We start from the raw sequence: 118,021 nt of genomic DNA, 5'->3' as shown, positions 1-118,021 counted from the left end.
GCATAAAGCCAACATTATCCGAGCCCAGCCCACGAGTGTTTCTCCGATCACGACTACCTCTCCAACAACGACTACCTCTCCAACAACGACTACCTCTGCGACCGATCAGTTGAATCAGATCGACCGCTACATAAAGCCAACATTATCCGAGCCCAGCCCACGAGTGTTTCTCCGATCACGACTACCTCTCCAACAACGACTACCTCTCCAACAACGACTACCTCTGCGACCGATCAGTTGAATCAGATCGACCGCTACATAAAGCCAACATTATCCGAGCCCAGCTCACGAGTGCTTCTGCCACGACTACCTCTGCGACCGATCAGTTGAATCAGATCGACCGCTACATAAAGCCAACATTATCCGAGCCCAGCCCACGAGTGTTTCTCCGATCACGACTACCTCTGCGACCGATCAGTTGAATCAGATCGACCGCTACATAAAGCCAACATTATCCGAGCCCAGCTCACGAGTGCTTCTCCCACGACTACCTCTGCGACCGATCAGTTGAATCAGATCGACCGCTGCATAAAGCCAACATTATCCGAGCCCAGCCCACGAGTGTTTCTCCGATCACGACTACCTCTGCGACCGATCAGTTGAATCAGATCGACCGCTACATAAAGCCAACATTATCCGAGCCCAGCTCACGAGTGCTTCTCCCACGACTACCTCTGCGACCGATCAGTTGAATCAGATCGACCGCTGCATAAAGCCAACATTATCCGAGCCCAGCCCACGAGTGCTTCTCCGATCACGACTACCTCTCCAACAACGACTACCTCTCCAACAACGACTACCTCTGCGACCGATCAGTTGAATCAGATCGACCGCTGCATAAAGCCAACATTATCCGAGCCCAGCCCACGAGTGCTTCTCCGATCACGACTACCTCTCCAACAACGACTACCTCTCCAACAACGACTACCTCTGCGACCGATCAGTTGAATCAGATCGACCGCTGCATAAAGCCAACATTATCCGAGCCCAGCCCACGAGTGCTTCTCCGATCACGACTACCTCTCCAACAACGACTACCTCTCCAACAACGACTACATCTGCGACCGATCAGTTGAATCAGATCGACCGCTGCATAAAGCCAACATTATCCGAGCCCAGCCCACGAGTGTTTCTCCGATCACGACTACCTCTCCAACAACGACTACCTCTCCAACAACGACTACCTCTGCGACCGATCAGTTGAATCAGATCGACCGCTGCATAAAGCCAACATTATCCGAGCCCAGCCCACGAGTGTTTCTCCGATCACGACTACCTCTCCAACAACGACTACCTCTCCAACAACGACTACCTCTGCGACCGATCAGTTGAATCAGATCGACCGCTACATAAAGCCAACGTTTTCCGAGCCCAGCTCACGAGTGCTTCTCCCACGACTACCTCTGCGACCGATCAGTTGAATCAGATCGACCGCTGCATAAAGCCAACATTATCCGAGCCCAGCCCACGAGTGCTTCTCCGATCACGACTACCTCTCCAACAACGACTACCTCTCCAACAACGACTACCTCTGCGACCGATCAGTTGAATCAGATCGACCGCTACATAAAGCCAACGTTATCCGAGCCCAGCTCACGAGTGCTTCTCCCACGACTACCTCTGCGACCGATCAGTTGAATCAGATCGACCGCTACATAAAGCCAACGTTATCCGAGCCCAGCCCACGAGTGTTTCTCCGATCACGACTACCTCTCCAACAACGACTACCTCTCCAACAACGACTACCTCTGCGACCGATCAGTTGAATCAGATCGACCGCTACATAAAGCCAACGTTATCCGAGCCCAGCCCACGAGTGTTTCTTCGATCACGACTACCTCTCCAACAACGACTACCTCTCCAACAACGACTACCTCTGCGACCGATCAGTTGAATCAGATCGACCGCTACATAAAGCCAACGTTATCCGAGCCCAGCCCACGAGTGTTTCTCCGATCACGACTACCTCTCCAACAACGACTACCTCTCCAACAACGACTACCTCTGCGACCGATCAGTTGAATCAGATCGACCGCTACATAAAGCCAACGTTATCCGAGCCCAGCTCACGAGCGTTTCTCCGATCACGACTACCTCTGCGACCGATCAGTTGAATCAGATCGACCGCTACATAAAGCCAACATTATCCGAGCCCAGCCCACGAGTGTTTCTCCGATCACGACTACCTCTCCAACAACGACTACCTCTCCAACAACGACTACCTCTGCGACCGATCAGTTGAATCAGATCGACCGCTACATAAAGCCAACATTATCCGAGCCCAGCCCACGAGTGTTTCTCCGATCACGACTACCTCTCCAACAACGACTACCTCTCCAACAACGACTACCTCTGCGACCGATCAGTTGAATCAGATCGACCGCTACATAAAGCCAACATTATCCGAGCCCAGCCCACGAGTGTTTCTCCGATCACGACTACCTCTCCAACAACGACTACCTCTCCAACAACGACTACCTCTGCGACCGATCAGTTGAATCAGATCGACCGCTACATAAAGCCAACATTATCCGAGACCAGCCCACGAGTGTTTCTCCGATCACGACTACCTCTCCAACAACGACTACCTCTCCAACAACGACTACCTCTGCGACCGATCAGTTGAATCAGATCGACCGCTACATAAAGCCAACGTTATCCGAGCCCAGCCCACGAGTGTTTCTCCGATCACGACTACCTCTCCAACAACGACTACCTCTCCAACAACGACTACCTCTGCGACCGATCAGTTGAATCAGATCGACCGCTACATAAAGCCAACATTATCCGAGCCCAGCCCACGAGTGTTTCTCCGATCACGACTACCTCTCCAACAACGACTACCTCTCCAACAACGACTACCTCTGCGACCGATCAGTTGAATCAGATCGACCGCTACATAAAGCCAACGTTATCCGAGCCCAGCTCACGAGTGTTTCTCCGATCACGACTACCTCTCCAACAACGACTACCTCTCCAACAACGACTACCTCTGCGACCGATCAGTATAATCAGATCGACCGCTACATAAAGCCAACGTTATCCGAGCCCAGCTCACGAGTGTTTCTCCGATCACGACTACCTCTCCAACAACGACTACCTCTCCAAAAACGACTACCTCTGCGACCGATCAGTTGAATCAGATCGACCGCTGCATAAAGCCAACATTATCCGAGCCCAGCCCACGAGTGTTTCTCCGATCACGACTACCTCTGCGACCGATCAGTTGAATCAGATCGACCGCTACATAAAGCCAACATTATCCGAGCCCAGCCCACGAGTGCTTCTCCCACGACTACCTCTGCGACCGATCAGTTGAATCAGATCGACCGCTGCATAAAGCCAACGTTATCCGAGCCCAGCCCACGAGTGTTTCTCCCACGACTACCTCTCCAACAACGACTACCTCTCCAACAACAACTACCTCTGCGACCGATCAGTTGAATCAGATCGACCGCTGCATAAAGCCAACATTATCCGAGCCCAGCCCACGAGTGTTTCTCCGATCACGACTACCTCTGCGACCGATCAGTTGAATCAGATCGACCGCTACATAAAGCCAACATTATCCGAGCCCAGCCCACGAGTGTTTCTCCCACGACTACCTCTCCAACAACGACTACCTCTCCAACAACGACTACCTCTGCGACCGATCAGTTGAATCAGATCGACCGCTGCATAAAGCCAACATTATCCGAGCCCAGCCCACGAGTGTTTCTCCCACGACTACCTCTCCAACAACGACTACCTCTCCAACAACGACTACCTCTGCGACCGATCAGTTGAATCAGATCGACCGCTACATAAAGCCAACATTATCCGAGCCCAGCCCACGAGTGTTTCTCCGATCACGACTACCTCTCCAACAACGACTACCTCTCCAACAACGACTACCTCTGCAACCGATCAGTTGAATCAGATCGACCGCTACATAAAGCCAACATTATCCGAGCCCAGCTCACGAGTGCTTCTCCCACGACTACCTCTGCGACCGATCAGTTGAATCAGATCGACCGCTACATAAAGCCAACATTATCCGAGCCCAGCCCACGAGTGTTTCTCCGATCACGACTACCTCTGCGACCGATCAGTTGAATCAGATCGACCGCTACATAAAGCCAACATTATCCGAGCCCAGCTCACGAGTGCTTCTCCCACGACTACCTCTGCGACCGATCAGTTGAATCAGATCGACCGCTGCATAAAGCCAACATTATCCGAGCCCAGCCCACGAGTGTTTCTCCGATCACGACTACCTCTGCGACCGATCAGTTGAATCAGATCGACCGCTACATAAAGCCAACATTATCCGAGCCCAGCTCACGAGTGCTTCTCCCACGACTACCTCTGCGACCGATCAGTTGAATCAGATCGACCGCTGCATAAAGCCAACATTATCCGAGCCCAGCCCACGAGTGCTTCTCCGATCACGACTACCTCTCCAACAACGACTACCTCTCCAACAACGACTACCTCTGCGACCGATCAGTTGAATCAGATCGACCGCTGCATAAAGCCAACATTATCCGAGCCCAGCCCACGAGTGCTTCTCCGATCACGACTACCTCTCCAACAACGACTACCTCTCCAACAACGACTACCTCTGCGACCGATCAGTTGAATCAGATCGACCGCTGCATAAAGCCAACGTTTTCCGAGCCCAGCTCACGAGTGCTTCTCCCACGACTACCTCTGCGACCGATCAGTTGAATCAGATCGACCGCTGCATAAAGCCAACATTATCCGAGCCCAGCCCACGAGTGCTTCTCCGATCACGACTACCTCTCCAACAACGACTACCTCTCCAACAACGACTACCTCTGCGACCGATCAGTTGAATCAGATCGACCGCTACATAAAGCCAACGTTATCCGAGCCCAGCTCACGAGTGCTTCTCCCACGACTACCTCTGCGACCGATCAGTTGAATCAGATCGACCGCTACATAAAGCCAACGTTATCCGAGCCCAGCCCACGAGTGTTTCTCCGATCACGACTACCTCTCCAACAACGACTACCTCTCCAACAACGACTACCTCTGCGACCGATCAGTTGAATCAGATCGACCGCTACATAAAGCCAACGTTATCCGAGCCCAGCCCACGAGTGTTTCTTCGATCACGACTACCTCTCCAACAACGACTACCTCTCCAACAACGACTACCTCTGCGACCGATCAGTTGAATCAGATCGACCGCTACATAAAGCCAACGTTATCCGAGCCCAGCCCACGAGTGTTTCTCCGATCACGACTACCTCTCCAACAACGACTACCTCTCCAACAACGACTACCTCTGCGACCGATCAGTTGAATCAGATCGACCGCTACATAAAGCCAACGTTATCCGAGCCCAGCTCACGAGTGTTTCTCCGATCACGACTACCTCTGCGACCGATCAGTTGAATCAGATCGACCGCTACATAAAGCCAACATTATCCGAGCCCAGCCCACGAGTGTTTCTCCGATCACGACTACCTCTCCAACAACGACTACCTCTCCAACAACGACTACCTCTGCGACCGATCAGTTGAATCAGATCGACCGCTACATAAAGCCAACATTATCCGAGCCCAGCCCACGAGTGTTTCTCCGATCACGACTACCTCTCCAACAACGACTACCTCTCCAACAACGACTACCTCTGCGACCGATCAGTTGAATCAGATCGACCGCTACATAAAGCCAACATTATCCGAGCCCAGCCCACGAGTGTTTCTCCGATCACGACTACCTCTCCAACAACGACTACCTCTCCAACAACGACTACCTCTGCGACCGATCAGTTGAATCAGATCGACCGCTACATAAAGCCAACATTATCCGAGACCAGCCCACGAGTGTTTCTCCGATCACGACTACCTCTCCAACAACGACTACCTCTCCAACAACGACTACCTCTGCGACCGATCAGTTGAATCAGATCGACCGCTACATAAAGCCAACGTTATCCGAGCCCAGCCCACGAGTGTTTCTCCGATCACGACTACCTCTCCAACAACGACTACCTCTCCAACAACGACTACCTCTGCGACCGATCAGTTGAATCAGATCGACCGCTACATAAAGCCAACATTATCCGAGCCCAGCCCACGAGTGTTTCTCCGATCACGACTACCTCTCCAACAACGACTACCTCTCCAACAACGACTACCTCTGCGACCGATCAGTTGAATCAGATCGACCGCTACATAAAGCCAACGTTATCCGAGCCCAGCTCACGAGTGTTTCTCCGATCACGACTACCTCTCCAACAACGACTACCTCTCCAACAACGACTACCTCTGCGACCGATCAGTATAATCAGATCGACCGCTACATAAAGCCAACGTTATCCGAGCCCAGCTCACGAGTGTTTCTCCGATCACGACTACCTCTCCAACAACGACTACCTCTCCAAAAACGACTACCTCTGCGACCGATCAGTTGAATCAGATCGACCGCTGCATAAAGCCAACATTATCCGAGCCCAGCCCACGAGTGTTTCTCCGATCACGACTACCTCTGCGACCGATCAGTTGAATCAGATCGACCGCTACATAAAGCCAACATTATCCGAGCCCAGCCCACGAGTGCTTCTCCCACGACTACCTCTGCGACCGATCAGTTGAATCAGATCGACCGCTGCATAAAGCCAACGTTATCCGAGCCCAGCCCACGAGTGTTTCTCCCACGACTACCTCTCCAACAACGACTACCTCTCCAACAACAACTACCTCTGCGACCGATCAGTTGAATCAGATCGACCGCTGCATAAAGCCAACATTATCCGAGCCCAGCCCACGAGTGTTTCTCCGATCACGACTACCTCTGCGACCGATCAGTTGAATCAGATCGACCGCTACATAAAGCCAACATTATCCGAGCCCAGCCCACGAGTGTTTCTCCCACGACTACCTCTCCAACAACGACTACCTCTCCAACAACGACTACCTCTGCGACCGATCAGTTGAATCAGATCGATCGCTGCATAAAGCCAACATTATCCGAGCCCAGCCCACGAGTGTTTCTCCCACGACTACCTCTCCAACAACGACTACCTCTCCAACAACGACTACCTCTGCGACCGATCAGTTGAATCAGATCGACCGCTACATAAAGCCAACATTATCCGAGCCCAGCCCACGAGTGTTTCTCCGATCACGACTACCTCTCCAACAACGACTACCTCTCCAACAACGACTACCTCTGCGACCGATCAGTTGAATCAGATCGACCGCTGCATAAAGCCAACATTATCCGAGCCCAGCCCACGAGTGTTTCTCCGATCACGACTACCTCTGCGACCGATCAGTTGAATCAGATCGACCGCTACATAAAGCCAACATTATCCGAGCCCAGCCCACGAGTGTTTCTCCCACGACTACCTCTCCAACAACGACTACCTCTCCAACAACGACTACCTCTGCGACCGATCAGTTGAATCAGATCGACCGCTGCATAAAGCCAACATTATCCGAGCCCAGCCCACGAGTGTTTCTCCCACGACTACCTCTCCAACAACGACTACCTCTCCAACAACGACTACCTCTGCGACCGATCAGTTGAATCAGATCGACCGCTACATAAAGCCAACATTATCCGAGCCCAGCCCACGAGTGTTTCTCCGATCACGACTACCTCTCCAACAACGACTACCTCTCCAACAACGACTACCTCTGCGACCGATCAGTTGAATCAGATCGACCGCTACATAAAGCCAACATTATCCGAGCCCAGCTCACGAGTGCTTCTCCCACGACTACCTCTGCGACCGATCAGTTGAATCAGATCGACCGCTACATAAAGCCAACATTATCCGAGCCCAGCCCACGAGTGTTTCTCCGATCACGACTACCTCTGCGACCGATCAGTTGAATCAGATCGACCGCTACATAAAGCCAACATTATCCGAGCCCAGCTCACGAGTGCTTCTCCCACGACTACCTCTGCGACCGATCAGTTGAATCAGATCGACCGCTGCATAAAGCCAACATTATCCGAGCCCAGCCCACGAGTGTTTCTCCGATCACGACTACCTCTGCGACCGATCAGTTGAATCAGATCGACCGCTACATAAAGCCAACATTATCCGAGCCCAGCTCACGAGTGCTTCTCCCACGACTACCTCTGCGACCGATCAGTTGAATCAGATCGACCGCTGCATAAAGCCAACATTATCCGAGCCCAGCCCACGAGTGCTTCTCCGATCACGACTACCTCTCCAACAACGACTACCTCTCCAACAACGACTACCTCTGCGACCGATCAGTTGAATCAGATCGACCGCTGCATAAAGCCAACATTATCCGAGCCCAGCCCACGAGTGCTTCTCCGATCACGACTACCTCTCCAACAACGACTACCTCTCCAACAACGACTACCTCTGCGACCGATCAGTTGAATCAGATCGACCGCTGCATAAAGCCAACGTTTTCCGAGCCCAGCTCACGAGTGCTTCTCCCACGACTACCTCTGCGACCGATCAGTTGAATCAGATCGACCGCTGCATAAAGCCAACATTATCCGAGCCCAGCCCACGAGTGCTTCTCCGATCACGACTACCTCTCCAACAACGACTACCTCTCCAACAACGACTACCTCTGCGACCGATCAGTTGAATCAGATCGACCGCTACATAAAGCCAACGTTATCCGAGCCCAGCTCACGAGTGCTTCTCCCACGACTACCTCTGCGACCGATCAGTTGAATCAGATCGACCGCTACATAAAGCCAACGTTATCCGAGCCCAGCCCACGAGTGTTTCTCCGATCACGACTACCTCTCCAACAACGACTACCTCTCCAACAACGACTACCTCTGCGACCGATCAGTTGAATCAGATCGACCGCTACATAAAGCCAACGTTATCCGAGCCCAGCCCACGAGTGTTTCTTCGATCACGACTACCTCTCCAACAACGACTACCTCTCCAACAACGACTACCTCTGCGACCGATCAGTTGAATCAGATCGACCGCTACATAAAGCCAACGTTATCCGAGCCCAGCCCACGAGTGTTTCTCCGATCACGACTACCTCTCCAACAACGACTACCTCTCCAACAACGACTACCTCTGCGACCGATCAGTTGAATCAGATCGACCGCTACATAAAGCCAACGTTATCCGAGCCCAGCTCACGAGTGTTTCTCCGATCACGACTACCTCTGCGACCGATCAGTTGAATCAGATCGACCGCTACATAAAGCCAACATTATCCGAGCCCAGCCCACGAGTGTTTCTCCGATCACGACTACCTCTCCAACAACGACTACCTCTCCAACAACGACTACCTCTGCGACCGATCAGTTGAATCAGATCGACCGCTACATAAAGCCAACATTATCCGAGCCCAGCCCACGAGTGTTTCTCCGATCACGACTACCTCTCCAACAACGACTACCTCTCCAACAACGACTACCTCTGCGACCGATCAGTTGAATCAGATCGACCGCTACATAAAGCCAACATTATCCGAGCCCAGCCCACGAGTGTTTCTCCGATCACGACTACCTCTCCAACAACGACTACCTCTCCAACAACGACTACCTCTGCGACCGATCAGTTGAATCAGATCGACCGCTACATAAAGCCAACATTATCCGAGACCAGCCCACGAGTGTTTCTCCGATCACGACTACCTCTCCAACAACGACTACCTCTCCAACAACGACTACCTCTGCGACCGATCAGTTGAATCAGATCGACCGCTACATAAAGCCAACGTTATCCGAGCCCAGCCCACGAGTGTTTCTCCGATCACGACTACCTCTCCAACAACGACTACCTCTCCAACAACGACTACCTCTGCGACCGATCAGTTGAATCAGATCGACCGCTACATAAAGCCAACATTATCCGAGCCCAGCCCACGAGTGTTTCTCCGATCACGACTACCTCTCCAACAACGACTACCTCTCCAACAACGACTACCTCTGCGACCGATCAGTTGAATCAGATCGACCGCTACATAAAGCCAACGTTATCCGAGCCCAGCTCACGAGTGTTTCTCCGATCACGACTACCTCTCCAACAACGACTACCTCTCCAACAACGACTACCTCTGCGACCGATCAGTATAATCAGATCGACCGCTACATAAAGCCAACGTTATCCGAGCCCAGCTCACGAGTGTTTCTCCGATCACGACTACCTCTCCAACAACGACTACCTCTCCAAAAACGACTACCTCTGCGACCGATCAGTTGAATCAGATCGACCGCTGCATAAAGCCAACATTATCCGAGCCCAGCCCACGAGTGTTTCTCCGATCACGACTACCTCTGCGACCGATCAGTTGAATCAGATCGACCGCTACATAAAGCCAACATTATCCGAGCCCAGCCCACGAGTGCTTCTCCCACGACTACCTCTGCGACCGATCAGTTGAATCAGATCGACCGCTGCATAAAGCCAACGTTATCCGAGCCCAGCCCACGAGTGTTTCTCCCACGACTACCTCTCCAACAACGACTACCTCTCCAACAACAACTACCTCTGCGACCGATCAGTTGAATCAGATCGACCGCTGCATAAAGCCAACATTATCCGAGCCCAGCCCACGAGTGTTTCTCCGATCACGACTACCTCTGCGACCGATCAGTTGAATCAGATCGACCGCTACATAAAGCCAACATTATCCGAGCCCAGCCCACGAGTGTTTCTCCCACGACTACCTCTCCAACAACGACTACCTCTCCAACAACGACTACCTCTGCGACCGATCAGTTGAATCAGATCGACCGCTGCATAAAGCCAACATTATCCGAGCCCAGCCCACGAGTGTTTCTCCCACGACTACCTCTCCAACAACGACTACCTCTCCAACAACGACTACCTCTGCGACCGATCAGTTGAATCAGATCGACCGCTACATAAAGCCAACATTATCCGAGCCCAGCCCACGAGTGTTTCTCCGATCACGACTACCTCTCCAACAACGACTACCTCTCCAACAACGACTACCTCTGCGACCGATCAGTTGAATCAGATCGACCGCTACATAAAGCCAACATTATCCGAGCCCAGCTCACGAGTGCTTCTCCCACGACTACCTCTGCGACCGATCAGTTGAATCAGATCGACCGCTACATAAAGCCAACATTATCCGAGCCCAGCCCACGAGTGTTTCTCCGATCACGACTACCTCTGCGACCGATCAGTTGAATCAGATCGACCGCTACATAAAGCCAACATTATCCGAGCCCAGCTCACGAGTGCTTCTCCCACGACTACCTCTGCGACCGATCAGTTGAATCAGATCGACCGCTGCATAAAGCCAACATTATCCGAGCCCAGCCCACGAGTGTTTCTCCGATCACGACTACCTCTGCGACCGATCAGTTGAATCAGATCGACCGCTACATAAAGCCAACATTATCCGAGCCCAGCTCACGAGTGCTTCTCCCACGACTACCTCTGCGACCGATCAGTTGAATCAGATCGACCGCTGCATAAAGCCAACATTATCCGAGCCCAGCCCACGAGTGCTTCTCCGATCACGACTACCTCTCCAACAACGGCTACCTCTCCAACAACGACTACCTCTGCGACCGATCAGTTGAATCAGATCGACCGCTGCATAAAGCCAACATTATCCGAGCCCAGCCCACGAGTGCTTCTCCGATCACGACTACCTCTCCAACAACGACTACCTCTCCAACAACGACTACCTCTGCGACCGATCAGTTGAATCAGATCGACCGCTGCATAAAGCCAACATTATCCGAGCCCAGCCCACGAGTGCTTCTCCGATCACGACTACCTCTCCAACAACGACTACCTCTCCAACAACGACTACATCTGCGACCGATCAGTTGAATCAGATCGACCGCTGCATAAAGCCAACATTATCCGAGCCCAGCCCACGAGTGTTTCTCCGATCACGACTACCTCTCCAACAACGACTACCTCTCCAACAACGACTACCTCTGCGACCGATCAGTTGAATCAGATCGACCGCTGCATAAAGCCAACATTATCCGAGCCCAGCCCACGAGTGTTTCTCCGATCACGACTACCTCTCCAACAACGACTACCTCTCCAACAACGACTACCTCTGCGACCGATCAGTTGAATCAGATCGACCGCTACATAAAGCCAACGTTTTCCGAGCCCAGCTCACGAGTGCTTCTCCCACGACTACCTCTGCGACCGATCAGTTGAATCAGATCGACCGCTGCATAAAGCCAACATTATCCGAGCCCAGCCCACGAGTGCTTCTCCGATCACGACTACCTCTCCAACAACGACTACCTCTCCAACAACGACTACCTCTGCGACCGATCAGTTGAATCAGATCGACCGCTACATAAAGCCAACGTTATCCGAGCCCAGCTCACGAGTGCTTCTCCCACGACTACCTCTGCGACCGATCAGTTGAATCAGATCGACCGCTACATAAAGCCAACGTTATCCGAGCCCAGCCCACGAGTGTTTCTCCGATCACGACTACCTCTCCAACAACGACTACCTCTCCAACAACGACTACCTCTGCGACCGATCAGTTGAATCAGATCGACCGCTACATAAAGCCAACGTTATCCGAGACCAGCCCACGAGTGTTTCTCCGATCACGACTACCTCTCCAACAACGACTACCTCTCCAACAACGACTACCTCTGCGACCGATCAGTTGAATCAGATCGACCGCTACATAAAGCCAACGTTATCCGAGCCCAGCCCACGAGTGTTTCTCCGATCACGACTACCTCTCCAACAACGACTACCTCTCCAACAACGACTACCTCTGCGACCGATCAGTTGAATCAGATCGACCGCTACATAAAGCCAACGTTATCCGAGCCCAGCTCACGAGTGTTTCTCCGATCACGACTACCTCTGCGACCGATCAGTTGAATCAGATCGACCGCTACATAAAGCCAACATTATCCGAGCCCAGCCCACGAGTGTTTCTCCGATCACGACTACCTCTGCGACCGATCAGTTGAATCAGATCGACCGCTACATAAAGCCAACATTATCCGAGCCCAGCCCACGAGTGTTTCTCCGATCACGACTACCTCTCCAACAACGACTACCTCTCCAACAACGACTACCTCTGCGACCGATCAGTTGAATCAGATCGACCGCTACATAAAGCCAACATTATCCGAGCCCAGCCCACGAGTGTTTCTCCGATCACGACTACCTCTCCAACAACGACTACCTCTCCAACAACGACTACCTCTGCGACCGATCAGTTGAATCAGATCGACCGCTACATAAAGCCAACATTATCCGAGCCCAGCCCACGAGTGTTTCTCCGATCACGACTACCTCTCCAACAACGACTACCTCTCCAACAACGACTACCTCTGCGACCGATCAGTTGAATCAGATCGACCGCTACATAAAGCCAACATTATCCGAGCCCAGCCCACGAGTGTTTCTCCGATCACGACTACCTCTCCAACAACGACTACCTCTCCAACAACGACTACCTCTGCGACCGATCAGTTGAATCAGATCGACCGCTACATAAAGCCAACATTATCCGAGCCCAGCCCACGAGTGTTTCTCCGATCACGACTACCTCTCCAACAACGACTACCTCTGCGACCGATCAGTTGAATCAGATCGACCGCTACATAAAGCCAACGTTATCCGAGCCCAGCCCACGAGTGTTTCTCCGATCACAACTACCTCTCCAACAACGACTACCTCTCCAACAACGACTACCTCTGCGACCGATCAGTTGAATCAGATCGACCGCTACATAAAGCCAACATTATCCGAGCCCAGCCCACGAGTGTTTCTCCGATCACGACTACCTCTCCAACAACGACTACCTCTCCAACAACGACTACCTCTGCGACCGATCAGTTGAATCAGATCGACCGCTACATAAAGCCAACGTTATCCGAGCCCAGCTCACGAGTGTTTCTCCGATCACGACTACCTCTCCAACAACGACTACCTCTCCAACAACGACTACCTCTGCGACCGATCAGTTGAATCAGATCGACCGCTACATAAAGCCAACGTTATCCGAGCCCAGCTCACGAGTGTTTCTCCGATCACGACTACCTCTCCAACAACGACTACCTCTCCAACAACGACTACCTCTGCGACCGATCAGTTGAATCAGATCGACCGCTGTATAAAGCCAACATTATCCGAGCCCAGCCCACGAGTGTTTCTCCGATCACGACTACCTCTCCAACAACGACTACCTCTCCAACAACGACTACCTCTGCGACCGATCAGTTGAATCAGATCGACCGCTACATAAAGCCAACGTTATCCGAGCCCAGCTCACGAGTGCTTCTCCCACGACTACCTCTGCGACCGATCAGTTGAATCAGATCGACCGCTACATAAAGCCAACATTATCCGAGCCCAGCCCACGAGTGTTTCTCCCACGACTACCTCTCCAACAACGACTACCTCTCCAACAACGACTACCTCTGCGACCGATCAGTTGAATCAGATCGACCGCTGCATAAAGCCAACATTATCCGAGCCCAGCCCACGAGTGTTTCTCCCACGACTACCTCTCCAACAACGACTACCTCTCCAACAACGACTACCTCTGCGACCGATCAGTTGAATCAGATCGACCGCTACATAAAGCCAACATTATCCGAGCCCAGCCCACGAGTGTTTCTCCGATCACGACTACCTCTCCAACAACGACTACCTCTCCAACAACGACTACCTCTGCGACCGATCAGTTGAATCAGATCGACCGCTGCATAAAGCCAACGTTATCCGAGCCCAGCTCACGAGTGCTTCTCCCACGACTACCTCTGCGACCGATCAGTTGAATCAGATCGACCGCTACATAAAGCCAACATTATCCGAGCCCAGCCCACGAGTGTTTCTCCGATCACGACTACCTCTCCAACAACGACTACCTCTGCGACCGATCAGTTGAATCAGATCGACCGCTGCATAAAGCCAACATTATCCGAGCCCAGCCCACGAGTGTTTCTCCGATCACGACTACCTCTCCAACAACGACTACCTCTCCAACAACGACTACCTCTGCGACCGATCAGTTGAATCAGATCGACCGCTACATAAAGCCAACGTTATCCGAGCCCAGCCCACGAGTGTTTCTCCGATCACGACTACCTCTCCAACAACGACTACCTCTCCAACAACGACTACCTCTGCGACCGATCAGTTGAATCAGATCGACCGCTACATAAAGCCAACGTTATCCGAGCCCAGCTCACGAGTGCTTCTCCCACGACTACCTCTGCGACCGATCAGTTGAATCAGATCGACCGCTGCATAAAGCCAACATTATCCGAGCCCAGCCCACGAGTGTTTCTCCGATCACGACTACCTCTCCAACAACGACTACCTCTCCAACAACGACTACCTCTGCGACCGATCAGTTGAATCAGATCGACCGCTGCATAAAGCCAACATTATCCGAGCCCAGCCCACGAGTGTTTCTCCGATCACGACTACCTCTCCAACAACGACTACCTCTCCAACAACGACTACCTCTGCGACCGATCAGTTGAATCAGATCGACCGCTACATAAAGCCAACGTTATCCGAGCCCAGCCCACGAGTGCTTCTCCGATCACGACTACCTCTCCAACAACGACTACCTCTCCAACAACGACTACCTCTGCGACCGATCAGTTGAATCAGATCGACCGCTACATAAAGCCAACGTTATCCGAGCCCAGCCCACGAGTGTTTCTCCGATCACGACTACCTCTCCAACAACGACTACCTCTCCAACAACGACTACCTCTGCGACCGATCAGTTGAATCAGATCGACCGCTGCATAAAGCCAACGTTATCCGAGCCCAGCTCACGAGTGCTTCTCCCACGACTACCTCTGCGACCGATCAGTTGAATCAGATCGACCGCTGCATAAAGCCAACGTTATCCGAGCCCAGCTCACGAGTGTTTCTCCGATCACGACTACCTCTCCAACAACGACTACCTCTCCAACAACGACTACCTCTGCGACCGATCAGTTGAATCAGATCGACCGCTGGATAAAGCCAACATTATCCGAGCCCAGCCCACGAGTGTTTCTCCCACGACTACCTCTCCAACAACGACTACCTCTCCAACAACGACTACCTCTGCGACCGATCAGTTGAATCAGATCGACCGCTACATAAAGCCAACATTATCCGAGCCCAGCCCACGAGTGTTTCTCCGATCACGACTACCTCTCCAACAACGACTACCTCTCCAACAACGACTACCTCTGCGACCGATCAGTTGAATCAGATCGACCGCTGCATAAAGCCAACATTATCCGAGCCCAGCCCACGAGTGTTTCTCCGATCACGACTACCTCTCCAACAACGACTACCTCTCCAACAACGACTACCTCTGCGACCGATCAGTTGAATCAGATCGACCGCTACACAAAGCCAACGTTATCCGAGCCCAGCTCACGAGTGTTTCTCCGATCACGACTACCTCTCCAACAACGACTACCTCTCCAACAACGACTACCTCTGCGACCGATCAGTTGAATCAGATCGACCGCTACATAAAGCCAACATTATCCGAGCCCAGCTCACGAGTGTTTCTCCCACGACTACCTCTGCGACCGATCAGTTGAATCAGATCGACCGCTACATAAAGCCAACGTTATCCGAGCCCAGCTCACGAGTGCTTCTCCCACGACTACCTCTCAAACCATGACTACCTCTCCGACCGATTTGTTGAATCAGGCTCAGATATCGCATCTCAACAACACACCAAATCAGCTTACATTCGATTATTTGCTTGTGAAAATAAATTGATCCAGACATTATTGAAAAGTGTTTTGCACACATTATTTATAATATTACAGTCAGTGAGAGAAAGACTTTAAAATCCTTGACTAAGTTTGAAACAGTAGGCAAATACTGACCCCTAGAAGCAGTAGGATCATGACATTGACAGCGTGTTTATATCTGTGGTTGGTGTTTCGGATGTATAATCAGAGTGTGGCTGTATGTTTGGATTGTTCCTATTATCATCAGAATCTGTGTGTATATCTGGGCAGTTCCTTAATCCTGATTTTAGCTGAGGAGGGCGGAGCGGGCGAAGGGGGCTGGTGGGGTAGTCCAGACGTTTTAGTGTTCGCTCGTTACGATTTCATCAAGCTTTCGTACAACATGTCGGAGCCAGAAACATTACTCAGACTTCGTTTGTGATATATAAAATATTACCCAAGTTACGAGGAAGCTCTGGGTAATCCGTCATTGACGCTGACGTAAGTACGCTCAATTTCACTCACGATCAAAGAATTTCCGTGACCCCCAACCCGCCCCTGTATGTACACCTAGATGTTTATCGGGTAAATGCGGCGGAAGAACATCGGTGACCTTCCGCTTGGCGTTGTAATCTGATGACGACAGTCAATGAACCAGTGAAGCTTATCCAGTAAATCGCCTATTACGACCAGAATGCGTTTGGGGCATATCCTGTCCGGAACTGTAGCCTTACAGTTTTACCAGATACACTAAACAGCGGAGTGACACAGCGCACAGCTGGTTATTGTGGTTGCGAGAGATGAGTACCGATATAGAAGTGACAAAGACCACAGCTGGTTATTGTGGTTGCGAGAGATTAGTATTGATATAGAACGTGCTAGAAAACGGACTTCACGGTTGATGCTCTCGGCTACGACTCGTAACTTGAATGTAATCGGGGTGGGGGAGGGGGAGGGGGAGGGGGAGTGTCTCAGGATGCACTTTTATGCAATGAAGACTTATTCACATATATCGTTTGCTGCGGAAGTTTTTTAGGAAAACTCCAAATTCAAAACTGAAATTTCAAGGTACACATTCTACATAGATTCTGATGTCGTCATCACGTGCTTGACAACAACATTAGAATCAATGACAAAACGTGGCATTTCACACTATAAAGAAGTGGCATATCCATACAAAGTACTGCCATTCTTGACCATCCTCACTTCGAAAGTGCCCACCAAGAAATGACGATAAAATTTCAAAATAATTAACCATAAATATACTTTGATTTCTTATGGTATCAATATAAAATCTTGAAATTGCAACTTACTTAACTTGATTTTTTTATATTTCATAGAATCTTTGAACGGCCTGTGTGTGGATGCCGTTTGGTATGGTGGAATAATAGGGTAATAAGTTTTTGGTTGTGTTTTTTCTTCTTGAAGTTTCATGAAGGACTTAAATAATCTTTTTAATTTCACGATCAATATCTTGAAATGTTAACTTCCAATCTCGAATTTTCAACTTACTGCTTGAAATTTCAAGAAAAACAAAACAAAACAGGTGGTCCTGTTATGCCAACGTATGAAAGGCTTCCACTATGTGCGGGGAAATCGGTCTGTATGTCGTTTTTTCTTGAAGTCTTAAGATATATAAGTTGCCATTTCGAGATATTGAACTGAAAAAGGCGAGCATATGTGGACCTCATGTTCTATAGTTTGAGGGACACGATGTTTCTGAGTATATTCTTGTGAATATCCCGATGAAGGCCTTAGAATATTCTCCGACACGTTGTGTTCCTCAATGTAAAGAGGTTGACAGCCATCTGTCGCCACCTGTATCACTTGTAAATGTCTTTCAAAGACTGTTAAGTACCAACGTCCAGATAACATTTCAAATTTCAAGATAACAGCAAGATAAAATAAGACACATCTGAAGTTAATTATTTTGAAATTTCCTGACCACGAGAATCATGATGTGTGTCAGACATTGGGGAGTGGAGGGGTGCGCACCCTACTCTAGACTCTCTACGCTTATAACAATGTAACTAGGATGATATCATGCAGGTTAGAGTGGCAACATAAATTATATTTGTGAGTACTGTTGTCAGTGTAGTACAGATTCTATTGTCCCTTTAATTTGAGTCTCGTCTGGGATTCGAACCAATACTCTCAGAGTACGACACCTAATTCACCAGCATACATAGTCAGCTTTCTAACCCACTCAACCATCCAGGCTTCCACAATAATGAAAGTCAGACAACTGGTAGTCCAGATCACATAGTTCGTTTATCTCAAGTGTGAATTGGCACAGCTCCCCCGCGGACAGGAAGACACTCGAAGATTAAGTATACGAGCTATGACAGGTCACGCCTATTTGTGACCGGCACGAGATGCACTGTGAGCCGTGACCGATGTGGTCATTGACGTCAGCACTAAACTAGTCTCGGTTTCATGTGTTAGTTACAAACATCGTACACTGATGTGTGTATAAAGTGAGAAAGTGTGTCCATAGTGTGCCGTCACTGTGATGTTCTGTTTGAACACAACGCATTTGTAGCAAAATAGAACAAGCGCTAATAATAACCACTAACTTCAATGTTTGTATCAAGTACATATATACTGAGTCAAAAACGAAACTTCGCAAAATGTACTTTTTAAAAATAATGAATAATTTTTCTCTGATGATACATCTATGTATCCGAAATGGGATCCCTATCTTTCGGTTTTGCACTTCGTTTTGCAGTCGATCACGTGATCTTCGTATCGAGGTTTCTTCATTTGCACGTGTGTGCATTGGCCTGAAATTGAGCCTTGAATTGTAAAAAAACTTTTAAACCACATTTCTAACGGTACTTTAATGCCACGATTGTCAAATGTGCAACGTGAACGTGCCGTTGGAATGTTGCAAGTGAGAAGATCAGTTACTGACGTCGCAAGAGCTATGGGAAGCAGCCGTCGTACTGTGTATGACTTGCGAGGTCGTCTACAACAAACTGGCACCACTTCTGATCGCAAAAAAAGCCGGGGCGGCCACGTGTGACGTCACGAGCAGAAGATCGTCAGATCGTCCTACGTGACAGATTTCTGCCGACTGTATGAACAAGGACTGAGATATTTAGAGGTCGACTGTCCTCACAGACCATTCGAAATCTCCATTCTCGACGTCCATACCGTGGATCAATATTGAAATCATTTCATCAACAACAACGTCAGCTGTGGACCTAAAATCACCTCCGATGGACCCAGAGAGACTGGAATCGAGTCATCTTTAGCGATGAATCCTGGTTTACCCTCAGATTCGCGGACTGCAGGCATACAGTCTGGAGACGACGTCGTGAACGGTATGCCCAATGTTGTGTACAGTAAGTCGACAGATTCGGGGGCGGCAGTTGCATGGTGTGGGGTGCTTTCTGTGGGAACAACCGTTCCCGACTTCTGGTCATCCGTGGAAACCTCACAACTCGTTCCTTTCATGGCCCAGGTCTACAGTTCCAGCTTGATAATGCTCGGCCGCATAACGCGATGTTGACACGAAATATGCTTCAAAACGCTGGAATCAAAGCCATGGACTGGCCATCGAAGTCCCCTGACCTTAATCAAATAGAGCACGCTTGGGGTGTACTTGGGAGAAGACTTCGTCGTCTTAGGAACCAACCTCTGAATTTGCAGGAACTTGGCGCTGCCTTGCAAGAGCAATGGCGCAGAATATCCCGAGTCACGTGTTCACAAGCATTAGGCAGTCGATGAGGAGACGGCAGAGTTGAATGCGCGGGGTGGCCATACACAATACTGAACAGAGAAATTTCGAATTTTTACTCTTACATCTTTACTCTTTACTTTACATTCTGTATACCCATGTTTTGGAACGGCGGTGTAGCCTAACTGAACTGATTGTGGCACTGTAAGTGTATCGACTACAGATCTCAGCAGTGAAATAATAACAATTTAACCATCTTACCATCTCTTGTTCTTTTATAGTGCCCTGAAAAAAGAATGTGAAGTTTCTTGTTTTAGGCGCAGTATATTATTAGGGATTAGGGATTCTTGATACTTGTATCAATGACTGTCATGTCTTCCTCGACAGCAGTCGGATGATACCTTATAATTTATACCTGTAACAGAAAAAACAAAACAAAACATAATTCCGACTTAGCAGATAACTGTTGCGCAAATAAGAGGATAAATGATATCAACTTAGATGTTTTCTTTTCATACGAAAAATGACACAACAGAGGATCGAGAGATACCAAACAAGATTGGAACTAAGGACCCAGTATGTATAAATAATGAGATATGATCTTTGATTAGAACACGAAACCCAATTAATAAATTTGCCAAAAAAACTGAAAGCGACCTTCAGACTAGATTAATGTCAGAAACTTGAAATGCAAGGTTATATCACTTGTAAGAAGAGCGTAAATAAATCACGTGTCCAACAAACCTGATAAAGACAAAAGAACGGTCCCATGAGTATGGTGGTGTTTGGTTAAAAAGTTTAGTAAAAACACATGCTGACAGTTTATCGTTCCCATGACCTGAACCACATAATACCGTGTATGGTGATCTACAAGACATTACTAATATGCTCCACTGTTTCTTCTTAGATCAATAAGAAAATCAGACACCCCGATTAAGATCTTCCAGTAATTGATCGGCACATGGTTGACAATGCTTTATCATCAATCAATATTTGTTTTTGAGAAGTTCGTGATTTCTCGTGCCCACTTTACCATCTAAAACAACGGGTGTTACAGAAACAAATTAGTCAAACAAGGAGTGATTTAGCTCCAGTCTTTAAAAATATATACATGTCACTTCAAGACATCACGTTTCACTTATTGTGGAAGTCAGCACTATTTTTTCCTCTCTGTAAAAAACGTGTTGTACATTATTTGTCCGATTATTGACCAATAGCACTACCAAGTGTCCAGTGATCCTACATCTAATCTGCTATCTGTATACAAACTTTAGTAAAGCATGTGAACGAGGGTGACTTAAAGGAGCCACTCTTAAACTGAGTGGTGCAGTATCAACGGCGATCTTTAAAATGTTCTTTTTAAAAACTGTTTTCAAATAGAACGCAGAAAATGTTTTAAAGGTTTATATCTCTGAAGATTATTAACTCCAAGAAGTAGGGGTCCCCCAAGGACCAGTCTTTTAACCGCTACTATTGACAGTCTATCTTCGGAGCTGGTGAATCAGGATGTTTCCACTGTTTTGACTGTAGTTTTGTTTCTGGTTGAAAGTGATGTATCCAGGTCTCATCCATGGTTACAAATCGTGCCACAAAATCATCGGGATCTGCCTCAAAACGACGCAAATTGTAAAGGGACGTCTGGAAGCTGACACGTTTCTGTTCTGCTGTCAAGAGCTTTGGCACCCATCTTGCAGAAACTTTAGTCATTCCTAATTCGTTGGTGATAATATGCTCAACCCTCTCATGAGAGATGCCCACTACACTAGCAATATGTCGAGTAGTCAATTGTCGATCATCCATCAACATATCGAGCACTCGCGTGATGTTTTGTGGAGTGGTTGCTGTTGAAGGCCTTCCTGAGCGTGGGTCATCATCAAGGCTTTGTCTGCCACGCTTAAATTCTGCAGCCCACTTCTTTACTGTGGAAAATGAAGGAGCGTCATCCCCTAGAGTGGAGACCATGTTAGCATGTATCTGTGTTGGGGACATCCCTTTCTTTTGCAAGTACTTGATGACTGCCCTGTATTCCGTTTTGTCCATTTCTGATGATTTCAGAGGGTAGGTTTACCAAAAGAGCTGTCGTTGAGATAAAACTATTAGTACGTTTGTAGTTCTTGTGTCTATTATTCACTAAATAATTGTCCTCATTGGTGGCAAACACCTGTCTCTACCTGGTGGGGAAAAACCACTCAGACTGAGAACTTTTCAGCCAACCCTCAGCTCGTATTTGTTTTAATATATGTCCAAAGTGCACCGAAATTCTATCCCCTTTGTCTATGTTATATATTTAGCAAACATTCGTTATCAGTACATGTCAGTTAACACCTCCCTAGGTCGGCGAAACTTACGTATATGCATGCGCATGGGCCAGTGACCTTGCGCAATGTGGCGTAATGGCCCTGAGTATAAAAACCTGACTGATATGGTCAGAGGTATGCAAATTCATTTACTCCAAGTACAATGAGCTTTTGGAACTCGATTCCTGAAGAAGTCACTAACGTTAACTCAAAAAAAAATATGACTTCAATTTCTGATCCAGATTGACTTAAACTGAGGAACTCGAATCTGTCAGGTTATCTACTGTCGCCTCCGGCTAGGCAGCAGTGATCTAAACGCTGGTAGCTGTATTTATCAGACACATATCTATTAACATCTACTCATCTCGTTATCACTGTGAACACGCCCTACATTATCTATTCACATGTTCTATAAGTAGCTTGATACTGGGGACTATATGTCCTTTAACACTTAAGGGCTTAGTTTAGGTATTAGTGTATAAGGAAGTACTTCGCTCAAGACCAACTAGACCAACATGGGCACTTTTAAACCTGTTCACGAACTTATCATAAAAGCAAAAGATTTCAGTGATGATACTTATATTTTTTCTTACCGCTGAACTCACAATGGAATGAGCACATCTGTTTGCCCGCTGTCAACACTGACACACGTTTTAATTTGTTCATCTTTTTTATCAGTCTGGTTATTGTTCATGTCACCGTGTCGGTACAGGCATTACCAGTAGTTCCCCGTGGTCCCTAGAGTGGTGCTCTGTCTTCTGTTGTTGGAGATCTATCCCCATTTTTATACTGCCTTGTCCTAATTTTAAATCTAATTTTAGAGAGTGATGCTAGTTTTAATTCTTGATTCAGTGATATTCTAGTTCGTTTTACTGTCCTTCGTTGACAGTTTTGTTATAATTTACATGTATTTATGGTCAGTTTTACTGTCCATCGTTGACAGGTATTTATCATTTACATGTATTTATGGTCAGTTTCACTGTCCTTCGTTGACAGGTGTTTATAATGTACATGTATTTATGGTCAGTTTGAGACTTGTTTTAGTCACAATATTGCCGATTTCACTGTTAATTCTAACTCACTTACCCACTCACATCACCAGCTCTGCATGTTTACCAACCCGTGCTTTTGGAAATTGAAATATAAGTGCTCCGTGAATTTGCGTGGCTTTGACGAGTGGGCAACCATGGTGAAGGAACGTGGTAAAAATGTATATACATACATATCACATTGTGAACAATATACAAGAACATGAACATGAAATTATTTAATGACGAACGATACAGCTTATTGATAATGATTTTGTACACCAGGCTCTTAGTCTCCACAAGTTCTTACACACACGATGGCTTTACATAGAATACTTCAGGACATTCAGATACACGATGAAATCTTACAGAATTCATGAGGAAGCTAAGACACGCGATATCTTATAGAATACTCACTCACTCACTCACTTAGACATACGATGATATGTACACAACTTGAGGACACTACATACACAATGAGTTCACCAATCCACTTCTCATCCATTGCGCATTTGTGGGATTTCAGAGACATGAGCATTTACCTGTAGCGTCATGTTTTGAAACATTCATTGTTTCCCCTGTAACCTCATGTGCAGAAACACCTGTAGTTTCACTTGTAGCGTCATGATTCACTAGATTCACTAGATTCTCTTGCCGTTTATCCTTTGTTTTCATATTCATCAAGAGAAGCTGCACCTGTAACGTCAGTCCTTCGCCAATTCTGTCCCTTAGATTAGTTCGTGTTCAACATGTCCATTAGGTCGACGTATATTTGATTCAGCCGGTCCGTGGTGTGACGCAGGTGCACCCCACGGTGACGTCCCTCTGTACCTTCCGGTACTCCTTGACGCCGGCCCTGCACTCCCCGGTCTCTTGCAGCACCCAGATGTTGTACCTAACGGGCACACAGCTGTACCCCGTTTTGTTCACACACGATGGACACAGGCATATGGCCTGTACAAGAAACGGGGGGAACTGACCCTGGTAATGATCCTCTCTGTACGTCCATGGGCAGAGAGCCTTGTCATTCGTAGGAGCTGAGGAATTACCTAGATGCTCTGGACACGCTGGAATTGTCGGAGTAGACTGGGCCGTCGTGCTCCCGTCAGGAGGACATCCTCGGCGGTGGTATTGGACAAATCTCTCAGGATTTATACTGTTAAATCTCGCCATCAACTCAGTATCGTTACCTGCAGCCCCACAGTCGGTGTGCTGGGCGGTGACACAGGATATCAACGTCAGTAGCAGCTTGACGAAGTGACGAGATGATGAAGTTGATTGCATTACTTTCATGCTCGCAACTACAGATGTGTTGGTCGTTTAACTGGGAGTTGTCTACAATACTGAGACTGTTGAACTGGTATCCAACTCTTGGTTAAATAGCACCTAATATCTGGACAAATCTTGAAATCCCATCGGAACAACTCCACGTGTCAAGTGTATATTTAGCGAGATGTCAAAATCTAAAGTTAAATATAGCCACAACAAAAGACGACCATCTTAAAGATAAGGAAATTAGCAACACCCCCAAGTGTCCAGGGATTTCCCGGGGTCAGGGGTGATATCATCGCGAAGACGGATCTATATTATACTATACCACGCAAAAAGAGAATAGTTTTATAATTACTTGAAGATGTGAATTTTTGGATTAAGTGAGTGAGTGGATGGCTGTGGTGAGTGTTTGTATGAGTGAGTGAGTGGATAATTGTGGTGAGTGTTTGTATGAGTGAGTGGATGGTTGTGGTGAGTGAGTGTTTCTGTGGGTGAGTGAGTGGATGAGGAACTATTGGTACACAAGTAGGCTATATACATTATACAGATATTCTTACCATAGTTAGTATTATAGAACATAAAACATTTCTATATTTTCCAATTTGCCTTTGGAAGAAAGTGTTTCAGAAGGGTTCCCTATTTTTTCTAACAAAATAGTTTGTTTAATGAACACGAAAGGCGAACTGAAGAAGAGACGTCGGTTTTCTTCAGACTCAAAGCCCCATCTCGTACAAAATGTAAAAGTTCAAGTACCTAAAACTTATTTCCGCTCACAAATTCAAGTATCTAACATTAGGCATATGTTAATTCAAGGGCAGACCCGCTCCATGTTTCCATGAAAGGAAATGTCTTCATAGCAGACCTCTGTTTCTTCAGATTCTTTATAGGATCGATATCTTAAGTGTATACTTCCTTCATGTCGGAGTGATAAACTGAATTCCCATTGTGATTACATTTGGGACACTTGTTGGAAGTGAAAAGCCTCAAAATATGATCGATGATGCGACACACGAAGCTTAGATCTTTTCTGGTCTCGGGTAAACAAACTGTTACACACTGTTTGCTGCTGACACAACAGTCGATAATAGGATAAACTTTAATTTGGTACAACCAGCAGTATATACTAGCAGTACGATGTAGGTACACACTGGCAGTACGATGAGATAGATAGATAGATAGATAGATAGATAGATAGATAGATATTCTTTATTTCCTCCAGTTGAATGAAGATTACAATGTGCAGTTATGATATATTTTACGTTAAATGATTAAGATGGATGGGTGTTTCAGTCAGGAATGTTCATACACGAGGGTTGGCTGAAAAGTTCTCAGCCTGAGTGGTTTTTCCCCACCAGGTAGAGACAGGTGTTTGTCACCAATGAGGACAATCATTTAGTGAATCATAGACACAAGAACTACAAACGTACTAATAGTTTTATCTCAACTACAGCTCTTTTGGTAAACCTACCCTCTGAAATCATCAGAAATGGACAAAACTGAATACAGGGCAGTCATCAAGTACTTGCAAAAGAAAGGGATGTCCCCAACACAGATACATGCTGACATGGTCTCCACTCTAGGGGATGATGCTCCTTCATTTTGCACAGTAAAGAAGTGGGCTGCAAAATTTAAGCGTGGCAGACAAAGCCTTGATGATGACCCACGCTCAGGAAGGCCTTCAACAGCAACCACTCCACAAAACATCAAGCGAGTGCTCGATATGTTGATGGATGATCGACGATTGACTACTCGACATATTGCTAGTGTAGTGGGCATCTCTCATGAGAGGGTTGAGCATATTATCACCAACGAATTAGGAATGACTAAAGTATCTGTAAGGTGGGTGCCAAAGCTCTTGACAGCAAAACAGAAACGTGTCAGGTTCCAGACGTCCCTTTACAATTTGCGTCGTTTTGAAGCAGATCCCTATGATTTTGTGGCACGATTTGTAACCATGGATGAGACCTGGATACATCACTTTCAACCAGAAACAAAACTACAGTCAAAACAGTGGAAGCATCCCGATTCACCAGCTCCGAAGAAAGCCAAGTCTGTTCCTTCAGCTGGAAAGGTGATGGCATCAGTCTTTTGGGATTCCAGGGGTATTCTGCTCATTGATTATCTTGAAAAAGGTCAAACTATCAACGGCAGATACTATGCTGATCTACTGAACCAGTTGCGAGAAGCAATCAAAGCCAAACGACGAGGGATGATCGCTAAAGGTGTCCTCTTCCACCAAGACAATGCGCCTGTTCACAAATCGGTGGTGGCCATGTCAACAATCCGCGATTGTGGCTTTGAACTCATTGACCATCCTCCTTATTCACCTGATTTGGCTCCTTCTGACTTCCACCTGTTTCCCAAAATGAAAAAGGAACTCGCCGGTCGCCATTTTGCAAGTACTGATGACGTCATTTCCGCTGTGACTGATTTTTTTAGGGTAGCTGAAGAAGATTTCTTCCTGACCGGGATTCGAGCCTTGCAGCATCGCTGTGTGTGAAAGTGTGTGAACTTGGAAGGGGACTATGTAGAAAAATAAATTACAAACGTGGACTTTGTAACTTTTTTTCACAGTGAGGCTTAGACCTTTTCAGCCAACCCTCGTACATACAAGTGTTTTAACAAGTGTCGCCATTTCCATATAAAACGGCTTACAATAATTATCACGTTTGCCCACACATCCCTTTCTAGTTCCGTTATAAATTCTATTGGACATCCACCGAGTAGAAATGCAAGAATAACATCGTCATTTTGATCCCAGATCTTAACAAAAGTATCTACATCCAAAATATCACATACAGAGTTTGAGAGTTCATTTCTGTCATTCATATTAATTGTACATGACATAAACACGTGCTTTACAATATCATTGGCGACAGTTTACAATAACATTCTCTTGAAACTAATTCAGCTGATGCATAGAATACAAGTCTTGCAATATGAGTGACCTGGCCATTCTTCTCTGTGGCTTGCATCGAGAGATAATGTTACGTTACTGGATCTTATAGCAATATATCTTGGCAGACTTAGTCTGGAGTTAAGATGGACATAAAATAGATTGTCTCTATGAGATTAAATGGCATCATTCACGGCCCTGGACCAACTTTCCTTATTGATAAATTGACTATTACTGACATAGTTTGCTAGCATACCGTTTAGGTTATACTTATGTACAAGTTGTAGCATATTATATATCGGGGATTTTCTACTACATACGTTGCATGTAGAGCTATCCGAACACATGAATTGACCAAGGCGAACTAGAAACATAGCTGTACTTTGCATTACAGAAATTTCCTAACAGGTAGAGTGTTCTTTTGTCTATGTAGTACTGTAGCGGCATAATCCCAATGACATCCAATACAACAATACTGGGAGTGCGTTTGTGTAACCCCTGAACTTTTACACAAAATTGTCGTTGTACAACTTCGAGCATTTCATACACTTTAAGAGAAAGTTTGCCCCATACGTTGCATCCATACAGGCCACATGCTAAGATTACCCTCTCCCAGATACGTGCTGTAGATATAGGGTTGAAACCACCAAAATACAAAGCATTTTTGTGGTTAGTGTTCATGAGCACTTTTCACGTGCAGATTTGCTACGTTCAAGTGATGAATTGGCTGTACATATACATACGCCTGCATATTTAATAGATTTTTTGTGTGGAACATGCACGTCATCAACTGATACATTACTGATTTTAACGTTATCGTTTGAGCATTCAAAGTGTAGAACCGCACTCTTGCACACATTGTATTTTAGCTGTCACATATGAGCAAAATTTCAGCGACATTGAGGAGATTTTGCAGGCCTTTGGTAGAGGAACACATCAACGTATTGTCAGCAAGAAGTATTCCAGGGCATTTGCCCCATGGCAGGATTAAACCAGAGTATGAATTCCCAAGTGCATATAGGAGGTCATTAATGAATAATGTGAAGAGCCAGGCGGACGTTACTCTACCTTCACCTACACCTTGATTCACGGGGAATACATCTGATTTAAATCCCCCAAAGCATACAAATGGTTTCATGGAGCTATATGAGAGTCTTAGCATTCTCCATAGTTTACCCGTAATTCCAAAATCATACAGTTCAATAAATAGCACATCAAGCCATACCTTTTCGTTATCTAAGAATGCACAATACACAGGCGACATCCTTTCATTGTAATATGCAATATTTTACTTGAAGTACGGCCGTTTCAGCACCGTGGTGACGCCTAAACCCAAATTGCAGAGGATGGGGGAATTCTATCTTAGAATCTACCCAGGGCTCTATTCTGTTAATAAGGAGTCTTTCAAAGAGTTTACTTAATACAGACGTCATGGATATTCCTCTATGATTGGCAGGGTCATGTGTATTGGAAGAATTTGTCCTAAAGAAAATGATTTAGGGATGTATTCAGACGTAATAATGGCATTGAATAGTAAGGCAATATGATGCAGCAGCGATCTACCAGCCTTCTTTATGTGCTCATTCACAATACCGTCAGGACCAAGACCCGCTTTTATCAAACTTTAATAAAGCTTTCATCGTTAATTAAACTATGACTAGGTAATCACTGTTTATCTTCAGTTGCATGAAACCTATAATAAAGGACTCCCTTCACTAATCCATCATTAAGCTAATAAAGGTTTGGGGGTATCATTATCTCGTCATTAGCTGTATCAACATGGCAGACGACATAATGTTCCATCAACTTGAACGTCGGAGAAAAGAGAAACATTTTCATGAACGGATTATTCATTTGGAACATGTGAGCAGAGAAGTAGTCAGAGCGAGGTACCGTTTCAGTATTGAAACGATACAGAACATTTGTGGGTTGATTGGCGACAGTCTACGTCCCATGACAGCGCGATCTAAAGCACTGAGTGTGGAATTACAGGTATGTCTAGCCATGACTAGTTTCTTTGCCATGACTAGTTTCATAAAATAGACAATATTCACGAAATACACGCTGTCATACCTGCACAGTAGGTAAGATATAACAAAGATGTACTCTTATGAATGAAAAACCGGTACTTACCCATTACAAATAACATATATTCCTTTGGAGACAGCAAGAGTCATGAGTCAATTTTAATGATTACATATCCAAACACCACTCGATCTTAAATTTATCGTTTGGCTGTCTGACAACAATGTCAAGGACACGGTGATAAGGGAGAAAACTCTTGTGAAAAGTCCTAAACATAGCTGTAAAGTCTACTTAATACTTAGAACATTTAGAGTTCGATGTTATGTGTTAGTAGCAAATTATTTCATTCTGTCAATCATTTTGTACATATATGTAATTTAACAGCTGACTGTACATTCTAGTATAAGTTACATATCGAGAAATTAGTGATCTCCACAAAAATACGAAATGGCTAAAATGGAAAACATCTATTTCACAGTCACAACCTTCACCTGAAAAGTTATTATCAATAATGAAGGAAATCAATAGCTATTGTAAGAACGGTAAATAAGTAGTACCTACTCTGCGGATTTTGTTCCATTATACTGAAGACTTGAAAGTAATATTTTTTAAATTCCAACCTACATGCAGATACTAAACGCATAAAGGCACTACGTTTCAATTTATTCCAGGTGCTAATAGCACTATGCTTCTATGCGACTGGCAGCTTCTTGCAAGTGATTGGTGATGGAGTGGAGGTATCTACTGCGTGAAGATTCGATATGTAACGTGAAATTGCAAAGGGAAGTAATCATTGTGTGAATGGATAGATTATATATTTTCACCTATCCATATTCTCTACAATGTGGAGAGTATACAATAAGTAATTATACTATATTGATACTTATTTAAACAGAAATTGTTACTTTTCTAACAGGAAACTTTACAAATGTAGTGGCACGGTGGCCTGGCAGCACTCATGACAGTCACGTTTTCAAAATTAGTCAACTTGGACAGAGCTTGCAAAATCAGAAAGCTACTCTGTAAACAGGGATCATTCTCGGTGATAGCGGATACGCTTGTCGTCCATTTCTAATGACACCATACATGCGAAAACTTCCGAGGACCAAGAGAACTTCATCTGTGCGCGCAAGAGGACTAGGGTCACAGTAGAGCGCGCATTTGGGTGGTGGAAACGCAGGTTCCATGTTCTATATGGTGAAATCCGGCTGAGTCCAGAGAGAGCATGCACAGTCATAGGTCATTATATTTCATAAACCTGAGTCAGCAGTAAGAATCGAGTAATTACTCGTATATTCATTTCCTAAATCGACGGCTTATTCCATTAACAAAGGATGTTTAACAGTTTTCCTTAATTGAATATTGTCTGGGTTCTAACTTAGTATGTGTTCGAGACTTTTATATGTCATTCTTTTTAAAGAATAAATATGTGTACTAAATAGTGTTAAAAGAATATCAAAACTAAAACCCATTTTCATAATTTCATATGTCCAGGTGCTTGTGCTGTTTTGCACATCGCCATCGATTTCCGGGAACCTATGAGCGAAAGGGAAGATGGGGAGGAAGAAGAAGGCGACCTCGGCGGTGACTATGCTGGCCGAGAAAACGGACGGAATATAAGGGAATATATAACAAGAAACTTCTTCAGTGCGGTGAAACTTTAATACTGACCAACTTTAATAATGTCACAATAATGACCAAGTATTAACTGTTCAATTTCCGATATTACCAAGCATTTACGTGTACGGTGGCTCGCACTTGTAATAATGACGTTGAAAAAGTACAGTCATCCATCCGCAACTTCTCATTCATCAGCTCGTAACAGGTGGTTTCAGCGATGAGTTTCTTATTCTGCTCCGGGAGGACCTCATACTGGAGCTGTGTGACGTCATCAGGCTTCACTTTCCGCTTGGAAATCCTCGGCCCCTTTCCCTTGGTTGGACGCCGTGACTCTGAAGCACGTTGTCAATAGGTCCTTTGTATTTACTGACTCACACCAACTGACATGTGCGCCGTATCATTTAACCTACTGATAAAAAATATGTGTCATACTAAGCAATATAACATAGAGTAATTCTTACTCTTGTGTTCTAAAAAATAAGGGTTCAGCTGCTCTTGCTCACAGTAACTGTTAATACATGCTCTACATGGTAAAACTGGCATTGTTTCACAGCCTTAATATGAGTACTATTAAACTTATATATGTGTAAACTTGTCTTCGCGTACACTCTCGCTCTCTACGGATGACTCGAAACTGCCTACAGCTGCAATATCAGCTGTGTAGCTACAGCCTGGTAAATCTGCATCAAGGGAGGGGACGACATCACTTTCCTGTTGCTCCTGCAACACACGACTCAACAAGTCCAATGTTTTTGGAGAGGCTTGGATCTCGAAGGTTTGAGCTTCTGAAAATAGATGGGGTTACTATTATCATTATTTGTGAATTATTCGTAACATGCCAAATGGGTGACACCCTTAAATTCATCACCAGCCCACCTAGCCATGAAGTATGAACGGTCCTTTAGGATACAACGAACATATATTCATGGAAAGTATTTATGATACACGAAATTGACATCTAAATTTATGGAAATTACATCACAGTACGAGTACCTTTGATGTGGGTCTGTACTTGTTCAAGCGATTTTGACTTCATATTTTCATTAGAATTTTTCAATGAAAATCCCTTAAAATATTCTTTATGCTAAAGCATAATTAATAATAATGCCAGGGTGAATAGTTTCTCTATTACTGCACGTGCTATATAATTTGCAGAACTTTTAACATATTGTCTTTTCTTATACAGATCTATATTTACGTTATGAGAGAAATCATTGCAAGCGTCTGTAAAATGTAACGGGGGTGGGTTCCAGGTACCAAATAGTAACATGGGTACTTCACTCTAGTGAGGAAAGAGTGTACGGCCCTCACATTGATTTGGATATTCATTGAAAGAGGACGCACGTTACGTACAAGTGAAGTGTGTTTGAATAAAGCTCTACATAAGGTAAGAATTTAGAATGAAGCCTGTCCGCAGTTTCGACATTATGTTTAGAAGTCCAAAGCGTGCCTATTTCACTGTCTTTGTTCACTTGCTATTTATCGACATAACTAAATTTAACATGAATGATCGTTTTCATGAGTTGAAAAATTATATTCGTAGAATTTTTTACCTTGTAAGGGAACAGGAGATTCCACGGCCACACCGTTGAAACACGCTGAATCCGAATATATATATCCTTGCTTTTCTCGGTAGAGGAAGAAAAAGGGAAGCACGTTATGTACAAGTGATGTATGCAGGCTTGTGATCAACGTCATTATTACAAGTGCGAGCCATGGACCGCCACCTGTTTTCTTCGTTTGAAGTTTTCTATGTGAAAACATAGAAACATGGCATTTTGAAACATATTATTCCATTTTGTCTTGATTTCTTTGGGCGTTCTATTGCTCACCCCGAGGCTATTGATCTCATAGAACAAACTGTTATGGATAACAACTTCTTTATTGCGTGATTTCGACGTTTCGATACAGATTCTTGTATCGTTGTCAAGCAGGAATCAAGGTACGGTACAAGAATCTGTATCGAAACGTCGCAATCACGCAATAAAGAAGTTTTTATCCATAACAATTTGTCCTATTTGTACACCTCAACTTCTAAAATGCCACTGAAACAAGTGATCTCGGTGGTTATTTTGTCCCATTTTTACTTCTTTTTGTCATTAGTGATGGAGTACGCTTGCTGTTTAATACCTCGATGTGATCTTCAACTAGGTCTGTTAGAAGTTGTACTTCACAACTTTCAAGATTTTTACCACGATTTTTGACGACAGCCATCATGCAGACGATAGATTAGTGTTTACCCGCAATGCATCATGGATTTATTATCCATTCCCCTAAGTTAATCATGGTTTAATGACGAGATGTTCACCAGAGGCATACTTAGTTAATGGGTGTTAAAATAAGGGTTTATACAACCGTATTTAAACACTTCATTAACTAATCAAACATTAAGAATTTAATCAATGATTAGTGTGCAATTAATGATTACATAATTACGCGTTGATACAACCGGGTCCAGGCGACTTTCGTACTATAAGTCGTTTTACTGTATAATGGATTTCGTCTTCAGTGGATGGACATTGTAATGGTGACCCGGCGTCGTTATGTATGTAATACCACGAATGTTCCATGTCGCTAGGTTAAGTAGGGTCATCAGTGTACATACATTGATGATCAGAGTTACAAGATGAGCCATCATGGTCAATACTCAGTCTCGCTGTGTTAAGCACTTGAGTACCATGTATTCCGGGGAACCCATTCTCTGCAGTTCACGTTCTCTTGTCAGAATGGTGTCGTCGTCCAATATTATCTTGGCACACTGTACAGGGACTGCAATACGAATGGTATAGGTTGGGTTAGAGCCTTCCCAGTGTCGCAGGAGGGTTATATTCGTAATGGTCACGCCCCGTTCTTTGACGTAGTCAACGATAGCATCTTTCACAATATCAGAAGATTCGTCTGCTTTTACATATGACATCACGAGTCTCCTGTTTTTGTATTTAGCCACACCCGTGAAGGATCGTTTCCACTGGTTGTCAAACCGTACAGATCTTGATTGCTGATGTTTCTTATGTTGATTAGATGTGTTGTCTTGGGTTAAAGTTGGCTTGTATCTCCTGCTGGCAGTACTTTCCGCGTCTGGCACGTGCTCGTGGGGTAGACTATCGTCAGTAAGAAGTACGCACCCTTCTGTACATGCGGTTGTACATAAGGTTACATAACCTCTGGCTGTGTGAGCCCAAAGCAACACGTCCGTTCAGCTCGGCGTCCACCCTACTTCATTAGGTTTGGTGTAGGTACACATTAGCTGTACGGCATAGGTACACACGGGCAGTACGGTGTAGGTAGACACTAGCAGTACGATATAGGTACACACGGGCAGTACGATGTAGGTAGACATCAGCAGTACGTTGTAGGTAGACACTAGCAGTGCGATGTAGGTAGACACTAGCAGTACGATGTAGGTACACACCAGCAGTACGATATAGGTACACACGGGCAGTACGATGTAGGTAGACACTAGCAGTACGATGTAATTAGACACCAGCAGTACGACATAGGTACACACGGGCAGTACGATGTAGGTACACACTAGCAGCACGATGTAGGTAGACACTAGCAGTACGATGTAGGTAGACACTTGCAGTACGATGTAGGTTGACACTTGCAGTACGATGTAGGTTGACACTTGCAGTACGATGTAGGTACTCACAAGCAGTACGATATAGGTACACACTTGCAGTACGATGTAGGTACACAATAGCAGTACGATATAGGTAGACACTTGCAGTACGATGTAGGTACACAATAGCAGTACGATATAGGTAGACACTTGCAGTACGATGTAGGTACACAATAGCAGTACGATATAGGTAGACACTTCCAGTACGATGTAGGTACACATTAGCAGTACGATATAGGTAGACACTTGCAGTACGATGTAGGTACACACTAGCAAAACGATATAGGTACACACGTGCAGTACGATGTAGGTAGACACTAGCAAAACGATGTAGATACACAGGGGCAGTACGATGTAGGTACACAATAGAAGTACGATATAGTTACACACTTGCAGTACGACATAGGTACACACTAGCAGTACGATGTATTTAGACACTAGCAGTACGATGTAGGTACACAGTAGCAGTACGATATAGGTACCCACTTGCAGTACGAGATAAGTACACACCAGCAGTACGATGTAGGCACACACTGGCAGTACGATGTAGGTACACACTAGCAGTACGATGTAGGTACACACTAGAAGTACGATATAGGTAGACACTTGCAGTACGATATAGGTACACACTAGCAGTACGATATATCTAGACACTAGCAGTACGATGTAGGTACACAGTAGCAGTACGATGTAGGTACCCACTTGCAGTACGATAAAAGTAGACACCAGCAGTACGATATAGGTACACACTAGCAGTACGATGTATTTAGACACTAGCAGTACGATGTAGGTACACACTAGCAGTACGATGTAGGTAGACACTTGCAGTACGATATAGGTACACACTAGCAGTACGATATATTTAGACACTAGAAGGACGATATAGGTACACACTAGCAGTACGATATAGGTACACACTTGCAGTACGATATAGGTACACACTAGCAGGACCATGTATTTAGACACTAGCAGTACGATGTAGGTACACACTAGCAGTACGATATATGTACACACTAGCAGTGCGATGTAGGTACGCACCAGCAGTACGATGTAGGTACACAGCACCAGTACGATATAGGTACACACTTGCAGTACCATATAGGTAAACACTTGCAGTACGATGTAGGTACACACTTGCAGTACGATATAGGTACACACTTGCAGTACGATATAGGTACACACTAGCAGTACGATATAGGTACACACCAGCAGTACCATATAGGTACACACTAGCAGTACGATGTAGGTACACACCAGCAGTACCATATAGGTACACGATAGCAGTACGATGTAGGTACACACTAGCAGTACGATGTAGGTAGACACTAGCAGTACGAAGTAGGTACACAATAGCAGGACGATATAGGTAGACACTTGCAGCACGATATAGGTACACACTAGCAGAACGATATAGGTACACACGTGCAGTACGATATAGGTAGACACTAGCAATACGATGTAGATACACAGGGGCAGGACGATGTAGGTACACAATAGAAGTACAATATAGTTACACACTTGCAGTACGATATAGGTACACACTTGCAGTACGATGTAGATACACACTTGCAGTACGAAATAGGTACACACTAGCAGTACGATGTAGATACACACTTGCAGTACGATATAGGTAAACACTTGCAGTACGAAATAGGTAAACACTTGCAGTACGATGTAGGTACACAGCAGCAGTAGGATATAGGTAGACACTTGCAGTACGATATAGGTACACACTTGCAGTACGATGTAGGTAAACACTCTCAGCACGATATAGGTAAACACTTGCAGTATGATATAGGTACACACTTGCAGTACGATACAGGTACACACTAGCAGCACGATGTAGGTACACACTTGCAGTACGACATAGGTCGACACTTGCAGTACGATGTAGGTCGACACTTGCAGTACGATATAGGTACACACTTGCAGTACGATGTAGGTACACACTGGCAGTAAGATGTAGGTACACATTAGCAGTACGATATAGGTACACACTGGCAGTACGATGTAGGTACGCAATAGCAGTTCGATGTAGGTACACACTTGCAGTACGATGTAGTTACAAACCAGCAGTACGATGTAGGTACACACCAGCAGTACCATATAGGTACACACTAGCAGTACGACGTAGGTACACACTTGCAGTACGATATAGGTAGACAATAGCAGTACGATATAGGTGCACACTAGCAATCCGATGTAGGTACACACTTGCAGTACGATGTAGGTACACAGTTGCTGTACGACATATTTTCACACTTGCAGTACGATGTAGGTACACACTAGCAGGACGATGTAGATACACAGGGGAACAACAATGTAGGTACACAATAGCAGTACGACATAGGTGGACACTTGCAGTACGATATAGGAACACGCTTGCAATACGATGTAGGTATACACTGGCAGTACGATGTAGGTAGACACTTGCAGTACGATGTAGCTACACACTTGCAGTACGATGTAGGTACACACTTGCAGTACGATATAGGAACACGCTTGCAATACGATGTAGGTATACACTGGCAGTACGATGTAGGTACACACTTGCAGTACGATGTAGGTACACACTGGCAGTACGATGTAGGTACACACTGTCAGTACGATGTAGGTACACAGTTGCAGTACGAAATATAGGTACACACTTGCAGTACGATGTAGGTACACACCAGCAGTACCATATAGGTACACACTAGCAGTACGATGTAGGTACACACCAGCAGTACCATATAGGTACACGATAGCAGTACGATGTAGGTACACACTAGCAGTACGATGTAGGTAGACACTAGCAGTACGAAGTAGGTACACAATAGCAGGACGATATAGGTAGACACTTGCAGCACGATATAGGTACACACTAGCAGAACGATATAGGTACACACGTGCAGTACGATATAGGTAGACACTAGCAATACGATGTAGATACACAGGGGCAGGACGATGTAGGTACACAATAGAAGTACAATATAGTTACACACTTGCAGTACGATATAGGTACACACTTGCAGTACGATGTAGATACACACTTGCAGTACGAAATAGGTACACACTAGCAGTACGATGTAGATACACACTTGCAGTACGATATAGGTAAACACTTGCAGTACGAAATAGGTAAACACTTGCAGTACGATGTAGGTACACAGCAGCAGAAGGATATAGGTAGACACTTGCAGTACGATATAGGTACACACTTGCAGTACGATGTAGGTAAACACTCTCAGCACGATATAGGTAAACACTTGCAGTATGATATAGGTACACACTTGCAGTACGATACAGGTACACACTAGCAGTACGATGTAGGTACACACTAGCAGTACGATATATGTACACACTAGCAGTGCGATGTAGGTACGCACCAGCAGTACGATGTAGGTACACAGCACCAGTACGATATAGGTACACACTTGCAGTACCATATAGGTAAACACTTGCAGTACGATGTAGGTACACACTTGCAGTACGATATAGGTACACACTTGCAGTACGATGTAGGTACACACTAGCAGTACGATATAGGTACACACCAGCAGTACCATATAGGTACACACTAGCAGTACGATGTAGGTACACACCAGCAGTACCATATAGGTACACGATAGCAGTACGATGTAGGTACACACTAGCAGTACGATGTAGGTAGACACTAGCAGTACGAAGTAGGTACACAATAGCAGGACGATATAGGTAGACACTTGAAGCACGATATAGGTACACACTAGCAGAACGATATAGGTACACACGTGCAGTACGATATAGGTAGACACTAGCAATACGATGTAGATACACAGGGGCAGGACGATGTAGGTACACAATAGAAGTACAATATAGTTACACACTTGCAGTACGATATAGGTACACACTTGCAGTACGATGTAGATACACACTTGCAGTACGAAATAGGTACACACTAGCAGTACGATGTAGATACACACTTGCAGTACGATATAGGTAAACACTTGCAGTACGAAATAGGTAAACACTTGCAGTACGATGTAGGTACACAGCAGCAGTAGGATATAGGTAGACACTTGCAGTACGATATAGGTACACACTTGCAGTACGATGTAGGTAAACACTCTCAGCACGATATAGGTAAACACTTGCAGTATGATATAGGTACACACTTGCAGTACGATACAGGTACACACTAGCAGTACGATGTAGGTACACACTTGCAGTACGACATAGGTCGACACTTGCAGTACGATGTAGGTCGACACTTGCAGTACGATATAGGTACACACTTGCAGTACGATGTAGGTACACACTGGCAGTAAGATGTAGGTACACATTAGCAGTACGATGTAGGTACACACTGGCAGTACGATGTAGGTACGCAATAGCAGTTCGATGTAGGTACACACTTGCAGTACGATGTAGTTACAAACCAGCAGTACGATGTAGGTACACACCAGCAGTACCATATAGGTACACACTAGCAGTACGACGTAGGTACACACTTGCAGTACGATATAGGTAGACAATAGCAGTACGATATAGGTGCACACTAGCAATCCGATGTAGGTACACACTTGCAGTACGATGTAGGTACACAGTTGCTGTACGACATATTTTCACACTTGCAGTACGATGTAGGTACACACTAGCAGGACGATGTAGATACACAGGGGAACAACAATGTAGGTACACAATAGCAGTACGACATAGGTGGACACTTGCAGTACGATATAGGAACACGCTTGCAATACGATGTAGGTATACACTGGCAGTACGATGTAGGTAGACACTTGCAGTGCGATGTAGGTACACACTTGCAGTACGATGTAGGTACACACTGGCAGTACGATGTAGGTACACACTGTCAGTACGATGTAGGTACACAGTTGCAGTACGAAATATAGGTACACACTTGCAGTACGATGTAGGTAGACACTAGCATTACGATGTAGGTACATACTGGCAGTACGATGTAGGTACACACTAGCAGTATGATATAGGTACACACTGGCAGTACGATGTAGGTACGCAATAGCAGTACGATGTAAGTACACACTTGCAGTACGATGTAGTTACAAACCAGCAGTACGATATAGGTAGACACTTGCACTACGATATAGGTACACCATAGCAGCATGATGTAGGTACACACTTGCAGTGTGATGCAGGTACACACTTGCAGTACGATGTAGGTACGCACCAGCAGTACGATGTAGGTACACACTTGCAGTACCATATAGGTACACACTTGCAGTACGATGTAGGTACACACTTGCAGTACCATATAGGTACACACTTGCAGTACGATTTAGGTACACACTAGCAGTACGATATAGGTACACACCAGCAGTACCATGTAGGTACAAACGAGCAGTACGATGTAGGTACACACCAGCAATACCATATAGGTACACACTAGCCTTGCGATGTAGGTACACACTAGCAGTATGGTGTAGGTACACACTTGCAGTACGATATAGGTACACACTTGCACTACGATGTAGGTACACACTTGCAGTACGATGTAGGTAGACACTTGCAGTACGATGTAGGTACACACTAGCAGAACGATATAGGTACACAGGTGCAGTACGATATAGGTAGACACTAGCAATACGATGTAGATACACAGGGGCAGTACGATGTAGGTACACAATAGAAGTACGATATAGATACACACTTGCAGTACGATGTAGGTACACACTAGCAGTACGATGTATTTAGACACTAGCAGTACGATGTAGGTACCCACTTGCAGTACGATGTAAGTACACAACAGCAGTACGATGTAGGCACACACTGGCAGTACGATGTATTTAGACACTAGCAGTACGATGTAGGTAGACACTAGCAGTACGATATAGGTAGACACTTGCAGTACGATATAGGTACACACTAGCAGCACGATATATTTAGAAACTAGCAGTACGATGTAGGTACACAGTAGCAGAACGATTTAGGTACCCACTTGCAGTACGATATAAGTACACACCAGCAGTACGATATAGGTACACACTAGCAGTACGATGTATTTAGACACTAGCAGTACGATGTAGGTACACACTAGCAGTACGATATAGGTACCCACTTGCAGTACGACATAAGTACACACCAGCAGTACGATGTAGGCACACACTGGCAGTTCGATGTATTTAGACACTAGCAGTACGATGTAGGTAGACACTAGCAGTGCGATATAGGTACCCACTTGCAGTACGATGTAAGTACACAACAGCAGTACGATGTAGACACACACTAGCAGTACGATGTATTTAGACACTAGCAGTACGATGTAGGTAGACACTAGCAGTACGATATAGGTAGACACTTGCAGTACGATATAGGTACACACTAGCAGCACGATATATTTAGACACTAGCAGTACGATGTAGGTACACAGTAGCAGATCGATTTAGGTACCCACTTGCAGTACGATATAAGTACACACCAGCAGTACGATATAGGTACACTCTAGCAGTACGATGTATTTAGACACTAGCAGTACGATGTAGGTACACACTAGCAGTACGATATAGGTACCCACTTGCAGTACGACATAAGTACACACCAGCAGTACGATGTAGGCACACACTGGCAGTTCGATGTATTTAGACACTAGCAGTACGATGTAGGTAGACACTAGCAGTACGATATAGGTAGACACTTGCAGTACGATATAGGTACACACTAGCAGTACGATATATTTAGACACTTGCAGTCCGATGTAGGTACACAGTAGCAGTACGATTTAGGTACCCACTTGCAGTACGATATAAGTATGCACCAGTAGTACGATATAGGTACACACTAGCAGTACGATGTATTTAGACACTAGCAGTACGATGTAGGTACACACTAGCAGTACGATGTAGGTACACACTTGCAGTACGATGTAGGTACACACTTGCAGTACGATGTAGGTAAACACTCTCAGCACGATATAGGTAAACACTTGCAGTATGATATAGGTACACACTTGCAGTACGATACAGGTACACACTAGCAGCACGATGTAGGTACACACTTGCAGTACGACATAGGTCGACACTTGCAGTACGATGTAGGTCGACACTTGCAGTACGATATAGGTACACACTTGCAGTACGATGTAGGTACACACTGGCAGTAAGATGTAGGTACACATTAGCAGTACGATATAGGTACACACTGGCAGTACGATGTAGGTACGCAATAGCAGTTCGATGTAGGTACACACTTGCAGTACGATGTAGTTACAAACCAGCAGTACGATGTAGGTACACACCAGCAGTACCATATAGGTACACACTAGCAGTACGACGTAGGTACACACTTGCAGTACGATATAGGTAGACAATAGCAGTACGATATAGGTGCACACTAGCAATCCGATGTAGGTACACACTTGCAGTACGATGTAGGTACACAGTTGCTGTACGACATATTTTCACACTTGCAGTACGATGTAGGTACACACTAGCAGGACGATGTAGATACACAGGGGAACAACAATGTAGGTACACAATAGCAGTACGACATAGGTGGACACTTGCAGTACGATATAGGAACACGCTTGCAATACGATGTAGGTATACACTGGCAGTACGATGTAGGTAGACACTTGCAGTACGATGTAGCTACACACTTGCAGTACGATGTAGGTACACACTTGCAGTACGATATAGGAACACGCTTGCAATACGATGTAGGTATACACTGGCAGTACGATGTAGGTACACACTTGCAGTACGATGTAGGTACACACTGGCAGTACGATGTAGGTACACACTGTCAGTACGATGTAGGTACACAGTTGCAGTACGAAATATAGGTACACACTTGCAGTACGATGTAGGTACACACCAGCAGTACCATATAGGTACACACTAGCAGTACGATGTAGGTACACACCAGCAGTACCATATAGGTACACGATAGCAGTACGATGTAGGTACACACTAGCAGTACGATGTAGGTAGACACTAGCAGTACGAAGTAGGTACACAATAGCAGGACGATATAGGTAGACACTTGCAGCACGATATAGGTACACACTAGCAGAACGATATAGGTACACACGTGCAGTACGATATAGGTAGACACTAGCAATACGATGTAGATACACAGGGGCAGGACGATGTAGGTACACAATAGAAGTACAATATAGTTACACACTTGCAGTACGATATAGGTACACACTTGCAGTACGATGTAGATACACACTTGCAGTACGAAATAGGTACACACTAGCAGTACGATGTAGATACACACTTGCAGTACGATATAGGTAAACACTTGCAGTACGAAATAGGTAAACACTTGCAGTACGATGTAGGTACACAGCAGCAGAAGGATATAGGTAGACACTTGCAGTACGATATAGGTACACACTTGCAGTACGATGTAGGTAAACACTCTCAGCACGATATAGGTAAACACTTGCAGTATGATATAGGTACACACTTGCAGTACGATACAGGTACACACTAGCAGTACGATGTAGGTACACACTAGCAGTACGATATATGTACACACTAGCAGTGCGATGTAGGTACGCACCAGCAGTACGATGTAGGTACACAGCACCAGTACGATATAGGTACACACTTGCAGTACCATATAGGTAAACACTTGCAGTACGATGTAGGTACACACTTGCAGTACGATATAGGTACACACTTGCAGTACGATATAGGTACACACTAGCAGTACGATATAGGTACACACCAGCAGTACCATATAGGTACACACTAGCAGTACGATGTAGGTACACACCAGCAGTACCATATAGGTACACGATAGCAGTACGATGTAGGTACACACTAGCAGTACGATGTAGGTAGACACTAGCAGTACGAAGTAGGTACACAATAGCAGGACGATATAGGTAGACACTTGAAGCACGATATAGGTACACACTAGCAGAACGATATAGGTACACACGTGCAGTACGATATAGGTAGACACTAGCAATACGATGTAGATACACAGGGGCAGGACGATGTAGGTACACAATAGAAGTACAATATAGTTACACACTTGCAGTACGATATAGGTACACACTTGCAGTACGATGTAGATACACACTTGCAGTACGAAATAGGTACACACTAGCAGTACGATGTAGATACACACTTGCAGTACGATATAGGTAAACACTTGCAGTACGAAATAGGTAAACACTTGCAGTACGATGTAGGTACACAGCAGCAGTAGGATATAGGTAGACACTTGCAGTACGATATAGGTACACACTTGCAGTACGATGTAGGTAAACACTCTCAGCACGATATAGGTAAACACTTGCAGTATGATATAGGTACACACTTGCAGTACGATACAGGTACACACTAGCAGTACGATGTAGGTACACACTTGCAGTACGACATAGGTCGACACTTGCAGTACGATGTAGGTCGACACTTGCAGTACGATATAGGTACACACTTGCAGTACGATGTAGGTACACACTGGCAGTAAGATGTAGGTACACATTAGCAGTACGATGTAGGTACACACTGGCAGTACGATGTAGGTACGCAATAGCAGTTCGATGTAGGTACACACTTGCAGTACGATGTAGTTACAAACCAGCAGTACGATGTAGGTACACACCAGCAGTACCATATAGGTACACACTAGCAGTACGACGTAGGTACACACTTGCAGTACGATATAGGTAGACAATAGCAGTACGATGTAGGTGCACACTAGCAATCCGATGTAGGTACACACTTGCAGTACGATGTAGGTACACAGTTGCTGTACGACATATTTTCACACTTGCAGTACGATGTAGGTACACACTAGCAGGACGATGTAGATACACAGGGGAACAACAATGTAGGTACACAATAGCAGTACGACATAGGTGGACACTTGCAGTACGATATAGGAACACGCTTGCAATACGATGTAGGTATACACTGGCAGTACGATGTAGGTAGACACTTGCAGTGCGATGTAGGTACACACTTGCAGTACGATGTAGGTACACACTGGCAGTACGATGTAGGTACACACTGTCAGTACGATGTAGGTACACAGTTGCAGTACGAAATATAGGTACACACTTGCAGTACGATGTAGGTAGACACTAGCATTACGATGTAGGTACATACTGGCAGTACGATGTAGGTACACACTAGCAGTATGATATAGGTACACACTGGCAGTACGATGTAGGTACGCAATAGCAGTACGATGTAAGTACACACTTGCAGTACGATGTAGTTACAAACCAGCAGTACGATATAGGTAGACACTTGCACTACGATATAGGTACACCATAGCAGCATGATGTAGGTACACACTTGCAGTGTGATGCAGGTACACACTTGCAGTACGATGTAGGTACGCACCAGCAGTACGATGTAGGTACACACTTGCAGTACCATATAGGTACACACTTGCAGTACGATGTAGGTACACACTTGCAGTACCATATAGGTACACACTTGCAGTACGATTTAGGTACACACTAGCAGTACGATATAGGTACACACCAGCAGTACCATGTAGGTACAAACGAGCAGTACGATGTAGGTACACACCAGCAATACCATATAGGTACACACTAGCCTTGCGATGTAGGTACACACTAGCAGTATGGTGTAGGTACACACTTGCAGTACGATATAGGTACACACTTGCACTACGATGTAGGTACACACTTGCAGTACGATGTAGGTAGACACTTGCAGTACGATGTAGGTACACACTAGCAGAACGATATAGGTACACAGGTGCAGTACGATATAGGTAGACACTAGCAATACGATGTAGATACACAGGGGCAGTACGATGTAGGTACACAATAGAAGTACGATATAGATACACACTTGCAGTACGATGTAGGTACACACTAGCAGTACGATGTATTTAGACACTAGCAGTACGATGTAGGTACCCACTTGCAGTACGATGTAAGTACACAACAGCAGTACGATGTAGGCACACACTGGCAGTACGATGTATTTAGACACTAGCAGTACGATGTAGGTAGACACTAGCAGTACGATATAGGTAGACACTTGCAGTACGATATAGGTACACACTAGCAGCACGATATATTTAGAAACTAGCAGTACGATGTAGGTACACAGTAGCAGAACGATTTAGGTACCCACTTGCAGTACGATATAAGTACACACCAGCAGTACGATATAGGTACACACTAGCAGTACGATGTATTTAGACACTAGCAGTACGATGTAGGTACACACTAGCAGTACGATATAGGTACCCACTTGCAGTACGACATAAGTACACACCAGCAGTACGATGTAGGCACACACTGGCAGTTCGATGTATTTAGACACTAGCAGTACGATGTAGGTAGACACTAGCAGTGCGATATAGGTACCCACTTGCAGTACGATGTAAGTACACAACAGCAGTACGATGTAGACACACACTAGCAGTACGATGTATTTAGACACTAGCAGTACGATGTAGGTAGACACTAGCAGTACGATATAGGTAGACACTTGCAGTACGATATAGGTACACACTAGCAGCACGATATATTTAGACACTAGCAGTACGATGTAGGTACACAGTAGCAGATCGATTTAGGTACCCACTTGCAGTACGATATAAGTACACACCAGCAGTACGATATAGGTACACACTAGCAGTACGATGTATTTAGACACTAGCAGTACGATGTAGGTACACACTAGCAGTACGATATAGGTACCCACTTGCAGTACGACATAAGTACACACCAGCAGTACGATGTAGGCACACACTGGCAGTTCGATGTATTTAGACACTAGCAGTACGATGTAGGTAGACACTAGCAGTACGATATAGGTAGACACTTGCAGTACGATATAGGTACACACTAGCAGTACGATATATTTAGACACTTGCAGTCCGATGTAGGTACACAGTAGCAGTACGATTTAGGTACCCACTTGCAGTACGATATAAGTATGCACCAGTAGTACGATATAGGTACACACTAGCAGTACGATGTATTTAGACACTAGCAGTACGATGTAGGTACACACTAGCAGTACGATGTAGGTATACACTTGCAGTACGATATAGGTACACACTATCAGTACGATATATTTAGACACTAGCAGTACGATATAGGTACACACTAGCAGTACGATATAGGTACACACTTGCAGTACGATATAGGTACACACTAGCAGTACGATGTATTTAGACACTAGCAGTACGATGTAGGTACACACTAGCAATACGATATATGTATACACTACCAGTGCGATGTAGGTACACACTTGCAGTACGATGTAGGTACACACCAGCAGTACGATATAGGTACACACTTGCAGTACCATATAGGTACACACTTGCAGTACGATGTAGGTACACACTTGCAGTACCACATAGGTACACACTTGCAGTACGATATAGGTACACACTAGCAGTACGATATAGGTACACACCAGCAGTACCATATAGGTACACACTAGTAGTACGATGTAGGTACACACTAGCAGCACCATATAGGTACACGCTAGCAGTACGATGTAGGTACACACTAGCAGTGCGATGTAGGTACACACTTGCAGTACGATGTAGGTACGCAATAGCAGTACGATGTAGGTAGACACTAGCAGTACGATATAGGTACACACTAGCAGTATGGTGTAGGTCGACACTTGCAGTACGATGTAGGTGCACACTTGCACTACGATGTAGGTACACACTTGCAGTACCATATAGGTACACACTTGCAGTACGATTTAGGTACACACTAGCAGTACGATATAGGTACACACCAGCAGTACCATGTAGGTACACAGTAGCAGTACGATGTAGGTACACACCAGCAATACCATATAGGTACACACTAGCCTTGCGATGTAGGTACACACTAGCAGTATGGTGTAGGTACACACTTGCAGTACGATATAGGTACACACTTGCACTACGATGTAGGTACACACTTGCAGTACGATGTAGGTAGACACTTGCAGTACGATGTAGGTACACACTAGCAGTACGATATATTTAGACACTAGCAGTGCTATGTATTTACACACTAGCAGTACGATATAGGTACACACTTGCAGTACGGCATAGGTACACACTAGCAGTACGATGTATTTAGACACTAGCAGTACGATGTAGGTACACACTAGCAGTACGATGTATGTACACACTAGCAGTGCGATGTAGGTACACACTTGCAGTACGATGTAGGTACACACCAGCAGTACGATATAGGTACACACTTGCAGTACCATATAGGTACACACTTGCAGTACGATGTAGGTACACACTTGCAGTACCATATAGGTACACACTTGCAGTACGATATATTTAGACACTAGCAGTACGATATAGGTACACACTCTTGCAGTACGATATAGGTACACACTTGCAGTACGATGTAGGTACACACTAGCAGGACGATATAGGTACACACTTGGAGTACCATATAGGTACACACTTGCAGTACGATGTAGGTACACACTTGCAGTACGATATAGGTACACACTAGCAGTACGATATATTTAGACACTAGCAGTACGATATAGGTACACACTAGCAGTACGATGTAGGTACACACTTGCAGTACGATATAGGTACACACTAGCAGTACGATGTATTTAGACACTAGCAGACCGATGTAGGTACACACTTGCAGTACGATGTAGTTACACACCAGCAGTACGATATAGGTACACACTTGCCGTACCATATAGGTACACACTAGCAGTACGATGTAGATACACAGGGGAACTACAATGTAGGTACACAATAGCAGTACGACATAGGTGGACACTTGCAGTACGATGTAGGTACACGCTTGCAGTACGATGTAGGTACACACTGGCAGTACGATGTAGGTAGACAAGAGCAGTACGATATAGGTACACACTAGCAGTACGATGTAGGTACACACTAGCAGTACGATGTAGATGCAGAGGGGAACTGCAATGTAGGTACACAATAGCAGTACGATATAGGTCGACACTTGCAGTACGATGTAGGTACACACCAGCAGTACGATATAGGTACACGCTTGCAGTGCGATGTAGGTACACACTGGCAGTACGATGTAGGTACACACTTACAGTGCGATGTAGGTACACAGTTGCAGTTCGATGTAGGTGCACACTTGCAGTACGATATAGGTACACACTTGCAGTACGATGTAGGTAGACACTAGCATTAGGATGTAGGTACACACTAGCATTACGATGTAGGTACACACTAGCAGTACGATATAGGTACACACTGGCAGTATGATATAGGTACAAACTTGCAGTACGATGTAGGTACACTCTTGCAGTACGATGTAGATGTACAGGGGCATTGAGATGTAGGTACACAATAGCAGTACGATGTAGGTACACACTTGCAGTACGATGTAGGTACAAACCAGCAGTACAATATAGGTAGACACGTGCAGTACGATGTAGGTACACACTAGTAGTACGATGTAGGTACACACTTTCAGTACGATATAGGTACACACTAGCAGTACGATATAGGTAAACACTTGCAGTACGATATAGGTACACACTAGCAGTACGATGTAGATACAGAGGGGAACTGCAATGTAGGTACACAATAGCAGTACGATGTAGGTCGACACTTGCAGTACGATGTAGGTACACACCAGCAGTACGATATAGGTACACGCTTGCAGTACGATGTAGGTACACACTGGCAGTACGATGTAGGTACACACTTACAGTGCGATGTAGGTACACAGTTGCAGTACGATATAGGTGCACACTTGCAGTACGATATAGGTACACACTTGCAGTAGGATGTAGGTAGACACTAGCATTAGGATGTAGGTACACACTAGCAGTACGATATAGGTACACACTGGCAGTACGATTTAGGTACAAACTTGCAGTACGATGTAGGTACACTCTTGCAGTACGATGTAGATGTACAGGGGCATTGAGATGTAGGTACACAATAGCAGTACGATATAGGTACACACTTGCAGTACGATGTAGGTAAACACTGGCAGTACGATATAGGTACACACTTGCAGTACGATGTAGGTACACTCTTGCAGTAGGATGTAGATGTACAGGGGCATTGAGATGTAGGTACACACTAGCAGTACGATGTAGGTACACACTTGCAGTACGATATAGGTACAAACCAGCAGTACAATATAGGTAGACACGTGCAGTACGATGTAGGTACACACTAGTAGTACGATGTAGGTACACACTGGCAGTACGATGTAGGTAAACACTGGCAGTACGATATAGGTACACACTTGCAGTACGATGTAGGTACACTCTTGCAGTAGGATGTAGATGTACAGGGGCATTGAGATGTAGGTACACACTAGCAGTACGATGTAGGTACACACTTGCAGTACGATATAGGTACAAACCAGCAGTACAATATAGGTAGACACGTGCAGTACGATGTAGGTACACACTAGTAGTACGATGTAGGTACACACTGGCAGTACGATGTAGGTAAACACTTGCAGTACGATGTAGGTACACACTTGCAGTACGGTGTAGGTACATAGTAGCTGTACGATGTAGGTACACACTTGCAGTACGATGTAGATGCACAGGGGCAGTAAGATGTAGGTACACAATAGCAGTACGATGTAGGTACACAATAGCAGTACGATATAAGTACACACTTGCAGTACGATGTAGGTACACACTTGGAGTACGATGTAGGTGCACAATAACAGTACGATGTAGGTACACACACTTGCCGTACGATGTAGGTACACACCAGCAGTACGATGTAGGTACACGATAGCAGTACGATATTGGTTCAAACGTTAGTATTTTTGTAGCATGTGAATGAGTTTGAATTTGCTTTTAGCAATATTCCTGCAATCTTCCAGGATAGATGGGTTTCACACACTGTGACGACTAAACTCACTCACTCTTTCACTCCATCCTGAGAACTACACTCACTTAACAACTGATTCGACGTTAGTTTCTGTCATGCTACCTGCACACAGGTAAATAGTTCCTTGTTTGCTGGTTAGATAGTTCCTAAGTAAAGAGGTTTTATTCACGTCTTACGCAATGTGTAGTTTCATAGGGAGTATTACAAACTGCACACGTTTGTATTCGATGCTATGGCATGTTCTGTTTTTAAATGGTGGTGAAATGAAAACCAAACTCTTTTGGACCATGCACTTAAAGTGGTAATGGTTGCCAACTTAATCTCGTCACTATATGGCTGGGATGCCAATGTAACGTAAAACCCTACTCAACCCAACTCAACCCAACTCAACTATTAATGTCTTAAGCTACTGCCGATTGCTGGAGAGTAATTTGTTGCCATGGTCTGTTAGTTGGTAATACATCATACTTCATGTGTGTAGATTGTCATGTATACACGACAAATGTATTATAAATGACAAACATTGTATTTGGTAAATGAGAGTGAAATCATTTGCTCGTATGAACTGTTGGGTTTGTCTTTGCAGACCGTGGTGGTGCTGATGGCGTCCAGTTTCTCGAGTTTGTGGCAACGGATATTTTACAGGCGCCTCAAAGGATGTTGTTATTTGCGCGAACATTTCTGAAATTTGTCCGCTATTGCTTGCATCTAAAATACTTTCCAGTGATGCCACACACAGGGTCCTAATAAGCAACATGCTTATGTCTCGTGCATATCTAAGACACGTGTCGGGGAATGTTTCTTTTTATAATTAGAATGGTCACTTAGCTTAAATATGTCGTAAATAACTATCTTCTGATGACACGCAGCGAGGGTGTGGATGTGAGGTAATCATCACTTGCTACACATATAGGCTGTAGTTGGTATGGATTGAGCAAATGTGGTTTAATGTTCGACTTCGTTTCAGATGCAAGAGACGTGCCGTCGAGCTACAAGCGGAACACTTCTCTTGACCAAGACCACCAACACCATCATACTCACATATATTGTGCTTTTGTCCTTTACACACCCATACGGGCTAACAACTGCACATACTGGAAATAAGCGTGTGTGTGTGTGTGTGTGTGTGTGTGTGTTTCAAGGTGTTTGTCTGTGTGCTTCTGTTTGTGCTTGTAGGTGTGCGTGTGCCTGTGTGTGTTTGTATTGGTGTGTGTGCCTGTGTGCGTCGGTGTGTGTTTGTAGGTGTGTGTGTGCCTGTGTGTGTTTGTAGGTGTAGGTGTCTGTGTCTCTGTGTGTTTGTTAGTTTGTGTGTTTCTGTGTTTGTATTTGTAGGCATGTGTGTCTGTGTCTCTGAGTGTTTTTGTAGGGGTGTGTCTGTTTGTACGTGTGTGTGCGTAGGTGTGTGTGTGTGTGTGTCCCTGTGTGTGTTTGTGTGTGTGTGTGTCCCTGTGTGTGTTTGTAGGTGTGAGTGTATCTGTGTGTACTGGAAATAAGTGTGTGTGTGTGTTTCTGTGTGTGTATGTGTGTGTGTGTTTCAAGGTGTGTGTCTGTGTGCTTCTGTTTGTGTTTTTAGGTGTGTGTGTCTGTGTGTCTCTGTGTTTGTAGGTGTGTGTGTCTGTGTGTCTCTGTGTTTGTAGGTGTGTGTGTGTCTGTTTGTTAGTAGGTGTGTGTGTCTCTGTGTTTCTGTGTGTTTGTAGGTGTGTGTTTCTGTGTATGTTTGTAGGCGTGTGTGTCTGTGTCTCCGAGTGTGTTTGTAGGTGTTTTTGTAGTGGTGTGTCTGTGTGTGTTTGTAGGTATGTGTGCCTGTGTGTGTTTGTAGGTGTTTTTGTAGTGGTGTGTGTATGTGCGTCTGTGTGTGTTTGTAGGTGGGTTTGTGTGCCTGTGTGTGTTTGTCGATGTGTGTTTGAAGGTGTGTGTGTGTGTGTGAGTCCCTGTGTGTGTTTGTAGGTATGTGTGTGTGTCTGTGTGTGTTTGTAGGTGTGTCTGTCTGTGGGTTTGTAGGTGTGTGTGTCTGTGTGTCTCTGTGTTTGTAGGTGTATGTGTCTTTGTGTGTTTGTAGGTATGTGTGTGCCTGAGACCCGAACGAGCCTTATACCTTTATTTCCTATTCAAAGGATTTTCTATAACCACTATCCGGTTACAGTTCTATAAATAAAGATGCATTGGAACCATTTTGTTCTTTTGAGGACACGTGATATCGGCATGTAGGATGGTAGATAGTATGAAGTGATTGCAGTTGCTAGATGCGCTAACATTGTGGCGATATCTGCCCTTGGTTATTGTTAGGTGACCTCTGACTGTCCTGTCAGATGCCATGTACCTATGCTAAGTGCTAGGTATCGTGTGACTGTGCTAACTGTTACATGCCCTGTGACTGTGCTAACTGTTAGATGTCATGTGCCTGTGCTAACTGTTAGATGTCCTGTGCCTGTGCTAATTGTTAGATGTCCTGTGACTGTGCTGTTAAATGTCCTGTGACTGTGGTAACTGTTAGATGTCAAGTGACTGTGCTAACTGTTAGATGTCCTGTGACTGTGCAAACTGTTAGATGTCCTGTGCCTGTGCTAATTGTTAGATGTCCTGTGACTGTGCTGTTAAATGTCCTGTGACTGTGGTAACTGTTAGATGTCCTGTGACTGTGGTAACTGTTAGATGTCCTGTGACTGTGGTAACTGTTAGATGTCCTGTGACTGTGGTAACTGTTAGATGTCCTGTGACTGTGGTAACTGTTAGATGCCCTGTGACTGTGCTAACTGTTAGATGTCCTGTGACTGTGCTAACTGTTAGATGCCCAGTGACTGTGATAACTGTTAGATGTCCTTTGACTGTGGTAACTGTAAGATGTCCTGTGCCTGTGCTAATTCTTAGATGTCCTGTGCCTGTACTAATTGTTAGATGTCCTGTGACTGTGCTGTCAGATGTCCTGTGACTGTGGTAACTGTTAGATGTCAAGTGACTGTGGTAACTGTTAGATGTCCTGTGACTGTGCTAACTGTTAGATGTCCTGTGACTGTGGTAACTGTTAGATGTCCTGTGACTGTGCTAATTGTTAGATGTCCTGTGACTGTGCTGTCAGATGTCCTGTGACTGTGGAAACTGTTAGATGTCAAGTGACTGTGCTAACTGTTAGATGTCCTGTGACTGTGCTAACTGTTAGATGTCCTGTGCCTGTGCTAACTGTTAGATGTCCTGTGCCTGTGCTAATTGTTAGATGTCCTGTGACTGTGCTGTTAAATGTCCTGTCACTGTGGTAACTGTTAGATGTCAAGTGACTGTGCTAACTGTTAGATGCCCTGTGCCTGTGCTAATTGTTAGATGTCCTGTGACTGTGCTGTCAGATGTCCTGCGACTGTGGTAACTGTTAGATGCCGTGTGACTGTGGTAACTGTTAGATGTCCTGTGACTGTGGTAACTGTTTGATGTCCTGTGACTGTGGTAACTGTTAGATGCCCTGTGACTGTGCTAATTGTTAGATGTCCTGTGACTGTGGTAACTGTTAGATGCCCAGTGACTGTGCTAACTGTTAGATGTCCTGTGACTGTGGTAACTGTTAGATGTCCTGTGACTGTGCTAATTGTTAGATGTCCTGTGCCTGTACTAATTGTTAGATGTCCTGTGACTGTGCTGTCAGATGTCCTGTGACTGTGCTAACTGTTAGATTTCCTGTGACTGTGCTATCTGTTAGATGCTCTGTGAGTGTGCTGTTAGATGCCCTGTGCCTGTGCTAATTGTTAGATGTCCTGTGACTGTGCTGTCAGATGTCCTGTGACTGTACTAATTGTTAGATGTCCTGTGACTGTGGTAACTGTTAGATGTCCTGTGACTGTGGTAGCTGTTAGATATCCTATGACTGTGGTAACCGTTAGATGCCCTGTGCCTGTGCTAATTGTTGGATGTCCTGTGACTGTGCTAATTGTTAGATGTCTTGTGACTGTGGTAGCTGTTAGATGTCCTGTGCCTGTGCTAATTGTTAGATGTCCTGTGCCTGTACTAATTGTTAGATGTCCTGTGACTGTGCTGTCAGATGTCCTGTGACTGTGCTAATTGTTAGATGTCCTGTGACTGTGGTAACTGTTAGATGCCCTGTGCCTGTGCTAATTCTCAGATGCCCTGTCACTGTGCTGTCAGATGTCCTGTGACTGTGCTAATTGTTCGATGTCCTGTGACTGTGGTAACTGTTAGATGTCCTGTGACTGTGCTAACTGTTCGATGCCCTGTGACTGTGGTAACTGTTAGATGTCCTGTGACTGTGCTATCTGTTAGATGCTCTGTGAGTGTGCTGTTAGATGCCCTGTGCCTGTGCTAGTTGTTAGATGTCCTGTGACTGTGCTGTCAGATGTCCTGTGACTGTACTAATTGTTAGATGTCCTGTGACTGTGGTAACTGTTAGATGTCCTGTGACTGTGGTAGCTGTTAGATGTCCTGTGACTGTGGTAACCGTTAGATGTCCTGTGACTGTGCTAATTGTTAGATGTCTTGTGACTGTGGTAGCTGTTACATGTCCTGTGACTGTGCTAACTGGTAGATGTCCTGTGACTGTGGTAACTGTTAGATGCCCTGTGACTGTGCTAACTGTTAGATGCCCTGTGACTGTGGTAACTGTAAGATGTCCTGTGACTGTGCTATCTGTTAGATGCCCTGTGACTGTGCTGTTAGATGCCCTGTGCCTGTGCTAATTGTTAGATGTCCTGTGACTGTGCTGTCAGATGTCCTGCGACTGTGCTAACTGTTAGATGCCCTGTGTCTGTGCTAATTGTTAGATGTCCTGTGACTGTGGTAACTGTTGGATGTCCTGTGTCTGTGCTAGTTGTTAGATGTCCTATGACTGTGCTAACTGGTAGATGTCCTGTGACTGTGGTAACTGTTAGATGTCCTGTGCCTGTACTAATTGTTAGATGTCCTATGACTGTGGTAACTGTTAGATGTCCTGTGACTGTGGTAACTGTTAGATGTCCTGTGACTGTGGTAACTGTTAGATGTCCTGTGAGCGTGCTGTCAGATGTCCTGTGACTGTGAAAGTGTTAGATATCCTTTGACTGCTGCTGCTGTTGTTGCTGCTTGCATCGCAGACGTTGAACACGGGAATAACGCTATCTTCTGAGTCCGTGAATTGTAATTAAGTGGAAACGATAGACAAGCGAGAGACGCTCTCTCCTGCAGTAGCGTAAAGTACATTTCTATCAAGCATTCCAACTTCCATTATCAACCTTAGTAAGCATGATAATAAAAGAAGCGTCCATAAAATGACTATGATTTAACCATAGTAAGACAATCCAATAAATGTTTGATGTGGTTTAGATCTGGATCTTAGACCTTGAGGATCATGGCAGTACTTGGATGTCGTGGTCCTTGAGAAAGGCTGTGGTCAGTCTTACTGCATAATGGGAAGGACAAGTGATGGTCGCGTGTAACGCTGTGCCATTGCTATTGTCGGCATCAAGTCTGTTCTGTCGGTATCAGAGATGGCGGCCCACATGATTACCCTATCTCGATACCGATCAGTCACAATGATGAATCGAGCTAGTCGTCTCATGCCTGCAGCGCGGAGACTGTTCCTCGCTGACTGGACTGAAATCCTACACAATCCAAGTATTGATGTATCTACAGAGGTTGGCCTGCTGAGTCTACACGGGGGTGATGAACTCGAACGAAATGTCCTGCGCTGAATTTGTGACACGTAGTCCATCAGACCTGTGGAAGTCGTGTGTTGTGACCAGTGTGTGTAGTGTCTTTTGACCAGTGCGACTGAAAAGGAATTACGGGAAGTTTATGATATCCTGCTGTGTTTAGATAATATCAGTAATACATTGTTAAAGGCTTTAGCTTTTTTTGAGCTCGACCTACTCATGTTTCCTTGAAACATTCTCAATTATAGGCCATTTGCTCTATCTTGCACTTTGGCTATATTATTTGAAATGTGTATATTCAAGCACGTTTACAATTTCTTTATGAATAATGATATCATATCGAAACACCAGTCTGGATTGAAACTTGGAGGGCAAAGGACCAAAACCAAAAGCGATAAAGAGACATGTTAAGTGCGAGGATTCACACTGATGAACTTTGAGTCTGTCAAGACATGGTGCTTTTCCCAATGGAAATCAATCTGTAGACATTACCAACCCTTCCACAATTTGTAGAGGCAAACATACTTCGAAAATTTAAAACAGATCTGACAAGGGAACATATTTAATGAGGGAATACATAAATAAATATAAATGAATGAATAAATAAACATCCAGTTCTGAAGTGACAATATTACAGAATTTATCATCAAAGCTCATATGTTGAAATAAACGGTATAAAGGTCAGCAAATTCCAGGTTTTGAACTGAAATAACTTTAGGGCTTGAACAAGAATTGTGATACTCCTAGGGTACGAGGTCCGGACAGCGCACGTTTACCAAAGATATGAGGGGCATCTTTCTATTTTCTGTGGCTGTAAATCGAAATTCAGCAATGACATAGGTAAAATGAGGTATATAGCTAGGTATTTATTGGTAACAATTTTGATATTCATCCTCTCATCGGTGTATGCAGCACGTAATGTGAGGCACTGAAACGTGCAAGTTGTGTTGACATTCGCGAGTTGACTTGGCTTACGCTTCGGGAAAACATTGAGTTATTGAGACTGACGTCTTTGTTCTAAAAAATAGTTTCTACCGGGATTCAGATAACATTTTTTTTTCTGCATCACTGAGCCAGGGTCTTGTGAATTTCTCAGCTAGACGTATTAGAAATCGGTCAGTTCCATAGTAAACTTAACTCGTCCGCCATCTTCTACCTCTCCAGTGAGCGCGCCCATTAGATGTCCAATCCCTGGGCCTCTATATGGATGAAATCCGGGAACCAGGATGACCCATTCCTGAACATTCACAAACACACCTTCGTTGTAGTTTGAGAATGACCGTGCGAGTTACTGTTATTTGAAAAAAATCTATCACTTCACTCGCTGCGTGGTCGTAGTCCCCCGAATTTTGTGTACAGAAAAAATCTGATTCGTTTCTACATACGCTTTCTTTCGTTTTTACATACGCATTTCAGTGTTATTCGAGACAGAAAATTACTACCACGAAGTACCGAATGAACTGCAATAGACCGATCCAGTCCGGGTCGATAAGCCCCGCCCACTTCGTTTCTTGACGTTAGGGGGGACAACCTCTGACTAACAACAATGGCGTCACCGCCGTCGAAACGTTGATGACTTCTGCTTGTGGTACTTTAGTATCCGTCGTTTGTGAATGATATTAAAGCGGAAAGTTACACGTATCTTATTTTTAATATATCATAGCTGACAGACTGTAATTAGCGAGTGAAAATGAGTTACATGCACAGTGGCTGCGTATAGGAAGCGTAATTTCTTTCGAAATGATTAATCTATCTGGCAATTCACGTCCGTCTAAGATACTATCAGGGAAGTGAAACTGAAGTTAGTTGTTTAGGTTTTTCCCTCTAAATTCCCATCGTAATTTTGTAATAACCGTGAACACTGCCACCTGTTCAAGTTGCAGATCGTTTCGGTATCTATAAATAGATTGTCAACACTGCTCGAGGAGCCTTCAGTTCGATCTTTTATCCGATGTTCAAATTTAGTTCAATCAATTATGTGAAATCATGTGTCTATACCTTTGATTAACAAAGCAGAAAAATATTTACATACTAGTAGATGTATATGGACATAGATCTACCCAGAAGCAAATATTCAGCAGCTAATCTTAGCAAATCTCAGTAAAATTTCAATCTCCAAATTCCTACACCATCCTAAAATGACACTTAATATATAGAAATATATTCTTTCAATCATCCTCTTCAATTTATTTTTCTGTGTGTACGTTGTTGTGGAATTCTAATTTACAGACTTCCACAATACTGGACTTCATGAACTGCCAGTGTATATGTTGAGGTACATAACACCACCATAACAAAAAGAAGATCCAAGATAAACTCTGCAGCTGTACACTGACCCATCTTCCAGAAACAGTATAATCTCTGAGCAGAGGATCCACAGTTACCAAAACAAATAACTAGGTTTCTTCAGAGATAATTACTAACGTACATAAGGTGCAAAGAATATCTCCAAGTTTCAAAGGGTTGTGTCAGTAAAATTACATTTAGACGTCATTGTTTCTTAAACAATGATTCTAGAATCTTTGTTTTATTATATCTGAGACCATATCTATTTCCTTTTCTGGAATACTTAGAAATGTTACCAAAAACATAATCAAGTTGTTTCAAACTGTGGTAAAGTCATAACATAACTTTAGGAAAATATCCTACAGCATTCGCATCCTTCAAACCAGTGTGCAATTAAATATGAAGCTAATTTTCCAAATAACCATGCACCAATAAACCTTGAACAATTTGTCCATCTTAATAAACAACACTTTGGCTCATTGAGGAAACATTGGTAACCTCCTCAAAAGATGGTGATTTCTAAGAAGCATTACATCAAATCTGGACTAAATGTATGTTTCAATATTCATTCCAGTTACATGAATAGTCAACTAAGATTTTGTAAGTTACTCTGTTTCAAGACTGAATAATGCCAGACCAGGGTGTGGCCAAAACGTAGCATTTGCTAAGTTAATTAGTGCCAAGCTATTGCTCTGCCATGACATGTCTATAGTGTTGTCTAATTATGCCTGGTTCTGCTTTCGAACCACATGAATCTAACATGTCAGTCAGTTAGGAATTATCGTTTATAATTGGTTATATTATTTTTTATTTTACTACCTTTCTACGTACGTTTAGTAAATGATGTAAGATCCTTAAAAGATATCTTGCTATCAATTTTAATGACTGTAATATTCCTAAAGTGTACCAATGTACCTCTCCTGCATGAACAAATTTATGTTGTAACAAAAATTAAAGACAAATAATATTCTCTTAGTTAAGAAATACAATTTTGTTTAATTCCCTCCAATATTCCAGAAAGTTACTATTCTTCTGGCATAGTTTTCGTCTCAATCCACATCTCTTTTTGGAAATTCCGAAATATTTAAGGCATGGTTTTATAGACACCCAATGCTTTTCATATTTTGGATATTGCGTGATAGGCATCTGCTTACACTGTCCCTTTGAATTAAAAATATTACTCCTCAAATATTTTCAGCTATTGACGGATAGTGTACTGCACAGTAGCCCTTCGGATTGTGCTTTTGAAACTTGACATCATCATAAAATGTGTGACAAATTTAAGAATATGTAAGATCGAAGGCAACCATATCCATCACATTGTTCTTTAATGTAACAAAGTGTGCCATTTTGGTCTTCCTTAACCGAAATCAGATCGCTGTCAGATTTGTTTACATTGTGTCACGGCTTTCTCGCCTGTCTCGTTTCAGCTTTATGGTCTACCAAATTAATGCCCAGTATTGACTAAAACGTTATGCAAAAACAATTTAGTAGTTACAAAATTTATCCGTGTTTATAACACTTGCGTAGCCTAAAACTGCTAGTTGTTGTCATCCAAATGGTGATGGTTTTACACATGTACGAAAGTGTGGAAATCCAAATTCTCAACTTGGAGCAGACGTAGGTTTCGAGAAGGATGGTGCCGACAATTAACTGATCGTGAGGCCTATCGAATTCCTTGATCCACCTTAATTTTGTTTGTCTTCACCAAAATGGTTTTGTTGAAGGTACTCATTAAATCGCAGTAATGTACAACAGATACTGCGAGTGTGAATGGCATAATTCGAAGCACATCGCTTCGAAGGCTTCGTTTGACCCCGGAAATAAGTCTGACAAATCCACAATGCACACCCGGCCTGCTGATTGGCCGAAATGGACGCATGCGCCAGCTTTGATTGACAGACTGGATCGATCTATTGGCAGCGGGGTACATTGCAATGTACCTTGCTTGCGAGCCAGGTACATTGAAAATAATAGGAGAACGCTCAGACAATCAGAAGGGGACATTCACATGTGAAGTAAGATAAAAATTGAAGTCCGACTGGTAGTCTCGTCCACATACTTTGTCTGATTTGATTTGTTCAAGTTGCTGTATGATAACATTAACTGAGTACGTTCATCCGTATGGTCTTGTTCCACGCTCCTGAGAAGCGTCCGTGAGGTCGCCCCCTGTTCATTGTACCAACTTGCTCCTTGGGCTCTTTTGACACGTGATCACGCAGATATGCATATCGGACCATTATACATGACACACAATGCAAGCACACTAAAAAGCCCAGAAACTCACACATTACAAAATAAAATAACATTTTATTCAGTGTTACTTCGAACTTATCATCGCGTGATATTTCTTCTAATCACGAATCCTTGATAGTGCCATCAACAATTAATGTAAAAACATAATAATGATCAATATAATTATGGCCACATATGTACTGCACGAGGGTTTAAAGAAAACACATAAAAGATACAGGGTTAGGGTTAGGGTTGTATTCAGAAATGTACCAATGACAAATGCCTGTTAATAAGTAAATATATATCATGGGTGATACAATAAGCACATGGTGAGACAAAATATAAATGTGTCTTTCGATACGTATATATCACTATGAACCTTATGATCAATGCTACCACCCAGAATCAACAGTGTATAAACAATAATATATATGCTTTGTGATCAGTGAACCTTGTTAATATTTCTGGTAATATATAAATACGACCAATGTGCATATCATTGTGTTGATGTGTTCAAGTTTTGGTAATGAAATGTTTGATATTTTAATATGGTAATGATAAATCAGTCAGTCGTACGATAGGTATACCGCCAAAACACTGTAGCTCACCTTCATCTGTTTGTAAGTTAGAAAAGCTATCCGTATAACAACGGGTTGTGATCATGTGTATTTCAATAGGCCTTGAAGGACTAGTAAATAAACAACTCACCACCTTCCTGCAAAGTTTCGTAATCATCAAAAGAAAAAAAACCATAAATCCCATCATATTGCCAATTTGTCATTTTTCCAAACTTTGAATCCATATTTCAACACTTGGAGATAAGGCAGCACGTTCGGTTTTGATTGAATTATGCCACACTCTTGCGTCTTTGTACTATATTTCTGTTTCTAGGCTACTTCCTTAGTTTCAGATTTACCTGTTAGGTAGTTTGGAAAAGGGAGGTTGTTTATATACAAGTCCCTCAATTCAGTCATGCTATTGTTGGAAATGTTTGCTTTGAAATAAATACTTGCTATGTTTGAGACTTTAAATCACTTCTCATTCACTGGCATACACAGTAGTTGTAACATAATGTTTAGGATTGCGTTAACAATGGGAACTGTTTAGGCCGTTGGTGCGGTTGGCGTGAACATATTATGGTGTAACACCCACAGGTAGGGCTGCGCTGGAATCTATATCTTTGTAACATCAACGTGGAGAGTTGTGTTGGTGTATATATGTTTGTAACATTCACGGTAACACTGGCAGATAGAATTCCAAATGGAAGTAACATTGACGAGTTATGTTGTCATGGATACAGGTGGGTTGACATCCATGTAAGTGTTACTAACACACGCCGTGCGCCGAAATCAACAGTAATGTCATATTCCGCGAAAGAGTTGTGTTTCCGTCGCAGTAGACGTGACCTTCACCGGTATAGTGTAGCACTCGTGCGCTACTGTTGCGTTAGCGTGTAATTTATGCAAATGTTATATTTCCGGATAATGTATACTGATAAGTTAATAAGTATATTCGCTTTGTAATATATGTTGATGTAACAGTCATGGACAGAGTTGCGTCTTGGTCAATGTAAATGTAATATTTAAAGGTTTCTTTGTAATCTAAGCTGCTGTAACATTCTCAATAGTTGAGTTCAGTCTGAACGGTTCTGGGACGACATCAAAGTGGAAGATGGCGTTGCCCCATGTAGCCGTTGCAAATAGCAACAGAGGCACCGATAAGATGTTCAGCATTAGACCAGCCGACGCCTGAAAAAAGTAACGAAAAGGGTATGGTAAGAAGCGATATTAATACTGGACGACTTGTTACCTCTATATTCCTCGATGAACAAATATTATAGAGTCGCATATCTCATCACCGTGTATGGAATTTGTGAGACGCCTAACTTCAGGGACTAAATATTAGTCTAGGTCGTGGGCTAATTAGCTTACCATAAATACCACCACAAAATCACTATGTGTAAACTACTCCAGACCACTCTCGGGTAGAGGCACCAAGTGGCAAGGATCACAAAGATACAAACAAAAAGGCAAATGATATGCCAAACATGTCAACACATTCTAAAAATCATGACAAAACTTCTAGAGTGCCACTCAAATCATTCTAAAATCACTGTGTACTCATGCGTACTAATGCGAAATTTAATAGCTACATTTTGAGCAGATATGAACTGAAACCAGATATGAATTGAAACCCAAGGGTATTTGCAGTTTGAAACCATAAGCGGAATTTATCTAGCAGCCCACGGACAGGTAAGATATCATAATCTGATTGCCCGAAATGAAAACTGCATTGTCCCGGGCGTCGGACGATGGGATTTTTAACCCCTGCAGAAACATCAGCGGTATATGGAGTAATGTTGAAACACTCACCATGTCTGACACCTTTATGTCACTATAACCAAACACAATAGCGTTCCCTGGAGTAGCTGAAGGCAGCATGAAAGCGAAGGTGGTGGCAAGCGTTGCCGGGAACATATAGAACAAGGGGTTAACGCCTGTTCCTATTGCCTGCAATACGAGGACAAGATTTCATTGTATATTTTGTTGAGACTGAATGTTCCGACTGGATGGATTTCTGGTTGACCTTGTGCAACACTGAACGAGAAAGACCCTGTGAAACTAATGGCTAATTAATCAATACAAGGACAGATCTGACTAAATCATGGCTAAAACTATGGGCATTCCTAATACAAAACAAATGCGTCTGTTCCATGATGGCCAGACCACACATACTGAGCACCTTAATCAGTCAACGTGCGAATTTTGCTGATCTGTTTAATGCTTCATGGGCCGTCAGTACTCCTGCGTCAGATACTCACACTTCAAAACATCGTGTCAGTGGTCAACATTGGTCATCATTAATTAGGTCTTAATTACGCATAACCAGTGAGAAGACAGAGCTTACGCCTCTTTATAAATGCGTCCAAAGTACCTAGGGGTGTACCGTATGCAGTTATAGACATTTGCATTAATAATCAACCCATGTAGGGAGTCGAACCCTGGCTGTTGGGGGGCCTCACGGCCACCCAACGTTCTAGCATGACGTTGTGTCAGTCCCGGTTCATAGTGGTAGACATTTTGGGGAGGACATAACGCTAGAGTGACTTAGTTATTTCCCTGTTTAAAATATACAGCATGGGATAATATACATGCAGCTGACACAGTCATATATGTTTGAGCACAGGAAAACTGTCGAGCAAAGGGGTTGCGCAGCATAGAGAATATGACAAGTCTTCTTATATGCGAGCGAAGGTTGGTTACGTACTACCTTCAATTTGGATAGAAAAATATTTGTCATGTCAAGATAAAATATCGCCACGGTCAAACGTACACTCCCATTTCCTCACTTGGTTGTGCTCTTAGATTTCCTACCCCACGTTTAATGATTACTCACGTGAAATATGTTTTATTCAAAATTGTAAGCGCCACTCAGATCGTTCTTCGCCTGCATTACCCCTGCCAGCTTTCGGTTGAATGGAGTGACGGAACAAGAATAAGCAGAAATAAGCTTAAAATGTTGAATAAAAATTATTTCAAGTGAGTAATTGTTCAACATGGGGTTGAAAATGTGAGAGCACAATCCAGTGACGTAATGGGTGTATACCTTTGATGGTGGCGATATTTTATTTTGACATGAAAAGTATTTTTCGAACTGAAGCGAGGGAAGCACGTTGCCAACCTCTGCTCGCTCCGCACGCATGTAAGAAGACTGATCATTGTCCCAACCCATTTGCGCTACGGTTTACCTGTGGTTTAACAACCGTTGACGTACCTGCGTCACTGTTGCTAATTTCTTTTCATTGTAAAAACGTGTATCATTTTGACATTTGCAAGTCAAAAGCAATAGCTGTGTGAAACTCTTTGTTTGTTTGAGGTTCCTTCAAGCAACATTCGCCATGTTTTTTTTTTATTCTTTATAGCGATATTCCGGCTATACAAAGGAACGTAGTAAATTTTGAAATACTTGCAAGACAACCGTTTGATTAATATTTTACTGAATGATCCACGTTTGGATAAACTTACGTAATAAGATCGCAAAGCCTGACAGCCGGATCCATTATGAGGCCTACTACAGATCCTGTTTGGAACCTGTGCTATTGCGGAATCTCTACACATTGTCTGTTTTGGTACATACCAGGTTGGCAAGAATTGGTAGAATGAGGTTGGCAGTGGCACCGTTACTGGTCACTTCCGTGGCAACGGTACATATAGCGCATATGACAAACAGCATCAGCCACGGGTCCATGCCTCGGAATGTCTCAAGCTGGGTTCCAATCCACAGCGACAGACCAGATTCCTGTTAAACAGATACAGCCAGCGTTATATCAGTGACCTTTCACCGAACAGGTTGATGATCACCTGACCAAGTATAGTTGGTGATGGAGAACGGTACTATCTATTTGCAGTATGCTTACACACGTGATGACTGACATGACTGAAGGTTTCCCCCCTGTTGCTTGGTTCAATGCCCACTTGTCAACGTCTGACAGTAATAAGTCATTCTGTCTGAACATTAAATTCTAACTATTATGAAAAATGAAAGTAAATCATTGACCGAGGTTTCTTTTCTACAAAGACTACAAATCCTTACCTGACATGCTGTGGCAAGGGCGAATCCACCACCAAGCAGAAACAGAATATTCCAGGGCATCTTCTCGTGAAGGAACTTCCACGTCATCAGTGGTTCGTATGGAGCCTCTGCTTCAGCTCGTTCCTCCTCGGTCATTTCATAAACTGTAATCGCATAATCGACAATGTTATCGATGCGATAAAACAGTTTCATACACTTGGCTCATGCTTTCATAAATATGAAAAAGGTCACCCAGGGAGCATACCATAAATTCGTTTACACTCACTTTTCATATTTATATTCAAATACTCGCATAATATTTTGTGTTCTGCAGTAATTACACTGCCATCTCTCTCCAGACCAGTTTCCTGATAAAAGAGTTTTAAAAAAGTCTTGATTCTTTTCATTTTATCAAAGCATTATGCATTTTCGAAATTATGCCCGGTGCGTAAAAAGGGGTGTTTCCGGTAAGACACTATGGTAGCCAAGAATATAAACTCGTTTGCACTGACGTTTCATATTTATATTGAACACAAATATGTAAAACACCGAGAGTGACAGACAAATATCCCAGACAAACATCAATAAGACAGGTTCATTGTTACTTCAATTTGTTATTTCTCCACGTGCAAGTCTGACAATGAACAGGAACAGGTAGCCGTTAACATGTTCGGAAAGTATCCAAACTGCTCAGGCTATATTGGTGAGCGTGTATGGTATATTTACCGTTACGTCTGCAACAAAACACACGTGGGACCTTCGAAGGCAACACGAACAGCAGGAATGACAGAAGAATAGCTGGAGTGGAGTCTCGAGTCATACTGGAAGAAATAAAACCAGTTAAGTGTTGTATTTGTCAAACGCGGAGTGTGGACAACATGCCCTTACAATAAATAATTAAATAAATAACGTTAATATATTAAAGCAATCACATATAAACACGTATTATAGACTTTTCTTACTTAGAAACTGGAAAAACACGAACACATGCAGGTCTGGGGTTTAAATACTTTCATGTTCTTTTCGATGACGTTTCACGTTGACTTGTGTCAAATGGAATACCGACGTGAAGTTGTATTTTTCATTGTAAAGGGACAAAAAATAGCACAGAAATAATATACCCACAATTCTATACTCACAACTGTACAATCGACCCTGCTTTTAGCAGAGATTTATTAGGGATGTGGAAAGGGTTTTGTCGCTTCTATTAAAAACAATGACGACGTTGTTATCCTAAAAGCTACATGTCTGTGGCGCTCCAACCTAGTCTACATCGACGTCTTACATATGTATTTATTTAGTATACAATACATATTGGTGCTTACTTGTACTCGAATAAATCTCCCCATCCACCAACTCCGCCAAGATCACGTGTGAGCCAGAAAATGACGAGAAGAATGAAACACACGCATACACTACCTTGTCCGAACCTGTGTAAGCATGAAATAAGGACATGTCATGAAACACGGACATGTCATAAAACAAAGGCTTGAAATGAAACAAATGTATGACATGAAATAAACAGTGAAACAAAGGTACAAAAGTACGACTCGAAACAATATGACATGAAACAAAGGTGCAAAGGTATGAAATAACACAAATGTATGACACGAAATCAAGGTATGGCATGAAACCAAGGTATGACACGAAGTAAGGTATGGCACGAAACAAAGGTATGAAGAGTAGGAACATTAAGGTGAAATATTTCTTTCATGGTCTTAATGATCATACACCAGAGTGTTCTAGTTTTCACATTTCCAAAGTAGTAGAAGTATGTAGAACGGACTAGTCCACGGACTAGTCCACGGGTCATACCAATTCCTTTCGTTATTTCAAGCAGATAAAATACACGGATTCGGCATAGAACTCACGTGACAGATCCAAGTTTCTTGTACTCAATCTCCAGGAGACCTCTTACTTTCTTCGCCTGAAGTTTCCTGGTCTCGTTATCCTTATTCATGCACGAACAGACGTCCCTGAATCACGACAGCTAATCAGTCATGCGTGTCAGATTAATCAATAGCATTATTCGCAAAACTTTCAATATTGAGTGTATAATTGGTTTGTTTGTTGTTAATTGCAAAATTTCAGCTATATGGCTGCGACCTGTAAATAATCGAGTCTGGACATCCAGTGATCTAGCATAGTTTTATTACTGATATGTGTAAACAGGGGATCGTGTCACAGTAGGTATTCTGACTGATTTGTCATGTGAACACGTGGCTGTAAGGATGTATCAACTATTTAGAAAATGTTCTGAACAGATTTACAAGGAAATAGTACACAAATATACGAGCTCTGTACTTTCTGAATGTAACATATAAATATGTGATGCATGTCTATCTGTATGTAACTACCTATCTATCCATATTATAACTTATTTGCGGGGGAGGGGTGGGGAGTGGGGGGGGACATGAGTTGATGTACCCGTGATGTTTATGATCCCTGAGTGCCGAACATGAACGAACAGCGATGGTACATCTACCCAATGTCCCCGAGGGACCAGTGAACAACGTATTTATCTTACTGAACACCTCAATCTTATGTCTAACCACCCGATCCCGTTAGTCACAAAGCATGGGTTACTGAAGGCCAATATTCTCACCCGGTTCTTCAAGGGTCTCTGTGTGTACGAAGCAGGTGTGGAAACTACAATGGTGTTTAACACAATTGAATTTCCTTATAACAGTCTGGAGAATTCCTGATGACAGAAGTTGTTGTTACCTGCATCTGAGGAAGATAATGTACAGCCAGCCCCAGCACACAAACAGGAGGAAGACGGAGAGAGGGAGGCCATACGCCATCCATGTTGCAAAGTTGATGGGTGCTCCAAGACCACGGCTGTTGTAGAGTCTGAAACATTGTGTGGTGTTACTTGACGCGACCTTGACACCCAGCGTCGGCCCCCTAAGCCCGTACCATGCACGTCAAACAGAAGTGTGTCACATAATTGAACTCGAAACATATTTATCGTTACGTCCATTATTTTCTCCTTACTTGAAATCTCTTCCAAAATTTGTTTATGTCCTCGCTGCTTCGATTATTACCTTGATTCATCGATTACTTTCTCGGCAACCTTATAAAACAGATATCTAGATCTGTATCTTATGAGACAATTAGAATAAAAATTCGCCTTTAAATCCATATAGCTATTAGATTTTCGAATCTGGTAAGACAATGAAATTCCGAAATCAGGGAGACTTTGTAACTTTGGGTTATCCGCCTTACATTTGTGGGAGAATGGGGAAAAAGAACAGGTGGAAATGTTGAAAATAGTCCTCACTCATCTGACAGTCCTTTCAATACCAGGTTCGCTGCACTTCCGGTGATACCCGCCACGCCCCCTGCCGTCGCTCCATAGGCAATACAAAGAGTCAGGGCTTTCTTTATACGTATAAATTCCGGATCTTTCGAGATATCGAATTCATTTCTGAAAAGAGTAAAACACATAAGTGGTTAAAGCGTTCGCCTTTCACACCAAAGCCCCGGGTTCGATTCACCAGATGTATCCTTTGTGAAGTCCATTTCTATTGTCCTCGGCGGTGACTTTTCTGGAATATTGCCAAAAGCGGCGAAAAACTATATTCACTCACTCATAGGTATATATACATTGAAGAAACGTCGTCACGTTGTCTAAAACAGGACAATATTAGAAAATTCTGTGTTTTTGTTAACGATATTATGTGATTGTTGTAGATGTTAAAAGCTCTACACATTGTTTGTTGCTGTTTTTGTTTAAGGCCGCACTTTGCAATTGTGAAAGTATATCGCGACGAGCTGTAGGTAATCGAGACTAAACTAGACAATCCAGTGATCAACATCACGAGCATCGATTTATGCAAATAGGACATGATGACACATGTCCACCATGTCAGCGAGAATGCTCACGCCTCTCACGACAAGCATGGGTTGCTAAGGTCGGATTCTAACGTGGGTCTTCACGTCTATATACTGTATTTACTGTCTTAACGTTAAATGTAAGTATGGTGTATCATGCTACAGTTATCAATATTTCATCTATACAACGTCGGTGTAATAATAACAGGGTCTGGAGCTGACAATCCAGTGACTCAAATTTACGAAGTTAGGACACGATGATTTGTATCAAGTAAATCAGCGAGCTTCCGTAGACGCATGTGTCATTGTAGACCAAGGGTACCAATACCTATAATATCTGGTCATCCTATTTACTGACCGCCATCAAATCACTAAGTACTGCCTGCTGCGTCTTGCGTAAAATATAGCAAAAACTTTAAGCTATCATGGATGTTAACATAGCTGTTAAACGTATATGTCATAATTAATCACTGTCTTGACGTATTTTCCTCCATAATATATCAATGTTCCTAGGACAAATCTTACATGTTCCTAGGACAAATCTTACATGTTCTTTAGGACAAATCTTACATGTTCTTTAGGACAAATCTTACATGTTCTTTAGGACAAATCTTACATGTTCCTAGGACAAATCTTACATGTTCTTTAGGACAAATCTTACATGTTCTTTATATTTTCCGTCTTTTCTTTCAGCTGTCCTTCATCTGTAGTTTTCTGAATGGTTCCGTTTTCGTCTTGCTTGGTGTGTGTATCAATCTCCACTGACGTATTTTCTCCCCGAACCTCTGTGCCATTTGCATTCATTTCTATCACTGTAGGAAGAGCATCAGACAAAGGCATATCACTGGTCACATAAAATGTAATAAGGCTTCACCAATTACTATATGTTCCACGTTATTATCACGGGTGAATAATTACATGAAGTTTGTTTCGTTTCCGTTCGTAACAGACGTGATCAGGAAGTCACCTACCACCCTTATCTGTGATATCTGTCAGTTATAGGCGTGATCAGGAAGTCACCTATCATCCTTATCTGTGATATCTGTCAGTTATAGGCGTGATCAGGAAGTCACCTACCACCCTTATCTGTGATATCTGTCAGTTATAGGCGTGATCAGGAAGTCACCTACCACCCTTATCTGTGATATCTGTCAGTTATAGGCGTGATCAGGAAGTCACCTACCACCCTTATCTGTGATATCTGTCAGTTATAGGCGTGATCAGGAAGTCACCTACCATCCTTATCTGTGATATCTGTCAGTTATAGGCGTGATCAGGAAGTCACCTACCACCCTTATCTGTGATATCTGTCAGTTATCGGCATGATCAGAAATTCACCTGTGATATCTGTGATATCTGTCAGTTATAGGCGTGATCAGGAAGTCACCTACCATCCTTATCTGTGATATCTGTCAGTTATAGGCGTGATCAGGAAGTCACCTATCATCCTTATCTGTGATATCTGTCAGTTATAGGCGTGATCAGGAAGTCACCTACCACCCTTATCTGTGATATCTGTCAGTTATCGGCATGATCAGAAATTCACCTGTGATATCTGTGATATCTGTCAGCAATGGGCGTGATCAGGAAGTCACCTACCATCCTTTTCTGGTGATATCTGTCTTGTTTCCTTCAACTGTTGGATAATGGCATATGCAATCGGGTACATCATGGCCGTTGCCGCAGCATTGGTGATCCAGATGGACAAGAACCAAGTTGATATCATCAGACCAAGCATCAGCCTTTAAGGTAAATGAATTTGGAAACTTTAGTGTTAATTGTATCCTTAGACCTTTTTTCTTAAATCTCTAACGCTGCATCAAAGGATATTTTAACATGTAATAGTTAAAACAAAAATCTGTACCTCATCTATCAAAAATCTGACATGGCAAAATGCAGTTTCATGGCAGTTCAGATACTGAAATATTTTCGATTAGCAAAATCAAGTAACACCATTTTCACATCGTCTTCAACGACGAACGTAAGATGTAGTCTGTGCAAATAGACTATGCCATAGACAAACTTTTCATATACTGGGACTCTAAAAACATTTAAGATAAACTGCCCCGAAATTCAACTATCACATGTTTCGACATCCATGTCCTCTGGTATTTGGACGGCGGAGATGGTAGTAAAGGAAATTATATTTAAGCTCATAAGCACCTTCAGTTTGGTAGTACTTAAATTCGACTGTGGACAGTTTTTAACTGTTATAAGCGAACCCGATGTGTGAATGTTACTTCGTGTTACAGCAGCTGTGAATACTCATACATTAATTGTACATTTAAATAACAGCATTTTTTATCGATAGTATATGTGAATATTCTATCACCATATATATGAAGATGGGACCAGTTACCATCGAGGTTCAGTTCCAACCCACAACAAAATGCGTAGAGCGATTCGTCGTTGGATGTGCCAGCGTTCAATAGCAACAGCCATGCAAAGGCCGCCAATAAACATCATGATCGTGTCCTTCAGAAGAAAATAACATTTTAGAACAATATTCCGAGGAACAAACCAAACAAAAGCGCATATCCATAATAAGGCTTAAGCACCGGATAACTTGTTTCCAAGGCAATATATCTGCCAACAAACCTTATTATTGAATATTGAATTTATGATCACAGATATCCAGAACATTAAACAATTAGATGAAGAAGTTTATTGAAGGCCTGTGTCTACACTAAAATCATATTGAATTTTGATGTGAATAATAAACTGAATAATTTACAAAAAACTCCTCCTGTTGGTTTCATTCAGACATCCTTGAGAAAGTGATTTTTAATACAGAAACATCAAAGAGAGAAATACATGAAAATTGGAGAAGCGACTTCCTGGTGATCATATGATTGAGGTTCGAATCCCTGAATCCCTGATCTCTGTAAAAATATTACTAGGTTTGTCATTGTCATATCGGTAATCGTGGGTTTCGAGAAAACTAGCACTAATACTGTTTGGAGTTAACCGAACACACTGGAGTTAACCGAACACACTAACATGCATAGCAGGTTACTTACGTTCATGAAGGCCTTCGATATGACTTTAGCCGGGACGACATTCAGCAGCGGAAACATGAACACGGGGACGAGGCCTGTGACGGAGATGGGTATCGGCTCCGTGATCCAGAACACAGCCATCATGCAAACTACGTACGCACATCGTGATTCCTGAAACAGTGAGTGAGTGAGTGAGTGAATAGATGGGTGGCTGAGTGAATTAGTAAATATTTAGTGTCACATCGGCAATGTTTCAGCTATGTTGTGAGGGGAATAATGTATAAGGTGAAGATAAATAAATAAATATGATAAAAACCTATCATCAGTAAACATTGAAGCATCACGGATGCTAACCTACAAATTGTCATGTGATCATTAATAGCTATCGCCACAGAGAACAGTATAATATAACTATGGGCCGATGATTACCAGCAACTGAAGGTACATCACCATACTATTGACCATTGGGTTCACTCTCATTAGCTATACACCCCATGTGTTAGACATCCCAGTTGTCAGATGTCATACTAGGTATTAATTAGGACAACACCCATATATACATAGGACTGTCCCAAATGCATATTTCAACCAGTTAGTTGAACCTAAGCAATACCTATTGTGAATGAATATCTTGGAGATATTTTTGATAGAAACTGTTCGTTCAAGTTATCTACCTCAAATCTCTCTCAACAAGCTACGAAAGTCATGTACTTTGTTTTACGTAGAAATCGAATGTTAAACTTATCACTACAATGTCAACTTTATATCTTTTATTCAAGGACTAAATCAATCTCCTTGTGCGGTTGTGAAATCTGAGGGTGTGTTAATTTAACACAAACTGGAAATGTACATACACTAATACACATACACATGCATTGTCCTATTTTCGACCAGGCCGAAGTAAATCAATAACAGTGATTTAGATCTCTATAAGAAAGGTTTATAGACAATTCTGCTTAAAGACGAAGATAAACCATGTCAAGTCACCATTATTGAAACAAGACACAACTGTTGCAGAGTACATGAAATTATACAAGAATTCTTCCTGTAGTTTTAAAACATTTTCTGCTGATTTGCAATGGTGAAAAGAAGTAAAACGTGTCTTTGATAATTATTGTGCTCAAGTCTTTAGGAACATCTAAAATTATCTTTGATAACATGTTTGCTTGCGAAGTATTATGTTCCTATTTTTTGTTTATACATAGCAATGTCAGTTGCCAAAATGTAGCAATATTGCAATATTCAAGCCGGATATACATCCATTTTACGTGTAGAATTCTATAGGGTATCCAAAACCTATAGTCAAGTGAGTTATAATGTAAGGTATGATACACAAGAACGAGAAATATGCCTCGAGTAGTCTGTTTGCAGTGAAAAGGTACAAATTAATTTCACTTTGAACAATAAAGTAAGTCGAATAAAGTGAAATTGTTTTTGTACAAAGTGTAAAGTGTGTTCATACAGGAAACGAAGTGAGACATGTGTACTTGAGGCAAAAGTTTTAAGTGTGGCATACAATCAATAATTACCCCCAAAGTATGTCCTCTCTTGAAGCGTTCCTAACCCCGTTGGGACCCAATTACTTGTTCATCGTGTAACGACTCAATTAGGGGGTTTATTTGCAGTGCGTGACTCAGCTTTCTGGCACATATCTCAACTGCTCCCCATCCACACACCTCCCCCTTCGTTCCCCACCCTCGCTACAATCCCATTAGTGGTATCGCATGCTTCAGACAACACGGTACTTTTCCTATCTACAGACACAATGTAACCCGGTCATGCTAAGTGGGGCGTTACCGGGATAAAAATAACTCCTGTCATGTAATCATTTGCATCAGGTGATACGTACAGGTAATGCGGCACTTTGGCAATCGAAGGCGCTAGAAATTGACGCCCTGTCTGTATCGTATTTCGAGTTGTTTTTAAATCTTTGCTGACGCACACTTGAGACTGTTTTTCTGTGGTGCTGACATTTCACAACACAAAGGACAAGAGATGCATTTCGTATTCGTTTAATAAATAATATCATTATCCATATACTAATTATTTTACTGTATTAATGTTTGCGTCTATGTTGCGTATGCAAAGAATGTAAGTGTACAAACTCGATCTGAGCCAGAAAATGGAGTAAGTAGGTATGCTGCTCGACCATTGCACTTTCCGCCAATATTCATGAATTCGGTGATTTCCAAATTTTACTCTACAGTTTTCTTTCTTAACTGTGTCCTCCTTTGTACCGAACACGGCCTTAACATGGAAACCTGTCTGGGTATAACAATATCGTCTGCGACATAAGTGTTGGGGTAGCCTAGTGGTTATAAAGCGTTGGCTGGTCACGCCGAAGACACACGTTCGATTCCCCGTGTGATCGCTGTGTGATCGCTGTGTGATCGCAGTGTGATCGCAGGTGATAGCGAAAATAGCTGGATTATTGCAAAAGAGGCGTAACAAATACAATCACTCACTAAAACAAGCCAAGGGTTTATTCTTTGAGCATTATGAAGTTAAAGTCCATGGTTACATCGGCTAAATTACAGGCTGCGGGGTAGCCCAGTGGCTAAAGTGTACCCTCGTCATGCAGAAGACCCTGGTTCGATTCCACACATGGATTCAATGTGAGAAGCCCATCTGTGGTTGTACATGGCGTGATATTGCTGGAACTGACACTGTTAGATTTCAGGTTACAGTGCAAATGACCTGCGAATGACAGGAAAGTAGGCCGTTCTGTCTGGGGATGAACTACAAGGAATATTACTCCAAAGCCAGAGCTGAAATATCAGGAGACTGTGCAACATAAGAACGTCAGCCAAACGAGAGAGCGAAATGATCTTTGTGTCGTGAATGATGACAAACACGTCGAACACTTCATGCATGTAGCAGAGTGGAGTCGGTATGTGGATGAAATGGTATAGGCATGCGTCATCGCGATTGAAATCTAAAATGGACTGCGCCCCCTGGTATCCTTATCCCTCCCTGAATCTGACAACCACCAGTTCGTTCTGCTACGAGGCACCACGCGAAAATGTGGACAACAGATTGTTATCTAACAAAAATATCAAGGACGGGACCGATCGGAACGACAGTCCAGTGCTGCCACTTTGATGCATGAAATATATTTTTCTGCGAAAGTTCTCGTTGTTTCTCTCGTAGATTAATTAAGGCTCGCTGGATAAGAGATGGGCCTGTTTTAAGTGCTGAAGACCCGGGTTCGATTCTCAGTGTGTGAAGCCCAATATCCCGCTCGAGATGTCATTTGAATTACATTAAACGATCACACACGAAAAAACATGGAAATAGTAAGTTTTAATGTACGTTGGTTGGGTTTTATGAGTACTATAATCGATTTTATTATTCAATTTATTCAGTCTGATTAATTATTGTATCGAAACAATGATGTTACATTATGACGTAAGAAGAACTGTTGTTTTAGTCAACTATGTTGTTTTTTGCATAGTCTACTACTCTCGCAAAAATAATCCGCCTAGGGCTACGGTGACGCAATATTTTCAGGGAGCAGAATATTTCCGGTTTACAGTACCGGTTGAATATTCCTAAACGCGGCGGAAAACTAAACGCACTCACTCATCTTACATCATGCTAGGGAACAACAAGTATCATCTTTTCCCTGAACACCATTGTAGCAACGTTTTATTTCACGTACAATGAGATTAATTTGAAATGAACACTTATATTCTACTAACCCTGACATTCAAGTATCGTTAAACCCCTAGGTGTATCGGCGAATGTTGTGTCGATATTATATCACATAGTTAATGCAGGCACCTTTGGCATACCGCCTTTGCAGCTCGACATTGCATTTTATACACTGACGTCAGTTCTTGTACACACGTTGCACGCATGCATACACACACGGCAATATTCGTGATAGCTCTGTGTTGGCTGCGCCCTGCGTATTTGGAGCATTGCAAGTGTGTCAATGTCAAAGTCAGATTGTGCCCAGTAGTCAGTGTACTCGTCCACGCGGGCTTGTCCCACACAGGTGAACTCAGCCATTGTCTGACCCAGTGACCTAGTGCGCTCCCATTGGTGCAGATAGACGTGTTTGTACAATAGAGGCAATCAAAATACAGAGTCCGTGTCATACAAACCAACTGAATCTTAAACCAGTACTGAAACCAATATTGTTTACCATACATGGCTGTAGATATTTCGGATTTTGACACACGAAGAATGAGTCTTTGGAATAAGCTTGACCTATGTAAATGTTACAATTTAAGTTTTAAACACTCATGTGTTGATCAAGCTTTGTATTAAAGATATTTTAATGTAAACGTAATTAATGAAAATAGTAGACTTCGTTGGCGCTGTTCGTTCAAAGTATTCTTGTTCATTTGGAAAGCACAGTTGGGGCTGACTGATCTGCCACTTACAAAGCCACAGTGGGACACAGATTTGAGAAATAAATATAGACCTGCCATATATAAATGTCACTGCGCGACACAGATTTGCGATCTGGCAGTATACACTGGGTAGACAGGAGTGTAATTTAAATCGGTTTGTGATTATATTTCACTGACACAATAAAAATCTGCACAAAGAAATCGGATCTGATTGATCTATGTAGTTTTTACGGCCGAGTTGCTTCTTTCTTTAACCCACCTAAGTGGAATCTCATTTAACCGGTTAAAACAAGTTTGTTCTGGAATAGATCAACAATACACTGCCGTGAAACCTCTGCGATGATGTATAGTAAGCTGCTGTCAATTAATCCGCGATATCGACTTTATACATAAGTTTACCTCAGATGAGTACATATTTGTCAAATATGTTGATATGTATCACTATTTCGATATTTCTTTCGGTGTTCCGAACGACTAATTCAGATTCGTAACAATTTGATACCAAAAATGGGCTTCAAAAGAATGCGTGGATTCGAAACCGCACAATCTTAGTGAGTGAGTTTAGTTTTACTAAGCAACATTTCAGCTATATAGAAGCGGTCTGTAAATGATCGAGTCTGGGCCAGACAATCCAGTGATCTACGCAGTTGGGAAACGATGGCATGTGTCAACCAAGTCAACGTGTCGGACCACCCGATCTTGTTAGTCGCCTACTATGACAAGCATAGTCGCCTACTACGACACACATAGTCACTTTTCATGGCACACATGGTTTGCTGAAGGCCTAACCCGGACCTTCATGGGTCCCGGACGGTTTTAACCACCAGGTTACCCCATCGCACCTGTTTCAGTGGGTGTTTCTGGGGCAACTGATAGTTCTCTGCAGATAAGGTACCACAATAACTGTCATAGGCAACTCTCAATTCAACACAGGTTGCCGTTGGTTCTGTAACCAAATATCTTGATACGTTGTATCTTCAAACAGTATAAAGACGACGTACCGATATACACAGTGCATATACCTTTATAGTCAGTATGTCCCTACATATACATTATGCGCCTGTATATATACAGGTTATGCATCGTTGTACGCAATAGTATCAAATACTCAAATAATTACTACACGCGAATATCCAAAATTACATCAGATATCAGTTAAAGCGTTAGCTCGTCACGTCACGCCAAGGACGCCGGTTCGATTACCCACATGAGTACAGTGTGTGAAGTCAATTTGTGGTGTCCTTGTTATTGCTGGAATATTGCTAAAAACTAGACTCCTTCACCAACACCATATATTTGGATTATTTTACTGGTATTTGATATTGAGACGGGTTGGTTACATAAGGCTCATATGAAACAGTCTGTCCCTCTCCCACATTTCCCCGTACCGTTTGGGTCAAACTGTACTTACTGCAGTTTGTACCCGGCAAAACATATTAGCTACTCAAGTTAAATAGATCATGAAGGTTGGCAGACTTATTAAGGTGTCACGTCATTGACCTAGTGTCATGTGTGAAATGATGCTTGATGAAAAAACAGCATTGTCACTGTCTATGTGACCTACCTGTACCATGTTACCTGTCACAGTTAGCAACAAAAACCAAGTGTACCAGGGTGGCGGTTTTTACCTGGGAAGACATCAGAACGTTTGACCAAAGCTTGAGACACAAGAATAACGCTACGGCAATATCCAGGACGACGAAATTATCAGTGACAGTAAATTCATAGATTAGTCATTCACCTGATTGTTACACTTGATTATATATTGTCTTAAATATTTTTTATCAGAAAAGGGGGATTAGTTGTCAGTAGTCAGCGACCAGCTTCAACAAGGCCTATTCCAGTGAAATTATGCCTGTCGGAAAGGCAACATTTCAGAATACAAGGGTTTAAGTGGACACAATGAACATATATAAGTTAGTTAAATATATTGGGAAATAGGCGAGGAGGGAGGGGGAAGGGAGGGAGGGGTTTACATTGTCATGTCAGACAAAATGTAGAATGCTTTTCGTAGAGTAGGCTACAGCCATTAGGGTAGCTTTGAGGGATGGGGGAGCCAGTCAAGATGATGTCGATGCATGAATGATGCTGTAGTAATCTGCTGATTTGATGAGAGGTGTTCTCGATGTACAGCTAGTGATCTGAGCAGATACATGCATCGGGAGAAAAGATGAAAGTGGAATGTAACGGGGTAACAATACTTTAACAGACTGGAGTAATCCCGTAGACTGATCGTAGACAATGGAGCGACTGGGGGGCTCTGGGGGGCTCTGTAAGGTTGTCACACAGAGCAATCGGAGTCATCTTCTACCAATGGTACAACGTGTTAAACCATTAAATGCGTCTTTGGTTCTTTGATTTGTGAAACGTTAAAGTCTATTTATTGCTGACTATTGATATCCTCTAACTACTGAATACATAAATTGTAAAAACATAACACAGATATTCTAGCAATATGTCGGTGGCAAAGAGGGGTGGGGAACCATGTATGTGATTCAAACCTTAATCGGAATTGCTCATAACCTACCCGGGACAAGTCATTCGACTTTACTTTAGATTCCGGATTCACACCTTCCATTCCTCGGAATTACTCAAGACCTACCGGATCAGGTGAGCCAACCGAATTCACACTAGGCTGGAATATATCACGCCCACACAAGGCATTGTCAAATATTTATCCACTGTCAAGATAGATGCCCTTTATCTCTGGTCACTAATATAGGAAATCTTTAGCATGTTCATAGCTACTGTTAGTCATAGGGCATATACGTATGGTAATTTGTCACAATATATCAATATCAGTATATCAATACATACTTCCTTCCTGTACTCCACTGACGTACACGTTGAATACATAAACGTCAAGTCTTGAATACCTCCTCACCTTTACGGCATTCCTTTGGTGACTTGATGGGTTGTCAACCATGGGCCCCTTAAAATAGGCGTACAGAATCAACATTTGAATAGCCTTATGACCAGAAGGCGCAGAGTACGACCCTGACTGACTGGATCTCTTCCGTGATTGCGCTGGTGTGTAATTCTCAGGGAATTCTTAGGAATCGGCCAAGCCGTTCTTCCGTTGACTAATTATTGTATATTTTACGTAGAGCGCCGGAACCTTACTTTGGATTGACGCCATTACGTTGTTTGTGGGCAAAATTGTTATTTGAAAAATGAAAATTTATTACGACGAATACAACCCAATATGCTATAAATACATTTTGGTTATGTGGGAATAATATGAGTGTAGTGAAAAGAAAAGATCCAAATTTGTTACGCTGTTGATGTATAGAAATGCCTCCTTAAATTCCATTTTTATGAAATGAAAGAACAAAGCTTTTAACATGATCTAAAGAACTATCAAGTTTCGTTGATGGCCGATTACCAAAACATAATGTAGAAGCAATATGAAGACACGCCACCCTATTATACAATCATCTTAACCGTACCTTACCAGGCGTTACAGAACTTTCAGAAGTAGTAAAGTTCTTTGGATACTTGCTTGATAACGACAGTGGAATCTTTATATTGTCGCCTTTTACTGAATACGACGTTGTAAATCCATAAAATCATCATCATTCTTTAACACACAAATTGGTAGACATAATGCACATATAACTTCTTTGAGGGGCATTTTAGACTTCTAAAGATGATGGAAAATCAAGTTCTATTGATAGCCAACTTCTTTATTGCAATGATTACGTTGTTGGAAATACGTACACCAACATTTCGCACTCAGTGCAATAAAATAGTTGGCTATACATAGAAACTGATTTTTCTTAATTCAAGTATATTATTTGAAGAGGTCGATTTGGAAATATATTGAATCGGAAAGGTTACACATTTAGTATTTGCTTGAATGAAACGTTTTTATAAGTTGGCCTGAAAATGTGCATTTTTGAATAAAGGAAACGATAGCTAGAAAACATGTCGCCGTCAGCAAAAACTTGTTACACAACACTTTACTGTTTATTTATGACAGCATTATTACAACTCTGTGATGTTGTTTGCGAGCAAGTCGAATCTGGAGCAGACAATCCTGTCATTGTGGCCTTGCGAGTGAGTGAGTAGGTTGCGTGTTACGACACTTTTGGCAATAGTCAAGCAATATCACTGTGGGGGACACAGAAAATGGGCTTTGTATACTGTATCCATGTGGGAACATTTCATCCACTAACATGACCTCCTAACATGACCTCCTAACATGACCTCCTTACATGACCGAGTCACTATCAATGTGGACGCTCTCAGCTTCAAATCCTCGTTCATATGGTATGCAAGACAAGTTTGTTTTATGACAACATTTGTATTCGTCATAGTTTGTTTGCTCAAACAGTAATGATCTATGCCGAAGCGTCCATCGTAAAGAGGAGGTTGTCAGTACAGTGTCTTGCCTTTACCGACACTGAAGTTCATTGAAAGTTATAAACGAAGTTAGTCATGCGGAAAATATACTTACTCCCCAACGGCAGTTTGCTAGAGCCCGGTAAAACTGGATGTACTTTCCTAGTATCTAAACATATTTAATTACAATCCCTCATGATTCATTCACGTCTATGACGTTATGAACGGTTATTGCTACGACTTGTGTTTGTGATTGTGATTAAAACATCAAGTCTCAGAAACCATCACGACAGGCACCTTGCTGCTCTAAGTTCCTGTTTCTGATTGCCTTGGTAATCCTTCCAAACTCCGTCCAGCTTCAGACAGTGAGCGAGTACGGTTTTACGCGGCTTTTAGCAATATTCCAGCAATATCACGGATCTGCATACCAGAAATGGACTTCACATATTGTACCCACGAGAGGAATCGAACCTGGGTCTTCGGCGTGACGAGCCAGCGCTTTAACCGTTAGGTTATACCACTACCCGTTCCCTTTATACCGTTACTGGAATTCAACCCTGCTATAGATGTTAAGATGTATAGATATTAAAAAGTCTTTTGACTCTGTTGACAGAACCAAACTTTTATATCTATTACTTAAGTCAGGTTGTCATGGTAAATTATATAATCTGCTCCACAGCATGTATTCATCTGTAAAATGCTGTGTGAAAGTTGGAAATTGTTACAGAACTAATATGTTTTCTACAAGTACTGGGGTGCGCCAAGGCTGTATTTTAAGCCCCATTCTCTTCATCTTCTTTATAATTGAACTTTGTTCAGAAATTTGCAAATCTTGTAAACATGGTGTTTTTCTATCACAGGACATTGATGATATTATGATGTTATTATTTGCTGATGATGTAAACAATTTTTCCTATACTGTAGTTGGCTTACAGCAGCAACTCAATGTGTTACATCAATTTTGTATAACCTGGGGTTTGAGTGTTAATATTGAGAAAACGGATATTATTGTATTTAGAAATGGAGGTGTATTAAAGAAAGATGAAGTTTGGTATTATGGTAATACAAAGCTTAAATGTGTTTCATATTACAAATACTTGGGGTTGATATTCTCTTCCAGACTGGACAACAGCCTGTAAAAGTTTGGCGACTCAAGCAGCTAAGGCTACACAATCTGTTTACCAGCTTTTTAAAAAGAATCCCTTTATTTCATTTAAAATTGCCTGTACCATATTTGATTGTAAAATTCTACCTATCCTTTTATATGGATCCGACATTTGGGGAACTAAATATTTTCACTGTTTAGAAAAGGTACACGCTTCATTTTCTAAACATTTCCTAAAGCTTGGAAAATTTGCCTCTAATAAGGCTATCTTGGGTGAAACTGGGCGCTGTAATATATTTGTGTCAAGTAGAATAAGAGTAATAAAATATTGGCTTAAATTATTGAGAATGGAATCATTTAGGTACCCAAGGCAAAGTTATATTTTCTTAAAAATGCAGGATGATAATGGCAAGCGAAATTGGGCATCAGAGGTTAGACAATTACTTTTTTTCAACTGGCTTCTCTTATGTGTGGATATCGCAGGATGTTGGAAATGAACAGAGTTTTCTATGTATGTTTAAGCAACGCCTTGAAGATATTTTTCGACAAGAATGGTTGATGTCACTTAATGACTCGAATTTTTTAGAATTTTATTCATCCCATAAAACTTTGTTAGAGCCTGAATTTTATATCACACACTTGCAAGATAAAGGTCTGATGAGGTCGTTTTGTAAGTTACGAATAGGTTTCCATGATCTGAGAGTTAATCATGTACGTAAATCCAAAAGAGACTTGCCAGATCTAAGTGTATCCATTTGTAGACACTGTAATCTAGGGTATATTGAAAATGAATTTCATATATTGTTTGCGTGCACAATGTACTCCGACTTTAGAGCCAAATATCTGCCATTTATTTCATTGCCTGTTACAGATAAGCACACACTGTCCAATCTTATCAATGCTAGAAATATTGATGTTATTAAAGCAACCGCATTGTACTTAAAACATGTATTCGAAGCAAGAACTGTAAATCACAACACGTGACCTGCATAAAATGTACCTGTATTTGTACTGTAGGCCTCAAGGCCCTAAATACTGAATAAACAGAATTGAATTGAATTGAATTGATATGAAAAGTTAATTATCTATTTCGGTGCTATTTGTGCTATAAATATAACATTGTTATATCATTTTATGATTGATTTGTTGACGATGATTAAACGGTATTATAATGTTCATGCATGGGCCGCTTATTTTGGCTGAGACTTACCTTGCCAGGCACCAAGATAGGAAGAGGTAGTAATCCCACCACAGTGATGGTCACTATCAGTATTGTCCTGAGATACCCAAAGTCCCGAAGTGTCTTGTTTGTACCCATCCTGGCAAGATACCCGTGGCTGTTGGCAAGACCGCTCTGTACAATATACTCTAGCGAAAAAGCTTCCTCTAGGTCAGTGTTCGGCAAGGCGCTTACTACAGACGGTGCGTTTTCTAACCGGTTCTGTTGACCCTATGTTGGTTCGCTGCACAGGGAGGACTTCCATAAAGCAGTCTACCTCGGCTTCAGAAACGCCTTGCATATATTCAGTACGCTTTTTTGTAAACCTGCAGTCGTGTTCGTTGTGCAAAAACCTTTCATCGGGTTATAACGTGTATTGTTCAAGTAACACCTGAAACTTCACATCATCCCGTCAAGGTGACTCTGATGAAGGGAGTTTAAGGTTGTCAACTTTTGTAGCATATGACGTTTCGGTGTGTGTTCTTACTCTTTGATCTCATCCACTCATCCTGTCACCCTAAGTCACTGTTTGATCAAAAGATATCTCTATTTAGTTGGGACTTGTGTAACATAAAGTTGAATTTGGTTGTTTGAAGATACGTAAGTTCAGAAAAATAGGGGCAGTGGGGTCGCAGAGGTCGCTCGTCAAGCTGAAAACCCGGGTTCGATTCCCTACATGGGTTCAGTGTGTGAAGCCGATTTTTGCAGAAACATTTTTACGAAGAGCTTACAACTGTCGGTACATCTTGGCACGTGTCATTCTTGCTTTTGACAATATCGTGAAAGGTTATCTAATCGGCCTCAGCCATTGATTCATATCCCAGCTGCTCATGCTGTTGATCACTGGATTGTCTGGTTGAGTTTTACAGAAAACCATCAGTTAGCTGGAATATTGCTGAGATCGGCGTTAAGCAACAAAGAAAGTCATCAAACCAAACTATTCACAGTGGGCGTCAGTTCTGTGCTGTTGTGTTAATACAGAATCTGTCGTCTGGACAGGAATACGTCGTCTGCAACGTGGCGGACGCCTGGAGCCTCTTGAGATGCTTCAAACCTGTAGACTTCAACGACAGGTTGTCCATACGTTTGATAACTCTCAGTCTACGATGTCCACAATAGGGTGTTGTTGTATTGAAGAATGTTAGCGCTAAGGTCATCGTTACGCTCATACCCCAACACAGACTTACGACAGTCTTAGCGCTAAGATCATTGTAACTCCCATACCCCAACACAGACTTACGACAGTCTTAGTACTGAGGCAGTCGTAACTCCCATAACCCAACATATTGACTTACGACAGTCTTAGCGCTAGGGTGATCGTAACTCCCATACCCCAACACAGACTTACGACAGTCTTAGTACTGAGGCAGTCGTGACTTACGACAGTCTTAGCGCTAGGGTGATCGTAACTCCCATACCCCAACACAGACTTACGACAGTCTTAGTACTGAGGCAGTCGTAACTCCCATAACCCAACATATTGACTTACGACAGTCTTAGCGCTAAGATCCTCGTAACTCCCATACCCCAACACAGACTTACGACAGTCTTAGTACTGAGGCAGTCGTAACTCCCATAACCCAACATATTGACTAACGACAGTCTTAGCGCTAAGATCCTCGTAACTCCCATATCCCAACACAGACTTACGACAGTCTTAGTACTGAGGCAGTCGTAACTCCCATAACCCAACATATTGACTTACGACAGTCTTAGCGCTAAGATCCTCGTAACTCCCATACCCCAACACAGACTTACGACACTCTTAGTACTGAGGCAGTCGTAACTCCCATAACCCAACATATTGACTTACATCAGTCTTAGCGCTAAGATCCTCGTAACTCCCATACCCCAACACAGACTTACGACAGTCTTAGTACTGAGGCAGTCGTAACTCCCATAACCCAACATATTGACTTACGACAGTCTTAGCGCTAAGGTGATCGTAACTCCCATACCGCAATACGACAGTCAGCACGAAGGTTGTTTGTACAAACCCATCCACGTCTCTGCAAGCAGGAACGAGATTACTTACTTAATCAGAGGCAAGACTATCAAATCACTGTTGACGTCCACAGGGCAACTGGGATTCGAATTACAATCTCAGCGCCAGGTCAACGTAACTACCATACTTTAACATCGGCGTGCGATACCCATAGAGCTAAGAACGCTTTGTGCAACGAAAGTGTAATCCCGTTTAGAACATATCATACGAGTGTGAGGACTGAAATGGCATGGTGTAGTCATAGGTTCCGATCGTGATAGCCGTGCCAGGTTACATTCATCAGTACCTGATCTAGTTGTCACAATAAGAGTTTTGTGAAAGTCGCGGTGGCCGAGTGGGTTAGATGGCTCACTTTAAGTACTGGCGAATAGGTGCCTGACCCTGGGAGTGTAGGTTCGAATCTGGGCCTCAGCTTCACAACAGTACAAGAATATGTACGTTACTGAATAAAGGTGTAATCTCAAATATAAGAAGTTACATTTGACTACTTTCTCGTGTATCGATAGGGACTGGCTTTTTTGTAATGTTTCCAGATTGAAAGGTTAAAGTTTGGCGCGCTTGTTTCTGGAGACGTCGAACGCGTAATGCAATCATAAGGTAACATGACATATTTTGGGCGTTGGTCTGTAATGAGTGAACAGCTTTTAGCAACGTTCTAACAATATCGCGCGGAATACCAGAAATGGACTCCACGCATTTGTGATGATGACACATCAGAGATTTTAATTGCAATAACAATGTTTTGTTAAAGTTAGAGTTGCTTTCTATATTAAAGGATCAATATCATCATTGAATTGAAAAGTTTAAAATACTTTCTACAAAACAATACACAACAACACCATCTCTTTGCTGAAGTTAAACGATCTCAGTTTGCACATAAAATACTATCTTTGTGGGCAAATTTTGAAAATGAAATCAGTGTTTGGACCCCACTGCATTTCAGTATCAAGACATGTGTACAGTATCGACAGCTTCAAGCCTGGTTTATATTTCCATATTTCAACATTTTTTATTCGTGTATTCGTATGGCTGAAACAATGCGGATCTCAATGTGTAAAACATCCACTCACTCACTCTAGGACTAAATATGGGATATCCAGCAGGTCACTTCAACCGTTTTGTAATTGTTATTATTCCCCTCTTGAAGTGAATACTGAGAGATGATGTCGTAAAAGGTGAATATAAACACGTTGTAATAATGTTGAACGCTTCATTCATTTGTATAGCAGAAGTTTGGCGCTGTCCGGTAGATAAACAAGTTTGTATCCTGAAATCCAGATGTTGTAAAGAACGCTCTAAGCCAAGAGGTGGCTGCTGGGAGGGTATGGAGATGACCGCTGTGTGTTTGTTGTCTGTTACGTGCTTCACCAGCAGTCGTTTCCCTTTATAACTGCGGGAACACAAGCCACAAACAAACTAGATAACTACACAGACTCCTCATAAAACGATACGAAACTACATCTTAAAATACTGCACTGTCCCCATTGCCATTCTGACGAACGAAATTACTGACAAACCATCTCTGTCCAACAGTCATGAGACTGAGATTATTTCGTCATGGTTAATGATATGTAATTATTTCAACTGAAACTTTAAAATGTGTGTGCGCAATCAAATACCATATGCCTGGAGACAAACCAAACATGCATAATATAAAAACAGTTCAAGATGCAAGAATAAGAGCCAAACATGACAAAATGTTCCTAAAATGCTTGAAAATGATATTTCGTAACGCTTGAAATATATCATTTCCAGCTGAGTAATATTTGATGGATGTGGTAATTAATGAAAAGAGTAACTGAAGCACCCGTAGATGGAGACACAGATGGGAATAAAGTTAACTGAAGCTATCATAAAATATCTTCAATCTGCTGTCTTTTGTTTAAGATCTATTCTTGTCGAGCGAGGCTGTAATCAACAAACATGTCATGTCACGTCATAACAGGGAGCCTATATAGAGAGGGAGAAGAAACTCCTCAAAAAGCCACTGAACGTATATCTCTCCTCGTCACGTGATCAGTGTAGACACTTCAGTGACAAATAATTATTATTAGTTGTCAGTATTGGGACAGTAGATTTGTAATTAAGGTTCAAGTCGGTGTGTTATAGCTCACTAGCTTCTACTCTCGATTCACCGCGAATATAGACTAAATTAAGTCGATAAAAACTTATCCCACACATTCGTTCAGTTTTAGAAGGGAAACATACCTTTAGTTGAAAGGTATTTGCAAGTAATAGTGACAGTTTTATGGCTTAAAAAATGGTGACGGTATATTTGAGGTGTGTGAAAATATTACATATCGCCGATCCGTCCTGATCCGCCATTGAAATACTACACGACGTTGTTTGAGTGCTCCAAGTTATTGCTTCAAAAACATCTTTCACATACACCTTTAATTCCTATGAGGGAATATACTATCAGTTGAAATGTGTTTGCACGTAATACTGATAGTTTCATCATCTAAAAATATCTTAGAGTGTATTTGAGGTGTGTGAACAATATGACATATCACTGATTTGATTTGCTACACTGCGTTGTTGGAGTGTTCCAAGTTATTGCTTCAAAAACATCTTTCACACACACCCTTCATTCTTATGAGGGGAATATACTATATGACGATCTGATCTGATCCGCAATTGATGTTGGTGATACTTGGGGCTTATGGTTCTGCAAATTCTTTCTTTCTTGTTGATCTTAGTATTTCTTGTTGATCTTATTGACAAAACTGGATAAGTATTTCTAACGCTTTGTGATAATTTTACACTTTCTGCTTTCTAAATAATGTGTGACAGTGCCAGTTAACATTTTGTTAACGTCCATGCCATTCCCCACGTGCAATAAGATATATTAATTATTAATATAAAAAAATGTCTGAAAGTACCGGTAGATTTCTTTTTAAAAGACAGCTGATGTAAGCGATACTTCAGCGATACTTTTGCATTCTTAAACATGGCCGTGGTGTATCTTTTATTCTTTCATTCGTTCACACGTACTATTTTTTTCTTTATTTCTTTCATTCATTCACTTATAATTGTTGTTCTTAATTCTTACTATAATTCATTCATTCATTGTAAAGTTGCGACTGATAAAATAAACAGGCTGCAGTACTGTTTAACACAGCTGAAGTTGCACTTGGAACGAGCCAAGTAGCTGTGTGCGTTGGAGCATGACGAGGCACACGTTAATAAGTACAAACGGTTTAGAAAGCAAGGGAGTAGCCTATCCCTGTTGTAGATTATCCCTAGTCATATGAATAAAATTTGGTTTTACATATTCATCAACTACAAGGTGTTATCTTATGTCAGACTGTAAGTGACAGTCAGTATCATTTCAAGATCAATATTACCAGGGATAATCTACAGTCTAATCTGTACATAGTCTCCCTGATATTACCAATTGTTCTGCTCGTACGTGTCCTATGTGTTTCAGGGGCAGGTAACTTGGAGTAGGTGTGCTACATCACGTAGACATTTCCAGTTTTTGAATGACTGCTTGTATCAGGGATAATCTACAACCATATAGAGGCTCCCTGCCTGTATGTAGTGTAATGTTATCTTTCATAAGTTAGTCAGATTTGTTGTTCTTGCATCTGCATACATCTACACAAAGTCATATTTGTGCCTAATAAGTTTATCAGATCAGAGACCATTTAGAATTGTATGGTCTCTGATCAGATACATTCGTTTCGACCCACAACTTTTCGTGGGTCACAGTTGAAAGTGAAGTCCATTGTTCTTGGAAGTGTTTTATTAGCATAACTGATTAACTGACCTGAGGCCAATATCTCTAGCTATCAATTTTCTACTCTCTTTTATTCTATTTTGATGATCTTCATCACTCTAATAAATTACACGCGCATGCCCTCTTGGTGAAAACCGTTTCATCCCGATTACTAAGTTACTTATATAACTCTACCATGTTTATTTCAATAACTATCTTGTAGGCTTAAATAGAGAATATACATTGAATAGAGAATACATTAAATAGAGAATATTCGTTACAATATAAACTTATAAGGTCTCCCTGTTTTATTGTCTGTGCTTAATGTCATGAAGAATTCTTTTTCGTAATAAATGCTACGCAGTCACACTTTTGTACACTTCCTTACGTGAGTCGATTCATGTGCAGAAACGAACTTTGATCCTGTCCATTCGTACGGCACACGGAATATTTATTCCGATCTGTGTTACACAACGTTGAGGAAACTTTAGATTTTAAACAGAGAAGAACATGTCGGGTAAAACAGGACGCAATATTGCGATGAATCCCACTTCAAATGGGTTGTCAGCGAACACGGCAGCACCTGAACCCTATGAAAACCCATCTGACGATGTCAACAATCTCGACATTATGAAAGATTTTAAGCCAGGGCCGCTGGATCTGTACAGAAAAAAGGCGTCCTTTGACTGGAAACAAATGCGACTTTTTCTCGATGGTGAAGATGTGATCCGTTTTAAGGTATCTGAATGGAACAGAGCGTTGATTACCGTGAAATTTAGATATTAACCCTATATGTATCGTATATCACACAAAGGTAAAACGTGAGCAAAATAGCTTCATGTATGGGACTATACGTCTGGGTATTTATTTGCCTGTGAGCTATGTTATCATTATTTTATTCTATAATAATGTGTTTTTCTACTTTTAAGGAAAACAGCGATCTAAAACACTGTCCGGTTAATCAATTATTATATATTATTATTACTTTTACCTGAAGCAAATTTGTTATCAAGTGAGTTAGTTTCTGTTAGCAGAGAGATATATGGTCTCTCCAGTTAGTTATAGAAAAGGTCATTGCCAGGGGTACTACAGATACAGGAACGTACCAGGTACCCTAAACAGGTCCATATTATGCAATTGTATGTAGTAGTACTATGTTTGTTCTGGCTAACAACCAAACACTACGGGGGTACGTCTCGTCACCATTAGTGTGTTGACTGAAAATTTCATAAACGATGAGAATTGAATGAAAATCATCCAGGCTGTGTTGTGAATCTATAGCCTGACAATTCAGTCCTTGAAAAGTACAGATTTTAGTTTCTCTGAACATACCGATAATGCCAACAGTCAATCACTTAACTTTGATTTGACCCAAATTTCCATCTCTGTTTTATGGACTTGACAGATACCTTGCAGACGATACTGACAAAATATATTTGTCAATTTCCACCCTTTTCCTTTGGTTTTTACCCGAGAAAACAACCATTGGGAAAATTGCAAACTACTACTCGAAATGTCAACTTTCATAAGCCCAACCCGACGGTGACATCTCTATATTCCCATCAGCTTTTTGTCAGCATCCATCAACATCCACAGTGAGAGCGAGTTTTGTTCTACTACATTTCTTTTTTTGTTTCAAACAAATTCCAATTATGAAATTTCTTCTATATGTCAAGGTTTGAAACACAATAGTTTTATTACCAAGTTTATGTCAAATCAGGTGAAAAATATAAAACTTAAAAAATGGCGATAATCGGTCTTGTTAGTTGTAGGGAAAGCACAATATACACAACCGTGCTCCCTGTTGACAGCATTTCGGAGAAACATGATTGACAACTGTAAAGTAGCAGAAAACATCAGCGAATAGCTAATCTATCATCAAGACAAATTTTAGTTCATTCTGTTGAGAAATAATGGAGCAAATCGTTATAAACCGCTTACGGTTTATGGCGATAACGGGTCGCTAGCCAGTAGTATTTCCCAGTTCCCTGATTACAGGTGATGATATCCATGTTGAAATATTCATCACTGTGTATGCTTGTTTCCATAATGTAATATGAAGTATCATATACAAAGGTATGCATGTTTCGATAAAGGGAACAGTGGAATGGACTTGTCTTAGTGTATGTCTCTGTAATATAAATAATTAGCGTGCAGCACCGTGTCAACACAGTGATTACTTTAACCTGATGCAGATGTTGCCACAAAATCATTAAAATTATATGATATGTGTTAGTTTCACTGAAGGGAACATTGTCGGCAGCGGTACAACTTATAGCAATGAGAAAATCTGTACAAACTGGTTCTTAACTAGTGTGATGTTATTCACACATATGTATATCAGTTTAATGTGCATTGCTATACTGGAGTTGTATTGTATGTGTTGTATTGTGAACCTTGTATTGTTGTGCCGTTGAACTGCTGCAAAATAACTGATTGTCGATTAAGGATTTGTTTTTACAAGCAGACACACACAAGTCCTACAAAGATTACTTGTTCCTTGAAGTTTCGGGTTGGAATGTTGGCCTTCAGTAACCCATGTATGTCATAAGGGGTGACTAATGGGATCAGGCGGTCAGGCTCACTGACTTGGTTGACACGTGTTACTAGTTCCTAACTGCAAAGATCGATGCTCATGGTATTGATGGCTGGAGTATCTGGTCCAGACTTGATTACTTACACACTGTGCCATCTAGCTGGAATATTGCTGAGTGCAGCATAAAACTAAACTCACTCTGTACAAAGATTATTTAGAGGTTTAGAAGATGTTCAAGGGGTGCTTAATATAAGTTATCACATCGTGTCGAGGGAAATACAGGGTTTTATGATAACGCATTTATCTAGCTGAATGTTTTCACTAAATCAAAACAAAACAACACACATCGAATCGACTTGCTGCCATGTTGACACTAGCTGATCGTTTGACCTCAATGCACCGCATATTACTAAAGGCTTGTCAATGCATGCTTTTCTCACTTCGTGTCGTCACCAAGGCGTAGCGGGGTGATATGACTTTCGCAGCGGGAGTATACGACTTTTATACTCCCACTGGCGGATCATGATGGATGTACATGGTATTTTATCAGAGTCACATGGACCAATCAAAACTCGACATTCTTACATGAGGCAAGATAATACATATTATTCATTGAGGCCAAGGTTCTCACTTTGAAAGGTAACTCAAAGCAGTGCTTGAGCACTTATTGGTTGTGGGTGATACTTGAAAAAAAGTTTGCAATGCCAATCAGAGGGTGATATGTTATCTAGTGAAGCAATTAAATAACTGAATGATGCTTAGAGATACACACTGATACACCAGTACATGGTGGACTTTGTGTAGTAGGGTTTTTGTACAATGATAGTCAGTGTGACACCAGCAACTAGGATCAACTGTTCTTAATGTTTAGTTTATGTTAGGACATTAAGTCGGTCATTCCAAATGTTATTGAACTGCTAGTATACACTACTCAAAAAAAGTTACAGAACCTGTGTGAAGTTTTTGAATGTGTGTTGTATACCAAAGGCATGGGTCATTGCCATGTCAAAGACTTGTTTGTGATGTCGAGTGGTCTGTTCCTCAAAGGGGCAGTCAGGGAGTCTGGTACGTAAAGTGTTTTTGCTTGTCAAGCAGAATACCCAAGTTCGATTCCCCACATGGTACAACGTATGAAGCCCATTTCTGGTGTTCCTTGATGTGATGGTCAAGGAATATCATACTAGCCACAGAGAGAAACTGTTCAGTATCAAAATATTATCCCAGTTGATAAGTGTGATAACAATGTCAAAGGTACATATGAACTTTAGTGGAGGGATCATGAGACCATTACAAGTTGGGAGAATTTCAATTGAAAAGTCAATCACATTGACGTCACAAGTCCACAAGCAGGACAGGAGTCAAACAACCATGTCACAAACTCAATAAGGGGTATTTCCACCATCGGCACTGAAAACAGTAGTGCATCAATGATGAATATAGCCTATCAAATGTGCAAGGAAGGCTTGTGGGATGCCATGCCAGATTCTCTCAAGTTCTGTTGCAAGGTCAAGGCGTATGAGGTATGAGGTAGACGGCGTAGATGCCCATCTATCTCATCCCAAACATGCTCTTTTGGGGAGAGATCTGGTGAATTTGCTGGTCAAGGTAGTAAGTCAGCGTTGTGGTGTTGCAAGAAATCCATAGAAACCCTTGCTGTGTGAGGGCCATGACATTGCAGAAAAGGAATTGCCACAGGTCGAAGAATCTGATCCTTGCAGCCCACACCAGTTAAGTTGCCATGAACAATCACGGTAAGAATTCTTTGGCTTGCTGTAACTCCACTGCAAATCATCATGGAACTACCACCAAAGCGATTCCTCTCCAAGACCCAGGCCTGTGCATGACTTTCTCCCATGTATCTATAGGCACGTTGATGTCCATCGTTATGGGAAATGTTAAACCTGGACTCATCTGGAAAAACAAGGGTCTGCGGACATGACTTCGTCACCACAATCGGTGAGCTTGTAGGTTAATTTGTGTCAGGATAGGTCGTATGGTGGGATGTCAGGGTCTGATCCCGTGATAAACGTTGTTGAACTGTGTTGCGGTGAATGCGGTGATGTCCTGGGATGGTCTGGGCAGTTATCACTGCAGTCTGAAACCATGGGCGAGGATGGGTCACCCTTATCCATCTGTCCTATCTTGTCGTTGTTACATGTGGCCGTCCAGAACGTGGCTGATCGATGATGTCATTTGTAGCATCTCACTGGTGCAGAAATGGTGATCTGTTGGCAGTGGAAATGTGCAGCCATGTGTTGTTAAGACATTCCCCACGCACCATCCCAATGGCCACATGACCTTGTGCCGACATTAGCCTTGGTATGCTATGTGTTTTAATAGCCGTTTAATTTTTTTAGAGATTGCGAGGACAGGGTTTGATCTTTCCAAAGTGACAGTATTGTGTGGCATTCATATGCACTGCTTCTCTTTCCCGGAATGCATGAACAACAATGTATTGCACATCTCAAAGATGAAACCACTGACGTCTCGGAACGTGGCACATACATGCATGTTGGATACATGTCACTAATCTCTCAGTTTAAATCCTTATGTTTGTTAAATTCAGATTTTAAATTTTTGTATGCACAGTTTCTTATGTGCCTAGTATGTAAACCATGTTCACTCACTGACTTAAAGCCATCACATAATTTATGTGATGATCACGATACACAGTAGAATAACAGTATTAATGGTAAGAAAGAAGATTTTATGGATATCAACTTCTTTATGAGAGAACACAACGTTTCGGAGTTAATGCTTACTCCTTCGTCAGGTGTCTTTCTTATGTATTTTCACTTCTAAATGACATTCAAAGACTTAGTATTAATGGTAACATTATGGTTGTGTGGGACCGACATTTGTTGTCCAGGACTCCTGAAAATTAAGAGTATGAGTCCAAGGGAGCCCCAAATACAGGACTCGTGGTAAATCCCTGTCAACCTTGGTGAAATGAACTTGTGGACTCTTCTAAAATGCCAGGACTTATTACCAGTCTTATGCATATGGCATCAGTGCTTATGTTGGAAAATGTGCAAGCTTGTAGATTAATCTGTCTACAGAGTAGGTTTTGTGACAGGATATGAACAGGTCACTGCGGTCACAGCTGCCAGCTGCCATGTGCTGCTGATACAAGGCTTGTATTGTTAGTTTTAGGTAGACACGACACTAATGGATACTGTGTGACAATAGTGGATGGAAATAAATTTATGATGAATTTATTTTTTATCGTTGTTGTTGAGATTATAGCTATGATGTTTGAATGAAATATTCTGGGCCAATTTCATGTATGTTGCAAATGATGTGACAATATGCTGGGCCGCGTTTCACAAAACTCCCATAAGCCTAAGATCTTGTAACTTTTCTTGTAGCATCCGTAGCTCCTGTGTTACCGTATAGGAGGTAATATGGCTACAAGAAAACTTGCGAGATCTTAGGCTTACGAGAGTTTTGTGAAACAGGCTCTGGTTGATAAGGAACAGAGCCTATGCTCGTCTTATGAGACGAGTGGTCTGGCTCACTGACACTTGTCATCGTATCCTATTTGTGTGGAGCAATGCTCATACTATTGATCACTGGATTGTCAGGTCCAGATTCAATTATTTACAGACTGCCACCATATAATTGGAATATTGCCAAGTTTGGCATGAAATTAAACTCACTAAAAGTGAACAGCTGATGAATAGACAAGGTAAGTGTCAAGGCTTCATGTGAAAAGCCTGACAAAGATTAAGGTCAGGATTTGTATTTTTTTTCAGATGTTTTACTGAACCAGGTTTAGTTATCAGTTTGAAGCTCATTTCAGGAAAAAATTATTGTCAGGGGAGGTCTTATCTTTTGATCTCATAATTTGATTAAATCTGTAGCTTTTAGAATGTACTTGTGTCATCGTAAGTCCTTAGCATCAGTGCCAGCAATACAGTTACGCTTACAGGAAACTGAGTAAGGCATGACACATGATCCCATCTGAAGACCTCATCATGTTCATACCCGTCAACTGACTGTTCCTAGTTCTTGAACCCCACCAGACCAAGGTCATTTTCTAGTTTTGATAAGAACTTTCCTACTCTTTTCATTCCAGAACAAGATTTGGAAAACTCTGGAAAATGACCCACTGTTCTCAAGATCGTATTCCACACCAAGTCTGTCAGAGACACGCAAATTGGCGTTTCAGCGTGTTCGACAAATATTTGCCTACAACTTCCTCCCTGACAGTGAGCTGTACACCAATCCTCTGAAACATAAGATCCTCAGTGACAGCTTGGGGATGTATGACTGGAGCATGGCTGCCAAGGTCCAGCTCACAGTGGAGGTAGGTACAGAAACAACAGCTTGGCCGTACAGGAAACCAGCGCTTCATGCTACCATACTGGTGTTTGGATTTTGTTTGAATCACCAAATTTATCATTGGTTTGTAATGCTGTTGATAATCAATAAGTTACCAGTCGGTGGATGTGAACAGAAACATGTAACATCCAGGGCATGTCTCCCTTTATCTGCTTTCGTCCTTGTAATGGTAGTTAAGCACTGATTTCTACTTTTTCATCAGATAAAATCAGTTCAGTCAATGAAAATTCAGACAACAATTTTTTCTATTATTTAAAAATGTTTTGGATGACATCATGCACTTCATCAAGCAGAATTGTTTCGTATTATGATGTGACAATAACAAGTGTTACGGATAAGAATTTACCATGACGATGTAAGAAATCCCCTTGTGAACCAGCAAAACAGAACAAGTCATAAACGTTCAAATTGTATTATTATGCAACGAGAGCAAGGTATACAAAGTCAATTCCACAATACAGATTTCAGATACAATTCAAGAGAGACAAAATCTAAGGCAATGGGTCACAAGATATAATATAGCAAACTCACCAAAATCTCAGTATGAGAGATAATCAACTATGCAGAAAATAAACACAGTGATCGGTTTGACAGCAGATAATGCAGGTCAAGCGTTGAGGGGTTTTGATGATCAAGCGTGGCAATGATGTAACTCCAGCAAACATGAATGAGTGTGTGTCCCCAACACGGCAACCAGGCTTTTTTTATATATTCTAAGTCATTTCCTGAAAGTTCGTTCACAAATGAACATCGTCAACACTGTAGAATGCCCTCGAATAAATACACACTCGTAACACAAGCTCTGAAAGATTGTATTATTCAAGAATAAGCAACTTGTTGCTCTTTATCAAGTAAATAAGTTTAATGTAATGAAGCCTTGAACTAGCCCTGAAAGATTGTTTCAAACTTTAACAAGTGATTTGTAGTTGCACATTGGTTTTTGTGCACTTTAATAAGTTTAATTTTAGCTTCTACCTATCCCAAACACTCAAAATGTTTCTAGGATATTTTGTTTCCTAAACTTTATGATGCGATTAAAGCAGATTTTACGTTTTTTTAAGGTCAACAAAAAGTCAAATGTGGGATTGTGAGGCTGCAACATAAAACTAATTTTTGGACTGCTCTTCGTATAATGGCAAAATAGTTTGTTACTATTTGTGTGAGTTGTTAAGTGTTCATCTATTGTATGTAGATGTTTGGTGGAGTTGTGACCTCAATGGGGTCTCGCAGACATGAACAACTTGTGGAAGACAACAAGAAATTTGAGGTGAGTGTTGCATGTAAACTGCATGTGTGAAGCCGTGTACATGGAGTGATGTCAGCTTCACAACCGTCATCAGTACTTCACAGAGTTTATACACTATTTTCTTCATTACTCATAGATTCGTGGTGACAAATGGGATCGAGTGGTCATGAACACTGTTACAGTGTGTTACACAGTTGTATCCCATTTATGTAGATTGATGCTCGTGCTGTTGATCACTGGATTATCTGATCTAGATTTACAGACCACTGCCATATACCTGGAATACAGCAGAGTGTGGTGTTAAACAACCAACCAACCAACCAACCAATCATATTGTGGTGTCATGGATTGTTTGAGGTGTAATGTGTATATCTGTACTACAGACTGTAGTCACCTGAAGACAAAAGGATGGGTAGAACTCAAAGAGGACAAGTAAAGCTAACTACTTGAATGTGAACATGCAGTTACTTGACATGATGCAATAGTTAGAGAAGATGCCACATGGGGTCAACCATAGAATATTACTGTTCATTTGAAGTATACTGTGAATACACAGTGCTTTTGATGATGTCAAATGTAACATCTGTTGTATTTGGGGTTTCACTTTCTTACTTGTTTTGGTATGCTGTGATGTGTCTACCTTAACTGGTATTCTGTAACAAAGGAGGTTTGTGAATCCTTCCAGAATTTTGGATGCTTTGCACTGACTGAGTTGAGTCATGGCAGCAACACCAAGGCAATGAGGACCACAGCGACCTACGACCCTTCCACCAAGGTACCTGTAGTAGTGGTTTTGATATTGTTTGACCTCAGTCTAAACAATACAGGCTTGTTTGAGATATCAGTCTATGATACATTTTAGCAATTTAACTTGTATAGAACCAACAATTAGATGAGATTTCATAACAGTTCCAGTGAAAAAACAATCTTGCTACTTGATCTTGTACAGAGATCTGATGACATCCCAGGTCAAAATGACCAGTCAGAGTGTTGCTTTCCACATCAAGAAAGTAACATTCAGAATAAGGTTTCGTTTTTCACAGAAGCTGAAAAATTTCAAAGCAAGGTATTCCAAACATCAAAATATGATCTGATTCCATGAAAGTCTTGGTCTGTCTCATACTTCAGTCTGGTCCAGACTCAATTATTTACAGTTCTCTGCCATGTAGCTTGGATATTGCCGAGTGCGGAGTTAAATGACAAACCAACTATTTCAGTATGATAAACACTTGAAATAACCCTAAGAAGGCACTGATAGACAATCTTGTCCCATTTTGATACATTTTCAATTTTATTTTGAATCTTTGGAATATTACTGAATGTGGCTTTGAGCAAGAAAGAAACAGAAGGTTTGTGACACTGATATTGTGAAATGATGATTGTAGGAGTTTGTATTGAACACACCTGATGTGGAGGCAACCAAGATCTGGGTGGGCAACCTTGGCAAGTCTGCCACCCATGCCATACTGTATGCTCAGTTGTACACACCGGATGGTGCTTGTCATGGACTCCACACATTTGCTGTTCCTGTGCGAGACCCACGGACACTGCTGGCCTACCCCGGAGTGCTGGTTGGAGACATGGGTGAGAAGATTGGCCTCAATGGCATCGACAATGGGTGAGTGTGCAGATAGACCTTTTTTCCTGGTCTGCAATCAAATCCCTGATCCATGAACAGCATTGATCCATTTGTTTCACCGTGAGGTAGACATAGATCTGACAGTGTTTGGGGCACTTTGTCAGTATCTCCTTGTTCCGACAGCATTCATCTGTACTTTGATGAGTATATATATTCTCTGATATGGTAAATCCTATGTTTCTACTATTCAGATTTGTATCTTTCAACAATTACCGCATTCCTCGTGAAAATCTTTTGGACAAGTTTGGGGATGTTACACCCGAGGGTCGCTACATAACACCATACAAGGTATGTTGATAGGTGCATGTGAATTGTCCACTAGTCCATCATCTTCATTCCTTCATAAAAAAAATGGCTGTAAAACTATCATGCAAGTATATAGTGTTTTTTAGTGGCCTTGACCTGTACATCATCTGTTGGCTGTTTATCCATCATGGAACTGCAAACTGTCATGTCAAGAGATGTAAAATCTGAAGAAAATCACATAGTAAATATTGTATTGAGATAAAATGAAGAGCTATTACTGCCTTATGTTATCAAATAGTATTAATTTTGTTTAGTTGTGTGCTAATTCCACCATTGTTACCATGGTTACAGGATCCCAGCAAGAGGTTTGGCGCTTCGCTTGGTGCCCTGTCCGGAGGGAGAGTGGGTATCACAAGCATGTGCACCTGCAATATGAAGCTGGCCCTGCCCATAGCTGTCCGATACTCGGCCGTGCGCCGACAGTTTGGACCGTCAGACAGGGAGATCCCAGTTCTGGAGTACCAGCTTCAGGTTGGAGTTTATTGTCAGACAGCAGGGGTTAACATGGGGCACACAGGAACATATTGTAAGGGGAGTCAGACTCAGCTGGCAGTGTACCCATCTACATCCACATTAAAACTGATCATGAAGGAAGCAGCTGTCTTGGTTGACTCATCTTGTACCAGTTGCAGAGATTGATGTTCATGCGACTGATCACTGGACTGTCTGGTCCAGAACTGAATATCAGCATAATATCATTAAAATATCTTTGAGTGTGGAGTGAGTGAGCATTAACACCGCATTAACAGCCATTCGTGGAGAGTGTGGAATGCTCTGTGAAACATCAAGCAATCTAAAGTTTGGCCACAGTTAATCAAAGTCTGTATTCTAATAGTAAAGATTTAATTTCCCCCAATTTCACCATATGGGTAAGGTCAAGTTTGTACAGACAACAGTTATTGTATCCATGGTGATATCGTGTTGCAGCAATGGAGACTCATCCCCTACATCGCAGCTATGTACGCCTTGGAGAACTTCTCCACCACATTCTTCATGGACTATGTCATGTTGAGGATCGGCATGATGGCTGGTGATAAGAGTGAGAAACAGGTAGGATCTCCAGAAGTGCTCCAGGAGAATGGTTGAGCTGTTGGTTGAATAAGAGCAAGATCACCTGTAGTATGATAGTAGAATCACTTGGTGTGTTATCGAAGGAAAGTCCCATGTATCACTGATGAAGTAGACCTAGTGTCTCTCCATTTTAGTGACATTATGAATTATTCACTAGTCATGAGTGGGGCATGGGTTGATGGTTGTTTATGTTCCCTGAGCCATTTGGGCCCTGTGACAAGTGAACAGCATATTTGTATAGGAGAAAACTCACCTCTGTGGTTTCAGGAGACAATGTAAACTGGAGGGGGATCGATTTCCCAACCTCGATGGTTTTACATTGTCTACCAAAACTGAGGAGAAGTGTAGGTAATCATTTAATGAAACTGCATAACAATAACTGAAGCACATGTAAAATTAATTTAATAACAGTAACTATGAATAGATAATTCAGCACCACTTCCTTCATCGGCCCGGTGGCTGTGTGGTAGGGCCTCTGTCTACAAATCTGAAAGATGCATTTCCAATCTTGCTAGGGAAAACATTTGCACTTTGAGCTTAATCTTGAACAATATTTTTCAATTAATTTCAAACACTCATATATCATTTGAATGTTGATGTTCATATAAAGCTAGGAAAAGATGATTGCAGAAAGTAAAACCTGGGAAGAGGTCTTACTAACGAAAAATATAACCTGGGAAGAGTTCTCTCATTGGAAAAGTAAAACCTGTCACTGCAAAAAACCCCACCTCAAGTAAAACAAGAGATGACCAAATATATAGTGAGAACCACACTTCAGGCTGTTATATCTTACTGAACAGCTCAATGTTAAATTTTTAAACTTATCCTATCTCACATTGTGCATCTCTCTTCCTCTCTTTGACCCAGTGTGGAAACGTGCTGTCAGCTAAGTTGAATCAAATCTTCCTAGCCCCTGACAAGCCGACCTCTGCCCCCTGCAATAGATGCCTGTCAATCATCCTGCAGGCATGATGATGAATTTGATCTGTACCAGCGGATGAATAGAGGAGGACGTCAGATAGAGAAGATGGTTCTTCAGGGCAGGGCAGAAGATGGTTCTTCAGCGCCCAAGAAGGCAAAAGACCAAAAGTTGGTGGCACGGCGTTCTGCATCTAGGTTGGCAGCTGAAGACTTTTTACAAGAGGCATCGGATTCTTATCTAAGTGAGGATGTCAGTCAGTTATTTCATTTGTCGACTTCGAGGAGTTTAAGGGAACTAGCGTAGTTTCATCACCACCATGTATGGTAGTGCTTTCTCAACTGCCAGTCTTTTTCCGCCAGTCGTCACGATTCCGGATCACTCGTTGATTCAGCAGATGGATTGGCATTCTGTTACCGCTTCGAATGTGTTTCGATCATCTACACAAGATCATGACATCACAGAGTGTTTGAGTGAGTCGGACAAAGAGAATTGTTTGAGAACATTATCCCATCCTCTTCATGGTAGCGATTCGATTCACGGGGAAGCGTTTCAACAACATGATGTGGCATTTGCTCAAACTCTTTGAATCGATGCGGTGATTCGCAATGCGACAGTGTTCACCTTACCTCCGGTGGGCATTGTTTATGCAACAGGATGGTTCAGCACTTGCTTGCATCGATTGTACTCCTGTGATTCCCCAACTGATTCGTTCCAGTGTTTCGATTCACCGAAGGCAAGTAGTACTTTCTTTACGGATGTGGCAAGTGGAATCACTGCTTTAATTCCTGAGAGTGGTTTCAGTTCCGTGCCGATTCACAGGGAAGTGACTCAACATGCCGGGTTGAGGGGAAGTGGTTTCAGGAGTGTGTTTCAGGAGTGTGGGGTGCGGGAGTGCACCTCTTGTTTCTATGTCAGTTCCACATGTGCTTACTTGAGCGCTGAGGGCACCTTTAGTTACCTGTTCGACGGGGCATTCAGGTATTATGGGAGCATGAGTTGGCTAGACTTCGGCGATTGGCTACACTGTCTCCGTCGTCAGATAGTTCTTTGAGTTCTGATGGATTTGCAGGATGCCTACTTGCACATTCTGCTACTTCACATGGCGTTTGCGGTGCGGCTTATTCAACAATTAGGTTAGTTGGTGAATCTGAAGAAATTGGAACTGATCCCTACACTCAGTTCATCGGGGTGGTATTTGACACTCAGGTCAGGTCACTCAAACTTTTTGTGCTGAGGGAGAGGTTCGACGAGATGTTATGTCTGATTCCCCTTGCCTTGTCTCAGCCCAGGACGCTCCGGCAATGACAGGAGCTTTCGGGGTTAATGTCGTCTGCTCAGGCTCTCACTTTCAGGGGTCAACTTCAGCTTTGACCCTTGCAAATGTTTCTTGCTCCTCATATCAGGAAGGGCGACCTGTCCGCATTGATCATGTTACCCTGGGAGCTTCATTCTCATCTACTATGGCGGATGCAAGAATCGAACGTTAGCAGCGGAGTTTGTTTAGAGCCTTTGGTGCTGTTTCACCACCTGTATGTGGATGCGTCACTACATGGGTGGAGAGCTCACCTTCTCGGTCAGCAAGTGGCAGGGCAGTGGTCTCCTGCAGATCGCGTGTGCCACATCAATGTCTTGGAACTCAGGGTGGTAATTTTGGCGATCACTCATTGACGAGAGCAACTAATAGATTTGCGTCTAATGATAAGGTCGGACAATGCAGCGGTCATTTAGTACATCAATCAGATGGGATCGACGGGGTCGACCCAACCTGGTAGACTCATTAAGCATAGCGGTTCGAGCCAATCACATTCCAGGGGTAAAGAATGTCATCGCGGACTCTCTGTCACGTCCGAAGCGTCCGTCCCCAATGGAATGGAAGCTGCATCCAGAGGTGTTCAGGGCATCCCGCTGACGGAGCAGACTACAGACCTGTTCTCTACCAGATTCAATCATCAACTACTGCTGTCTGTGTCTCTGATTCTGCATCCGTTAGCCAGGGGACTAGACACCCTCGCAATTCTGTGGGACGGTATCAACGCTAACGTGTTTCTGCCAGCGGCCTTTCTTCTACATGTACTTCTCAAGTTACGTTCCACTCGGCAGATGACACTGCTTTTGGTCCCGCTTTTGGCCGACAAGGAGTTGGTTTGTAGATCTTTGAGAGCTAGCCGATCCAGATCCAGTACCACTTCCCGTTTGGTCAGATCTACTGGTGCATCCACAGTCCGATCAACTACACTGGTCTCCATCACCAACGCTCTATCTGCATGTTTGGCGCATTTGCATTGGTCATTAACGGTCAAGGTTTATTCTAAACGTGTCGCTACTGCCATCACTACAGCACATTGTACATCCACAAGGTCCCTTTATGATGACAAGTGGAATAATTTTGAGTCGTATTGTAGAGGGTAGGACATCATGTCTCCCACATCATCGCCACAGGTGGTTTGCAGAGTATCTTCAACACCTACGGTCTACTAGGAAGTTGAAGGATGCTACATTATCTACCTACTTAGCCACACTTAACACAGGTATTGCAGCGGCGTCGGGAGTAAAGTTGTCTACTGTCCCTGAGCTCCAGTCTCTGTTGAGGTCATATAAATTGGCGGATCAATCATGGAAGTTTCGAGCCCCGACTTGGGATATGTTTGTTGTCATGGCTCATCTTACATTGAATGAATATGAACCATTGACTGGGAAAGATTTTGAACGTGTCACTTTCAAGACCTTCTTCCTTCTGGCCTTGGCTACAGCTGCACGTGTATCCGAGTTACATTCGTTGGATGTTTCGTGGGTACACTTTGAAAGGTCTCGACATGCTAGAGTGTTCCTAGGCTTAAGGTGGGAATTCCTTGCCAAGAATCAGTTACCAGGACAGGCAGATCGTACCTTCAGTATCCCTCTGCTCTCATCTATCCTGGATCCAGAAGACACTGAAGATTTATGCTTCTGCCTAGTTTGGGAATTGAGGATATACTTAACTGCCTCTAAGGACCGCAGCCGCTCTTCATCCCGCTTTTGAAGGCTTCCAAAGCAGAAGTAAGGCCTTCATCAGTTTGGTCCATTGTACGTAACAACGATATCGATGTTATCTATATCTTATGCACTTTGCTCAAATGGGCTAGATCGTTCTCACCTAGGGAACTAGGGCATGGTATACTGTCATACCCATGGCTGTATAGACTGTGTGGGCAGTCTTGTGCTTGTGCAGAGATGATCAACACTCTGCTAATTGACCTCTACTTTCTGAGTGATCACGTCAGTGAAGTGTTGAATTCTGATTACCTAACGGTTTTCAAAGCGTTCACTCCTAGGTCCTTTCTCACCTTGGTAAGTAGGGAGATCGGTACCGAACGTTAAACTAGTTGAGCATCCAAGCTACTCCTCCTTTTACCGCCGTCCAGCGTGTGTCTCGGGGGTTAGTTTCGAAGCAGGGACGTGCCAGATCACTAGGGTCTGCTGATAAATCGTGGGGTGGCGGTGTTAATTCCTTGCCAAACTGCGTCCTTTTGCTTAGTAAAAGTTGCGGCTGAAACCACATTTACTCGGGAACGCCCACTCCCTAGAGTTTTTGTGCCGTGTAAGCCAACAGGTTTATTGAAGCAACCCATCACAAGTATGGAGTAGCATATCAGGAGTTGGTGCTACTCTTGGCCCCCTTGTGGTATGCATCATCGTCTGTGCAGGGTGTCAGAGGGTAATCTGTGGCCTTCCAGCCAACTGTGGGATAATGCATAACGTGCGATAGGGTAAATTTTAAAATTTGTAAATTTTAACTATAAACTGTATATTTTTATAGTTATCCTATCTCACATGATGGATGCCCAACCTTCCTTCCCAGCATCACAGATTACTTTGAGCTCCAAGAAGAGGATGACAAGTAAAGGACGTCACATGGTCGGCTGCGCGTGCAGGATGATTGACAGGCGTCTGTTGCCGGGGCAGATGTCGGGTGGTCAGGGGCCAGGAAGATTTGATTCAACTTAGCTTACAGCACATTTCCACACTGCATAGCGTGAGATAGGATAAGTATATAAATATGCAGTTTATAGTTAAAATTTCCAATTTTGAACTGTTTGAAGTACTGTAAATCATGAAATTAATGCGTCATGAATTTAATGCGAGTGCAAAGGTCTTTTCTAAAAAGCGTCGTGAAATTAATGCGAGCTCAGGAAGCTGTGTTTATCAGAAAATGTGACGCCCTGATTCTTTGTTGTTCATTTTCTTTTCATTTCTTTTTACCACACACTAGTTACCTGAATTGAACTTGTTAAGCATTGACTGGAATGGAGCTGACGATGTTTTGATTACGCTGCCATGTTTGATCACGTGATTGCTTGCTACTACTTGTCTTATGACAACAATTAATGGTGAATTCAAGGTGGCCATGAAGAACCAATTTATTAATTGGTATGCCAACAAAGTGTCAGACAATTTGACAGGTTCCAAAAAGGACACACTTGTGGATTTACGAATAAGTGTGATGAAGCCTCTACATGCCAAATGGATGGAGGCCGCGATTGCAAAGGTGAGCAAAGATCGCTAAACGATCCTGCATGGCTAGAGAATGTCCGGTCTGGCTGATGTGCTTCAATGTCTTTGAACAATTGACAGTGATTATTGTAACCAGTGATTATTGTAACTGACTTGCGATACCCGTAATGAGGAAGTGACCTGTATTGACTGGTGTAGTGTGTAGTGTCAACACTTCTGCTTAGTGACAAAATTTGCAGATGAATAATTTCAATAGGTATTAAGTAGTGTCAATGAAAGGAAGAGATTTCCGTTTTCTGACGTTTATTCAAAAGTACATCCCCAGACTGAAATGCGTCATTTTAATAATGCGACACATGTACAGACGCATTTTTCGCATTAATTAAATGTTCGCATTAATTTCATGATCTACAGTATTGTTATCAGAGTGAACACTTCACCCAACCTGTGTGAATCACAGGTATGGCCTTAGTAAAGTCACTGCAGTGTAATTCCCTTTCTTAGTATTCAAAGGGACTACATTTGAAGGTTTTCTCAAAATTTATGTATTAGAATGCAAGACAAATCTTTATGCAGCTATCGCTAGATTTTGCAGACAATACAAGCAAAACGTATTTAGAGTTATTTCCCTTCCATTGATTTGTATTCGCAGAGATGCCAACATCTACGATTTTATTGTAGTCTCTATGATTTTTAACTTCAAACTACGCCAATACGATTCCACTATAAATCCTACGAAATTTGAATAAAATGCATTAAAATTCGGATATATAGACAAAAACATATTTTCAACGATGAAATACATTTTCGGTCTTCACGTACCTTCCATTCATCATATTTAATGACATATTTGAACTGGAATGATTGCAAGTAACAAACGTAATTTTAGCAAAGCTGATTTCCATACCTTTGCAATTTGACACATTTAGTTCCTGCAGAAATAATTTAACCACGTGACCGTAATATTCATTTTTTTCTCAGAATTCATCATGATTTTGGTTATTTAGTTGACTACGAATTTTATGGTCAAGCTATTAAATTTTGAACATTGAAACAACTATTTGTAACACTTTGGGGTTGGCATCTCTGCAGCAGTAACTTCCATGCATCATGCTTGATTCAGTGCCGTTTGAAATAATGAAGTACCACCTTGAACTGTTGCCATTGGAAGCAGGGTACATTGAAACATACCTCGCGTATAAGTTGGGCACATTGAAAATAATAGATGGGTGCTTAGCCAGTCAGAAAACATTGATGTGTGAGGTAAGATAAGGTTTTGTTGTAGGCTGAGCTAGGTCGGGAGATACATGCCATCTCTTGTGCCAGTAAACCACTGGCTGGCTGGTTGGCCAGAGACTCCATTCAAGAGTGCCGGGAAGCTTGTGGAGGTCATGGATACTTCAAAGGTAGTGTCTTTAGCTTAGTGTAGTCATGATATCTAGACCCCAAGTCTGCAATGTCAGTAAACATTCCACAATAAGAATTGCAAATTTCCATCTTAGTTACAACAAGGTAACAGTTCAAAGTGACATGATCAGTTAAGAAGAGGTCTGAATGCTAAATTTTACACTTTTACTTTCATTGTGTACACAGTGATGAAATTCCCTGCAATGGATTTTTCTAGAAATCTCAGTTTTGAAGACTACAACAATCTTTTGCCAATTTGCCTGCCAAAGAGACATAATTTAGAGTTTTCAGTACTGTATTAAAAGTAGGCACTTACTGATATACTTACAGAGTTAAGGGTTTAATGTAAGTCATTTCATTGGCATCATTGCATGTATATTCAGTCTTCAGGAAAGTCTGATTAGTCCATGCTTGTTGTAGTGAACCGATTGGGCGACATCCGGAATGACCATGACCCCAACATGACCTATGAAGGTGACAACAATGTCATCTTGCAACAGACCAGCAACTATCTCCTCGGCATGTATGAGACGGCTGCACAGAGAAAAGGTAGACTCAGTTCAGTGCCTTGTGTGTGACATATCCTAACAAAAGGAAGAACCTAGGCCAGTGTCTTGTGTGTGACATGTCCCAACATAGGAAAGCTGGGCCTAGTTCAGTGTCTTGTGTGTGACATGTCCCAACATAGGAAAGCTGGGCCTAGTTCAGTGTCTTGTGTGTGACATGTCCCAACATAGGAAAGCTGGGCCTAGTTCAGTGTCTTGTGTGTGACATGTCCCAACATAGGAAAGCTGGGCCTAGTTCAGTGTCTTGTATCTCACAGTGTCTTTTGTGTGACATGTCCCGACAGAGGAAAGAGGCCTAGTTTAATGTCTTGTGTGTGACATGTCCCAGCATAGGAAAGGTGGGCCTAGTTCAGTGTCTTGTGTCTCACAGTGTCTTTTGTTTGACGTATCCCAACAGAGGAAAGAGGCCTAGTTCAATGTGTGAGATAACACCTCAAAAGAGGGTAAGTGTATCCACACAAAGAATGAATTTGAATGCATCCATTACAGTATGTAGATCACAGATAATGGGTATTTGTTTCTTTTGCATCATGGATGATTGCTAGGCAGATGTGACTGGGGCATAAAAGAAGCATAATCAAGCTAGATAGTACAAGGGGGATAGTATCACTCAGACGTTAGATAGTACAAGCTTTGCACATAACAGTTCCTTGGGTTCTATTCTGTTCCACAAGAAACCAACTGACAAACGACTACCCAGTCGGTGGTGAGTTGGCACACAGTAGGATTAGATGAAACCGATAACCTTCCAGAACTTCAGAAACTAGCTTTTTTTAATTTCAGTGGTGATGATGAAATTCAAATGTTCGCTCATCCATTGAGCAGGGTTATTTAGTTCATTACATGTTGTTCTTGTCATTGTTGTAAGAAGTATGGTTTGATCATCTGTCAGGTCAGGGGATCTCCACGCCATTGAACAGTCTGGACTTCCTGGCAAACCTGTACAACATCCTCTCATCTAAATTCACAAGTGCCTCCGTGGAAGACTGTATAAATCCTCAAGGTAAGTTCGTGTGTATATTCAAGGATTATAGTTGTACCATCTGTGATAGTTTGTAACATCTGTGATAGTTGTACTATATGTGATCATTTTGTGTTGTACAGTCTGTGACAGTTGTTTCATGTTATTTGTATGGTGTTAGTTGTATAATCTTTGATGTCTCCAGCAACCTATAGCTATGCTTGTTGTACACAAGAGGAATGGCCATGGCTCAGAATGGAATGTCTGATCCAGATATGATGGCGTACAATTTAACATCATTTCACAGGAATATTGCTGAGTGTGTTATTAGACAGACCTGAAAATTACCAACACATTGCCTATCATGTCATCAGCAGAAATAGTCCTGACTGATTCTGTATTTGTTCAGTGCCTCTAGCGGCCTACCAGTGGCTTGTCTGCTACTTGATGAAGGACAGCACAGCCAGAATCAGGCAGCAGTCTGCAACAGGAAAGGACTCCTTCACAGCCAGGAATGACAGTCAGGCATACTACTGCCGCAGTCTGGCACTGGCCTATATAGAGGTGAGATATTGGACATTGTCTGGCGCTGGCCTATATAGAGGTGAGATATTGGACACTGTCTGGCACTGGTGTGTATAGAGGTGAGATATTGGACACTGTCTGGCACTGGTGTGTATAGAGGTGAGATGCTGGACACTGTCTGGCACTGGCATGTATAGAGGTGAGATACTGGACACTGTCTGGCACTGGCGTGTATAGAGGTGAGATATTGGACAGTGTCTGGCACTGGGTGAGATATTGGAGACATTGTCTGGCACTGGTGTGTATAGAGGTGAGATATTGGACATTGTGTGGCACTGGTGTGTATAGAGGTGAGATATTGGACACTGTCTGGCACTGGCCTATATAGAGATGAGATATTGGAGATTGTCTGGCACTGGTGTGTATAGAGGTGAGATGTTGGACACTGTCTGGCACTGGCCTATATAGAGGTGAGATATTGAACATTGTGTGGCACTGGTGTGTATAGAGGTGAGATGTTGGACGGTGTCTGGCACTGGTGTGTATAGAGGTGAGATATTGGACAGTGTCTGGCACTGGCGTGTATAGAGGTAAAATATTAGAGTTATTGTGTGGCACTGGTGTGTATAGAGGTGAGATATTGGACACTGTCTGGCACTGATGTGTATAGAGGTGAGATATTGGACACTGTCTGACTCTGGCGTGTATAGAGGTAAAATATTAAGAGTCATTGTGTGGCACTGGATTATTTAGAGGTGAGATATTGGGCAGTGTCTGGCACTGGTGTGTATAGAGGTAAAATATTGGAGACATTGTGTGGCACTGGCCTATATAGAAGTGAGATATTGGACACTGTCTGACACTGGCGCGTACAGAGGTGAGATATTGGACATTGTCTGGCACTGGTGTGTATAGAGGTGAGATATTGGACATTGTGTGGCACTGGTGTGTATAGAGGTGAGATATTGGACATTGTGTGGCACTGGTGTGTATAGAGGTGAGATATTGGACATTGTGTGGCACTGGTGTGTATAGAGGTGAGCAATTGAACAGTGTCTGACACTGGTGTGTATAGAGGTGAGATATTGGACACTGTTTGGCACTGATGTGTATACAAACCACAGCTTGTACAAATGACCTTGTCCTAAGAATGAATGTTGCTGCCAAACGATTGATTGGTTTGAAATAATGGACTTGACATGTACAGTTATGAGAAATAAAATTCTTGCCATAATTTTGTATTTGTTTTTGTCAGTGCAAATATAAAAAATAAAATGTGTCTGTATTTCACCTGTCAAAACCATAAACAAAGCCATTCCGAGTTATCTCCCTTTGGAAACCATTCCTGAAAATTCATGAGGGTTTTCTTTTGTTTTTGTAGTTAAACATCTTGGACCGATTTGTGAAGCTGCTGGAGGAAAACAATGGAGAACCAACACCTGACAGCTTGAAGCCAGTGCTGACCCGCCTGTGCTCCTTGTTTGGCCTGTGGAGCATTGAGAAACACCTTACCACTTTGTACCAGGGTACGTAATATACAGCTCAAAAGGGTGGAGGGTTGAGAAACACCTGACAACATTATACCAGGATACGTAATCTACAGCTCAAAAGGGTGGAGGGTTGAGAAACACCTGACAACATTATACCAGGATACGTAATCTACAGCTCAAAAGGGTGGAGGGTTGAGAAACACCTGACAACATGTTGCCAGGGTACGTAATATACAGCTCAGAAGGGTGTGAAGGGTTGAGAAGGACCTGACCACTTAGTTTCCTCATACAATACAAGCAAACCTCATGGACCTCAGAGTACCATTAATGTCTGACATTATTAGGCAGGAAAAGATAGAAAAATCCTGAAGCTTTTCGAGGACACATATATCCAGGCAAAATAATGTGAATGACATTACATGGTATGTAAATACAAATGAGAAATTCTGAAATTTTGCATTCCCTCCACATTACGTTAGAATGTAAAGACGTGCTCAATTGTGCTCAATTATACTTAGGCTGTGTGGCACCCATTTCTGGTGTTCCCTGCCATGATGTTTCTGGAATATTGCAAGAAACAGGCTATTCATAGTGAAGAGTGTATTCTCCATGCATCTGTAGGTGGCTACATCACAGGAAGCACTCCGCCACGTGTGGTAAGGGAGGCCATCCTCCGCCTGTGTCATGAGTTGAAGTACGACGCTGTATCCCTTGTTGATGTGATGGCACCCACTGACTTCATCCTGAACTCGCCAATAGGAGCATCAGATGGACAGGTGAGTTACACAATATCCCAGGTTACCTGTTGGAGCATCAGATTGCAAGTGTGCAATATCTTGTTTCACTTGTACAACGATCAGGCTGATAGGTGACTTCACACAGTACCCTACTATACCTGTTGGAACCTTGCTTTGACATTTTCACAACTACTTAAATACCTGCTGGTGTCAGTGTAATGTTGTCTGTGTAGTTGGTGGTATATCCCCCTCTGGGTCACTTCATGCTGGATGAGGCGCAGTGGGGTAGCCTAGTGGTTAAGGTGTCAACTCATCACACCACATGCCTGGGTTCCATTTCCCACATGGGCACAATGTGTGAGGCCCATTTCTGGTGATGATCCTGCTGGAATATTGCTAAATGCAATAAACTCACTCCCTGGAGGTTGGATGAGGACTGAGTGTACTGATGATGTAGAGTTATCTATCTGCTGCTAACTGGACAGACTGATACTAGTGAGGATGAATCATTACAGGCATCCATCTCTCTTCAGATTTACAAGAACCTATATGGCGCCATGATGCAGGGAGAGGAAGTTCTGCAGCGACCTGATTGGTGGAGGGATTTTGTAAACAAGCCTGTGATTCGCCAGCCCAAATCAAACTTGTGATTGAACTGCTCAGACTAAAGACTGTACAGCTCATTCCATGCATGGAGAACAAAGACTTTATTTGATGCATCAGTATCTGTGATTCTGTACATGAGAGAGAAATAGTGCTATGTATGATTGTGTTGAATGAAGATAATACTTGTGTTTGAGACTTCGGCCCTAATCTTTGCTCCTGTCCTTGGTACCCTAGAATATATTCCAATAACATCAGAGATATGACAGGATCCCCTTTCTTGGCTTATTTTCACATTGCAGTACTTTGTCATTGTAATCAAGTCCTGGCTTTTCATTGAAATATTCTTCTTGTGCTTTTTGTGGTAATGGGTCTGAAACGGCCATTGCTCTGACTGACCACAAGTATGGATTTGAACAATGTCTGTAGGTTTTAAGGGTATTTAGGTCTGAGGCAATGTGGACCAGAGTCAAAATGGATTAAAAAAGCACCACAGGCTTTACTGCCTCCAGACAACTGTGTGTTGTCTCAGTGTTGTCCTGATAAACAACTTACCAAATTCATAACTCCCTTCTGAATTTATGGGAGTTGCCCCTCTACACAAAGCCTTCCAAGGCATATGAACTCTAGTTTATGATACATAATATCGTGCAATGTGTCCTCAGACCATGCAGGCAGTTTGCCTTGCCAATGCTGACAATCCATTTTCTAGGTATCTGGGGTCTGGTTTTGAAGGTCAGGTAGACAGCTTACCGCAATAGTGATCACAGGTACAGTCACCAAGAAGCTGGAAATACTGGTAGGCTTCAGGTTACCTTAACTATGGACAAACTGACTGGGGCAAGATCTGTGAGCAGTGAGTAATATAGGTACTATATTGATGTGTTTAAATGCATATCTCAAACTTGACATTAATTTATTATGGGTTCTTACGTATTAAGATTTACTGAATCCGTACACCTGTTAAAGTGTGTTAAAGTATATTGCATATGAGGTAAAATGAAATATGTTGAAATTTATGTGTACAGGATGCTATTAAGAATACATTGTGCCAATTAGAGAGTGATCAAATGTAACACGTTGTATTTGGGATTACACTTTTTAAGTAAAGTACAGATTTACTGGGATAGTACTTTTAAGATGAACGTGAAAATGTTTTCAGTTTTTACACTGAGTATTATAGCAATTTTCCATTATTTGCTAAGACGCTTATGACAATGCTGTGTACGTTATTGTAGATTATTGAAGACGGTATTGTCCATTGTCCATGACTTCATGATGGTCATATGTGACATGTTACATCACATGATTGACTGACCTCATGTTTGAGATTGAGTACTATGTTTATATTATTAATGTAACTTGAACTGATTATGTCCCATGAATTAACAGGGAAAATTCCTTATCAAAGTTGCCATGATTTTAATATTTTCCAGAATGTTTCTCACATTAATATCACATGTTCAGACACATTACAATAGGTATTCTGGTACTTGAAGTTGTGTGTGTGACAGAAGAGTGTGAGAAGTAACTGATCACTGACAGCCTGATGTTTATTACTTTCAGTTCATCTGTGTCAGATTCACACACAGATAGGGTTGATGGGGTAGCCTAGTGGTTAAACTGGTTCTTCACACTGAAGACCAGACCCCGATTTCTCGAAACAAACTTCAGTTTTTACTCAAATTTCAAACTAGGTTTGACAATTCGAAACAGCTGAAATCTTATCCCAACTTATGCAAAACATTCACAAAACTCAAATTATTTCATTACACTCTGAGAAATGTATTTTCTCAAATTTGAATAAAAACTTTAACTTAAGTCAAAACTCATACTTAAGTTTGTTTCCCGAGAAATTGGGGCCTTGTTTTGATTCCCCACATGGTCCCCCTTGTAATATTACTGTAGTATTGCAAAATGTGGCATAAATACGAACTCACACAGAGAAAAGTCTCTTTTCTGTATTTATAAGAATTTATTGCCTAGATGTCTTGCCTTTGTGGTATTTGAAAGTATTTTGACATTAAACGGTTGAATATCAGCTTGTTTGTGTAGTTTTTTTATTTGCTTGACAGATGTGAATAGGGAGAGTTGTCAAGGGAAGTGTAGGAAACCTTTCGGACCAAAAACACTGTTAAGCACAAATAAGAACATCAGTCTCAAACAACATGAATCCGTAAATTTTAACACAGACAGTAATATCAAACATCAACCAATTATGACAAACAATAATACCACACAAAAACCATCCTATCAAACACTGTCCCAAATGTTCAACTTCCTGACATTGATTGCCATATGTTGTCCAGGAACATTAAACATGATTTCAGGTGCCATGTGTAGACTAACTACACGGTTAAAGCGTTCGCTTATCACCCTGAAGAACCTGGTTTGATTCCTGACATTGGTACAATATTTGAAGGCCGTTATAGGTGTCTCCTGCCATGGTATTGCTGGAAGAATTCTAAAAGCTGTGTTAAACTAAACTCACTCACTGATTAACAGTGAAATGAAGAGTATTTTGAATGGATTCTGTTACAGTTGTTGCCATCATTAGGAGTTAGTGAGTGAATGAGAGAGCTGTTGGCTGCTTTGAAGTAATCAGCTATTCCACTGAAGTCAGCTTCGCAGGAGAGGAAAACCAGAAGTGATACAGCTCCAAGGTGTTTACTGCTCTGATGAGACTACTGAGAACATGTGCTCCCAAACCTGGGAAGATCAAGGTTTACAGGAATGTATCTAACAATCAAAGGTTTCTAGAGTGTGCTCGGGACCCTCATTTCATTATAGAATCCTTTCTTCTGTGAACTGTATGGATTATTGAAAAAAGCAGGCATTAAAAACTTGTACCACAGGGTGTCTCGCCTTGAGACCTTTTAGAAATTCAAGTAATTGTCTGACAGTTTCCACAACATCATGTCTGACACCAGAAACGGGCTTCACACACTGTATCCATGTTGCGAAACTTCAATGTGACACCTAGAGTGTGTTACTTTTGTACCCAACAGCCATGAAAACAACAAAAACCAGGATCATGCTTCTTAAGTGTTTATTGCATCTAGTCCAGAGCAGGGGAGAACAACTTTATACATGACAGAGAGAACAGATACAAATGTCCAATAGATAGATGGGAATAAATTAGGTGCTGCTACATGAAATACTTTACACTCATAATACCAGCAGTTCACAGGCATACTGTCAACACTGCGTGCAGGAGCTGGTGGTTGCATTCTGCCATTACATTACTGTGAGTTATGTCCACTGGCTGGACATGGCTGGATCCTTCAATTGACAACACAGGATGGAGACAGATTTCATGCTTGTGCATGTTCTTCGCTTGCACTCAGTATACAGCAGAGGCTGTCAAAACCGGCATATGTCCAGTCTGCCAAATTGTCAACACTGGCCTGTAATCTCAGTCCCATTAGTGGCTTGTACATGTATCATCAGCTCTATCATCTGGCACATTGTCTAAACTGGATCACTTCTTCAGTCCCAGTGAGTGCCAGCTTGTGACAGCTTCCACTGTAATCAGATATCATCCTCATCTGTCCTTTGAGGACAGGCATAATGCATATTTTTTTCTCTGTAGTATCAGCGGAACCTATCAATATTGTCAGCAGGAGTAGGAGGTTCTATGCTATCATATTTTATCTTGGAGTATGGGGCTTGCATCTAATAAATACTGTAGATAAAGTCCTTGTCAGAATTCTTTCGCAAAAGTGTCAAAACATCTTCACGAACACTGAAGACAAGTTTGTTGGGGAAATTTACTCAAACATTAATAGTGTGACGGTTCATACATGAATAAACTAACTGGACAACAGATAGATACTTTACCACAGTTGTGACCAAAACCTGGGACTTCAAGGAAATATATTAACGTTTTACATATTACCCCCAAATGGACAGTTTTGACATTTGGTGATACGAAAGGTGGAAATGTGATTCACTTGAGGAAAAACCAGGACTGTATATACAAACTTGAAAGTGTGCCTGTAAAACTAATTAATAATTAATATTCTAAGATGTTGCGATGTTGCGTAGTTAATGAATACAGTATGAATTGCATAATGTTAGTGATAAACTTAAAAATTGCATGTTGTAATCATTAACAAAAAGGAATACTTGCAGAATCCACCTTGAAAAAATAAAACTTATCAGTAAAATACCTGTTCCATCCAAATGAGATGAAGCCGCAAGCAAATCTCTTGTTTCAAAATGTACACATACCGCAACTATTCTCATAATACGAACATAAAAAATATGTATTTCCTCCACACTTTTATCCTAAATATTCTCAAAAACATTTTGGTCATATTGTTTCATAAAGGTGCAAGCGAAACGCTTATTTGGTATAGACAGATCTGTAACAGGAACAAAGAAATCCTGAAATAATATCAACTTGAAACACGTTCACAAATACAAAATATATCCCCTCGAGGAAACATTTATAAGGACAGACCAATGTTATGTCTTGTTTTATGGACTTTTTTCCACAGAAGACCTAAAGGCAAGAGGGGAAAAGAAAAAAAATATATCAAATTAACATTCTTTTTAAATGCTAAAAGTATATTACTTTTGGCAATTTATGAAGTGTATACGAGGCAAAGAATGATCCAAAAAAATATTTCTTGTAAGTATAAATCAATATTACAAAAATTCTTTTTCTTGAAAAAAAAATATGATTGGCGAATCTGTAAAAAACAAGAAATAAAATTGGTCTGGCCTGAAGTGAACATGACTGGAAATCAATTTTTGTAATTGTATATCAATTCTTATCCAATGAAAACTAGTCACAAACTAGAACCTTGCCAACATTCAAACCTTGCAACAAGAAACATTTAAAAAGTTTATTCAAATACATACCAACTACAATTTGGTATTATATATTTACAAAAGTTCATATTATCAGAAAAATTACATTTCATAAAATGTGAAAATGTAATAGTAAATAGAATGTGAAGGTAAAAACTACATCTGATATTTTTTACCTGATTTTAGTAACAAACTGTCAACATGTACATTTGTTAAACATTAAAATATGAATGCATATAAAATTGACTATAACAGACAGAGCTGGGAACCCACATACAGACATCCTCCATATCCATCGCACTAACATTACATGTTATGTAAACAGTGTTTGTAAAGGGATAGGCAACTGTAAGATAGTTAACATGTATTCATATATACATTAGATAAGAAATATGTATACAATGTCAAGATGGGAGATATAACAAAATATATAATACCACCAAGTGTTTGTAAACTGACTTAGCCAATACACTTGGATCAAACTGTTAACAAGTAGTCTCTACATCAAATCTATGACATGCTGCACTTCACTAGTTGTTGTGACAACTTACCATCTTGTGGCATAACACTACTCACAAGAAGAAACTTAACCTGGACTTTCATGTTAATCTGTGTAGAGTTCAAGTAGTCCTTACTTCAGGTTTTAAGAATGTACACTGAAAGCAATTCCCAATTTAGTTTAACTTCAAGTTTTAAAGAACATTAACCATTATGTCACATAGTGACTCACATTCAGATCTAGTACATTCAGAAAAATACCCAAAACACTTGTTCCTAAAATTCAAATCTAGTAAATTTAGAAGAACACTTGTTTACAAATAATACAGTGTTTACCATAAAACCAGAATAAGAGAATCTGTATGCTATTTTTAAGTGTCACCCTATCTCTTACAGTCCAGGCTTCTGTGATTGTTATGACTGTATTTCCTTTATCACATGCCCTGACTCTCATGGATCTCTCCTGAGCTGTAGACTGGGCACCCATCCTTTTAACTGCTGGGACAGTGATGACTAAACTTGCGAAATCCCTGATTTTACTGACAAAATGGAACAAACAATCGTACAATCTGCATCAGTGATTGCAAATCAACAGCTGAAGGGGAGGATGACACAAATCAAAGGTTGAAGGAGAGAATGACACAAATCAAAGGC

General features: G+C 42.4%; 3 protein-coding genes across 3 annotated transcripts; 1 reads left to right on the top strand and 2 right to left on the bottom strand.

Moving 5' to 3' along the window:
- Nucleotides 1–24,449: 24,449 nt before the first annotated feature.
- On the bottom strand, nt 24,450–24,965 carry LOC137277596 (interleukin-25-like). The gene has a single exon (XM_067809405.1). It carries the CDS (start codon nt 24,963–24,965, stop codon nt 24,450–24,452), a length of 516 nt encoding a protein of 171 aa, XP_067665506.1.
- Nucleotides 24,966–61,134: 36,169 nt separating this feature from the next.
- Nucleotides 61,135–83,685, bottom strand: LOC137285202 (Na(+)/citrate cotransporter-like). Its single transcript, XM_067817464.1, has 14 exons — nt 83,473–83,685; nt 72,474–72,623; nt 71,813–71,928; nt 71,053–71,195; nt 70,115–70,265; nt 68,900–69,046; nt 68,341–68,469; nt 67,488–67,592; nt 66,942–67,046; nt 66,343–66,437; nt 65,638–65,780; nt 65,182–65,343; nt 63,417–63,554; nt 61,135–62,792 (listed from the first exon to the last, which is right to left on the bottom strand). The coding sequence occupies exons 1-14, from the start codon at nt 83,578–83,580 to the stop codon at nt 62,646–62,648; spliced, it is 1,839 nt and encodes a 612-aa protein (XP_067673565.1). The 5' UTR covers nt 83,581–83,685; the 3' UTR covers nt 61,135–62,645.
- Nucleotides 83,686–89,583: 5,898 nt separating this feature from the next.
- Nucleotides 89,584–114,092, top strand: LOC137256954 (peroxisomal acyl-coenzyme A oxidase 3-like). Its single transcript, XM_067794581.1, has 15 exons — nt 89,584–89,945; nt 95,822–96,052; nt 97,280–97,354; nt 98,019–98,108; nt 98,719–98,951; nt 99,164–99,260; nt 99,570–99,749; nt 100,206–100,328; nt 107,048–107,168; nt 107,590–107,718; nt 108,628–108,738; nt 109,106–109,260; nt 110,603–110,747; nt 111,333–111,487; nt 111,982–114,092. Exons 1-15 carry the CDS (start codon nt 89,718–89,720, stop codon nt 112,096–112,098), a joined length of 2,190 nt encoding a protein of 729 aa, XP_067650682.1. The 5' UTR covers nt 89,584–89,717; the 3' UTR covers nt 112,099–114,092.
- Nucleotides 114,093–118,021: the final 3,929 nt, after the last annotated feature.

The sequence above is a fragment of the Haliotis asinina genome, chromosome 1, assembly GCF_037392515.1.
Source record: "Haliotis asinina isolate JCU_RB_2024 chromosome 1, JCU_Hal_asi_v2, whole genome shotgun sequence".
Taxonomy (NCBI): Eukaryota; Metazoa; Mollusca; class Gastropoda; order Lepetellida; family Haliotidae; genus Haliotis; species Haliotis asinina.
The sequence above is the reverse complement of the archived record's forward strand: the minus strand, read 5'-3'. Positions and strand labels throughout refer to the sequence as shown.

Bases quoted from the DNA above. Each gene is read 5' to 3' on its own strand.
- LOC137277596 (XM_067809405.1), bottom strand. From the start codon at position 24,965: ATGAAAGTAATGCAATCAACTTCATCATCTCGTCACTTCGTCAAGCTG.
- LOC137285202 (XM_067817464.1), bottom strand. From the start codon at position 83,580: ATGGGTACAAACAAGACACTTCGGGACTTTGGGTATCTCAGGACAATA. The intron at 66,438-66,941 runs GTAAGCACCAAT...TATTTCTTCCAG, and splicing joins GGAGATTTATTCGAGTACAA to TATGACTCGAGACTCCACTC. The intron at 63,555-65,181 runs GTATGTACCAAA...CTCGTATTGCAG, and splicing joins TACCAATTCTTGCCAACCTG to GCAATAGGAACAGGCGTTAA.
- LOC137256954 (XM_067794581.1), top strand. From the start codon at position 89,718: ATGTCGGGTAAAACAGGACGCAATATTGCGATGAATCCCACTTCAAAT. The intron at 96,053-97,279 runs GTAGGTACAGAA...TATTGTATGTAG, and splicing joins AGGTCCAGCTCACAGTGGAG to ATGTTTGGTGGAGTTGTGAC. The intron at 98,109-98,718 runs GTACCTGTAGTA...TGATGATTGTAG, and splicing joins CCTACGACCCTTCCACCAAG to GAGTTTGTATTGAACACACC.